Source organism: Ambystoma mexicanum, chromosome 3q (genome assembly GCF_040938575.1).
Source record: "Ambystoma mexicanum isolate Mex_15411 chromosome 3q, UKY_AmexF1_1, whole genome shotgun sequence".
In the NCBI taxonomy this organism is placed as follows: Eukaryota; Metazoa; Chordata; class Amphibia; order Caudata; family Ambystomatidae; genus Ambystoma; species Ambystoma mexicanum.
The window spans coordinates 198,610,111-198,753,990 of NC_090926.1; positions in this window are offsets into that span (position 1 = coordinate 198,610,111).

The following is a 143,880-nucleotide window of genomic DNA, read 5'->3' on the forward strand; positions in this document are numbered from 1 at the left end:
ACTACTACTGTATGCTTTGGTATTGCTGCTTGTTCAAGATTTTTAAATGTAAACACTCTGCTCTCAAAAGTGAAAGATTTGATAGACTCTTGCTGTAGCGAGCCTTTCCCACTCTTTGCCCTGGGGGAGAGAACAGAGGCGTAGGCAGGGTAGGGCCTGAGGGGCAAGGCCCACCAAAAATCTGTAAATGCCCACTCAGCAGCGCTGTGTGGGTATTTACAGATATTTTTGTCAGTGCAGTGGGCCCAACTACATTAGCATCAGGCTCCATTTGCTAGACAATCCTGGCTACACCTCTAGTGCTTCCCGACTCAACAACCCAATCACCCCTTCAGCCCTTCTTGCTCGTCTCACAGCACCTCCCATAAGCAAGGAATGCATCTTTTGTTGGTAGATTTCCTTCATGAGGCTTAGCTAGGCCTGCATTCATTTTCAAAGGGCCACAGAAGAGAGCAGAAAAGGAGAAGGCATAATAGAGCGGGAAGTAGGTGGAAGACGAGGGGTTAGGGGGGGTTGGCAGTAAAAGAAACAGGGCCTGGCCTGGCAGAGAGTTAGAAGTTAGGGAACACAATGAGCAAAGGAGGAAGAAAGATGCCTCAGGCATGTAGCTCTCTGACTCTTCCCCACCGAGCCTGCAGAAAGAGCCTTCCTATTCCTAGCTCTCTCCCGAATGGATACATTTGCCTGGAAAGCCCAGAACTAATTTCAGTTAGCCAGAGGGTAAACAGAGGCCAGTGAGAGGTGCACACCCCTTCATTTCAATAGGCTTCTGGGGCTTCTGGGAGGAAAAAAGGCATCAGTATTCCAGCAAGATCATCGTCACCAAGGCCACCATCACTAGGGGATTACAGAGCATGCTGTGACACTCTCCAGGGCCTGGTTGGCCAGGCTTATGTTGAAGAGCACATATCCTAACCCTAAGCTACCTGGGTGGCTGCACCATAGAGGCTGCACCGACATAGGGCTGTGCCCGTAAGGGCTGTGGTCGCGTTTGGGAGCGTTAGGGACGCGTGGAGGACGCAGGGCGCAGACCTCTGCCCGTTTCCGACCAGGATTAGCCCCTCATTCTCAGTGGTGGAGCCGGCCACTCCATAATTGAGGGTGTTGAAGGCCGAAAGCAGCCCTCTCACCCCCAGGGCAAAGAGTGGGAAATGCTTGGTGCATCAAGAGTCTTTCAAATCTTTCAATGTTTACATTTAGGAATCGTGAACAAGCAGCAATAAGAATGCATACAGTAGCACAGGACAGAAGACTGCCCAGCGCATATCAGTACACCCCAATGACAAAGTCAAAGATTTAACTGACCTGCTTAGCTATTAGTGGCTGACACCTCACAATGATTATCATCTCTCCGTGAAGCAAAACACCCTCTGAATTGGGTTGAAAGATAGATCAAATGTGCCAAAGGAAGGCAACATGGAAATTCAGTTTCCTGCTCTCAGAGGAAGGAGGGTCCACAGCCCGATGGGTTAATGCACCTACTGCAGCCTCTTATGTGTAGCCTGCAGGCGACACATTCAGTTGCTGGTGAGATGCTGATACAGGTTTGCTTGCTATGCAGGGGCCGGTGGTCACCTCATAGCACCTCGTGAAGGTGTCCTGTTTGAGTCCCAGGGCAATTATTGTATCAACCATGACCCGTAGATTACACCTTTTCCCCTCGTTTTTTTCCAGGTAACTGGGGCCAGAGAGACAAACTTTTGTATGGGTGTTACCTAGGCCAGAGTGCAGAAAACAAAGGCACAACTGCTAGTAGGAAAGCAGGTATTGAAGGGGCATTGGCTGTTGGCTGATTGCTCAGGGCAATGCATACCCATTTTCAACTAAAAAATATATTTTTTTAATTAAAAAAAACATGCCCAGGAGATTGCAGACATTGGATTAGAACTCAGGTCTCCAGCATTCCAAGACCAAGCACTTACTACTTGAGCCATTGGTGGCTGTGCTTCTGAGGGTAGCTTTTGGGCGTATATATCTTTCTTCTGCATGCCCCCGTGAGCATAACCATTTCAGTTGTGAAACATGTTCACTGGAGCCAAGGAGGATAGACCATCTGGCCCCCCGCTCCACCCAACACCAGCTAACTGCAGTGGCCTAGAGGTTAAGTACTTGTGTTACAGCACTGGGGGCCTGGGTTCGAGTCCTGCTTTCGGCACAGAAACAGAGTAGTTGGGTAATCAGTTGAGGGGACCCAGTCCTTCTAAAAGGTTCAGTGGTTATGTAATGAGTTCCCTGGTAAAGGGAGGGTGGAAAGGAGGCAGGACTGTAGAGGTGGGGGAGAGGAAGTGCAGAGTAAATAAAGGAGGAGGCCGGGTAGGCAAAAAGGGAAGGTAGGGCTGGATGAAGGGGTCGCTGTGGAGAAGAGGAGCGGCCTGGGTGAGTGGGGGGGGGTGGGATAAAGTGGGCCCTGAATAGTGGAGGGAGGGTTCTAATGTGGGGAAAGGGGCCATAGGGGAAGATGGAATGGACCCCACAATGGGCTGACATTTTTATCCTCATCCGGCACTAGCGGGCACTTCCTGGCCTCCTCTATTCTTTCTTCCTCCCTTTACCAGGGAACCTACGCCATGCCCTTCTAGATCTACCCCGCCTCCTCTCCACACGACCACTGCATCCACCCCTCCCTCTCCCTTTTGCCTGCCCTACCTCCTCCTTTAGCTTGCCCCCCTTCCTCCTTCAGCCTGCACTCCCTCACTTTCACAGTCCCACTTCTCTGCTATGTTTCACAGCAACTGTACAAGGAGATTACCCCACTATTCCGTTTAAGTGCCGAAAGCAGGACTCGAACCCAGGCCCCCAGCGCTGTAACGCAAGCACTTAACCTCTAAGCCACTGCAGTTAGCTGGTATTTGGTGGAGCTGGGGGGGCAGATGTTCTTTCCTCATTTTCTTCAGTGAACATGTTTCACAATGCAAATGGGTATGCTCGCAGGGGCATGCAGAAGAAAGATATATTGGCCCAAAACCAACTCTCAGAAGCACATCCGCCAGTGGCTCAAGTGGTAAGTGCTTGGTCTTGGAATTTTGGAGACCTGAGTTCTAATCCAATGTCTGGAATCTGCGGGGCATTTTTTATTTTATTTTTTAAAACATTTATTTTTTCTTTTGAAAATGGGTATGAATTGCCCTGTGCGATCAGCCAACAGCTAATGCCCCTTCAATACCTGCATTCCTACTAACAATTGTGCCTTTGTTTTCTGCACTCTGGCCTTGGTAACGCCCATAGAAAAGCTTGTCTCTCTGGCCCCAACTGACTGGAAAAAACGAGGGGAAAAGTGTAACCTACGGGTCATGGTTGAGAAGATATTTGCACAGGGACTCAAACAGGACACCTTCTCGAGGCGCTGTGAGGTGACCCCCGGCCCCTGCAATGCAAGCAACCTTATCAGCATCTCACCAGCAACTGAATGTGTCGCCTACAGGCTACACATAGGAGGCTGCAGTAGGTGCATTAACCCATTGGGCTGTCGACCCTCCTTCCTGAGGGCAGAACACTGAATTTCCATGTTGCCTTCCTTTGGCACATTAGATCTGTCTTTCACCCCAATTCAGAGGATGTTTTGCTTCACGGAGAGATGATACTCATTGTGAGGTGTCACCCACTAATAGCTAAGCAGGTCAGTTAAATCTTTGCCTTTGTCATTGGGGTGTACTGATATGTGCAGGGCAGTCTTCTGTCCACTACTACTGTATGCTTTGGTATTGCTGCTTGTTCAAGATTTTTAAATGTAAACACTCTGCTCTCAAAAGTGAAAGATTTGATAGACTCTTGCTGTAGCGAGCCTTTCCCACTCTTTGCCCTGGGGGAGAGAACAGAGGCGTAGGCAGGGTAGGGCCTGAGGGGCAAGGCCCACCAAAAATCTGTAAATGCCCACTCAGCAGCGCTGTGTGGGTATTTACAGATATTTTTGTCAGTGCAGTGGGCCCAACTACATTAGCATCAGGCTCCATTTGCTAGACAATCCTGGCTACACCTCTAGTGCTTCCCGACTCAACAACCCAATCACCCCTTCAGCCCTTCTTGCTCGTCTCACAGCACCTCCCATAAGCAAGGAATGCATCTTTTGTTAGTAGATTTCCTTCATGAGGCTTAGCTAGGCCTGCATTTATTTTCAAAGGGCCACAGAAGAGAGCAGAAAAGGAGAAGGCATAATAGAGCGGGAAGTAGGTGGAAGACGAGGGGTTAGGGGGGGTTGGCAGTAAAAGAAACAGGGCCTGGCCTGGCAGAGAGTTAGAAGTTAGGGAACACAATGAGCAAAGGAGGAAGAAAGATGCCTCAGGCATGTAGCTCTCTGACTCTTCCCCACCGAGCCTGCAGAAAGAGCCTTCCTATTCCTAGCTCTCTCCCGAATGGATACATTTGCCTGGAAAGCCCAGAACTAATTTCAGTTAGCCAGAGGGTAAACAGAGGCCAGTGAGAGGTGCACACCCCTTCATTTCAATAGGCTTCTGGGGCTTCTGGGAGGAAAAAAGGCATCAGTATTCCAGCAAGATCATCGTCACCAAGGCCACCATCACTAGGGGATTACAGAGCATGCTGTGACACTCTCCAGGGCCTGGTTGGCCAGGCTTATGTTGAAGAGCACATATCCTAACCCTAAGCTACCTGGGTGGCTGCACCATAGAGGCTGCACCGACATAGGGCTGTGCCCGTAAGGGCTGTGGTCGCGTTTGGGAGCGTTAGGGACGCGTGGAGGACGCAGGGCGCAGACCTCTGCCCGTTTCCGACCAGGATTAGCCCCTCATTCTCAGTGGTGGAGCCGGCCACTCCATAATTGAGGGTGTTGAAGGCCGAAAGCAGCCCTCTCACCCCCAGGGCAAAGAGTGGGAAATGCTTGGTGCATCAAGAGTCTTTCAAATCTTTCAATGTTTACATTTAGGAATCGTGAACAAGCAGCAATAAGAATGCATACAGTAGCACAGGACAGAAGACTGCCCAGCGCATATCAGTACACCCCAATGACAAAGTCAAAGATTTAACTGACCTGCTTAGCTATTAGTGGCTGACACCTCACAATGATTATCATCTCTCCGTGAAGCAAAACACCCTCTGAATTGGGTTGAAAGATAGATCAAATGTGCCAAAGGAAGGCAACATGGAAATTCAGTTTCCTGCTCTCAGAGGAAGGAGGGTCCACAGCCCGATGGGTTAATGCACCTACTGCAGCCTCTTATGTGTAGCCTGCAGGCGACACATTCAGTTGCTGGTGAGATGCTGATACAGGTTTGCTTGCTATGCAGGGGCCGGTGGTCACCTCATAGCACCTCGTGAAGGTGTCCTGTTTGAGTCCCAGGGCAATTATTGTATCAACCATGACCCGTAGATTACACCTTTTCCCCTCGTTTTTTTCCAGGCAACTGGGGCCAGAGAGACAAACTTTTGTATGGGTGTTACCTAGGCCAGAGTGCAGAAAACAAAGGCACAACTGCTAGTAGGAATGCAGGTATTGAAGGGGCATTGGCTGTTGGCTGATTGCTCAGGGCAATGCATACCCATTTTCAACTAAAAAATATATTTTTTTAATTAAAAAAAACATGCCCAGGAGATTGCAGACATTGGATTAGAACTCAGGTCTCCAGCATTCCAAGACCAAGCACTTACTACTTGAGCCATCGGTGGCTGTGCTTCTGAGGGTAGCTTTTGGGCGTATATATCTTTCTTCTGCATGCCCCCGTGAGCATAACCATTTCAGTTGTGAAACATGTTCACTGGAGCCAAGGAGGATAGACCATCTGGCCCCCCGCTCCACCCAACACCAGCTAACTGCAGTGGCCTAGAGGTTAAGTACTTGTGTTACAGCACTGGGGGCCTGGGTTCGAGTCCTGCTTTCGGCACAGAAACAGAGTAGTTGGGTAATCAGTTGAGGGGACCCAGTCCTTCTAAAAGGTTCAGTGGTTATGTAATGAGTTCCCTGGTAAAGGGAGGGTGGAAAGGAGGCAGGACTGTAGAGGTGGGGGAGAGGAAGTGCAGAGTAAATAAAGGAGGAGGCCGGGTAGGCAAAAAGGGAAGGTAGGGCTGGATGAAGGGGTCGCTGTGGAGAAGAGGAGCGGCCTGGGTGGGTGGGATAAAGTGGGCCCTGAATAGTGGAGGGAGGGTTCTAATGTGGGGAAAGGGGCCATTGAGGAAGGGGAAGATGGAATGGACCCCACAATGGGCTGACATTTTTATCCTCATCCGGCACTAGCGGGCACTTCCTGGCCTCCTCTATTCTTTCTTCCTCCCTTTACCAGGGAACCTACGCCATGCCCTTCTAGATCTACCCCGCCTCCTCTCCACACGACCACTGCATCCACCCCTCCCTCTCCCTTTTGCCTGCCCTACCTCCTCCTTTAGCTTGCCCCCCTTCCTCCTTCAGCCTGCACTCCCTCACTTTCACAGTCCCACTTCTCTGCTATGTTTCACAGCAACTGTACAAGGAGATTACCCCACTATTCCGTTTAAGTGCCGAAAGCAGGACTCGAACCCAGGCCCCCAGCGCTGTAACGCAAGCACTTAACCTCTAAGCCACTGCAGTTAGCTGGTATTTGGTGGAGCTGGGGGGGCAGATGTTCTTTCCTCATTTTCTTCAGTGAACATGTTTCACAATGCAAATGGGTATGCTCGCAGGGGCATGCAGAAGAAAGATATATTGGCCCAAAACCAACTCTCAGAAGCACATTCGCCAGTGGCTCAAGTGGTAAGTGCTTGGTCTTGGAATTTTGGAGACCTGAGTTCTAATCCAATGTCTGGAATCTGCGGGGCATTTTTTATTTTATTTTTTAAAACATTTATTTTTTCTTTTGAAAATGGGTATGAATTGCCCTGTGCGATCAGCCAACAGCTAATGCCCCTTCAATACCTGCATTCCTACTAACAATTGTGCCTTTGTTTTCTGCACTCTGGCCTTGGTAACGCCCATAGAAAAGCTTGTCTCTCTGGCCCCAACTGACTGGAAAAAACGAGGGGAAAAGTGTAACCTACGGGTCATGGTTGAGAAGATATTTGCACAGGGACTCAAACAGGACACCTTCTCGAGGCGCTGTGAGGTGACCCCCGGCCCCTGCAATGCAAGCAACCTTATCAGCATCTCACCAGCAACTGAATGTGTCGCCTACAGGCTACACATAGGAGGCTGCAGTAGGTGCATTAACCCATTGGGCTGTCGACCCTCCTTCCTGAGGGCAGAACACTGAATTTCCATGTTGCCTTCCTTTGGCACATTAGATCTGTCTTTCACCCCAATTCAGAGGATGTTTTGCTTCACGGAGAGATGATACTCATTGTGAGGTGTCACCCACTAATAGCTAAGCAGGTCAGTTAAATCTTTGCCTTTGTCATTGGGGTGTACTGATATGTGCAGGGCAGTCTTCTGTCCACTACTACTGTATGCTTTGGTATTGCTGCTTGTTCAAGATTTTTAAATGTAAACACTCTGCTCTCAAAAGTGAAAGATTTGATAGACTCTTGCTGTAGCGAGCCTTTCCCACTCTTTGCCCTGGGGGAGAGAACAGAGGCGTAGGCAGGGTAGGGCCTGAGGGGCAAGGCCCACCAAAAATCTGTAAATGCCCACTCAGCAGCGCTGTGTGGGTATTTACAGATATTTTTGTCAGTGCAGTGGGCCCAACTACATTAGCATCAGGCTCCATTTGCTAGACAATCCTGGCTACACCTCTAGTGCTTCCCGACTCAACAACCCAATCACCCCTTCAGCCCTTCTTGCTCGTCTCACAGCACCTCCCATAAGCAAGGAATGCATCTTTTGTTGGTAGATTTCCTTCATGAGGCTTAGCTAGGCCTGCATTCATTTTCAAAGGGCCACAGAAGAGAGCAGAAAAGGAGAAGGCATAATAGAGCGGGAAGTAGGTGGAAGACGAGGGGTTAGGGGGGGTTGGCAGTAAAAGAAACAGGGCCTGGCCTGGCAGAGAGTTAGAAGTTAGGGAACACAATGAGCAAAGGAGGAAGAAAGATGCCTCAGGCATGTAGCTCTCTGACTCTTCCCCACCGAGCCTGCAGAAAGAGCCTTCCTATTCCTAGCTCTCTCCCGAATGGATACATTTGCCTGGAAAGCCCAGAACTAATTTCAGTTAGCCAGAGGGTAAACAGAGGCCAGTGAGAGGTGCACACCCCTTCATTTCAATAGGCTTCTGGGGCTTCTGGGAGGAAAAAAGGCATCAGTATTCCAGCAAGATCATCGTCACCAAGGCCACCATCACTAGGGGATTACAGAGCATGCTGTGACACTCTCCAGGGCCTGGTTGGCCAGGCTTATGTTGAAGAGCACATATCCTAACCCTAAGCTACCTGGGTGGCTGCACCATAGAGGCTGCACCGACATAGGGCTGTGCCCGTAAGGGCTGTGGTCGCGTTTGGGAGCGTTAGGGACGCGTGGAGGACGCAGGGCGCAGACCTCTGCCCGTTTCCGACCAGGATTAGCCCCTCATTCTCAGTGGTGGAGCCGGCCACTCCATAATTGAGGGTGTTGAAGGTCGAAAGCAGCCCTCTCACCCCCAGGGCAAAGAGTGGGAAATGCTTGGTGCATCAAGAGTCTTTCAAATCTTTCAATGTTTACATTTAGGAATCGTGAACAAGCAGCAATAAGAATGCATACAGTAGCACAGGACAGAAGACTGCCCAGCGCATATCAGTACACCCCAATGACAAAGTCAAAGATTTAACTGACCTGCTTAGCTATTAGTGGCTGACACCTCACAATGATTATCATCTCTCCGTGAAGCAAAACACCCTCTGAATTGGGTTGAAAGATAGATCAAATGTGCCAAAGGAAGGCAACATGGAAATTCAGTTTCCTGCTCTCAGAGGAAGGAGGGTCCACAGCCCGATGGGTTAATGCACCTACTGCAGCCTCTTATGTGTAGCCTGCAGGCGACACATTCAGTTGCTGGTGAGATGCTGATACAGGTTTGCTTGCTATGCAGGGGCCGGTGGTCACCTCATAGCACCTCGTGAAGGTGTCCTGTTTGAGTCCCAGGGCAATTATTGTATCAACCATGACCCGTAGATTACACCTTTTCCCCTCGTTTTTTTCCAGGCAACTGGGGCCAGAGAGACAAACTTTTGTATGGGTGTTACCTAGGCCAGAGTGCAGAAAACAAAGGCACAACTGCTAGTAGGAATGCAGGTATTGAAGGGGCATTGGCTGTTGGCTGATTGCTCAGGGCAATGCATACCCATTTTCAACTAAAAAATATATTTTTTTAATTAAAAAAAACATGCCCAGGAGATTGCAGACATTGGATTAGAACTCAGGTCTCCAGCATTCCAAGACCAAGCACTTACTACTTGAGCCATCGGTGGCTGTGCTTCTGAGGGTAGCTTTTGGGCGTATATATCTTTCTTCTGCATGCCCCCGTGAGCATAACCATTTCAGTTGTGAAACATGTTCACTGGAGCCAAGGAGGATAGACCATCTGGCCCCCCGCTCCACCCAACACCAGCTAACTGCAGTGGCCTAGAGGTTAAGTACTTGTGTTACAGCACTGGGGGCCTGGGTTCGAGTCCTGCTTTCGGCACAGAAACAGAGTAGTTGGGTAATCAGTTGAGGGGACCCAGTCCTTCTAAAAGGTTCAGTGGTTATGTAATGAGTTCCCTGGTAAAGGGAGGGTGGAAAGGAGGCAGGACTGTAGAGGTGGGGGAGAGGAAGTGCAGAGTAAATAAAGGAGGAGGCCGGGTAGGCAAAAAGGGAAGGTAGGGCTGGATGAAGGGGTCGCTGTGGAGAAGAGGAGCGGCCTGGGTGAGTGGGGGGGATAAAGTGGGCCCTGAATAGTGGAGGGAGGGTTCTAATGTGGGGAAAGGGGCCATAGGGGAAGATGGAATGGACCCCACAATGGGCTGACATTTTTATCCTCATCCGGCACTAGCGGGCACTTCCTGGCCTCCTCTATTCTTTCTTCCTCCCTTTACCAGGGAACCTACGCCATGCCCTTCTAGATCTACCCCGCCTCCTCTCCACACGACCACTGCATCCACCCCTCCCTCTCCCTTTTGCCTGCCCTACCTCCTCCTTTAGCTTGCCCCCCTTCCTCCTTCAGCCTGCACTCCCTCACTTTCACAGTCCCACTTCTCTGCTATGTTTCACAGCAACTGTACAAGGAGATTACCCCACTATTCCGTTTAAGTGCCGAAAGCAGGACTCGAACCCAGGCCCCCAGCGCTGTAACGCAAGCACTTAACCTCTAAGCCACTGCAGTTAGCTGGTATTTGGTGGAGCTGGGGGGGCAGATGTTCTTTCCTCATTTTCTTCAGTGAACATGTTTCACAATGCAAATGGGTATGCTCGCAGGGGCATGCAGAAGAAAGATATATTGGCCCAAAACCAACTCTCAGAAGCACATCCGCCAGTGGCTCAAGTGGTAAGTGCTTGGTCTTGGAATTTTGGAGACCTGAGTTCTAATCCAATGTCTGGAATCTGCGGGGCATTTTTTATTTTATTTTTTAAAACATTTATTTTTTCTTTTGAAAATGGGTATGAATTGCCCTGTGCGATCAGCCAACAGCTAATGCCCCTTCAATACCTGCATTCCTACTAACAATTGTGCCTTTGTTTTCTGCACTCTGGCCTTGGTAACGCCCATAGAAAAGCTTGTCTCTCTGGCCCCAACTGACTGGAAAAAACGAGGGGAAAAGTGTAACCTACGGGTCATGGTTGAGAAGATATTTGCACAGGGACTCAAACAGGACACCTATTCGAGGCGCTGTGAGGTGACCCCCGGCCCCTGCAATGCAAGCAACCTTATCAGCATCTCACCAGCAACTGAATGTGTCGCCTACAGGCTACACATAGGAGGCTGCAGTAGGTGCATTAACCCATTGGGCTGTCGACCCTCCTTCCTGAGGGCAGAACACTGAATTTCCATGTTGCCTTCCTTTGGCACATTAGATCTGTCTTTCACCCCAATTCAGAGGATGTTTTGCTTCACGGAGAGATGATACTCATTGTGAGGTGTCACCCACTAATAGCTAAGCAGGTCAGTTAAATCTTTGCCTTTGTCATTGGGGTGTACTGATATGTGCAGGGCAGTCTTCTGTCCACTACTACTGTATGCTTTGGTATTGCTGCTTGTTCAAGATTTTTAAATGTAAACACTCTGCTCTCAAAAGTGAAAGATTTGATAGACTCTTGCTGTAGCGAGCCTTTCCCACTCTTTGCCCTGGGGGAGAGAACAGAGGCGTAGGCAGGGTAGGGCCTGAGGGGCAAGGCCCACCAAAAATCTGTAAATGCCCACTCAGCAGCGCTGTGTGGGTATTTACAGATATTTTTGTCAGTGCAGTGGGCCCAACTACATTAGCATCAGGCTCCATTTGCTAGACAATCCTGGCTACACCTCTAGTGCTTCCCGACTCAACAACCCAATCACCCCTTCAGCCCTTCTTGCTCGTCTCACAGCACCTCCCATAAGCAAGGAATGCATCTTTTGTTGGTAGATTTCCTTCATGAGGCTTAGCTAGGCCTGCATTCATTTTCAAAGGGCCACAGAAGAGAGCAGAAAAGGAGAAGGCATAATAGAGCGGGAAGTAGGTGGAAGACGAGGGGTTAGGGGGGGTTGGCAGTAAAAGAAACAGGGCCTGGCCTGGCAGAGAGTTAGAAGTTAGGGAACACAATGAGCAAAGGAGGAAGAAAGATGCCTCAGGCATGTAGCTCTCTGACTCTTCCCCACCGAGCCTGCAGAAAGAGCCTTCCTATTCCTAGCTCTCTCCCGAATGGATACATTTGCCTGGAAAGCCCAGAACTAATTTCAGTTAGCCAGAGGGTAAACAGAGGCCAGTGAGAGGTGCACACCCCTTCATTTCAATAGGCTTCTGGGGCTTCTGGGAGGAAAAAAGGCATCAGTATTCCAGCAAGATCATCGTCACCAAGGCCACCATCACTAGGGGATTACAGAGCATGCTGTGACACTCTCCAGGGCCTGGTTGGCCAGGCTTATGTTGAAGAGCACATATCCTAACCCTAAGCTACCTGGGTGGCTGCACCATAGAGGCTGCACCGACATAGGGCTGTGCCCGTAAGGGCTGTGGTCGCGTTTGGGAGCGTTAGGGACGCGTGGAGGACGCAGGGCGCAGACCTCTGCCCGTTTCCGACCAGGATTAGCCCCTCATTCTCAGTGGTGGAGCCGGCCACTCCATAATTGAGGGTGTTGAAGGCCGAAAGCAGCCCTCTCACCCCCAGGGCAAAGAGTGGGAAATGCTTGGTGCATCAAGAGTCTTTCAAATCTTTCAATGTTTACATTTAGGAATCGTGAACAAGCAGCAATAAGAATGCATACAGTAGCACAGGACAGAAGACTGCCCAGCGCATATCAGTACACCCCAATGACAAAGTCAAAGATTTAACTGACCTGCTTAGCTATTAGTGGCTGACACCTCACAATGATTATCATCTCTCCGTGAAGCAAAACACCCTCTGAATTGGGTTGAAAGATAGATCAAATGTGCCAAAGGAAGGCAACATGGAAATTCAGTTTCCTGCTCTCAGAGGAAGGAGGGTCCACAGCCCGATGGGTTAATGCACCTACTGCAGCCTCTTATGTGTAGCCTGCAGGCGACACATTCAGTTGCTGGCGAGATGCTGATACAGGTTTGCTTGCTATGCAGGGGCCGGTGGTCACCTCATAGCACCTCGTGAAGGTGTCCTGTTTGAGTCCCAGGGCAATTATTGTATCAACCATGACCCATAGATTACACCTTTTCCCCTCGTTTTTTTCCAGGCAACTGGGGCCAGAGAGACAAACTTTTGTATGGGTGTTACCTAGGCCAGAGTGCAGAAAACAAAGGCACAACTGCTAGTAGGAAAGCAGGTATTGAAGGGGCATTGGCTGTTGGCTGATTGCTCAGGGCAATGCATACCCATTTTCAACTAAAAAATATATTTTTTTAATTAAAAAAAACATGCCCAGGAGATTGCAGACATTGGATTAGAACTCAGGTCTCCAGCATTCCAAGACCAAGCACTTACTACTTGAGCCATTGGTGGCTGTGCTTCTGAGGGTAGCTTTTGGGCGTATATATCTTTCTTCTGCATGCCCCCGTGAGCATAACCATTTCAGTTGTGAAACATGTTCACTGGAGCCAAGGAGGATAGACCATCTGGCCCCCCGCTCCACCCAACACCAGCTAACTGCAGTGGCCTAGAGGTTAAGTACTTGTGTTACAGCACTGGGGGCCTGGGTTCGAGTCCTGCTTTCGGCACAGAAACAGAGTAGTTGGGTAATCAGTTGAGGGGACCCAGTCCTTCTAAAAGGTTCAGTGGTTATGTAATGAGTTCCCTGGTAAAGGGAGGGTGGAAAGGAGGCAGGACTGTAGAGGTGGGGGAGAGGAAGTGCAGAGTAAATAAAGGAGGAGGCAAAAAGGGAAGGTAGGGCTGGATGAAGGGGTCGCTGTGGAGAAGAGGAGCGGCCTGGGTGAGTGGGGGGGATAAAGTGGGCCCTGAATAGTGGAGGGAGGGTTCTAATGTGGGGAAAGGGGCCATAGGGGAAGATGGAATGGACCCCACAATGGGCTGACATTTTTATCCTCATCCGGCACTAGCGGGCACTTCCTGGCCTCCTCTATTCTTTCTTCCTCCCTTTACCAGGGAACCTACGCCATGCCCTTCTAGATCTACCCCGCCTCCTCTCCACACGACCACTGCATCCACCCCTCCCTCTCCCTTTTGCCTGCCCTACCTCCTCCTTTAGCTTGCCCTCCTTCCTCCTTCAGCCTGCACTCCCTCACTTTCACAGTCCCACTTCTCTGCTATGTTTCACAGCAACTGTACAAGGAGATTACCCCACTATTCCGTTTAAGTGCCGAAAGCAGGACTCGAACCCAGGCCCCCAGCGCTGTAACGCAAGCACTTAACCTCTAAGCCACTGCAGTTAGCTGGTATTTGGTGGAGCTGGGGGGGCAGATGTTCTTTCCTCATTTTCTTCAGTGAACATGTTTCACAATGCAAATGGGTATGCTCGCAGGGGCATGCAGAAGAAAGATATATTGGCCCAAAACCAACTCTCAGAAGCACATCCGCCAGTGGCTCAAGTGGTAAGTGCTTGGTCTTGGAATTTTGGAGACCTGAGTTCTAATCCAATGTCTGGAATCTGCGGGGCATTTTTTATTTTATTTTTTAAAACATTTATTTTTTCTTTTGAAAATGGGTATGAATTGCCCTGTGCGATCAGCCAACAGCTAATGCCCCTTCAATACCTGCATTCCTACTAACAATTGTGCCTTTGTTTTCTGCACTCTGGCCTTGGTAACGCCCATAGAAAAGCTTGTCTCTCTGGCCCCAACTGACTGGAAAAAACGAGGGGAAAAGTGTAACCTACGGGTCATGGTTGAGAAGATATTTGCACAGGGACTCAAACAGGACACCTATTCGAGGCGCTGTGAGGTGACCCCCGGCCCCTGCAATGCAAGCAACCTTATCAGCATCTCACCAGCAACTGAATGTGTCGCCTACAGGCTACACATAGGAGGCTGCAGTAGGTGCATTAACCCATTGGGCTGTCGACCCTCCTTCCTGAGGGCAGAACACTGAATTTCCATGTTGCCTTCCTTTGGCACATTAGATCTGTCTTTCACCCCAATTCAGAGGATGTTTTGCTTCACGGAGAGATGATACTCATTGTGAGGTGTCACCCACTAATAGCTAAGCAGGTCAGTTAAATCTTTGCCTTTGTCATTGGGGTGTACTGATATGTGCAGGGCAGTCTTCTGTCCACTACTACTGTATGCTTTGGTATTGCTGCTTGTTCAAGATTTTTAAATGTAAACACTCTGCTCTCAAAAGTGAAAGATTTGATAGACTCTTGCTGTAGCGAGCCTTTCCCACTCTTTGCCCTGGGGGAGAGAACAGAGGCGTAGGCAGGGTAGGGCCTGAGGGGCAAGGCCCACCAAAAATCTGTAAATGCCCACTCAGCAGCGCTGTGTGGGTATTTACAGATATTTTTGTCAGTGCAGTGGGCCCAACTACATTAGCATCAGGCTCCATTTGCTAGACAATCCTGGCTACACCTCTAGTGCTTCCCGACTCAACAACCCAATCACCCCTTCAGCCCTTCTTGCTCGTCTCACAGCACCTCCCATAAGCAAGGAATGCATCTTTTGTTGGTAGATTTCCTTCATGAGGCTTAGCTAGGCCTGCATTCATTTTCAAAGGGCCACAGAAGAGAGCAGAAAAGGAGAAGGCATAATAGAGCGGGAAGTAGGTGGAAGACGAGGGGTTAGGGGGGGTTGGCAGTAAAAGAAACAGGGCCTGGCCTGGCAGAGAGTTAGAAGTTAGGGAACACAATGAGCAAAGGAGGAAGAAAGATGCCTCAGGCATGTAGCTCTCTGACTCTTCCCCACCGAGCCTGCAGAAAGAGCCTTCCTATTCCTAGCTCTCTCCCGAATGGATACATTTGCCTGGAAAGCCCAGAACTAATTTCAGTTAGCCAGAGGGTAAACAGAGGCCAGTGAGAGGTGCACACCCCTTCATTTCAATAGGCTTCTGGGGCTTCTGGGAGGAAAAAAGGCATCAGTATTCCAGCAAGATCATCGTCACCAAGGCCACCATCACTAGGGGATTACAGAGCATGCTGTGACACTCTCCAGGGCCTGGTTGGCCAGGCTTATGTTGAAGAGCACATATCCTAACCCTAAGCTACCTGGGTGGCTGCACCATAGAGGCTGCACCGACATAGGGCTGTGCCCGTAAGGGCTGTGGTCGCGTTTGGGAGCGTTAGGGACGCGTGGAGGACGCAGGGCGCAGACCTCTGCCCGTTTCCGACCAGGATTAGCCCCTCATTCTCAGTGGTGGAGCCGGCCACTCCATAATTGAGGGTGTTGAAGGCCGAAAGCAGCCCTCTCACCCCCAGGGCAAAGAGTGGGAAATGCTTGGTGCATCAAGAGTCTTTCAAATCTTTCAATGTTTACATTTAGGAATCGTGAACAAGCAGCAATAAGAATGCATACAGTAGCACAGGACAGAAGACTGCCCAGCGCATATCAGTACACCCCAATGACAAAGTCAAAGATTTAACTGACCTGCTTAGCTATTAGTGGCTGACACCTCACAATGATTATCATCTCTCCGTGAAGCAAAACACCCTCTGAATTGGGTTGAAAGATAGATCAAATGTGCCAAAGGAAGGCAACATGGAAATTCAGTTTCCTGCTCTCAGAGGAAGGAGGGTCCACAGCCCGATGGGTTAATGCACCTACTGCAGCCTCTTATGTGTAGCCTGCAGGCGACACATTCAGTTGCTGGTGAGATGCTGATACAGGTTTGCTTGCTATGCAGGGGCCGGTGGTCACCTCATAGCACCTCGTGAAGGTGTCCTGTTTGAGTCCCAGGGCAATTATTGTATCAACCATGACCCGTAGATTACACCTTTTCCCCTCGTTTTTTTCCAGGCAACTGGGGCCAGAGAGACAAACTTTTGTATGGGTGTTACCTAGGCCAGAGTGCAGAAAACAAAGGCACAACTGCTAGTAGGAATGCAGGTATTGAAGGGGCATTGGCTGTTGGCTGATTGCTCAGGGCAATGCATACCCATTTTCAACTAAAAAATATATTTTTTTAATTAAAAAAAACATGCCCAGGAGATTGCAGACATTGGATTAGAACTCAGGTCTCCAGCATTCCAAGACCAAGCACTTACTACTTGAGCCATCGGTGGCTGTGCTTCTGAGGGTAGCTTTTGGGCGTATATATCTTTCTTCTGCATGCCCCCGTGAGCATAACCATTTCAGTTGTGAAACATGTTCACTGGAGCCAAGGAGGATAGACCATCTGGCCCCCCGCTCCACCCAACACCAGCTAACTGCAGTGGCCTAGAGGTTAAGTACTTGTGTTACAGCACTGGGGGCCTGGGTTCGAGTCCTGCTTTCGGCACAGAAACAGAGTAGTTGGGTAATCAGTTGAGGGGACCCAGTCCTTCTAAAAGGTTCAGTGGTTATGTAATGAGTTCCCTGGTAAAGGGAGGGTGGAAAGGAGGCAGGACTGTAGAGGTGGGGGAGAGGAAGTGCAGAGTAAATAAAGGAGGAGGCCGGGTAGGCAAAAAGGGAAGGTAGGGCTGGATGAAGGGGTCGCTGTGGAGAAGAGGAGCGGCCTGGGTGAGTGGGGGGGTGGGATAAAGTGGGCCCTGAATAGTGGAGGGAGGGTTCTAATGTGGGGAAAGGGGCCATTGAGGAAGGGGAAGATGGAATGGACCCCACAATGGGCTGACATTTTTATCCTCATCCGGCACTAGCGGGCACTTCCTGGCCTCCTCTATTCTTTCTTCCTCCCTTTACCAGGGAACCTACGCCATGCCCTTCTAGATCTACCCCGCCTCCTCTCCACACGACCACTGCATCCACCCCTCCCTCTCCCTTTTGCCTGCCCTACCTCCTCCTTTAGCTTGCCCCCCTTCCTCCTTCAGCCTGCACTCCCTCACTTTCACAGTCCCACTTCTCTGCTATGTTTCACAGCAACTGTACAAGGAGATTACCCCACTATTCCGTTTAAGTGCCGAAAGCAGGACTCGAACCCAGGCCCCCAGCGCTGTAACGCAAGCACTTAACCTCTAAGCCACTGCAGTTAGCTGGTATTTGGTGGAGCTGGGGGGCCAGATGTTCTTTCCTCATTTTCTTCAGTGAACATGTTTCACAATGCAAATGGGTATGCTCGCAGGGGCATGCAGAAGAAAGATATATTGGCCCAAAACCAACTCTCAGAAGCACATCCGCCAGTGGCTCAAGTGGTAAGTGCTTGGTCTTGGAATTTTGGAGACCTGAGTTCTAATCCAATGTCTGGAATCTGCGGGGCATTTTTTATTTTATTTTTTAAAACATTTATTTTTTCTTTTGAAAATGGGTATGAATTGCCCTGTGCGATCAGCCAACAGCTAATGCCCCTTCAATACCTGCATTCCTACTAACAATTGTGCCTTTGTTTTCTGCACTCTGGCCTTGGTAACGCCCATAGAAAAGCTTGTCTCTCTGGCCCCAACTGACTGGAAAAAACGAGGGGAAAAGTGTAACCTACGGGTCATGGTTGAGAAGATATTTGCACAGGGACTCAAACAGGACACCTATTCGAGGCGCTGTGAGGTGACCCCCGGCCCCTGCAATGCAAGCAACCTTATCAGCATCTCACCAGCAACTGAATGTGTCGCCTACAGGCTACACATAGGAGGCTGCAGTAGGTGCATTAACCCATTGGGCTGTCGACCCTCCTTCCTGAGGGCAGAACACTGAATTTCCATGTTGCCTTCCTTTGGCACATTAGATCTGTCTTTCACCCCAATTCAGAGGATGTTTTGCTTCACGGAGAGATGATACTCATTGTGAGGTGTCACCCACTAATAGCTAAGCAGGTCAGTTAAATCTTTGCCTTTGTCATTGGGGTGTACTGATATGTGCAGGGCAGTCTTCTGTCCACTACTACTGTATGCTTTGGTATTGCTGCTTGTTCAAGATTTTTAAATGTAAACACTCTGCTCTCAAAAGTGAAAGATTTGATAGACTCTTGCTGTAGCGAGCCTTTCCCACTCTTTGCCCTGGGGGAGAGAACAGAGGCGTAGGCAGGGTAGGGCCTGAGGGGCAAGGCCCACCAAAAATCTGTAAATGCCCACTCAGCAGCGCTGTGTGGGTATTTACAGATATTTTTGTCAGTGCAGTGGGCCCAACTACATTAGCATCAGGCTCCATTTGCTAGACAATCCTGGCTACACCTCTAGTGCTTCCCGACTCAACAACCCAATCACCCCTTCAGCCCTTCTTGCTCGTCTCACAGCACCTCCCATAAGCAAGGAATGCATCTTTTGTTGGTAGATTTCCTTCATGAGGCTTAGCTAGGCCTGCATTCATTTTCAAAGGGCCACAGAAGAGAGCAGAAAAGGAGAAGGCATAATAGAGCGGGAAGTAGGTGGAAGACGAGGGGTTAGGGGGGGTTGGCAGTAAAAGAAACAGGGCCTGGCCTGGCAGAGAGTTAGAAGTTAGGGAACACAATGAGCAAAGGAGGAAGAAAGATGCCTCAGGCATGTAGCTCTCTGACTCTTCCCCACCGAGCCTGCAGAAAGAGCCTTCCTATTCCTAGCTCTCTCCCGAATGGATACATTTGCCTGGAAAGCCCAGAACTAATTTCAGTTAGCCAGAGGGTAAACAGAGGCCAGTGAGAGGTGCACACCCCTTCATTTCAATAGGCTTCTGGGGCTTCTGGGAGGAAAAAAGGCATCCGTATTCCAGCAAGATCATCGTCACCAAGGCCACCATCACTAGGGGATTACAGAGCATGCTGTGACACTCTCCAGGGCCTGGTTGGCCAGGCTTATGTTGAAGAGCACATATCCTAACCCTAAGCTACCTGGGTGGCTGCACCATAGAGGCTGCACCGACATAGGGCTGTGCCCGTAAGGGCTGTGGTCGCGTTTGGGAGCGTTAGGGACGCGTGGAGGACGCAGGGCGCAGACCTCTGCCCGTTTCCGACCAGGATTAGCCCCTCATTCTCAGTGGTGGAGCCGGCCACTCCATAATTGAGGGTGTTGAAGGTCGAAAGCAGCCCTCTCACCCCCAGGGCAAAGAGTGGGAAATGCTTGGTGCATCAAGAGTCTTTCAAATCTTTCAATGTTTACATTTAGGAATCGTGAACAAGCAGCAATAAGAATGCATACAGTAGCACAGGACAGAAGACTGCCCAGCGCATATCAGTACACCCCAATGACAAAGTCAAAGATTTAACTGACCTGCTTAGCTATTAGTGGCTGACACCTCACAATGATTATCATCTCTCCGTGAAGCAAAACACCCTCTGAATTGGGTTGAAAGATAGATCAAATGTGCCAAAGGAAGGCAACATGGAAATTCAGTTTCCTGCTCTCAGAGGAAGGAGGGTCCACAGCCCGATGGGTTAATGCACCTACTGCAGCCTCTTATGTGTAGCCTGCAGGCGACACATTCAGTTGCTGGTGAGATGCTGATACAGGTTTGCTTGCTATGCAGGGGCCGGTGGTCACCTCATAGCACCTCGTGAAGGCGTCCTGTTTGAGTCCCAGGGCAATTATTGTATCAACCATGACCCATAGATTACACCTTTTCCCCTCGTTTTTTTCCAGGCAACTGGGGCCAGAGAGACAAACTTTTGTATGGGTGTTACCTAGGCCAGAGTGCAGAAAACAAAGGCACAACTGCTAGTAGGAAAGCAGGTATTGAAGGGGCATTGGCTGTTGGCTGATTGCTCAGGGCAATGCATACCCATTTTCAACTAAAAAATATATTTTTTTAATTAAAAAAAACATGCCCAGGAGATTGCAGACATTGGATTAGAACTCAGGTCTCCAGCATTCCAAGACCAAGCACTTACTACTTGAGCCATTGGTGGCTGTGCTTCTGAGGGTAGCTTTTGGGCGTATATATCTTTCTTCTGCATGCCCCCGTGAGCATAACCATTTCAGTTGTGAAACATGTTCACTGGAGCCAAGGAGGATAGACCATCTGGCCCCCCGCTCCACCCAACACCAGCTAACTGCAGTGGCCTAGAGGTTAAGTACTTGTGTTACAGCACTGGGGGCCTGGGTTCGAGTCCTGCTTTCGGCACAGAAACAGAGTAGTTGGGTAATCAGTTGAGGGGACCCAGTCCTTCTAAAAGGTTCAGTGGTTATGTAATGAGTTCCCTGGTAAAGGGAGGGTGGAAAGGAGGCAGGACTGTAGAGGTGGGGGAGAGGAAGTGCAGAGTAAATAAAGGAGGAGGCCGGGTAGGCAAAAAGGGAAGGTAGGGCTGGATGAAGGGGTCGCTGTGGAGAAGAGGAGCGGCCTGGGTGAGTGGGGGGGGTGGGATAAAGTGGGCCCTGAATAGTGGAGGGAGGGTTCTAATGTGGGGAAAGGGGCCATTGAGGAAGGGGAAGATGGAATGGACCCCACAATGGGCTGACATTTTTATCCTCATCCGGCACTAGCGGGCACTTCCTGGCCTCCTCTATTCTTTCTTCCTCCCTTTACCAGGGAACCTACACCATGCCCTTCTAGATCTACCCCGCCTCCTCTCCACACGACCACTGCATCCACCCCTCCCTCTCCCTTTTGCCTGCCCTACCTCCTCCTTTAGCTTGCCCCCCTTCCTCCTTCAGCCTGCACTCCCTCACTTTCACAGTCCCACTTCTCTGCTATGTTTCACAGCAACTGTACAAGGAGATTACCCCACTATTCCGTTTAAGTGCCGAAAGCAGGACTCGAACCCAGGCCCCCAGCGCTGTAACGCAAGCACTTAACCTCTAAGCCACTGCAGTTAGCTGGTATTTGGTGGAGCTGGGGGGGCAGATGTTCTTTCCTCATTTTCTTCAGTGAACATGTTTCACAATGCAAATGGGTATGCTCGCAGGGGCATGCAGAAGAAAGATATATTGGCCCAAAACCAACTCTCAGAAGCACATCCGCCAGTGGCTCAAGTGGTAAGTGCTTGGTCTTGGAATTTTGGAGACCTGAGTTCTAATCCAATGTCTGGAATCTGCGGGGCATTTTTTATTTTATTTTTTAAAACATTTATTTTTTCTTTTGAAAATGGGTATGAATTGCCCTGTGCGATCAGCCAACAGCTAATGCCCCTTCAATACCTGCATTCCTACTAACAATTGTGCCTTTGTTTTCTGCACTCTGGCCTTGGTAACGCCCATAGAAAAGCTTGTCTCTCTGGCCCCAACTGACTGGAAAAAACGAGGGGAAAAGTGTAACCTACGGGTCATGGTTGAGAAGATATTTGCACAGGGACTCAAACAGGACACCTTCTCGAGGCGCTGTGAGGTGACCCCCGGCCCCTGCAATGCAAGCAACCTTATCAGCATCTCACCAGCAACTGAATGTGTCGCCTACAGGCTACACATAGGAGGCTGCAGTAGGTGCATTAACCCATTGGGCTGTCGACCCTCCTTCCTGAGGGCAGAACACTGAATTTCCATGTTGCCTTCCTTTGGCACATTAGATCTGTCTTTCACCCCAATTCAGAGGATGTTTTGCTTCACGGAGAGATGATACTCATTGTGAGGTGTCACCCACTAATAGCTAAGCAGGTCAGTTAAATCTTTGCCTTTGTCATTGGGGTGTACTGATATGTGCAGGGCAGTCTTCTGTCCACTACTACTGTATGCTTTGGTATTGCTGCTTGTTCAAGATTTTTAAATGTAAACACTCTGCTCTCAAAAGTGAAAGATTTGATAGACTCTTGCTGTAGCGAGCCTTTCCCACTCTTTGCCCTGGGGGAGAGAACAGAGGCGTAGGCAGGGTAGGGCCTGAGGGGCAAGGCCCACCAAAAATCTGTAAATGCCCACTCAGCAGCGCTGTGTGGGTATTTACAGATATTTTTGTCAGTGCAGTGGGCCCAACTACATTAGCATCAGGCTCCATTTGCTAGACAATCCTGGCTACACCTCTAGTGCTTCCCGACTCAACAACCCAATCACCCCTTCAGCCCTTCTTGCTCGTCTCACAGCACCTCCCATAAGCAAGGAATGCATCTTTTGTTGGTAGATTTCCTTCATGAGGCTTAGCTAGGCCTGCATTCATTTTCAAAGGGCCACAGAAGAGAGCAGAAAAGGAGAAGGCATAATAGAGCGGGAAGTAGGTGGAAGACGAGGGGTTAGGGGGGGTTGGCAGTAAAAGAAACAGGGCCTGGCCTGGCAGAGAGTTAGAAGTTAGGGAACACAATGAGCAAAGGAGGAAGAAAGATGCCTCAGGCATGTAGCTCTCTGACTCTTCCCCACCGAGCCTGCAGAAAGAGCCTTCCTATTCCTAGCTCTCTCCCGAATGGATACATTTGCCTGGAAAGCCCAGAACTAATTTCAGTTAGCCAGAGGGTAAACAGAGGCCAGTGAGAGGTGCACACCCCTTCATTTCAATAGGCTTCTGGGGCTTCTGGGAGGAAAAAAGGCATCAGTATTCCAGCAAGATCATCGTCACCAAGGCCACCATCACTAGGGGATTACAGAGCATGCTGTGACACTCTCCAGGGCCTGGTTGGCCAGGCTTATGTTGAAGAGCACATATCCTAACCCTAAGCTACCTGGGTGGCTGCACCATAGAGGCTGCACCGACATAGGGCTGTGCCCGTAAGGGCTGTGGTCGCGTTTGGGAGCGTTAGGGACGCGTGGAGGACGCAGGGCGCAGACCTCTGCCCGTTTCCGACCAGGATTAGCCCCTCATTCTCAGTGGTGGAGCCGGCCACTCCATAATTGAGGGTGTTGAAGGCCGAAAGCAGCCCTCTCACCCCCAGGGCAAAGAGTGGGAAATGCTTGGTGCATCAAGAGTCTTTCAAATCTTTCAATGTTTACATTTAGGAATCGTGAACAAGCAGCAATAAGAATGCATACAGTAGCACAGGACAGAAGACTGCCCAGCGCATATCAGTACACCCCAATGACAAAGTCAAAGATTTAACTGACCTGCTTAGCTATTAGTGGCTGACACCTCACAATGATTATCATCTCTCCGTGAAGCAAAACACCCTCTGAATTGGGTTGAAAGATAGATCAAATGTGCCAAAGGAAGGCAACATGGAAATTCAGTTTCCTGCTCTCAGAGGAAGGAGGGTCCACAGCCCGATGGGTTAATGCACCTACTGCAGCCTCTTATGTGTAGCCTGCAGGCGACACATTCAGTTGCTGGTGAGATGCTGATACAGGTTTGCTTGCTATGCAGGGGCCGGTGGTCACCTCATAGCACCTCGTGAAGGTGTCCTGTTTGAGTCCCAGGGCAATTATTGTATCAACCATGACCCGTAGATTACACCTTTTCCCCTCGTTTTTTTCCAGGCAACTGGGGCCAGAGAGACAAACTTTTGTATGGGTGTTACCTAGGCCAGAGTGCAGAAAACAAAGGCACAACTGCTAGTAGGAATGCAGGTATTGAAGGGGCATTGGCTGTTGGCTGATTGCTCAGGGCAATGCATACCCATTTTCAACTAAAAAATATATTTTTTTAATTAAAAAAAACATGCCCAGGAGATTGCAGACATTGGATTAGAACTCAGGTCTCCAGCATTCCAAGACCAAGCACTTACTACTTGAGCCATCGGTGGCTGTGCTTCTGAGGGTAGCTTTTGGGCGTATATATCTTTCTTCTGCATGCCCCCGTGAGCATAACCATTTCAGTTGTGAAACATGTTCACTGGAGCCAAGGAGGATAGACCATCTGGCCCCCCGCTCCACCCAACATCAGCTAACTGCAGTGGCCTAGAGGTTAAGTACTTGTGTTACAGCACTGGGGGCCTGGGTTCGAGTCCTGCTTTCGGCACAGAAACAGAGTAGTTGGGTAATCAGTTGAGGGGACCCAGTCCTTCTAAAAGGTTCAGTGGTTATGTAATGAGTTCCCTGGTAAAGGGAGGGTGGAAAGGAGGCAGGACTGTAGAGGTGGGGGAGAGGAAGTGCAGAGTAAATAAAGGAGGAGGCTGGGTAGGCAAAAAGGGAAGGTAGGGCTGGATGAAGGGGTCGCTGTGGAGAAGAGGAGCGGCCTGGGTGAGTGGGGGGGTGGGATAAAGTGGGCCCTGAATAGTGGAGGGAGGGTTCTAATGTGGGGAAAGGGGCCATTGAGGAAGGGGAAGATGGAATGGACCCCACAATGGGCTGACATTTTTATCCTCATCCGGCACTAGCGGGCACTTCCTGGCCTCCTCTATTCTTTCTTCCTCCCTTTACCAGGGAACCTACGCCATGCCCTTCTAGATCTACCCCGCCTCCGCTCCACACGACCACTGCATCCACCCCTCCCTCTCCCTTTTGCCTGCCCTACCTCCTCCTTTAGCTTGCCCCCCTTCCTCCTTCAGCCTGCACTCCCTCACTTTCACAGTCCCACTTCTCTGCTATGTTTCACAGCAACTGTACAAGGAGATTACCCCACTATTCCGTTTAAGTGCCGAAAGCAGGACTCGAACCCAGGCCCCCAGCGCTGTAACGCAAGCACTTAACCTCTAAGCCACTGCAGTTAGCTGGTATTTGGTGGAGCTGGGGGGGCAGATGTTCTTTCCTCATTTTCTTCAGTGAACATGTTTCACAATGCAAATGGGTATGCTCGCAGGGGCATGCAGAAGAAAGATATATTGGCCCAAAACCAACTCTCAGAAGCACATCCGCCAGTGGCTCAAGTGGTAAGTGCTTGGTCTTGGAATTTTGGAGACCTGAGTTCTAATCCAATGTCTGGAATCTGCGGGGCATTTTTTATTTTATTTTTTAAAACATTTATTTTTTCTTTTGAAAATGGGTATGAATTGCCCTGTGCGATCAGCCAACAGCTAATGCCCCTTCAATACCTGCATTCCTACTAACAATTGTGCCTTTGTTTTCTGCACTCTGGCCTTGGTAACGCCCATAGAAAAGCTTGTCTCTCTGGCCCCAACTGACTGGAAAAAACGAGGGGAAAAGTGTAACCTACGGGTCATGGTTGAGAAGATATTTTCACAGGGACTCAAACAGGACACCTATTCGAGGCGCTGTGAGGTGACCCCCGGCCCCTGCAATGCAAGCAACCTTATCAGCATCTCACCAGCAACTGAATGTGTCGCCTACAGGCTACACATAGGAGGCTGCAGTAGGTGCATTAACCCATTGGGCTGTCGACCCTCCTTCCTGAGGGCAGAACACTGAATTTCCATGTTGCCTTCCTTTGGCACATTAGATCTGTCTTTCACCCCAATTCAGAGGATGTTTTGCTTCACGGAGAGATGATACTCATTGTGAGGTGTCACCCACTAATAGCTAAGCAGGTCAGTTAAATCTTTGCCTTTGTCATTGGGGTGTACTGATATGTGCAGGGCAGTCTTCTGTCCACTACTACTGTATGCTTTGGTATTGCTGCTTGTTCAAGATTTTTAAATGTAAACACTCTGCTCTCAAAAGTGAAAGATTTGATAGACTCTTGCTGTAGCGAGCCTTTCCCACTCTTTGCCCTGGGGGAGAGAACAGAGGCGTAGGCAGGGTAGGGCCTGAGGGGCAAGGCCCACCAAAAATCTGTAAATGCCCACTCAGCAGCGCTGTGTGGGTATTTACAGATATTTTTGTCAGTGCAGTGGGCCCAACTACATTAGCATCAGGCTCCATTTGCTAGACAATCCTGGCTACACCTCTAGTGCTTCCCGACTCAACAACCCAATCACCCCTTCAGCCCTTCTTGCTCGTCTCACAGCACCTCCCATAAGCAAGGAATGCATCTTTTGTTGGTAGATTTCCTTCATGAGGCTTAGCTAGGCCTGCATTCATTTTCAAAGGGCCACAGAAGAGAGCAGAAAAGGAGAAGGCATAATAGAGCGGGAAGTAGGTGGAAGACGAGGGGTTAGGGGGGGTTGGCAGTAAAAGAAACAGGGCCTGGCCTGGCAGAGAGTTAGAAGTTAGGGAACACAATGAGCAAAGGAGGAAGAAAGATGCCTCAGGCATGTAGCTCTCTGACTCTTCCCCACCGAGCCTGCAGAAAGAGCCTTCCTATTCCTAGCTCTCTCCCGAATGGATACATTTGCCTGGAAAGCCCAGAACTAATTTCAGTTAGCCAGAGGGTAAACAGAGGCCAGTGAGAGGTGCACACCCCTTCATTTCAATAGGCTTCTGGGGCTTCTGGGAGGAAAAAAGGCATCAGTATTCCAGCAAGATCATCGTCACCAAGGCCACCATCACTAGGGGATTACAGAGCATGCTGTGACACTCTCCAGGGCCTGGTTGGCCAGGCTTATGTTGAAGAGCACATATCCTAACCCTAAGCTACCTGGGTGGCTGCACCATAGAGGCTGCACCGACATAGGGCTGTGCCCGTAAGGGCTGTGGTCGCGTTTGGGAGCGTTAGGGACGCGTGGAGGACGCAGGGCGCAGACCTCTGCCCGTTTCCGACCAGGATTAGCCCCTCATTCTCAGTGGTGGAGCCGGCCACTCCATAATTGAGGGTGTTGAAGGCCGAAAGCAGCCCTCTCACCCCCAGGGCAAAGAGTGGGAAGTGCTTGGTGCATCAAGAGTCTTTCAAATCTTTCAATGTTTACATTTAGGAATCGTGAACAAGCAGCAATAAGAATGCATACAGTAGCACAGGACAGAAGACTGCCCAGCGCATATCAGTACACCCCAATGACAAAGTCAAAGATTTAACTGACCTGCTTAGCTATTAGTGGCTGACACCTCACAATGATTATCATCTCTCCGTGAAGCAAAACACCCTCTGAATTGGGTTGAAAGATAGATCAAATGTGCCAAAGGAAGGCAACATGGAAATTCAGTTTCCTGCTCTCAGAGGAAGGAGGGTCCACAGCCCGATGGGTTAATGCACCTACTGCAGCCTCTTATGTGTAGCCTGCAGGCGACACATTCAGTTGCTGGTGAGATGCTGATACAGGTTTGCTTGCTATGCAGGGGCCGGTGGTCACCTCATAGCACCTCGTGAAGGTGTCCTGTTTGAGTCCCAGGGCAATTATTGTATCAACCATGACCCGTAGATTACACCTTTTCCCCTCGTTTTTTTCCAGGCAACTGGGGCCAGAGAGACAAACTTTTGTATGGGTGTTACCTAGGCCAGAGTGCAGAAAACAAAGGCACAACTGCTAGTAGGAAAGCAGGTATTGAAGGGGCATTGGCTGTTGGCTGATTGCTCAGGGCAATGCATACCCATTTTCAACTAAAAAATATATTTTTTTAATTAAAAAAAACATGCCCAGGAGATTGCAGACATTGGATTAGAACTCAGGTCTCCAGCATTCCAAGACCAAGCACTTACTACTTGAGCCATTGGTGGCTGTGCTTCTGAGGGTAGCTTTTGGGCGTATATATCTTTCTTCTGCATGCCCCCGTGAGCATAACCATTTCAGTTGTGAAACATGTTCACTGGAGCCAAGGAGGATAGACCATCTGGCCCCCCGCTCCACCCAACACCAGCTAACTGCAGTGGCCTAGAGGTTAAGTACTTGTGTTACAGCACTGGGGGCCTGGGTTCGAGTCCTGCTTTCGGCACAGAAACAGAGTACTTGGGTAATCAGTTGAGGGGACCCAGTCCTTCTAAAAGGTTCAGTGGTTATGTAATGAGTTCCCTGGTAAAGGGAGGGTGGAAAGGAGGCAGGACTGTAGAGGTGGGGGAGAGGAAGTGCAGAGTAAATAAAGGAGGAGGCAAAAAGGGAAGGTAGGGCTGGATGAAGGGGTAGCTGTGGAGAAGAGGAGCGGCCTGGGTGAGTGGGGGGGATAAAGTGGGCCCTGAATAGTGGAGGGAGGGTTCTAATGTGGGGAAAGGGGCCATTGAGGAAGGGGAAGATGGAATGGACCCCACAATGGGCTGACATTTTTATCCTCATCCGGCACTAGCGGGCACTTCCTGGCCTCCTCTATTCTTTCTTCCTCCCTTTACCAGGGAACCTACACCATGCCCTTCTAGATCTACCCCGCCTCCTCTCCACACGACCACTGCATCCACCCCTCCCTCTCCCTTTTGCCTGCCCTACCTCCTCCTTTAGCTTGCCCCCCTTCCTCCTTCAGCCTGCACTCCCTCACTTTCACAGTCCCACTTCTCTGCTATGTTTCACAGCAACTGTACAAGGAGATTACCCCACTATTCCGTTTAAGTGCCGAAAGCAGGACTCGAACCCAGGCCCCCAGCGCTGTAACGCAAGCACTTAACCTCTAAGCCACTGCAGTTAGCTGGTATTTGGTGGAGCTGGGGGGGCAGATGTTCTTTCCTCATTTTCTTCAGTGAACATGTTTCACAATGCAAATGGGTATGCTCGCAGGGGCATGCAGAAGAAAGATATATTGGCCCAAAACCAACTCTCAGAAGCACATCCGCCAGTGGCTCAAGTGGTAAGTGCTTGGTCTTGGAATTTTGGAGACCTGAGTTCTAATCCAATGTCTGGAATCTGCGGGGCATTTTTTATTTTATTTTTTAAAACATTTATTTTTTCTTTTGAAAATGGGTATGAATTGCCCTGTGCGATCAGCCAACAGCTAATGCCCCTTCAATACCTGCATTCCTACTAACAATTGTGCCTTTGTTTTCTGCACTCTGGCCTTGGTAACGCCCATAGAAAAGCTTGTCTCTCTGGCCCCAACTGACTGGAAAAAACGAGGGGAAAAGTGTAACCTACGGGTCATGGTTGAGAAGATATTTGCACAGGGACTCAAACAGGACACCTTCTCGAGGCGCTGTGAGGTGACCCCCGGCCCCTGCAATGCAAGCAACCTTATCAGCATCTCACCAGCAACTGAATGTGTCGCCTACAGGCTACACATAGGAGGCTGCAGTAGGTGCATTAACCCATTGGGCTGTCGACCCTCCTTCCTGAGGGCAGAACACTGAATTTCCATGTTGCCTTCCTTTGGCACATTAGATCTGTCTTTCACCCCAATTCAGAGGATGTTTTGCTTCACGGAGAGATGATACTCATTGTGAGGTGTCACCCACTAATAGCTAAGCAGGTCAGTTAAATCTTTGCCTTTGTCATTGGGGTGTACTGATATGTGCAGGGCAGTCTTCTGTCCACTACTACTGTATGCTTTGGTATTGCTGCTTGTTCAAGATTTTTAAATGTAAACACTCTGCTCTCAAAAGTGAAAGATTTGATAGACTCTTGCTGTAGCGAGCCTTTCCCACTCTTTGCCCTGGGGGAGAGAACAGAGGCGTAGGCAGGGTAGGGCCTGAGGGGCAAGGCCCACCAAAAATCTGTAAATGCCCACTCAGCAGCGCTGTGTGGGTATTTACAGATATTTTTGTCAGTGCAGTGGGCCCAACTACATTAGCATCAGGCTCCATTTGCTAGACAATCCTGGCTACACCTCTAGTGCTTCCCGACTCAACAACCCAATCACCCCTTCAGCCCTTCTTGCTCGTCTCACAGCACCTCCCATAAGCAAGGAATGCATCTTTTGTTGGTAGATTTCCTTCATGAGGCTTAGCTAGGCCTGCATTCATTTTCAAAGGGCCACAGAAGAGAGCAGAAAAGGAGAAGGCATAATAGAGCGGGAAGTAGGTGGAAGACGAGGGGTTAGGGGGGGTTGGCAGTAAAAGAAACAGGGCCTGGCCTGGCAGAGAGTTAGAAGTTAGGGAACACAATGAGCAAAGGAGGAAGAAAGATGCCTCAGGCATGTAGCTCTCTGACTCTTCCCCACCGAGCCTGCAGAAAGAGCCTTCCTATTCCTAGCTCTCTCCCGAATGGATACATTTGCCTGGAAAGCCCAGAACTAATTTCAGTTAGCCAGAGGGTAAACAGAGGCCAGTGAGAGGTGCACACCCCTTCATTTCAATAGGCTTCTGGGGCTTCTGGGAGGAAAAAAGGCATCAGTATTCCAGCAAGATCATCGTCACCAAGGCCACCATCACTAGGGGATTACAGAGCATGCTGTGACACTCTCCAGGGCCTGGTTGGCCAGGCTTATGTTGAAGAGCACATATCCTAACCCTAAGCTACCTGGGTGGCTGCACCATAGAGGCTGCACCGACATAGGGCTGTGCCCGTAAGGGCTGTGGTCGCGTTTGGGAGCGTTAGGGACGCGTGGAGGACGCAGGGCGCAGACCTCTGCCCGTTTCCGACCAGGATTAGCCCCTCATTCTCAGTGGTGGAGCCGGCCACTCCATAATTGACGGTGTTGAAGGCCGAAAGCAGCCCTCTCACCCCCAGGGCAAAGAGTGGGAAATGCTTGGTGCATCAAGAGTCTTTCAAATCTTTCAATGTTTACATTTAGGAATCGTGAACAAGCAGCAATAAGAATGCATACAGTAGCACAGGACAGAAGACTGCCCAGCGCATATCAGTACACCCCAATGACAAAGTCAAAGATTTAACTGACCTGCTTAGCTATTAGTGGCTGACACCTCACAATGATTATCATCTCTCCGTGAAGCAAAACACCCTCTGAATTGGGTTGAAAGATAGATCAAATGTGCCAAAGGAAGGCAACATGGAAATTCAGTTTCCTGCTCTCAGAGGAAGGAGGGTCCACAGCCCGATGGGTTAATGCACCTACTGCAGCCTCTTATGTGTAGCCTGCAGGCGACACATTCAGTTGCTGGTGAGATGCTGATACAGGTTTGCTTGCTATGCAGGGGCCGGTGGTCACCTCATAGCACCTCGTGAAGGTGTCCTGTTTGAGTCCCAGGGCAATTATTGTATCAACCATGACCCGTAGATTACACCTTTTCCCCTCGTTTTTTTCCAGGCAACTGGGGCCAGAGAGACAAACTTTTGTATGGGTGTTACCTAGGCCAGAGTGCAGAAAACAAAGGCACAACTGCTAGTAGGAATGCAGGTATTGAAGGGGCATTGGCTGTTGGCTGATTGCTCAGGGCAATGCATACCCATTTTCAACTAAAAAATATATTTTTTTAATTAAAAAAAACATGCCCAGGAGATTGCAGACATTGGATTAGAACTCAGGTCTCCAGCATTCCAAGACCAAGCACTTACTACTTGAGCCATCGGTGGCTGTGCTTCTGAGGGTAGCTTTTGGGCGTATATATCTTTCTTCTGCATGCCCCCGTGAGCATAACCATTTCAGTTGTGAAACATGTTCACTGGAGCCAAGGAGGATAGACCATCTGGCCCCCCGCTCCACCCAACATCAGCTAACTGCAGTGGCCTAGAGGTTAAGTACTTGTGTTACAGCACTGGGGGCCTGGGTTCGAGTCCTGCTTTCGGCACAGAAACAGAGTAGTTGGGTAATCAGTTGAGGGGACCCAGTCCTTCTAAAAGGTTCAGTGGTTATGTAATGAGTTCCCTGGTAAAGGGAGGGTGGAAAGGAGGCAGGACTGTAGAGGTGGGGGAGAGGAAGTGCAGAGTAAATAAAGGAGGAGGCTGGGTAGGCAAAAAGGGAAGGTAGGGCTGGATGAAGGGGTCGCTGTGGAGAAGAGGAGCGGCCTGGGTGAGTGGGGGGGTGGGATAAAGTGGGCCCTGAATAGTGGAGGGAGGGTTCTAATGTGGGGAAAGGGGCCATTGAGGAAGGGGAAGATGGAATGGACCCCACAATGGGCTGACATTTTTATCCTCATCCGGCACTAGCGGGCACTTCCTGGCCTCCTCTATTCTTTCTTCCTCCCTTTACCAGGGAACCTACGCCATGCCCTTCTAGATCTACCCCGCCTCCTCTCCACACGACCACTGCATCCACCCCTCCCTCTCCCTTTTGCCTGCCCTACCTCCTCCTTTAGCTTGCCCCCCTTCCTCCTTCAGCCTGCACTCCCTCACTTTCACAGTCCCACTTCTCTGCTATGTTTCACAGCAACTGTACAAGGAGATTACCCCACTATTCCGTTTAAGTGCCGAAAGCAGGACTCGAACCCAGGCCCCCAGCGCTGTAACGCAAGCACTTAACCTCTAAGCCACTGCAGTTAGCTGGTATTTGGTGGAGCTGGGGGGGCAGATGTTCTTTCCTCATTTTCTTCAGTGAACATGTTTCACAATGCAAATGGGTATGCTCGCAGGGGCATGCAGAAGAAAGATATATTGGCCCAAAACCAACTCTCAGAAGCACATCCGCCAGTGGCTCAAGTGGTAAGTGCTTGGTCTTGGAATTTTGGAGACCTGAGTTCTAATCCAATGTCTGGAATCTGCGGGGCATTTTTTATTTTATTTTTTAAAACATTTATTTTTTCTTTTGAAAATGGGTATGAATTGCCCTGTGCGATCAGCCAACAGCTAATGCCCCTTCAATACCTGCATTCCTACTAACAATTGTGCCTTTGTTTTCTGCACTCTGGCCTTGGTAACGCCCATAGAAAAGCTTGTCTCTCTGGCCCCAACTGACTGGAAAAAACGAGGGGAAAAGTGTAACCTACGGGTCATGGTTGAGAAGATATTTGCACAGGGACTCAAACAGGACACCTTCTCGAGGCGCTGTGAGGTGACCCCCGGCCCCTGCAATGCAAGCAACCTTATCAGCATCTCACCAGCAACTGAATGTGTCGCCTACAGGCTACACATAGGAGGCTGCAGTAGGTGCATTAACCCATTGGGCTGTCGACCCTCCTTCCTGAGGGCAGAACACTGAATTTCCATGTTGCCTTCCTTTGGCACATTAGATCTGTCTTTCACCCCAATTCAGAGGATGTTTTGCTTCACGGAGAGATGATACTCATTGTGAGGTGTCACCCACTAATAGCTAAGCAGGTCAGTTAAATCTTTGCCTTTGTCATTGGGGTGTACTGATATGTGCAGGGCAGTCTTCTGTCCACTACTACTGTATGCTTTGGTATTGCTGCTTGTTCAAGATTTTTAAATGTAAACACTCTGCTCTCAAAAGTGAAAGATTTGATAGACTCTTGCTGTAGCGAGCCTTTCCCACTCTTTGCCCTGGGGGAGAGAACAGAGGCGTAGGCAGGGTAGGGCCTGAGGGGCAAGGCCCACCAAAAATCTGTAAATGCCCACTCAGCAGCGCTGTGTGGGTATTTACAGATATTTTTGTCAGTGCAGTGGGCCCAACTACATTAGCATCAGGCTCCATTTGCTAGACAATCCTGGCTACACCTCTAGTGCTTCCCGACTCAACAACCCAATCACCCCTTCAGCCCTTCTTGCTCGTCTCACAGCACCTCCCATAAGCAAGGAATGCATCTTTTGTTGGTAGATTTCCTTCATGAGGCTTAGCTAGGCCTGCATTCATTTTCAAAGGGCCACAGAAGAGAGCAGAAAAGGAGAAGGCATAATAGAGCGGGAAGTAGGTGGAAGACGAGGGGTTAGGGGGGGTTGGCAGTAAAAGAAACAGGGCCTGGCCTGGCAGAGAGTTAGAAGTTAGGGAACACAATGAGCAAAGGAGGAAGAAAGATGCCTCAGGCATGTAGCTCTCTGACTCTTCCCCACCGAGCCTGCAGAAAGAGCCTTCCTATTCCTAGCTCTCTCCCGAATGGATACATTTGCCTGGAAAGCCCAGAACTAATTTCAGTTAGCCAGAGGGTAAACAGAGGCCAGTGAGAGGTGCACACCCCTTCATTTCAATAGGCTTCTGGGGCTTCTGGGAGGAAAAAAGGCATCAGTATTCCAGCAAGATCATCGTCACCAAGGCCACCATCACTAGGGGATTACAGAGCATGCTGTGACACTCTCCAGGGCCTGGTTGGCCAGGCTTATGTTGAAGAGCACATATCCTAACCCTAAGCTACCTGGGTGGCTGCACCATAGAGGCTGCACCGACATAGGGCTGTGCCCGTAAGGGCTGTGGTCGCGTTTGGGAGCGTTAGGGACGCGTGGAGGACGCAGGGCGCAGACCTCTGCCCGTTTCCGACCAGGATTAGCCCCTCATTCTCAGTGGTGGAGCCGGCCACTCCATAATTGAGGGTGTTGAAGGCCGAAAGCAGCCCTCTCACCCCCAGGGCAAAGAGTGGGAAATGCTTGGTGCATCAAGAGTCTTTCAAATCTTTCAATGTTTACATTTAGGAATCGTGAACAAGCAGCAATAAGAATGCATACAGTAGCACAGGACAGAAGACTGCCCAGCGCATATCAGTACACCCCAATGACAAAGTCAAAGATTTAACTGACCTGCTTAGCTATTAGTGGCTGACACCTCACAATGATTATCATCTCTCCGTGAAGCAAAACACCCTCTGAATTGGGTTGAAAGATAGATCAAATGTGCCAAAGGAAGGCAACATGGAAATTCAGTTTCCTGCTCTCAGAGGAAGGAGGGTCCACAGCCCGATGGGTTAATGCACCTACTGCAGCCTCTTATGTGTAGCCTGCAGGCGACACATTCAGTTGCTGGTGAGATGCTGATACAGGTTTGCTTGCTATGCAGGGGCCGGTGGTCACCTCATAGCACCTCGTGAAGGTGTCCTGTTTGAGTCCCAGGGCAATTATTGTATCAACCATGACCCGTAGATTACACCTTTTCCCCTCGTTTTTTTCCAGGCAACTGGGGCCAGAGAGACAAACTTTTGTATGGGTGTTACCTAGGCCAGAGTGCAGAAAACAAAGGCACAACTGCTAGTAGGAATGCAGGTATTGAAGGGGCATTGGCTGTTGGCTGATTGCTCAGGGCAATGCATACCCATTTTCAACTAAAAAATATATTTTTTTAATTAAAAAAAACATGCCCAGGAGATTGCAGACATTGGATTAGAACTCAGGTCTCCAGCATTCCAAGACCAAGCACTTACTACTTGAGCCATCGGTGGCTGTGCTTCTGAGGGTAGCTTTTGGGCGTATATATCTTTCTTCTGCATGCCCCCGTGAGCATAACCATTTCAGTTGTGAAACATGTTCACTGGAGCCAAGGAGGATAGACCATCTGGCCCCCCGCTCCACCCAACATCAGCTAACTGCAGTGGCCTAGAGGTTAAGTACTTGTGTTACAGCACTGGGGGCCTGGGTTCGAGTCCTGCTTTCGGCACAGAAACAGAGTAGTTGGGTAATCAGTTGAGGGGACCCAGTCCTTCTAAAAGGTTCAGTGGTTATGTAATGAGTTCCCTGGTAAAGGGAGGGTGGAAAGGAGGCAGGACTGTAGAGGTGGGGGAGAGGAAGTGCAGAGTAAATAAAGGAGGAGGCTGGGTAGGCAAAAAGGGAAGGTAGGGCTGGATGAAGGGGTCGCTGTGGAGAAGAGGAGCGGCCTGGGTGAGTGGGGGGGTGGGATAAAGTGGGCCCTGAATAGTGGAGGGAGGGTTCTAATGTGGGGAAAGGGGCCATTGAGGAAGGGGAAGATGGAATGGACCCCACAATGGGCTGACATTTTTATCCTCATCCGGCACTAGCGGGCACTTCCTGGCCTCCTCTATTCTTTCTTCCTCCCTTTACCAGGGAACCTACGCCATGCCCTTCTAGATCTACCCCGCCTCCTCTCCACACGACCACTGCATCCACCCCTTCCTCTCCCTTTTGCCTGCCCTACCTCCTCCTTTAGCTTGCCCCCCTTCCTCCTTCAGCCTGCACTCCCTCACTTTCACAGTCCCACTTCTCTGCTATGTTTCACAGCAACTGTACAAGGAGATTACCCCACTATTCCGTTTAAGTGCCGAAAGCAGGACTCGAACCCAGGCCCCCAGCGCTGTAACGCAAGCACTTAACCTCTAAGCCACTGCAGTTAGCTGGTATTTGGTGGAGCTGGGGGGGCAGATGTTCTTTCCTCATTTTCTTCAGTGAACATGTTTCACAATGCAAATGGGTATGCTCGCAGGGGCATGCAGAAGAAAGATATATTGGCCCAAAACCAACTCTCAGAAGCACATCCGCCAGTGGCTCAAGTGGTAAGTGCTTGGTCTTGGAATTTTGGAGACCTGAGTTCTAATCCAATGTCTGGAATCTGCGGGGCATTTTTTATTTTATTTTTTAAAACATTTATTTTTTCTTTTGAAAATGGGTATGAATTGCCCTGTGCGATCAGCCAACAGCTAATGCCCCTTCAATACCTGCATTCCTACTAACAATTGTGCCTTTGTTTTCTGCACTCTGGCCTTGGTAACGCCCATAGAAAAGCTTGTCTCTCTGGCCCCAACTGACTGGAAAAAACGAGGGGAAAAGTGTAACCTACGGGTCATGGTTGAGAAGATATTTGCACAGGGACTCAAACAGGACACCTTCTCGAGGCGCTGTGAGGTGACCCCCGGCCCCTGCAATGCAAGCAACCTTATCAGCATCTCACCAGCAACTGAATGTGTCGCCTACAGGCTACACATAGGAGGCTGCAGTAGGTGCATTAACCCATTGGGCTGTCGACCCTCCTTCCTGAGGGCAGAACACTGAATTTCCATGTTGCCTTCCTTTGGCACATTAGATCTGTCTTTCACCCCAATTCAGAGGATGTTTTGCTTCACGGAGAGATGATACTCATTGTGAGGTGTCACCCACTAATAGCTAAGCAGGTCAGTTAAATCTTTGCCTTTGTCATTGGGGTGTACTGATATGTGCAGGGCAGTCTTCTGTCCACTACTACTGTATGCTTTGGTATTGCTGCTTGTTCAAGATTTTTAAATGTAAACACTCTGCTCTCAAAAGTGAAAGATTTGATAGACTCTTGCTGTAGCGAGCCTTTCCCACTCTTTGCCCTGGGGGAGAGAACAGAGGCGTAGGCAGGGTAGGGCCTGAGGGGCAAGGCCCACCAAAAATCTGTAAATGCCCACTCAGCAGCGCTGTGTGGGTATTTACAGATATTTTTGTCAGTGCAGTGGGCCCAACTACATTAGCATCAGGCTCCATTTGCTAGACAATCCTGGCTACACCTCTAGTGCTTCCCGACTCAACAACCCAATCACCCCTTCAGCCCTTCTTGCTCGTCTCACAGCACCTCCCATAAGCAAGGAATGCATCTTTTGTTGGTAGATTTCCTTCATGAGGCTTAGCTAGGCCTGCATTCATTTTCAAAGGGCCACAGAAGAGAGCAGAAAAGGAGAAGGCATAATAGAGCGGGAAGTAGGTGGAAGACGAGGGGTTAGGGGGGGTTGGCAGTAAAAGAAACAGGGCCTGGCCTGGCAGAGAGTTAGAAGTTAGGGAACACAATGAGCAAAGGAGGAAGAAAGATGCCTCAGGCATGTAGCTCTCTGACTCTTCCCCACCGAGCCTGCAGAAAGAGCCTTCCTATTCCTAGCTCTCTCCCGAATGGATACATTTGCCTGGAAAGCCCAGAACTAATTTCAGTTAGCCAGAGGGTAAACAGAGGCCAGTGAGAGGTGCACACCCCTTCATTTCAATAGGCTTCTGGGGCTTCTGGGAGGAAAAAAGGCATCAGTATTCCAGCAAGATCATCGTCACCAAGGCCACCATCACTAGGGGATTACAGAGCATGCTGTGACACTCTCCAGGGCCTGGTTGGCCAGGCTTATGTTGAAGAGCACATATCCTAACCCTAAGCTACCTGGGTGGCTGCACCATAGAGGCTGCACCGACATAGGGCTGTGCCCGTAAGGGCTGTGGTCGCGTTTGGGAGCGTTAGGGACGCGTGGAGGACGCAGGGCGCAGACCTCTGCCCGTTTCCGACCAGGATTAGCCCCTCATTCTCAGTGGTGGAGCCGGCCACTCCATAATTGAGGGTGTTGAAGGCCGAAAGCAGCCCTCTCACCCCCAGGGCAAAGAGTGGGAAATGCTTGGTGCATCAAGAGTCTTTCAAATCTTTCAATGTTTACATTTAGGAATCGTGAACAAGCAGCAATAAGAATGCATACAGTAGCACAGGACAGAAGACTGCCCAGCGCATATCAGTACACCCCAATGACAAAGTCAAAGATTTAACTGACCTGCTTAGCTATTAGTGGCTGACACCTCACAATGATTATCATCTCTCCGTGAAGCAAAACACCCTCTGAATTGGGTTGAAAGATAGATCAAATGTGCCAAAGGAAGGCAACATGGAAATTCAGTTTCCTGCTCTCAGAGGAAGGAGGGTCCACAGCCCGATGGGTTAATGCACCTACTGCAGCCTCTTATGTGTAGCCTGCAGGCGACACATTCAGTTGCTGGTGAGATGCTGATACAGGTTTGCTTGCTATGCAGGGGCCGGTGGTCACCTCATAGCACCTCGTGAAGGTGTCCTGTTTGAGTCCCAGGGCAATTATTGTATCAACCATGACCCGTAGATTACACCTTTTCCCCTCGTTTTTTTCCAGGCAACTGGGGCCAGAGAGACAAACTTTTGTATGGGTGTTACCTAGGCCAGAGTGCAGAAAACAAAGGCACAACTGCTAGTAGGAATGCAGGTATTGAAGGGGCATTGGCTGTTGGCTGATTGCTCAGGGCAATGCATACCCATTTTCAACTAAAAAATATATTTTTTTAATTAAAAAAAACATGCCCAGGAGATTGCAGACATTGGATTAGAACTCAGGTCTCCAGCATTCCAAGACCAAGCACTTACTACTTGAGCCATCGGTGGCTGTGCTTCTGAGGGTAGCTTTTGGGCGTATATATCTTTCTTCTGCATGCCCCCGTGAGCATAACCATTTCAGTTGTGAAACATGTTCACTGGAGCCAAGGAGGATAGACCATCTGGCCCCCCGCTCCACCCAACATCAGCTAACTGCAGTGGCCTAGAGGTTAAGTACTTGTGTTACAGCACTGGGGGCCTGGGTTCGAGTCCTGCTTTCGGCACAGAAACAGAGTAGTTGGGTAATCAGTTGAGGGGACCCAGTCCTTCTAAAAGGTTCAGTGGTTATGTAATGAGTTCCCTGGTAAAGGGAGGGTGGAAAGGAGGCAGGACTGTAGAGGTGGGGGAGAGGAAGTGCAGAGTAAATAAAGGAGGAGGCTGGGTAGGCAAAAAGGGAAGGTAGGGCTGGATGAAGGGGTCGCTGTGGAGAAGAGGAGCGGCCTGGGTGAGTGGGGGGGTGGGATAAAGTGGGCCCTGAATAGTGGAGGGAGGGTTCTAATGTGGGGAAAGGGGCCATTGAGGAAGGGGAAGATGGAATGGACCCCACAATGGGCTGACATTTTTATCCTCATCCGGCACTAGCGGGCACTTCCTGGCCTCCTCTATTCTTTCTTCCTCCCTTTACCAGGGAACCTACGCCATGCCCTTCTAGATCTACCCCGCCTCCTCTCCACACGACCACTGCATCCACCCCTCCCTCTCCCTTTTGCCTGCCCTACCTCCTCCTTTAGCTTGCCCCCCTTCCTCCTTCAGCCTGCACTCCCTCACTTTCACAGTCCCACTTCTCTGCTATGTTTCACAGCAACTGTACAAGGAGATTACCCCACTATTCCGTTTAAGTGCCGAAAGCAGGACTCGAACCCAGGCCCCCAGCGCTGTAACGCAAGCACTTAACCTCTAAGCCACTGCAGTTAGCTGGTATTTGGTGGAGCTGGGGGGGCAGATGTTCTTTCCTCATTTTCTTCAGTGAACATGTTTCACAATGCAAATGGGTATGCTCGCAGGGGCATGCAGAAGAAAGATATATTGGCCCAAAACCAACTCTCAGAAGCACATCCGCCAGTGGCTCAAGTGGTAAGTGCTTGGTCTTGGAATTTTGGAGACCTGAGTTCTAATCCAATGTCTGGAATCTGCGGGGCATTTTTTATTTTATTTTTTAAAACATTTATTTTTTCTTTTGAAAATGGGTATGAATTGCCCTGTGCGATCAGCCAACAGCTAATGCCCCTTCAATACCTGCATTCCTACTAACAATTGTGCCTTTGTTTTCTGCACTCTGGCCTTGGTAACGCCCATAGAAAAGCTTGTCTCTCTGGCCCCAACTGACTGGAAAAAACGAGGGGAAAAGTGTAACCTACGGGTCATGGTTGAGAAGATATTTTCACAGGGACTCAAACAGGACACCTATTCGAGGCGCTGTGAGGTGACCCCCGGCCCCTGCAATGCAAGCAACCTTATCAGCATCTCACCAGCAACTGAATGTGTCGCCTACAGGCTACACATAGGAGGCTGCAGTAGGTGCATTAACCCATTGGGCTGTTGACCCTCCTTCCTGAGGGCAGAACACTGAATTTCCATGTTGCCTTCCTTTGGCACATTAGATCTGTCTTTCACCCCAATTCAGAGGATGTTTTGCTTCACGGAGAGATGATACTCATTGTGAGGTGTCACCCACTAATAGCTAAGCAGGTCAGTTAAATCTTTGCCTTTGTCATTGGGGTGTACTGATATGTGCAGGGCAGTCTTCTGTCCACTACTACTGTATGCTTTGGTATTGCTGCTTGTTCAAGATTTTTAAATGTAAACACTCTGCTCTCAAAAGTGAAAGATTTGATAGACTCTTGCTGTAGCGAGCCTTTCCCACTCTTTGCCCTGGGGGAGAGAACAGAGGCGTAGGCAGGGTAGGGCCTGAGGGGCAAGGCCCACCAAAAATCTGTAAATGCCCACTCAGCAGCGCTGTGTGGGTATTTACAGATATTTTTGTCAGTGCAGTGGGCCCAACTACATTAGCATCAGGCTCCATTTGCTAGACAATCCTGGCTACACCTCTAGTGCTTCCCGACTCAACAACCCAATCACCCCTTCAGCCCTTCTTGCTCGTCTCACAGCACCTCCCATAAGCAAGGAATGCATCTTTTGTTGGTAGATTTCCTTCATGAGGCTTAGCTAGGCCTGCATTCATTTTCAAAGGGCCACAGAAGAGAGCAGAAAAGGAGAAGGCATAATAGAGCGGGAAGTAGGTGGAAGACGAGGGGTTAGGGGGGGTTGGCAGTAAAAGAAACAGGGCCTGGCCTGGCAGAGAGTTAGAAGTTAGGGAACACAATGAGCAAAGGAGGAAGAAAGATGCCTCAGGCATGTAGCTCTCTGACTCTTCCCCACCGAGCCTGCAGAAAGAGCCTTCCTATTCCTAGCTCTCTCCCGAATGGATACATTTGCCTGGAAAGCCCAGAACTAATTTCAGTTAGCCAGAGGGTAAACAGAGGCCAGTGAGAGGTGCACACCCCTTCATTTCAATAGGCTTCTGGGGCTTCTGGGAGGAAAAAAGGCATCAGTATTCCAGCAAGATCATCGTCACCAAGGCCACCATCACTAGGGGATTACAGAGCATGCTGTGACACTCTCCAGGGCCTGGTTGGCCAGGCTTATGTTGAAGAGCACATATCCTAACCCTAAGCTACCTGGGTGGCTGCACCATAGAGGCTGCACCGACATAGGGCTGTGCCCGTAAGGGCTGTGGTCGCGTTTGGGAGCGTTAGGGACGCGTGGAGGACGCAGGGCGCAGACCTCTGCCCGTTTCCGACCAGGATTAGCCCCTCATTCTCAGTGGTGGAGCCGGCCACTCCATAATTGAGGGTGTTGAAGGCCGAAAGCAGCCCTCTCACCCCCAGGGCAAAGAGTGGGAAGTGCTTGGTGCATCAAGAGTCTTTCAAATCTTTCAATGTTTACATTTAGGAATCGTGAACAAGCAGCAATAAGAATGCATACAGTAGCACAGGACAGAAGACTGCCCAGCGCATATCAGTACACCCCAATGACAAAGTCAAAGATTTAACTGACCTGCTTAGCTATTAGTGGCTGACACCTCACAATGATTATCATCTCTCCGTGAAGCAAAACACCCTCTGAATTGGGTTGAAAGATAGATCAAATGTGCCAAAGGAAGGCAACATGGAAATTCAGTTTCCTGCTCTCAGAGGAAGGAGGGTCCACAGCCCGATGGGTTAATGCACCTACTGCAGCCTCTTATGTGTAGCCTGCAGGCGACACATTCAGTTGCTGGTGAGATGCTGATACAGGTTTGCTTGCTATGCAGGGGCCGGTGGTCACCTCATAGCACCTCGTGAAGGTGTCCTGTTTGAGTCCCAGGGCAATTATTGTATCAACCATGACCCGTAGATTACACCTTTTCCCCTCGTTTTTTTCCAGGCAACTGGGGCCAGAGAGACAAACTTTTGTATGGGTGTTACCTAGGCCAGAGTGCAGAAAACAAAGGCACAACTGCTAGTAGGAAAGCAGGTATTGAAGGGGCATTGGCTGTTGGCTGATTGCTCAGGGCAATGCATACCCATTTTCAACTAAAAAATATATTTTTTTAATTAAAAAAAACATGCCCAGGAGATTGCAGACATTGGATTAGAACTCAGGTCTCCAGCATTCCAAGACCAAGCACTTACTACTTGAGCCATTGGTGGCTGTGCTTCTGAGGGTAGCTTTTGGGCGTATATATCTTTCTTCTGCATGCCCCCGTGAGCATAACCATTTCAGTTGTGAAACATGTTCACTGGAGCCAAGGAGGATAGACCATCTGGCCCCCCGCTCCACCCAACACCAGCTAACTGCAGTGGCCTAGAGGTTAAGTACTTGTGTTACAGCACTGGGGGCCTGGGTTCGAGTCCTGCTTTCGGCACAGAAACAGAGTACTTGGGTAATCAGTTGAGGGGACCCAGTCCTTCTAAAAGGTTCAGTGGTTATGTAATGAGTTCCCTGGTAAAGGGAGGGTGGAAAGGAGGCAGGACTGTAGAGGTGGGGGAGAGGAAGTGCAGAGTAAATAAAGGAGGAGGCAAAAAGGGAAGGTAGGGCTGGATGAAGGGGTCGCTGTGGAGAAGAGGAGCGGCCTGGGTGAGTGGGGGGGATAAAGTGGGCCCTGAATAGTGGAGGGAGGGTTCTAATGTGGGGAAAGGGGCCATTGAGGAAGGGGAAGATGGAATGGACCCCACAATGGGCTGACATTTTTATCCTCATCCGGCACTAGCGGGCACTTCCTGGCCTCCTCTATTCTTTCTTCCTCCCTTTACCAGGGAACCTACGCCATGCCCTTCTAGATCTACCCCGCCTCCTCTCCACACGACCACTGCATCCACCCCTCCCTCTCCCTTTTGCCTGCCCTACCTCCTCCTTTAGCTTGCCCCCCTTCCTCCTTCAGCCTGCACTCCCTCACTTTCACAGTCCCACTTCTCTGCTATGTTTCACAGCAACTGTACAAGGAGATTACCCCACTATTCCGTTTAAGTGCCGAAAGCAGGACTCGAACCCAGGCCCCCAGCGCTGTAACGCAAGCACTTAACCTCTAAGCCACTGCAGTTAGCTGGTATTTGGTGGAGCTGGGGGGGCAGATGTTCTTTCCTCATTTTCTTCAGTGAACATGTTTCACAATGCAAATGGGTATGCTCGCAGGGGCATGCAGAAGAAAGATATATTGGCCCAAAACCAACTCTCAGAAGCACATCCGCCAGTGGCTCAAGTGGTAAGTGCTTGGTCTTGGAATTTTGGAGACCTGAGTTCTAATCCAATGTCTGGAATCTGCGGGGCATTTTTTATTTTATTTTTTAAAACATTTATTTTTTCTTTTGAAAATGGGTATGAATTGCCCTGTGCGATCAGCCAACAGCTAATGCCCCTTCAATACCTGCATTCCTACTAACAATTGTGCCTTTGTTTTCTGCACTCTGGCCTTGGTAACGCCCATAGAAAAGCTTGTCTCTCTGGCCCCAACTGACTGGAAAAAACGAGGGGAAAAGTGTAACCTACGGGTCATGGTTGAGAAGATATTTGCACAGGGACTCAAACAGGACACCTTCTCGAGGCGCTGTGAGGTGACCCCCGGCCCCTGCAATGCAAGCAACCTTATCAGCATCTCACCAGCAACTGAATGTGTCGCCTACAGGCTACACATAGGAGGCTGCAGTAGGTGCATTAACCCATTGGGCTGTCGACCCTCCTTCCTGAGGGCAGAACACTGAATTTCCATGTTGCCTTCCTTTGGCACATTAGATCTGTCTTTCACCCCAATTCAGAGGATGTTTTGCTTCACGGAGAGATGATACTCATTGTGAGGTGTCACCCACTAATAGCTAAGCAGGTCAGTTAAATCTTTGCCTTTGTCATTGGGGTGTACTGATATGTGCAGGGCAGTCTTCTGTCCACTACTACTGTATGCTTTGGTATTGCTGCTTGTTCAAGATTTTTAAATGTAAACACTCTGCTCTCAAAAGTGAAAGATTTGATAGACTCTTGCTGTAGCGAGCCTTTCCCACTCTTTGCCCTGGGGGAGAGAACAGAGGCGTAGGCAGGGTAGGGCCTGAGGGGCAAGGCCCACCAAAAATCTGTAAATGCCCACTCAGCAGCGCTGTGTGGGTATTTACAGATATTTTTGTCAGTGCAGTGGGCCCAACTACATTAGCATCAGGCTCCATTTGCTAGACAATCCTGGCTACACCTCTAGTGCTTCCCGACTCAACAACCCAATCACCCCTTCAGCCCTTCTTGCTCGTCTCACAGCACCTCCCATAAGCAAGGAATGCATCTTTTGTTGGTAGATTTCCTTCATGAGGCTTAGCTAGGCCTGCATTCATTTTCAAAGGGCCACAGAAGAGAGCAGAAAAGGAGAAGGCATAATAGAGCGGGAAGTAGGTGGAAGACGAGGGGTTAGGGGGGGTTGGCAGTAAAAGAAACAGGGCCTGGCCTGGCAGAGAGTTAGAAGTTAGGGAACACAATGAGCAAAGGAGGAAGAAAGATGCCTCAGGCATGTAGCTCTCTGACTCTTCCCCACCGAGCCTGCAGAAAGAGCCTTCCTATTCCTAGCTCTCTCCCGAATGGATACATTTGCCTGGAAAGCCCAGAACTAATTTCAGTTAGCCAGAGGGTAAACAGAGGCCAGTGAGAGGTGCACACCCCTTCATTTCAATAGGCTTCTGGGGCTTCTGGGAGGAAAAAAGGCATCAGTATTCCAGCAAGATCATCGTCACCAAGGCCACCATCACTAGGGGATTACAGAGCATGCTGTGACACTCTCCAGGGCCTGGTTGGCCAGGCTTATGTTGAAGAGCACATATCCTAACCCTAAGCTACCTGGGTGGCTGCACCATAGAGGCTGCACCGACATAGGGCTGTGCCCGTAAGGGCTGTGGTCGCGTTTGGGAGCGTTAGGGACGCGTGGAGGACGCAGGGCGCAGACCTCTGCCCGTTTCCGACCAGGATTAGCCCCTCATTCTCAGTGGTGGAGCCGGCCACTCCATAATTGAGGGTGTTGAAGGCCGAAAGCAGCCCTCTCACCCCCAGGGCAAAGAGTGGGAAATGCTTGGTGCATCAAGAGTCTTTCAAATCTTTCAATGTTTACATTTAGGAATCGTGAACAAGCAGCAATAAGAATGCATACAGTAGCACAGGACAGAAGACTGCCCAGCGCATATCAGTACACCCCAATGACAAAGTCAAAGATTTAACTGACCTGCTTAGCTATTAGTGGCTGACACCTCACAATGATTATCATCTCTCCGTGAAGCAAAACACCCTCTGAATTGGGTTGAAAGATAGATCAAATGTGCCAAAGGAAGGCAACATGGAAATTCAGTTTCCTGCTCTCAGAGGAAGGAGGGTCCACAGCCCGATGGGTTAATGCACCTACTGCAGCCTCTTATGTGTAGCCTGCAGGCGACACATTCAGTTGCTGGTGAGATGCTGATACAGGTTTGCTTGCTATGCAGGGGCCGGTGGTCACCTCATAGCACCTCGTGAAGGTGTCCTGTTTGAGTCCCAGGGCAATTATTGTATCAACCATGACCCGTAGATTACACCTTTTCCCCTCGTTTTTTTCCAGGCAACTGGGGCCAGAGAGACAAACTTTTGTATGGGTGTTACCTAGGCCAGAGTGCAGAAAACAAAGGCACAACTGCTAGTAGGAATGCAGGTATTGAAGGGGCATTGGCTGTTGGCTGATTGCTCAGGGCAATGCATACCCATTTTCAACTAAAAAATATATTTTTTTAATTAAAAAAAACATGCCCAGGAGATTGCAGACATTGGATTAGAACTCAGGTCTCCAGCATTCCAAGACCAAGCACTTACTACTTGAGCCATCGGTGGCTGTGCTTCTGAGGGTGGCTGTGCTTCTGAGGGTAGCTTTTGGGCGTATATATCTTTCTTCTGCATGCCCCCGTGAGCATAACCATTTCAGTTGTGAAACATGTTCACTGGAGCCAAGGAGGATAGACCATCTGGCCCCCCGCTCCACCCAACATCAGCTAACTGCAGTGGCCTAGAGGTTAAGTACTTGTGTTACAGCACTGGGGGCCTGGGTTCGAGTCCTGCTTTCGGCACAGAAACAGAGTAGTTGGGTAATCAGTTGAGGGGACCCAGTCCTTCTAAAAGGTTCAGTGGTTATGTAATGAGTTCCCTGGTAAAGGGAGGGTGGAAAGGAGGCAGGACTGTAGAGGTGGGGGAGAGGAAGTGCAGAGTAAATAAAGGAGGAGGCTGGGTAGGCAAAAAGGGAAGGTAGGGCTGGATGAAGGGGTCGCTGTGGAGAAGAGGAGCGGCCTGGGTGAGTGGGGGGGTGGGATAAAGTGGGCCCGTGGGCCCTGAATAGTGGAGGGAGGGTTCTAATGTGGGGAAAGGGGCCATTGAGGAAGGGGAAGATGGAATGGACCCCACAATGGGCTGACATTTTTATCCTCATCCGGCACTAGCGGGCACTTCCTGGCCTCCTCTATTCTTTCTTCCTCCCTTTACCAGGGAACCTACGCCATGCCCTTCTAGATCTACCCCGCCTCCTCTCCACACGACCACTGCATCCACCCCTCCCTCTCCCTTTTGCCTGCCCTACCTCCTCCTTTAGCTTGCCCCCCTTCCTCCTTCAGCCTGCACTCCCTCACTTTCACAGTCCCACTTCTCTGCTATGTTTCACAGCAACTGTACAAGGAGATTACCCCACTATTCCGTTTAAGTGCCGAAAGCAGGACTCGAACCCAGGCCCCCAGCGCTGTAACGCAAGCACTTAACCTCTAAGCCACTGCAGTTAGCTGGTATTTGGTGGAGCTGGGGGGGCAGATGTTCTTTCCTCATTTTCTTCAGTGAACATGTTTCACAATGCAAATGGGTATGCTCGCAGGGGCATGCAGAAGAAAGATATATTGGCCCAAAACCAACTCTCAGAAGCACATCCGCCAGTGGCTCAAGTGGTAAGTGCTTGGTCTTGGAATTTTGGAGACCTGAGTTCTAATCCAATGTCTGGAATCTGCGGGGCATTTTTTATTTTATTTTTTAAAACATTTATTTTTTCTTTTGAAAATGGGTATGAATTGCCCTGTGCGATCAGCCAACAGCTAATGCCCCTTCAATACCTGCATTCCTACTAACAATTGTGCCTTTGTTTTCTGCACTCTGGCCTTGGTAACGCCCATAGAAAAGCTTGTCTCTCTGGCCCCAACTGACTGGAAAAAACGAGGGGAAAAGTGTAACCTACGGGTCATGGTTGAGAAGATATTTTCACAGGGACTCAAACAGGACACCTATACGAGGCGCTGTGAGGTGACCCCCGGCCCCTGCAATGCAAGCAACCTTATCAGCATCTCACCAGCAACTGAATGTGTCGCCTACAGGCTACACATAGGAGGCTGCAGTAGGTGCATTAACCCATTGGGCTGTCGACCCTCCTTCCTGAGGGCAGAACACTGAATTTCCATGTTGCCTTCCTTTGGCACATTAGATCTGTCTTTCACCCCAATTCAGAGGATGTTTTGCTTCACGGAGAGATGATACTCATTGTGAGGTGTCACCCACTAATAGCTAAGCAGGTCAGTTAAATCTTTGCCTTTGTCATTGGGGTGTACTGATATGTGCAGGGCAGTCTTCTGTCCACTACTACTGTATGCTTTGGTATTGCTGCTTGTTCAAGATTTTTAAATGTAAACACTCTGCTCTCAAAAGTGAAAGATTTGATAGACTCTTGCTGTAGCGAGCCTTTCCCACTCTTTGCCCTGGGGGAGAGAACAGAGGCGTAGGCAGGGTAGGGCCTGAGGGGCAAGGCCCACCAAAAATCTGTAAATGCCCACTCAGCAGCGCTGTGTGGGTATTTACAGATATTTTTGTCAGTGCAGTGGGCCCAACTACATTAGCATCAGGCTCCATTTGCTAGACAATCCTGGCTACACCTCTAGTGCTTCCCGACTCAACAACCCAATCACCCCTTCAGCCCTTCTTGCTCGTCTCACAGCACCTCCCATAAGCAAGGAATGCATCTTTTGTTGGTAGATTTCCTTCATGAGGCTTAGCTAGGCCTGCATTCATTTTCAAAGGGCCACAGAAGAGAGCAGAAAAGGAGAAGGCATAATAGAGCGGGAAGTAGGTGGAAGACGAGGGGTTAGGGGGGGTTGGCAGTAAAAGAAACAGGGCCTGGCCTGGCAGAGAGTTAGAAGTTAGGGAACACAATGAGCAAAGGAGGAAGAAAGATGCCTCAGGCATGTAGCTCTCTGACTCTTCCCCACCGAGCCTGCAGAAAGAGCCTTCCTATTCCTAGCTCTCTCCCGAATGGATACATTTGCCTGGAAAGCCCAGAACTAATTTCAGTTAGCCAGAGGGTAAACAGAGGCCAGTGAGAGGTGCACACCCCTTCATTTCAATAGGCTTCTGGGGCTTCTGGGAGGAAAAAAGGCATCAGTATTCCAGCAAGATCATCGTCACCAAGGCCACCATCACTAGGGGATTACAGAGCATGCTGTGACACTCTCCAGGGCCTGGTTGGCCAGGCTTATGTTGAAGAGCACATATCCTAACCCTAAGCTACCTGGGTGGCTGCACCATAGAGGCTGCACCGACATAGGGCTGTGCCCGTAAGGGCTGTGGTCGCGTTTGGGAGCGTTAGGGACGCGTGGAGGACGCAGGGCGCAGACCTCTGCCCGTTTCCGACCAGGATTAGCCCCTCATTCTCAGTGGTGGAGCCGGCCACTCCATAATTGAGGGTGTTGAAGGTCGAAAGCAGCCCTCTCACCCCCAGGGCAAAGAGTGGGAAATGCTTGGTGCATCAAGAGTCTTTCAAATCTTTCAATGTTTACATTTAGGAATCGTGAACAAGCAGCAATAAGAATGCATACAGTAGCACAGGACAGAAGACTGCCCAGCGCATATCAGTACACCCCAATGACAAAGTCAAAGATTTAACTGACCTGCTTAGCTATTAGTGGCTGACACCTCACAATGATTATCATCTCTCCGTGAAGCAAAACACCCTCTGAATTGGGTTGAAAGATAGATCAAATGTGCCAAAGGAAGGCAACATGGAAATTCAGTTTCCTGCTCTCAGAGGAAGGAGGGTCCACAGCCCGATGGGTTAATGCACCTACTGCAGCCTCTTATGTGTAGCCTGCAGGCGACACATTCAGTTGCTGGTGAGATGCTGATACAGGTTTGCTTGCTATGCAGGGGCCGGTGGTCACCTCATAGCACCTCGTGAAGGTGTCCTGTTTGAGTCCCAGGGCAATTATTGTATCAACCATGACCCGTAGATTACACCTTTTCCCCTCGTTTTTTTCCAGGCAACTGGGGCCAGAGAGACAAACTTTTGTATGGGTGTTACCTAGGCCAGAGTGCAGAAAACAAAGGCACAACTGCTAGTAGGAATGCAGGTATTGAAGGGGCATTGGCTGTTGGCTGATTGCTCAGGGCAATGCATACCCATTTTCAACTAAAAAATATATTTTTTTAATTAAAAAAAACATGCCCAGGAGATTGCAGACATTGGATTAGAACTCAGGTCTCCAGCATTCCAAGACCAAGCACTTACTACTTGAGCCATCGGTGGCTGTGCTTCTGAGGGTAGCTTTTGGGCGTATATATCTTTCTTCTGCATGCCCCCGTGAGCATAACCATTTCAGTTGTGAAACATGTTCACTGGAGCCAAGGAGGATAGACCATCTGGCCCCCCGCTCCACCCAACACCAGCTAACTGCAGTGGCCTAGAGGTTAAGTACTTGTGTTACAGCACTGGGGGCCTGGGTTCGAGTCCTGCTTTCGGCACAGAAACAGAGTAGTTGGGTAATCAGTTGAGGGGACCCAGTCCTTCTAAAAGGTTCAGTGGTTATGTAATGAGTTCCCTGGTAAAGGGAGGGTGGAAAGGAGGCAGGACTGTAGAGGTGGGGGAGAGGAAGTGCAGAGTAAATAAAGGAGGAGGCCGGGTAGGCAAAAAGGGAAGGTAGGGCTGGATGAAGGGGTCGCTGTGGAGAAGAGGAGCGGCCTGGGTGAGTGGGGGGGTGGGATAAAGTGGGCCCTGAATAGTGGAGGGAGGGTTCTAATGTGGGGAAAGGGGCCATTGAGGAAGGGGAAGATGGAATGGACCCAACAATGGGCTGACATTTTTATCCTCATCCGGCACTAGCGGGCACTTCCTGGCCTCCTCTATTCTTTCTTCCTCCCTTTACCAGGGAACCTACGCCATGCCCTTCTAGATCTACCCCGCCTCCTCTCCACACGACCACTGCATCCACCCCTCCCTCTCCCTTTTGCCTGCCCTACCTCCTCCTTTAGCTTGCCCCCCTTCCTCCTTCAGCCTGCACTCCCTCACTTTCACAGTCCCACTTCTCTGCTATGTTTCACAGCAACTGTACAAGGAGATTACCCCACTATTCCGTTTAAGTGCCGAAAGCAGGACTCGAACCCAGGCCCCCAGCGCTGTAACGCAAGCACTTAACCTCTAAGCCACTGCAGTTAGCTGGTATTTGGTGGAGCTGGGGGGGCAGATGTTCTTTCCTCATTTTCTTCAGTGAACATGTTTCACAATGCAAATGGGTATGCTCGCAGGGGCATGCAGAAGAAAGATATATTGGCCCAAAACCAACTCTCAGAAGCACATTCGCCAGTGGCTCAAGTGGTAAGTGCTTGGTCTTGGAATTTTGGAGACCTGAGTTCTAATCCAATGTCTGGAATCTGCGGGGCATTTTTTATTTTATTTTTTAAAACATTTATTTTTTCTTTTGAAAATGGGTATGAATTGCCCTGTGCGATCAGCCAACAGCTAATGCCCCTTCAATACCTGCATTCCTACTAACAATTGTGCCTTTGTTTTCTGCACTCTGGCCTTGGTAACGCCCATAGAAAAGCTTGTCTCTCTGGCCCCAACTGACTGGAAAAAACGAGGGGAAAAGTGTAACCTACGGGTCATGGTTGAGAAGATATTTGCACAGGGACTCAAACAGGACACCTATTCGAGGCGCTGTGAGGTGACCCCCGGCCCCTGCAATGCAAGCAACCTTATCAGCATCTCACCAGCAACTGAATGTGTCGCCTACAGGCTACACATAGGAGGCTGCAGTAGGTGCATTAACCCATTGGGCTGTCGACCCTCCTTCCTGAGGGCAGAACACTGAATTTCCATGTTGCCTTCCTTTGGCACATTAGATCTGTCTTTCACCCCAATTCAGAGGATGTTTTGCTTCACGGAGAGATGATACTCATTGTGAGGTGTCACCCACTAATAGCTAAGCAGGTCAGTTAAATCTTTGCCTTTGTCATTGGGGTGTACTGATATGTGCAGGGCAGTCTTCTGTCCACTACTACTGTATGCTTTGGTATTGCTGCTTGTTCAAGATTTTTAAATGTAAACACTCTGCTCTCAAAAGTGAAAGATTTGATAGACTCTTGCTGTAGCGAGCCTTTCCCACTCTTTGCCCTGGGGGAGAGAACAGAGGCGTAGGCAGGGTAGGGCCTGAGGGGCAAGGCCCACCAAAAATCTGTAAATGCCCACTCAGCAGCGCTGTGTGGGTATTTACAGATATTTTTGTCAGTGCAGTGGGCCCAACTACATTAGCATCAGGCTCCATTTGCTAGACAATCCTGGCTACACCTCTAGTGCTTCCCGACTCAACAACCCAATCACCCCTTCAGCCCTTCTTGCTCGTCTCACAGCACCTCCCATAAGCAAGGAATGCATCTTTTGTTGGTAGATTTCCTTCATGAGGCTTAGCTAGGCCTGCATTCATTTTCAAAGGGCCACAGAAGAGAGCAGAAAAGGAGAAGGCATAATAGAGCGGGAAGTAGGTGGAAGACGAGGGGTTAGGGGGGGTTGGCAGTAAAAGAAACAGGGCCTGGCCTGGCAGAGAGTTAGAAGTTAGGGAACACAATGAGCAAAGGAGGAAGAAAGATGCCTCAGGCATGTAGCTCTCTGACTCTTCCCCACCGAGCCTGCAGAAAGAGCCTTCCTATTCCTAGCTCTCTCCCGAATGGATACATTTGCCTGGAAAGCCCAGAACTAATTTCAGTTAGCCAGAGGGTAAACAGAGGCCAGTGAGAGGTGCACACCCCTTCATTTCAATAGGCTTCTGGGGCTTCTGGGAGGAAAAAAGGCATCAGTATTCCAGCAAGATCATCGTCACCAAGGCCACCATCACTAGGGGATTACAGAGCATGCTGTGACACTCTCCAGGGCCTGGTTGGCCAGGCTTATGTTGAAGAGCACATATCCTAACCCTAAGCTACCTGGGTGGCTGCACCATAGAGGCTGCACCGACATAGGGCTGTGCCCGTAAGGGCTGTGGTCGCGTTTGGGAGCGTTAGGGACGCGTGGAGGACGCAGGGCGCAGACCTCTGCCCGTTTCCGACCAGGATTAGCCCCTCATTCTCAGTGGTGGAGCCGGCCACTCCATAATTGAGGGTGTTGAAGGTCGAAAGCAGCCCTCTCACCCCCAGGGCAAAGAGTGGGAAATGCTTGGTGCATCAAGAGTCTTTCAAATCTTTCAATGTTTACATTTAGGAATCGTGAACAAGCAGCAATAAGAATGCATACAGTAGCACAGGACAGAAGACTGCCCAGCGCATATCAGTACACCCCAATGACAAAGTCAAAGATTTAACTGACCTGCTTAGCTATTAGTGGCTGACACCTCACAATGATTATCATCTCTCCGTGAAGCAAAACACCCTCTGAATTGGGTTGAAAGATAGATCAAATGTGCCAAAGGAAGGCAACATGGAAATTCAGTTTCCTGCTCTCAGAGGAAGGAGGGTCCACAGCCCGATGGGTTAATGCACCTACTGCAGCCTCTTATGTGTAGCCTGCAGGCGACACATTCAGTTGCTGGTGAGATGCTGATACAGGTTTGCTTGCTATGCAGGGGCCGGTGGTCACCTCATAGCACCTCGTGAAGGTGTCCTGTTTGAGTCCCAGGGCAATTATTGTATCAACCATGACCCATAGATTACACCTTTTCCCCTCGTTTTTTTCCAGGCAACTGGGGCCAGAGAGACAAACTTTTGTATGGGTGTTACCTAGGCCAGAGTGCAGAAAACAAAGGCACAACTGCTAGTAGGAAAGCAGGTATTGAAGGGGCATTGGCTGTTGGCTGATTGCTCAGGGCAATGCATACCCATTTTCAACTAAAAAATATATTTTTTTAATTAAAAAAAACATGCCCAGGAGATTGCAGACATTGGATTAGAACTCAGGTCTCCAGCATTCCAAGACCAAGCACTTACTACTTGAGCCATTGGTGGCTGTGCTTCTGAGGGTAGCTTTTGGGCGTATATATCTTTCTTCTGCATGCCCCCGTGAGCATAACCATTTCAGTTGTGAAACATGTTCACTGGAGCCAAGGAGGATAGACCATCTGGCCCCCCGCTCCACCCAACACCAGCTAACTGCAGTGGCCTAGAGGTTAAGTACTTGTGTTACAGCACTGGGGGCCTGGGTTCGAGTCCTGCTTTCGGCACAGAAACAGAGTAGTTGGGTAATCAGTTGAGGGGACCCAGTCCTTCTAAAAGGTTCAGTGGTTATGTAATGAGTTCCCTGGTAAAGGGAGGGTGGAAAGGAGGCAGGACTGTAGAGGTGGGGGAGAGGAAGTGCAGAGTAAATAAAGGAGGAGGCCGGGTAGGCAAAAAGGGAAGGTAGGGCTGGATGAAGGGGTCGCTGTGGAGAAGAGGAGCGGCCTGGGTGAGTGGGGGGGTGGGATAAAGTGGGCCCTGAATAGTGGAGGGAGGGTTCTAATGTGGGGAAAGGGGCCATTGAGGAAGGGGAAGATGGAATGGACCCCACAATGGGCTGACATTTTTATCCTCATCCGGCACTAGCGGGCACTTCCTGGCCTCCTCTATTCTTTCTTCCTCCCTTTACCAGGGAACCTACGCCATGCCCTTCTAGATCTACCCCGCCTCCTCTCCACACGACCACTGCATCCACCCCTCCCTCTCCCTTTTGCCTGCCCTACCTCCTCCTTTAGCTTGCCCCCCTTCCTCCTTCAGCCTGCACTCCCTCACTTTCACAGTCCCACTTCTCTGCTATGTTTCACAGCAACTGTACAAGGAGATTACCCCACTATTCCGTTTAAGTGCCGAAAGCAGGACTCGAACCCAGGCCCCCAGCGCTGTAACGCAAGCACTTAACCTCTAAGCCACTGCAGTTAGCTGGTATTTGGTGGAGCTGGGGGGGCAGATGTTCTTTCCTCATTTTCTTCAGTGAACATGTTTCACAATGCAAATGGGTATGCTCGCAGGGGCATGCAGAAGAAAGATATATTGGCCCAAAACCAACTCTCAGAAGCACATTCGCCAGTGGCTCAAGTGGTAAGTGCTTGGTCTTGGAATTTTGGAGACCTGAGTTCTAATCCAATGTCTGGAATCTGCGGGGCATTTTTTATTTTATTTTTTAAAACATTTATTTTTTCTTTTGAAAATGGGTATGAATTGCCCTGTGCGATCAGCCAACAGCTAATGCCCCTTCAATACCTGCATTCCTACTAACAATTGTGCCTTTGTTTTCTGCACTCTGGCCTTGGTAACGCCCATAGAAAAGCTTGTCTCTCTGGCCCCAACTGACTGGAAAAAACGAGGGGAAAAGTGTAACCTACGGGTCATGGTTGAGAAGATATTTGCACAGGGACTCAAACAGGACACCTATTCGAGGCGCTGTGAGGTGACCCCCGGCCCCTGCAATGCAAGCAACCTTATCAGCATCTCACCAGCAACTGAATGTGTCGCCTACAGGCTACACATAGGAGGCTGCAGTAGGTGCATTAACCCATTGGGCTGTCGACCCTCCTTCCTGAGGGCAGAACACTGAATTTCCATGTTGCCTTCCTTTGGCACATTAGATCTGTCTTTCACCCCAATTCAGAGGATGTTTTGCTTCACGGAGAGATGATACTCATTGTGAGGTGTCACCCACTAATAGCTAAGCAGGTCAGTTAAATCTTTGCCTTTGTCATTGGGGTGTACTGATATGTGCAGGGCAGTCTTCTGTCCACTACTACTGTATGCTGTGGTATTGCTGCTTGTTCAAGATTTTTAAATGTAAACACTCTGCTCTCAAAAGTGAAAGATTTGATAGACTCTTGCTGTAGCGAGCCTTTCCCACTCTTTGCCCTGGGGGAGAGAACAGAGGCGTAGGCAGGGTAGGGCCTGAGGGGCAAGGCCCACCAAAAATCTGTAAATGCCCACTCAGCAGCGCTGTGTGGGTATTTACAGATATTTTTGTCAGTGCAGTGGGCCCAACTACATTAGCATCAGGCTCCATTTGCTAGACAATCCTGGCTACACCTCTAGTGCTTCCCGACTCAACAACCCAATCACCCCTTCAGCCCTTCTTGCTCGTCTCACAGCACCTCCCATAAGCAAGGAATGCATCTTTTGTTGGTAGATTTCCTTCATGAGGCTTAGCTAGGCCTGCATTCATTTTCAAAGGGCCACAGAAGAGAGCAGAAAAGGAGAAGGCATAATAGAGCGGGAAGTAGGTGGAAGACGAGGGGTTAGGGGGGGTTGGCAGTAAAAGAAACAGGGCCTGGCCTGGCAGAGAGTTAGAAGTTAGGGAACACAATGAGCAAAGGAGGAAGAAAGATGCCTCAGGCATGTAGCTCTCTGACTCTTCCCCACCGAGCCTGCAGAAAGAGCCTTCCTATTCCTAGCTCTCTCCCGAATGGATACATTTGCCTGGAAAGCCCAGAACTAATTTCAGTTAGCCAGAGGGTAAACAGAGGCCAGTGAGAGGTGCACACCCCTTCATTTCAATAGGCTTCTGGGGCTTCTGGGAGGAAAAAAGGCATCAGTATTCCAGCAAGATCATCGTCACCAAGGCCACCATCACTAGGGGATTACAGAGCATGCTGTGACACTCTCCAGGGCCTGGTTGGCCAGGCTTATGTTGAAGAGCACATATCCTAACCCTAAGCTACCTGGGTGGCTGCACCATAGAGGCTGCACCGACATAGGGCTGTGCCCGTAAGGGCTGTGGTCGCGTTTGGGAGCGTTAGGGACGCGTGGAGGACGCAGGGCGCAGACCTCTGCCCGTTTCCGACCAGGATTAGCCCCTCATTCTCAGTGGTGGAGCCGGCCACTCCATAATTGAGGGTGTTGAAGGTCGAAAGCAGCCCTCTCACCCCCAGGGCAAAGAGTGGGAAATGCTTGGTGCATCAAGAGTCTTTCAAATCTTTCAATGTTTACATTTAGGAATCGTGAACAAGCAGCAATAAGAATGCATACAGTAGCACAGGACAGAAGACTGCCCAGCGCATATCAGTACACCCCAATGACAAAGTCAAAGATTTAACTGACCTGCTTAGCTATTAGTGGCTGACACCTCACAATGATTATCATCTCTCCGTGAAGCAAAACACCCTCTGAATTGGGTTGAAAGATAGATCAAATGTGCCAAAGGAAGGCAACATGGAAATTCAGTTTCCTGCTCTCAGAGGAAGGAGGGTCCACAGCCCGATGGGTTAATGCACCTACTGCAGCCTCTTATGTGTAGCCTGCAGGCGACACATTCAGTTGCTGGTGAGATGCTGATACAGGTTTGCTTGCTATGCAGGGGCCGGTGGTCACCTCATAGCACCTCGTGAAGGTGTCCTGTTTGAGTCCCAGGGCAATTATTGTATCAACCATGACCCGTAGATTACACCTTTTCCCCTCGTTTTTTTCCAGGCAACTGGGGCCAGAGAGACAAACTTTTGTATGGGTGTTACCTAGGCCAGAGTGCAGAAAACAAAGGCACAACTGCTAGTAGGAATGCAGGTATTGAAGGGGCATTGGCTGTTGGCTGATTGCTCAGGGCAATGCATACCCATTTTCAACTAAAAAATATATTTTTTTAATTAAAAAAAACATGCCCAGGAGATTGCAGACATTGGATTAGAACTCAGGTCTCCAGCATTCCAAGACCAAGCACTTACTACTTGAGCCATCGGTGGCTGTGCTTCTGAGGGTAGCTTTTGGGCGTATATATCTTTCTTCTGCATGCCCCCGTGAGCATAACCATTTCAGTTGTGAAACATGTTCACTGGAGCCAAGGAGGATAGACCATCTGGCCCCCCGCTCCACCCAACACCAGCTAACTGCAGTGGCCTAGAGGTTAAGTACTTGTGTTACAGCACTGGGGGCCTGGGTTCGAGTCCTGCTTTCGGCACAGAAACAGAGTAGTTGGGTAATCAGTTGAGGGGACCCAGTCCTTCTAAAAGGTTCAGTGGTTATGTAATGAGTTCCCTGGTAAAGGGAGGGTGGAAAGGAGGCAGGACTGTAGAGGTGGGGGAGAGGAAGTGCAGAGTAAATAAAGGAGGAGGCCGGGTAGGCAAAAAGGGAAGGTAGGGCTGGATGAAGGGGTCGCTGTGGAGAAGAGGAGCGGCCTGGGTGAGTGGGGGGGTGGGATAAAGTGGGCCCTGAATAGTGGAGGGAGGGTTCTAATGTGGGGAAAGGGGCCATTGAGGAAGGGGAAGATGGAATGGACCCCACAATGGGCTGACATTTTTATCCTCATCCGGCACTAGCGGGCACTTCCTGGCCTCCTCTATTCTTTCTTCCTCCCTTTACCAGGGAACCTACGCCATGCCCTTCTAGATCTACCCCGCCTCCTCTCCACACGACCACTGCATCCACCCCTCCCTCTCCCTTTTGCCTGCCCTACCTCCTCCTTTAGCTTGCCCCCCTTCCTCCTTCAGCCTGCACTCCCTCACTTTCACAGTCCCACTTCTCTGCTATGTTTCACAGCAACTGTACAAGGAGATTACCCCACTATTCCGTTTAAGTGCCGAAAGCAGGACTCGAACCCAGGCCCCCAGCGCTGTAACGCAAGCACTTAACCTCTAAGCCACTGCAGTTAGCTGGTATTTGGTGGAGCTGGGGGGGCAGATGTTCTTTCCTCATTTTCTTCAGTGAACATGTTTCACAATGCAAATGGGTATGCTCGCAGGGGCATGCAGAAGAAAGATATATTGGCCCAAAACCAACTCTCAGAAGCACATTCGCCAGTGGCTCAAGTGGTAAGTGCTTGGTCTTGGAATTTTGGAGACCTGAGTTCTAATCCAATGTCTGGAATCTGCGGGGCATTTTTTATTTTATTTTTTAAAACATTTATTTTTTCTTTTGAAAATGGGTATGAATTGCCCTGTGCGATCAGCCAACAGCTAATGCCCCTTCAATACCTGCATTCCTACTAACAATTGTGCCTTTGTTTTCTGCACTCTGGCCTTGGTAACGCCCATAGAAAAGCTTGTCTCTCTGGCCCCAACTGACTGGAAAAAACGAGGGGAAAAGTGTAACCTACGGGTCATGGTTGAGAAGATATTTGCACAGGGACTCAAACAGGACACCTATTCGAGGCGCTGTGAGGTGACCCCCGGCCCCTGCAATGCAAGCAACCTTATCAGCATCTCACCAGCAACTGAATGTGTCGCCTACAGGCTACACATAGGAGGCTGCAGTAGGTGCATTAACCCATTGGGCTGTCGACCCTCCTTCCTGAGGGCAGAACACTGAATTTCCATGTTGCCTTCCTTTGGCACATTAGATCTGTCTTTCACCCCAATTCAGAGGATGTTTTGCTTCACGGAGAGATGATACTCATTGTGAGGTGTCACCCACTAATAGCTAAGCAGGTCAGTTAAATCTTTGCCTTTGTCATTGGGGTGTACTGATATGTGCAGGGCAGTCTTCTGTCCACTACTACTGTATGCTTTGGTATTGCTGCTTGTTCAAGATTTTTAAATGTAAACACTCTGCTCTCAAAAGTGAAAGATTTGATAGACTCTTGCTGTAGCGAGCCTTTCCCACTCTTTGCCCTGGGGGAGAGAACAGAGGCGTAGGCAGGGTAGGGCCTGAGGGGCAAGGCCCACCAAAAATCTGTAAATGCCCACTCAGCAGCGCTGTGTGGGTATTTACAGATATTTTTGTCAGTGCAGTGGGCCCAACTACATTAGCATCAGGCTCCATTTGCTAGACAATCCTGGCTACACCTCTAGTGCTTCCCGACTCAACAACCCAATCACCCCTTCAGCCCTTCTTGCTCGTCTCACAGCACCTCCCATAAGCAAGGAATGCATCTTTTGTTGGTAGATTTCCTTCATGAGGCTTAGCTAGGCCTGCATTCATTTTCAAAGGGCCACAGAAGAGAGCAGAAAAGGAGAAGGCATAATAGAGCGGGAAGTAGGTGGAAGACGAGGGGTTAGGGGGGGTTGGCAGTAAAAGAAACAGGGCCTGGCCTGGCAGAGAGTTAGAAGTTAGGGAACACAATGAGCAAAGGAGGAAGAAAGATGCCTCAGGCATGTAGCTCTCTGACTCTTCCCCACCGAGCCTGCAGAAAGAGCCTTCCTATTCCTAGCTCTCTCCCGAATGGATACATTTGCCTGGAAAGCCCAGAACTAATTTCAGTTAGCCAGAGGGTAAACAGAGGCCAGTGAGAGGTGCACACCCCTTCATTTCAATAGGCTTCTGGGGCTTCTGGGAGGAAAAAAGGCATCAGTATTCCAGCAAGATCATCGTCACCAAGGCCACCATCACTAGGGGATTACAGAGCATGCTGTGACACTCTCCAGGGCCTGGTTGGCCAGGCTTATGTTGAAGAGCACATATCCTAACCCTAAGCTACCTGGGTGGCTGCACCATAGAGGCTGCACCGACATAGGGCTGTGCCCGTAAGGGCTGTGGTCGCGTTTGGGAGCGTTAGGGACGCGTGGAGGACGCAGGGCGCAGACCTCTGCCCGTTTCCGACCAGGATTAGCCCCTCATTCTCAGTGGTGGAGCCGGCCACTCCATAATTGAGGGTGTTGAAGGCCGAAAGCAGCCCTCTCACCCCCAGGGCAAAGAGTGGGAAGTGCTTGGTGCATCAAGAGTCTTTCAAATCTTTCAATGTTTACATTTAGGAATCGTGAACAAGCAGCAATAAGAATGCATACAGTAGCACAGGACAGAAGACTGCCCAGCGCATATCAGTACACCCCAATGACAAAGTCAAAGATTTAACTGACCTGCTTAGCTATTAGTGGCTGACACCTCACAATGATTATCATCTCTCCGTGAAGCAAAACACCCTCTGAATTGGGTTGAAAGATAGATCAAATGTGCCAAAGGAAGGCAACATGGAAATTCAGTTTCCTGCTCTCAGAGGAAGGAGGGTCCACAGCCCGATGGGTTAATGCACCTACTGCAGCCTCTTATGTGTAGCCTGCAGGCGACACATTCAGTTGCTGGTGAGATGCTGATACAGGTTTGCTTGCTATGCAGGGGCCGGTGGTCACCTCATAGCACCTCGTGAAGGTGTCCTGTTTGAGTCCCAGGGCAATTATTGTATCAACCATGACCCATAGATTACACCTTTTCCCCTCATTTTTTTCCAGGCAACTGGGGCCAGAGAGACAAACTTTTGTATGGGTGTTACCTAGGCCAGAGTGCAGAAAACAAAGGCACAACTGCTAGTAGGAAAGCAGGTATTGAAGGGGCATTGGCTGTTGGCTGATTGCTCAGGGCAATGCATACCCATTTTCAACTAAAAAATATATTTTTTTAATTAAAAAAAACATGCCCAGGAGATTGCAGACATTGGATTAGAACTCAGGTCTCCAGCATTCCAAGACCAAGCACTTACTACTTGAGCCATTGGTGGCTGTGCTTCTGAGGGTAGCTTTTGGGCGTATATATCTTTCTTCTGCATGCCCCCGTGAGCATAACCATTTCAGTTGTGAAACATGTTCACTGGAGCCAAGGAGGATAGACCATCTGGCCCCCCGCTCCACCCAACACCAGCTAACTGCAGTGGCCTAGAGGTTAAGTACTTGTGTTACAGCACTGGGGGCCTGGGTTCGAGTCCTGCTTTCGGCACAGAAACAGAGTAGTTGGGTAATCAGTTGAGGGGACCCAGTCCTTCTAAAAGGTTCAGTGGTTATGTAATGAGTTCCCTGGTAAAGGGAGGGTGGAAAGGAGGCAGGACTGTAGAGGTGGGGGAGAGGAAGTGCAGAGTAAATAAAGGAGGAGGCAAAAAGGGAAGGTAGGGCTGGATGAAGGGGTCGCTGTGGAGAAGAGGAGCGGCCTGGGTGAGTGGGGGGGATAAAGTGGGCCCTGAATAGTGGAGGGAGGGTTCTAATGTGGGGAAAGGGGCCATTGAGGAAGGGGAAGATGGGACCCCACAATGGGCTGACATTTTTATCCTCATCCGGCACTAGCGGGCACTTCCTGGCCTCCTCTATTCTTTCTTCCTCCCTTTACCAGGGAACCTACGCCATGCCCTTCTAGATCTACCCCGCCTCCTCTCCACACGACCACTGCATCCACCCCTCCCTCTCCCTTTTGCCTGCCCTACCTCCTCCTTTAGCTTGCCCCCCTTCCTCCTTCAGCCTGCACTCCCTCACTTTCACAGTCCCACTTCTCTGCTATGTTTCACAGCAACTGTACAAGGAGATTACCCCACTATTCCGTTTAAGTGCCGAAAGCAGGACTCGAACCCAGGCCCCCAGCGCTGTAACGCAAGCACTTAACCTCTAAGCCACTGCAGTTAGCTGGTATTTGGTGGAGCTGGGGGGGCAGATGTTCTTTCCTCATTTTCTTCAGTGAACATGTTTCACAATGCAAATGGGTATGCTCGCAGGGGCATGCAGAAGAAAGATATATTGGCCCAAAACCAACTCTCAGAAGCACATCCGCCAGTGGCTCAAGTGGTAAGTGCTTGGTCTTGGAATTTTGGAGACCTGAGTTCTAATCCAATGTCTGGAATCTGCGGGGCATTTTTTATTTTATTTTTTAAAACATTTATTTTTTCTTTTGAAAATGGGTATGAATTGCCCTGTGCGATCAGCCAACAGCTAATGCCCCTTCAATACCTGCATTCCTACTAACAATTGTGCCTTTGTTTTCTGCACTCTGGCCTTGGTAACGCCCATAGAAAAGCTTGTCTCTCTGGCCCCAACTGACTGGAAAAAACGAGGGGAAAAGTGTAACCTACGGGTCATGGTTGAGAAGATATTTGCACAGGGACTCAAACAGGACACCTATTCGAGGCGCTGTGAGGTGACCCCCGGCCCCTGCAATGCAAGCAACCTTATCAGCATCTCACCAGCAACTGAATGTGTCGCCTACAGGCTACACATAGGAGGCTGCAGTAGGTGCATTAACCCATTGGGCTGTCGACCCTCCTTCCTGAGGGCAGAACACTGAATTTCCATGTTGCCTTCCTTTGGCACATTAGATCTGTCTTTCACCCCAATTCAGAGGATGTTTTGCTTCACGGAGAGATGATACTCATTGTGAGGTGTCACCCACTAATAGCTAAGCAGGTCAGTTAAATCTTTGCCTTTGTCATTGGGGTGTACTGATATGTGCAGGGCAGTCTTCTGTCCACTACTACTGTATGCTTTGGTATTGCTGCTTGTTCAAGATTTTTAAATGTAAACACTCTGCTCTCAAAAGTGAAAGATTTGATAGACTCTTGCTGTAGCGAGCCTTTCCCACTCTTTGCCCTGGGGGAGAGAACAGAGGCGTAGGCAGGGTAGGGCCTGAGGGGCAAGGCCCACCAAAAATCTGTAAATGCCCACTCAGCAGCGCTGTGTGGGTATTTACAGATATTTTTGTCAGTGCAGTGGGCCCAACTACATTAGCATCAGGCTCCATTTGCTAGACAATCCTGGCTACACCTCTAGTGCTTCCCGACTCAACAACCCAATCACCCCTTCAGCCCTTCTTGCTCGTCTCACAGCACCTCCCATAAGCAAGGAATGCATCTTTTGTTGGTAGATTTCCTTCATGAGGCTTAGCTAGGCCTGCATTCATTTTCAAAGGGCCACAGAAGAGAGCAGAAAAGGAGAAGGCATAATAGAGCGGGAAGTAGGTGGAAGACGAGGGGTTAGGGGGGGTTGGCAGTAAAAGAAACAGGGCCTGGCCTGGCAGAGAGTTAGAAGTTAGGGAACACAATGAGCAAAGGAGGAAGAAAGATGCCTCAGGCATGTAGCTCTCTGACTCTTCCCCACCGAGCCTGCAGAAAGAGCCTTCCTATTCCTAGCTCTCTCCCGAATGGATACATTTGCCTGGAAAGCCCAGAACTAATTTCAGTTAGCCAGAGGGTAAACAGAGGCCAGTGAGAGGTGCACACCCCTTCATTTCAATAGGCTTCTGGGGCTTCTGGGAGGAAAAAAGGCATCAGTATTCCAGCAAGATCATCGTCACCAAGGCCACCATCACTAGGGGATTACAGAGCATGCTGTGACACTCTCCAGGGCCTGGTTGGCCAGGCTTATGTTGAAGAGCACATATCCTAACCCTAAGCTACCTGGGTGGCTGCACCATAGAGGCTGCACCGACATAGGGCTGTGCCCGTAAGGGCTGTGGTCGCGTTTGGGAGCGTTAGGGACGCGTGGAGGACGCAGGGCGCAGACCTCTGCCCGTTTCTGACCAGGATTAGCCCCTCATTCTCAGTGGTGGAGCCGGCCACTCCATAATTGAGGGTGTTGAAGGCCGAAAGCAGCCCTCTCACCCCCAGGGCAAAGAGTGGGAAATGCTTGGTGCATCAAGAGTCTTTCAAATCTTTCAATGTTTACATTTAGGAATCGTGAACAAGCAGCAATAAGAATGCATACAGTAGCACAGGACAGAAGACTGCCCAGCGCATATCAGTACACCCCAATGACAAAGTCAAAGATTTAACTGACCTGCTTAGCTATTAGTGGCTGACACCTCACAATGATTATCATCTCTCCGTGAAGCAAAACACCCTCTGAATTGGGTTGAAAGATAGATCAAATGTGCCAAAGGAAGGCAACATGGAAATTCAGTTTCCTGCTCTCAGAGGAAGGAGGGTCCACAGCCCGATGGGTTAATGCACCTACTGCAGCCTCTTATGTGTAGCCTGCAGGCGACACATTCAGTTGCTGGTGAGATGCTGATACAGGTTTGCTTGCTATGCAGGGGCCGGTGGTCACCTCATAGCACCTCGTGAAGGTGTCCTGTTTGAGTCCCAGGGCAATTATTGTATCAACCATGACCCGTAGATTACACCTTTTCCCCTCGTTTTTTTCCAGGCAACTGGGGCCAGAGAGACAAACTTTTGTATGGGTGTTACCTAGGCCAGAGTGCAGAAAACAAAGGCACAACTGCTAGTAGGAATGCAGGTATTGAAGGGGCATTGGCTGTTGGCTGATTGCTCAGGGCAATGCATACCCATTTTCAACTAAAAAATATATTTTTTTAATTAAAAAAAACATGCCCAGGAGATTGCAGACATTGGATTAGAACTCAGGTCTCCAGCATTCCAAGACCAAGCACTTACTACTTGAGCCATCGGTGGCTGTGCTTCTGAGGGTAGCTTTTGGGCGTATATATCTTTCTTCTGCATGCCCCCGTGAGCATAACCATTTCAGTTGTGAAACATGTTCACTGGAGCCAAGGAGGATAGACCATCTGGCCCCCCGCTCCACCCAACACCAGCTAACTGCAGTGGCCTAGAGGTTAAGTACTTGTGTTACAGCACTGGGGGCCTGGGTTCGAGTCCTGCTTTCGGCACAGAAACAGAGTAGTTGGGTAATCAGTTGAGGGGACCCAGTCCTTCTAAAAGGTTCAGTGGTTATGTAATGAGTTCCCTGGTAAAGGGAGGGTGGAAAGGAGGCAGGACTGTAGAGGTGGGGGAGAGGAAGTGCAGAGTAAATAAAGGAGGAGGCCGGGTAGGCAAAAAGGGAAGGTAGGGCTGGATGAAGGGGTCGCTGTGGAGAAGAGGAGCGGCCTGGGTGAGTGGGGGGGTGGGATAAAGTGGGCCCTGAATAGTGGAGGGAGGGTTCTAATGTGGGGAAAGGGGCCATTGAGGAAGGGGAAGATGGAATGGACCCCCACAATGGGCTGACATTTTTATCCTCATCCGGCACTAGCGGGCACTTCCTGGCCTCCTCTATTCTTTCTTCCTCCCTTTACCAGGGAACCTACGCCATGCCCTTCTAGATCTACCCCGCCTCCTCTCCACACGACCACTGCATCCACCCCTCCCTCTCCCTTTTGCCTGCCCTACCTCCTCCTTTAGCTTGCCCCCCTTCCTCCTTCAGCCTGCACTCCCTCACTTTCACAGTCCCACTTCTCTGCTATGTTTCACAGCAACTGTACAAGGAGATTACCCCACTATTCCGTTTAAGTGCCGAAAGCAGGACTCGAACCCAGGCCCCCAGCGCTGTAACGCAAGCACTTAACCTCTAAGCCACTGCAGTTAGCTGGTATTTGGTGGAGCTGGGGGGGCAGATGTTCTTTCCTCATTTTCTTCAGTGAACATGTTTCACAATGCAAATGGGTATGCTCGCAGGGGCATGCAGAAGAAAGATATATTGGCCCAAAACCAACTCTCAGAAGCACATTCGCCAGTGGCTCAAGTGGTAAGTGCTTGGTCTTGGAATTTTGGAGACCTGAGTTCTAATCCAATGTCTGGAATCTGCGGGGCATTTTTTATTTTATTTTTTAAAACATTTATTTTTTCTTTTGAAAATGGGTATGAATTGCCCTGTGCGATCAGCCAACAGCTAATGCCCCTTCAATACCTGCATTCCTACTAACAATTGTGCCTTTGTTTTCTGCACTCTGGCCTTGGTAACGCCCATAGAAAAGCTTGTCTCTCTGGCCCCAACTGACTGGAAAAAACGAGGGGAAAAGTGTAACCTACGGGTCATGGTTGAGAAGATATTTGCACAGGGACTCAAACAGGACACCTATTCGAGGCGCTGTGAGGTGACCCCCGGCCCCTGCAATGCAAGCAACCTTATCAGCATCTCACCAGCAACTGAATGTGTCGCCTACAGGCTACACATAGGAGGCTGCAGTAGGTGCATTAACCCATTGGGCTGTCGACCCTCCTTCCTGAGGGCAGAACACTGAATTTCCATGTTGCCTTCCTTTGGCACATTAGATCTGTCTTTCACCCCAATTCAGAGGATGTTTTGCTTCACGGAGAGATGATACTCATTGTGAGGTGTCACCCACTAATAGCTAAGCAGGTCAGTTAAATCTTTGCCTTTGTCATTGGGGTGTACTGATATGTGCAGGGCAGTCTTCTGTCCACTACTACTGTATGCTTTGGTATTGCTGCTTGTTCAAGATTTTTAAATGTAAACACTCTGCTCTCAAAAGTGAAAGATTTGATAGACTCTTGCTGTAGCGAGCCTTTCCCACTCTTTGCCCTGGGGGAGAGAACAGAGGCGTAGGCAGGGTAGGGCCTGAGGGGCAAGGCCCACCAAAAATCTGTAAATGCCCACTCAGCAGCGCTGTGTGGGTATTTACAGATATTTTTGTCAGTGCAGTGGGCCCAACTACATTAGCATCAGGCTCCATTTGCTAGACAATCCTGGCTACACCTCTAGTGCTTCCCGACTCAACAACCCAATCACCCCTTCAGCCCTTCTTGCTCGTCTCACAGCACCTCCCATAAGCAAGGAATGCATCTTTTGTTGGTAGATTTCCTTCATGAGGCTTAGCTAGGCCTGCATTCATTTTCAAAGGGCCACAGAAGAGAGCAGAAAAGGAGAAGGCATAATAGAGCGGGAAGTAGGTGGAAGACGAGGGGTTAGGGGGGGTTGGCAGTAAAAGAAACAGGGCCTGGCCTGGCAGAGAGTTAGAAGTTAGGGAACACAATGAGCAAAGGAGGAAGAAAGATGCCTCAGGCATGTAGCTCTCTGACTCTTCCCCACCGAGCCTGCAGAAAGAGCCTTCCTATTCCTAGCTCTCTCCCGAATGGATACATTTGCCTGGAAAGCCCAGAACTAATTTCAGTTAGCCAGAGGGTAAACAGAGGCCAGTGAGAGGTGCACACCCCTTCATTTCAATAGGCTTCTGGGGCTTCTGGGAGGAAAAAAGGCATCAGTATTCCAGCAAGATCATCGTCACCAAGGCCACCATCACTAGGGGATTACAGAGCATGCTGTGACACTCTCCAGGGCCTGGTTGGCCAGGCTTATGTTGAAGAGCACATATCCTAACCCTAAGCTACCTGGGTGGCTGCACCATAGAGGCTGCACCGACATAGGGCTGTGCCCGTAAGGGCTGTGGTCGCGTTTGGGAGCGTTAGGGACGCGTGGAGGACGCAGGGCGCAGACCTCTGCCCGTTTCCGACCAGGATTAGCCCCTCATTCTCAGTGGTGGAGCCGGCCACTCCATAATTGAGGGTGTTGAAGGTCGAAAGCAGCCCTCTCACCCCCAGGGCAAAGAGTGGGAAATGCTTGGTGCATCAAGAGTCTTTCAAATCTTTCAATGTTTACATTTAGGAATCGTGAACAAGCAGCAATAAGAATGCATACAGTAGCACAGGACAGAAGACTGCCCAGCGCATATCAGTACACCCCAATGACAAAGTCAAAGATTTAACTGACCTGCTTAGCTATTAGTGGCTGACACCTCACAATGATTATCATCTCTCCGTGAAGCAAAACACCCTCTGAATTGGGTTGAAAGATAGATCAAATGTGCCAAAGGAAGGCAACATGGAAATTCAGTTTCCTGCTCTCAGAGGAAGGAGGGTCCACAGCCCGATGGGTTAATGCACCTACTGCAGCCTCTTATGTGTAGCCTGCAGGCGACACATTCAGTTGCTGGTGAGATGCTGATACAGGTTTGCTTGCTATGCAGGGGCCGGTGGTCACCTCATAGCACCTCGTGAAGGTGTCCTGTTTGAGTCCCAGGGCAATTATTGTATCAACCATGACCCGTAGATTACACCTTTTCCCCTCGTTTTTTTCCAGGCAACTGGGGCCAGAGAGACAAACTTTTGTATGGGTGTTACCTAGGCCAGAGTGCAGAAAACAAAGGCACAACTGCTAGTAGGAATGCAGGTATTGAAGGGGCATTGGCTGTTGGCTGATTGCTCAGGGCAATGCATACCCATTTTCAACTAAAAAATATATTTTTTTAATTAAAAAAAACATGCCCAGGAGATTGCAGACATTGGATTAGAACTCAGGTCTCCAGCATTCCAAGACCAAGCACTTACTACTTGAGCCATCGGTGGCTGTGCTTCTGAGGGTAGCTTTTGGGCGTATATATCTTTCTTCTGCATGCCCCCGTGAGCATAACCATTTCAGTTGTGAAACATGTTCACTGGAGCCAAGGAGGATAGACCATCTGGCCCCCCGCTCCACCCAACACCAGCTAACTGCAGTGGCCTAGAGGTTAAGTACTTGTGTTACAGCACTGGGGGCCTGGGTTCGAGTCCTGCTTTCGGCACAGAAACAGAGTAGTTGGGTAATCAGTTGAGGGGACCCAGTCCTTCTAAAAGGTTCAGTGGTTATGTAATGAGTTCCCTGGTAAAGGGAGGGTGGAAAGGAGGCAGGACTGTAGAGGTGGGGGAGAGGAAGTGCAGAGTAAATAAAGGAGGAGGCCGGGTAGGCAAAAAGGGAAGGTAGGGCTGGATGAAGGGGTCGCTGTGGAGAAGAGGAGCGGCCTGGGTGAGTGGGGGGGTGGGATAAAGTGGGCCCTGAATAGTGGAGGGAGGGTTCTAATGTGGGGAAAGGGGCCATTGAGGAAGGGGAAGATGGAATGGACCCCACAATGGGCTGACATTTTTATCCTCATCCGGCACTAGCGGGCACTTCCTGGCCTCCTCTATTCTTTCTTCCTCCCTTTACCAGGGAACCTACGCCATGCCCTTCTAGATCTACCCCGCCTCCTCTCCACACAACCACTGCATCCACCCCTCCCTCTCCCTTTTGCCTGCCCTACCTCCTCCTTTAGCTTGCCCCCCTTCCTCCTTCAGCCTGCACTCCCTCACTTTCACAGTCCCACTTCTCTGCTATGTTTCACAGCAACTGTACAAGGAGATTACCCCACTATTCCGTTTAAGTGCCGAAAGCAGGACTCGAACCCAGGCCCCCAGCGCTGTAACGCAAGCACTTAACCTCTAAGCCACTGCAGTTAGCTGGTATTTGGTGGAGCTGGGGGGGCAGATGTTCTTTCCTCATTTTCTTCAGTGAACATGTTTCACAATGCAAATGGGTATGCTCGCAGGGGCATGCAGAAGAAAGATATATTGGCCCAAAACCAACTCTCAGAAGCACATTCGCCAGTGGCTCAAGTGGTAAGTGCTTGGTCTTGGAATTTTGGAGACCTGAGTTCTAATCCAATGTCTGGAATCTGCGGGGCATTTTTTATTTTATTTTTTAAAACATTTATTTTTTCTTTTGAAAATGGGTATGAATTGCCCTGTGCGATCAGCCAACAGCTAATGCCCCTTCAATACCTGCATTCCTACTAACAATTGTGCCTTTGTTTTCTGCACTCTGGCCTTGGTAACGCCCATAGAAAAGCTTGTCTCTCTGGCCCCAACTGACTGGAAAAAACGAGGGGAAAAGTGTAACCTACGGGTCATGGTTGAGAAGATATTTGCACAGGGACTCAAACAGGACACCTATTCGAGGCGCTGTGAGGTGACCCCCGGCCCCTGCAATGCAAGCAACCTTATCAGCATCTCACCAGCAACTGAATGTGTCGCCTACAGGCTACACATAGGAGGCTGCAGTAGGTGCATTAACCCATTGGGCTGTCGACCCTCCTTCCTGAGGGCAGAACACTGAATTTCCATGTTGCCTTCCTTTGGCACATTAGATCTGTCTTTCACCCCAATTCAGAGGATGTTTTGCTTCACGGAGAGATGATACTCATTGTGAGGTGTCACCCACTAATAGCTAAGCAGGTCAGTTAAATCTTTGCCTTTGTCATTGGGGTGTACTGATATGTGCAGGGCAGTCTTCTGTCCACTACTACTGTATGCTTTGGTATTGCTGCTTGTTCAAGATTTTTAAATGTAAACACTCTGCTCTCAAAAGTGAAAGATTTGATAGACTCTTGCTGTAGCGAGCCTTTCCCACTCTTTGCCCTGGGGGAGAGAACAGAGGCGTAGGCAGGGTAGGGCCTGAGGGGCAAGGCCCACCAAAAATCTGTAAATGCCCACTCAGCAGCGCTGTGTGGGTATTTACAGATATTTTTGTCAGTGCAGTGGGCCCAACTACATTAGCATCAGGCTCCATTTGCTAGACAATCCTGGCTACACCTCTAGTGCTTCCCGACTCAACAACCCAATCACCCCTTCAGCCCTTCTTGCTCGTCTCACAGCACCTCCCATAAGCAAGGAATGCATCTTTTGTTGGTAGATTTCCTTCATGAGGCTTAGCTAGGCCTGCATTCATTTTCAAAGGGCCACAGAAGAGAGCAGAAAAGGAGAAGGCATAATAGAGCGGGAAGTAGGTGGAAGACGAGGGGTTAGGGGGGGTTGGCAGTAAAAGAAACAGGGCCTGGCCTGGCAGAGAGTTAGAAGTTAGGGAACACAATGAGCAAAGGAGGAAGAAAGATGCCTCAGGCATGTAGCTCTCTGACTCTTCCCCACCGAGCCTGCAGAAAGAGCCTTCCTATTCCTAGCTCTCTCCCGAATGGATACATTTGCCTGGAAAGCCCAGAACTAATTTCAGTTAGCCAGAGGGTAAACAGAGGCCAGTGAGAGGTGCACACCCCTTCATTTCAATAGGCTTCTGGGGCTTCTGGGAGGAAAAAAGGCATCAGTATTCCAGCAAGATCATCGTCACCAAGGCCACCATCACTAGGGGATTACAGAGCATGCTGTGACACTCTCCAGGGCCTGGTTGGCCAGGCTTATGTTGAAGAGCACATATCCTAACCCTAAGCTACCTGGGTGGCTGCACCATAGAGGCTGCACCGACATAGGGCTGTGCCCGTAAGGGCTGTGGTCGCGTTTGGGAGCGTTAGGGACGCGTGGAGGACGCAGGGCGCAGACCTCTGCCCGTTTCCGACCAGGATTAGCCCCTCATTCTCAGTGGTGGAGCCGGCCACTCCATAATTGAGGGTGTTGAAGGCCGAAAGCAGCCCTCTCACCCCCAGGGCAAAGAGTGGGAAGTGCTTGGTGCATCAAGAGTCTTTCAAATCTTTCAATGTTTACATTTAGGAATCGTGAACAAGCAGCAATAAGAATGCATACAGTAGCACAGGACAGAAGACTGCCCAGCGCATATCAGTACACCCCAATGACAAAGTCAAAGATTTAACTGACCTGCTTAGCTATTAGTGGCTGACACCTCACAATGATTATCATCTCTCCGTGAAGCAAAACACCCTCTGAATTGGGTTGAAAGATAGATCAAATGTGCCAAAGGAAGGCAACATGGAAATTCAGTTTCCTGCTCTCAGAGGAAGGAGGGTCCACAGCCCGATGGGTTAATGCACCTACTGCAGCCTCTTATGTGTAGCCTGCAGGCGACACATTCAGTTGCTGGTGAGATGCTGATACAGGTTTGCTTGCTATGCAGGGGCCGGTGGTCACCTCATAGCACCTCGTGAAGGTGTCCTGTTTGAGTCCCAGGGCAATTATTGTATCAACCATGACCCATAGATTACACCTTTTCCCCTCATTTTTTTCCAGGCAACTGGGGCCAGAGAGACAAACTTTTGTATGGGTGTTACCTAGGCCAGAGTGCAGAAAACAAAGGCACAACTGCTAGTAGGAAAGCAGGTATTGAAGGGGCATTGGCTGTTGGCTGATTGCTCAGGGCAATGCATACCCATTTTCAACTAAAAAATATATTTTTTTAATTAAAAAAACATGCCCAGGAGATTGCAGACATTGGATTAGAACTCAGGTCTCCAGCATTCCAAGACCAAGCACTTACTACTTGAGCCATTGGTGGCTGTGCTTCTGAGGGTAGCTTTTGGGCGTATATATCTTTCTTCTGCATGCCCCCGTGAGCATAACCATTTCAGTTGTGAAACATGTTCACTGGAGCCAAGGAGGATAGACCATCTGGCCCCCCGCTCCACCCAACACCAGCTAACTGCAGTGGCCTAGAGGTTAAGTACTTGTGTTACAGCACTGGGGGCCTGGGTTCGAGTCCTGCTTTCGGCACAGAAACAGAGTAGTTGGGTAATCAGTTGAGGGGACCCAGTCCTTCTAAAAGGTTCAGTGGTTATGTAATGAGTTCCCTGGTAAAGGGAGGGTGGAAAGGAGGCAGGACTGTAGAGGTGGGGGAGAGGAAGTGCAGAGTAAATAAAGGAGGAGGCAAAAAGGGAAGGTAGGGCTGGATGAAGGGGTCGCTGTGGAGAAGAGGAGCGGCCTGGGTGAGTGGGGGGGATAAAGTGGGCCCTGAATAGTGGAGGGAGGGTTCTAATGTGGGGAAAGGGGCCATTGAGGAAGGGGAAGATGGAATGGACCCCACAATGGGCTGACATTTTTATCCTCATCCGGCACTAGCGGGCACTTCCTGGCCTCCTCTATTCTTTCTTCCTCCCTTTACCAGGGAACCTACGCCATGCCCTTCTAGATCTACCCCGCCTCCTCTCCACACGACCACTGCATCCACCCCTCCCTCTCCCTTTTGCCTGCCCTACCTCCTCCTTTAGCTTGCCCCCCTTCCTCCTTCAGCCTGCACTCCCTCACTTTCACAGTCCCACTTCTCTGCTATGTTTCACAGCAACTGTACAAGGAGATTACCCCACTATTCCGTTTAAGTGCCGAAAGCAGGACTCGAACCCAGGCCCCCAGCGCTGTAACGCAAGCACTTAACCTCTAAGCCACTGCAGTTAGCTGGTATTTGGTGGAGCTGGGGGGGCAGATGTTCTTTCCTCATTTTCTTCAGTGAACATGTTTCACAATGCAAATGGGTATGCTCGCAGGGGCATGCAGAAGAAAGATATATTGGCCCAAAACCAACTCTCAGAAGCACATCCGCCAGTGGCTCAAGTGGTAAGTGCTTGGTCTTGGAATTTTGGAGACCTGAGTTCTAATCCAATGTCTGGAATCTGCGGGGCATTTTTTATTTTATTTTTTAAAACATTTATTTTTTCTTTTGAAAATGGGTATGAATTGCCCTGTGCGATCAGCCAACAGCTAATGCCCCTTCAATACCTGCATTCCTACTAACAATTGTGCCTTTGTTTTCTGCACTCTGGCCTTGGTAACGCCCATAGAAAAGCTTGTCTCTCTGGCCCCAACTGACTGGAAAAAACGAGGGGAAAAGTGTAACCTACGGGTCATGGTTGAGAAGATATTTGCACAGGGACTCAAACAGGACACCTATTCGAGGCGCTGTGAGGTGACCCCCGGCCCCTGCAATGCAAGCAACCTTATCAGCATCTCACCAGCAACTGAATGTGTCGCCTACAGGCTACACATAGGAGGCTGCAGTAGGTGCATTAACCCATTGGGCTGTCGACCCTCCTTCCTGAGGGCAGAACACTGAATTTCCATGTTGCCTTCCTTTGGCACATTAGATCTGTCTTTCACCCCAATTCAGAGGATGTTTTGCTTCACGGAGAGATGATACTCATTGTGAGGTGTCACCCACTAATAGCTAAGCAGGTCAGTTAAATCTTTGCCTTTGTCATTGGGGTGTACTGATATGTGCAGGGCAGTCTTCTGTCCACTACTACTGTATGCTTTGGTATTGCTGCTTGTTCAAGATTTTTAAATGTAAACACTCTGCTCTCAAAAGTGAAAGATTTGATAGACTCTTGCTGTAGCGAGCCTTTCCCACTCTTTGCCCTGGGGGAGAGAACAGAGGCGTAGGCAGGGTAGGGCCTGAGGGGCAAGGCCCACCAAAAATCTGTAAATGCCCACTCAGCAGCGCTGTGTGGGTATTTACAGATATTTTTGTCAGTGCAGTGGGCCCAACTACATTAGCATCAGGCTCCATTTGCTAGACAATCCTGGCTACACCTCTAGTGCTTCCCGACTCAACAACCCAATCACCCCTTCAGCCCTTCTTGCTCGTCTCACAGCACCTCCCATAAGCAAGGAATGCATCTTTTGTTGGTAGATTTCCTTCATGAGGCTTAGCTAGGCCTGCATTCATTTTCAAAGGGCCACAGAAGAGAGCAGAAAAGGAGAAGGCATAATAGAGCGGGAAGTAGGTGGAAGACGAGGGGTTAGGGGGGGTTGGCAGTAAAAGAAACAGGGCCTGGCCTGGCAGAGAGTTAGAAGTTAGGGAACACAATGAGCAAAGGAGGAAGAAAGATGCCTCAGGCATGTAGCTCTCTGACTCTTCCCCACCGAGCCTGCAGAAAGAGCCTTCCTATTCCTAGCTCTCTCCCGAATGGATACATTTGCCTGGAAAGCCCAGAACTAATTTCAGTTAGCCAGAGGGTAAACAGAGGCCAGTGAGAGGTGCACACCCCTTCATTTCAATAGGCTTCTGGGGCTTCTGGGAGGAAAAAAGGCATCAGTATTCCAGCAAGATCATCGTCACCAAGGCCACCATCACTAGGGGATTACAGAGCATGCTGTGACACTCTCCAGGGCCTGGTTGGCCAGGCTTATGTTGAAGAGCACATATCCTAACCCTAAGCTACCTGGGTGGCTGCACCATAGAGGCTGCACCGACATAGGGCTGTGCCCGTAAGGGCTGTGGTCGCGTTTGGGAGCGTTAGGGACGCGTGGAGGACGCAGGGCGCAGACCTCTGCCCGTTTCTGACCAGGATTAGCCCCTCATTCTCAGTGGTGGAGCCGGCCACTCCATAATTGAGGGTGTTGAAGGCCGAAAGCAGCCCTCTCACCCCCAGGGCAAAGAGTGGGAAATGCTTGGTGCATCAAGAGTCTTTCAAATCTTTCAATGTTTACATTTAGGAATCGTGAACAAGCAGCAATAAGAATGCATACAGTAGCACAGGACAGAAGACTGCCCAGCGCATATCAGTACACCCCAATGACAAAGTCAAAGATTTAACTGACCTGCTTAGCTATTAGTGGCTGACACCTCACAATGATTATCATCTCTCCGTGAAGCAAAACACCCTCTGAATTGGGTTGAAAGATAGATCAAATGTGCCAAAGGAAGGCAACATGGAAATTCAGTTTCCTGCTCTCAGAGGAAGGAGGGTCCACAGCCCGATGGGTTAATGCACCTACTGCAGCCTCTTATGTGTAGCCTGCAGGCGACACATTCAGTTGCTGGTGAGATGCTGATACAGGTTTGCTTGCTATGCAGGGGCCGGTGGTCACCTCATAGCACCTCGTGAAGGTGTCCTGTTTGAGTCCCAGGGCAATTATTGTATCAACCATGACCCGTAGATTACACCTTTTCCCCTCGTTTTTTTCCAGGCAACTGGGGCCAGAGAGACAAACTTTTGTATGGGTGTTACCTAGGCCAGAGTGCAGAAAACAAAGGCACAACTGCTAGTAGGAATGCAGGTATTGAAGGGGCATTGGCTGTTGGCTGATTGCTCAGGGCAATGCATACCCATTTTCAACTAAAAAATATATTTTTTTAATTAAAAAAAACATGCCCAGGAGATTGCAGACATTGGATTAGAACTCAGGTCTCCAGCATTCCAAGACCAAGCACTTACTACTTGAGCCATCGGTGGCTGTGCTTCTGAGGGTAGCTTTTGGGCGTATATATCTTTCTTCTGCATGCCCCCGTGAGCATAACCATTTCAGTTGTGAAACATGTTCACTGGAGCCAAGGAGGATAGACCATCTGGCCCCCCGCTCCACCCAACACCAGCTAACTGCAGTGGCCTAGAGGTTAAGTACTTGTGTTACAGCACTGGGGGCCTGGGTTCGAGTCCTGCTTTCGGCACAGAAACAGAGTAGTTGGGTAATCAGTTGAGGGGACCCAGTCCTTCTAAAAGGTTCAGTGGTTATGTAATGAGTTCCCTGGTAAAGGGAGGGTGGAAAGGAGGCAGGACTGTAGAGGTGGGGGAGAGGAAGTGCAGAGTAAATAAAGGAGGAGGCCTGGTAGGCAAAAAGGGAAGGTAGGGCTGGATGAAGGGGTCGCTGTGGAGAAGAGGAGCGGCCTGGGTGAGTGGGGGGGTGGGATAAAGTGGGCCCTGAATAGTGGAGGGAGGGTTCTAATGTGGGGAAAGGGGCCATTGAGGAAGGGGAAGATGGAATGGACCCCCACAATGGGCTGACATTTTTATCCTCATCCGGCACTAGCGGGCACTTCCTGGCCTCCTCTATTCTTTCTTCCTCCCTTTACCAGGGAACCTACGCCATGCCCTTCTAGATCTACCCCGCCTCCTCTCCACACGACCACTGCATCCACCCCTCCCTCTCCCTTTTGCCTGCCCTACCTCCTCCTTTAGCTTGCCCCCCTTCCTCCTTCAGCCTGCACTCCCTCACTTTCACAGTCCCACAGTCCCACTTCTCTGCTATGTTTCACAGCAACTGTACAAGGAGATTACCCCACTATTCCGTTTAAGTGCCGAAAGCAGGACTCGAACCCAGGCCCCCAGCGCTGTAACGCAAGCACTTAACCTCTAAGCCACTGCAGTTAGCTGGTATTTGGTGGAGCTGGGGGGGCAGATGTTCTTTCCTCATTTTCTTCAGTGAACATGTTTCACAATGCAAATGGGTATGCTCGCAGGGGCATGCAGAAGAAAGATATATTGGCCCAAAACCAACTCTCAGAAGCACATTCGCCAGTGGCTCAAGTGGTAAGTGCTTGGTCTTGGAATTTTGGAGACCTGAGTTCTAATCCAATGTCTGGAATCTGCGGGGCATTTTTTATTTTATTTTTTAAAACATTTATTTTTTCTTTTGAAAATGGGTATGAATTGCCCTGTGCGATCAGCCAACAGCTAATGCCCCTTCAATACCTGCATTCCTACTAACAATTGTGCCTTTGTTTTCTGCACTCTGGCCTTGGTAACGCCCATAGAAAAGCTTGTCTCTCTGGCCCCAACTGACTGGAAAAAACGAGGGGAAAAGTGTAACCTACGGGTCATGGTTGAGAAGATATTTGCACAGGGACTCAAACAGGACACCTATTCGAGGCGCTGTGAGGTGACCCCCGGCCCCTGCAATGCAAGCAACCTTATCAGCATCTCACCAGCAACTGAATGTGTCGCCTACAGGCTACACATAGGAGGCTGCAGTAGGTGCATTAACCCATTGGGCTGTCGACCCTCCTTCCTGAGGGCAGAACACTGAATTTCCATGTTGCCTTCCTTTGGCACATTAGATCTGTCTTTCACCCCAATTCAGAGGATGTTTTGCTTCACGGAGAGATGATACTCATTGTGAGGTGTCACCCACTAATAGCTAAGCAGGTCAGTTAAATCTTTGCCTTTGTCATTGGGGTGTACTGATATGTGCAGGGCAGTCTTCTGTCCACTACTACTGTATGCTTTGGTATTGCTGCTTGTTCAAGATTTTTAAATGTAAACACTCTGCTCTCAAAAGTGAAAGATTTGATAGACTCTTGCTGTAGCGAGCCTTTCCCACTCTTTGCCCTGGGGGAGAGAACAGAGGCGTAGGCAGGGTAGGGCCTGAGGGGCAAGGCCCACCAAAAATCTGTAAATGCCCACTCAGCAGCGCTGTGTGGGTATTTACAGATATTTTTGTCAGTGCAGTGGGCCCAACTACATTAGCATCAGGCTCCATTTGCTAGACAATCCTGGCTACACCTCTAGTGCTTCCCGACTCAACAACCCAATCACCCCTTCAGCCCTTCTTGCTCGTCTCACAGCACCTCCCATAAGCAAGGAATGCATCTTTTGTTGGTAGATTTCCTTCATGAGGCTTAGCTAGGCCTGCATTCATTTTCAAAGGGCCACAGAAGAGAGCAGAAAAGGAGAAGGCATAATAGAGCGGGAAGTAGGTGGAAGACGAGGGGTTAGGGGGGGTTGGCAGTAAAAGAAACAGGGCCTGGCCTGGCAGAGAGTTAGAAGTTAGGGAACACAATGAGCAAAGGAGGAAGAAAGATGCCTCAGGCATGTAGCTCTCTGACTCTTCCCCACCGAGCCTGCAGAAAGAGCCTTCCTATTCCTAGCTCTCTCCCGAATGGATACATTTGCCTGGAAAGCCCAGAACTAATTTCAGTTAGCCAGAGGGTAAACAGAGGCCAGTGAGAGGTGCACACCCCTTAATTTCAATAGGCTTCTGGGGCTTCTGGGAGGAAAAAAGGCATCAGTATTCCAGCAAGATCATCGTCACCAAGGCCACCATCACTAGGGGATTACAGAGCATGCTGTGACACTCTCCAGGGCCTGGTTGGCCAGGCTTATGTTGAAGAGCACATATCCTAACCCTAAGCTACCTGGGTGGCTGCACCATAGAGGCTGCACCGACATAGGGCTGTGCCCGTAAGGGCTGTGGTCGCGTTTGGGAGCGTTAGGGACGCGTGGAGGACGCAGGGCGCAGACCTCTGCCCGTTTCCGACCAGGATTAGCCCCTCATTCTCAGTGGTGGAGCCGGCCACTCCATAATTGAGGGTGTTGAAGGCCGAAAGCAGCCCTCTCACCCCCAGGGCAAAGAGTGGGAAATGCTTGGTGCATCAAGAGTCTTTCAAATCTTTCAATGTTTACATTTAGGAATCGTGAACAAGCAGCAATAAGAATGCATACAGTAGCACAGGACAGAAGACTGCCCAGCGCATATCAGTACACCCCAATGACAAAGTCAAAGATTTAACTGACCTGCTTAGCTATTAGTGGCTGACACCTCACAATGATTATCATCTCTCCGTGAAGCAAAACACCCTCTGAATTGGGTTGAAAGATAGATCAAATGTGCCAAAGGAAGGCAACATGGAAATTCAGTTTCCTGCTCTCAGAGGAAGGAGGGTCCACAGCCCGATGGGTTAATGCACCTACTGCAGCCTCTTATGTGTAGCCTGCAGGCGACACATTCAGTTGCTGGTGAGATGCTGATACAGGTTTGCTTGCTATGCAGGGGCCGGTGGTCACCTCATAGCACCTCGTGAAGGTGTCCTGTTTGAGTCCCAGGGCAATTATTGTATCAACCATGACCCATAGATTACACCTTTTCCCCTCGTTTTTTTCCAGGCAACTGGGGCCAGAGAGACAAACTTTTGTATGGGTGTTACCTAGGCCAGAGTGCAGAAAACAAAGGCACAACTGCTAGTAGGAAAGCAGGTATTGAAGGGGCATTGGCTGTTGGCTGATTGCTCAGGGCAATGCATACCCATTTTCAACTAAAAAATATATTTTTTTAATTAAAAAAAACATGCCCAGGAGATTGCAGACATTGGATTAGAACTCAGGTCTCCAGCATTCCAAGACCAAGCACTTACTACTTGAGCCATTGGTGGCTGTGCTTCTGAGGGTAGCTTTTGGGCGTATATATCTTTCTTCTGCATGCCCCCGTGAGCATAACCATTTCAGTTGTGAAACATGTTCACTGGAGCCAAGGAGGATAGACCATCTGGCCCCCCGCTCCACCCAACACCAGCTAACTGCAGTGGCCTAGAGGTTAAGTACTTGTGTTACAGCACTGGGGGCCTGGGTTCGAGTCCTGCTTTCGGCACAGAAACAGAGTAGTTGGGTAATCAGTTGAGGGGACCCAGTCCTTCTAAAAGGTTCAGTGGTTATGTAATGAGTTCCCTGGTAAAGGGAGGGTGGAAAGGAGGCAGGACTGTAGAGGTGGGGGAGAGGAAGTGCAGAGTAAATAAAGGAGGAGGCCGGGTAGGCAAAAAGGGAAGGTAGGGCTGGATGAAGGGGTCGCTGTGGAGAAGAGGAGCGGCCTGGGTGAGTGGGGGGGTGGGATAAAGTGGGCCCTGAATAGTGGAGGGAGGGTTCTAATGTGGGGAAAGGGGCCATTGAGGAAGGGGAAGATGGAATGGACCCCACAATGGGCTGACATTTTTATCCTCATCCGGCACTAGCGGGCACTTCCTGGCCTCCTCTATTCTTTCTTCCTCCCTTTACCAGGGAACCTACGCCATGCCCTTCTAGATCTACCCCGCCTCCTCTCCACACGACCACTGCATCCACCCCTCCCTCTCCCTTTTGCCTGCCCTACCTCCTCCTTTAGCTTGCCCCCCTTCCTCCTTCAGCCTGCACTCCCTCACTTTCACAGTCCCACTTCTCTGCTATGTTTCACAGCAACTGTACAAGGAGATTACCCCACTATTCCGTTTAAGTGCCGAAAGCAGGACTCGAACCCAGGCCCCCAGCGCTGTAACGCACGCACTTAACCTCTAAGCCACTGCAGTTAGCTGGTATTTGGTGGAGCTGGGGGGCCAGATGTTCTTTCCTCATTTTCTTCAGTGAACATGTTTCACAATGCAAATGGGTATGCTCGCAGGGGCATGCAGAAGAAAGATATATTGGCCCAAAACCAACTCTCAGAAGCACATCCGCCAGTGGCTCAAGTGGTAAGTGCTTGGTCTTGGAATTTTGGAGACCTGAGTTCTAATCCAATGTCTGGAATCTGCGGGGCATTTTTTATTTTATTTTTTAAAACATTTATTTTTTCTTTTGAAAATGGGTATGAATTGCCCTGTGCGATCAGCCAACAGCTAATGCCCCTTCAATACCTGCATTCCTACTAACAATTGTGCCTTTGTTTTCTGCACTCTGGCCTTGGTAACGCCCATAGAAAAGCTTGTCTCTCTGGCCCCAACTGACTGGAAAAAACGAGGGGAAAAGTGTAACCTACGGGTCATGGTTGAGAAGATATTTGCACAGGGACTCAAACAGGACACCTATTCGAGGCGCTGTGAGGTGACCCCCGGCCCCTGCAATGCAAGCAACCTTATCAGCATCTCACCAGCAACTGAATGTGTCGCCTACAGGCTACACATAGGAGGCTGCAGTAGGTGCATTAACCCATTGGGCTGTCGACCCTCCTTCCTGAGGGCAGAACACTGAATTTCCATGTTGCCTTCCTTTGGCACATTAGATCTGTCTTTCACCCCAATTCAGAGGATGTTTTGCTTCACGGAGAGATGATACTCATTGTGAGGTGTCACCCACTAATAGCTAAGCAGGTCAGTTAAATCTTTGCCTTTGTCATTGGGGTGTACTGATATGTGCAGGGCAGTCTTCTGTCCACTACTACTGTATGCTTTGGTATTGCTGCTTGTTCAAGATTTTTAAATGTAAACACTCTGCTCTCAAAAGTGAAAGATTTGATAGACTCTTGCTGTAGCGAGCCTTTCCCACTCTTTGCCCTGGGGGAGAGAACAGAGGCGTAGGCAGGGTAGGGCCTGAGGGGCAAGGCCCACCAAAAATCTGTAAATGCCCACTCAGCAGCGCTGTGTGGGTATTTACAGATATTTTTGTCAGTGCAGTGGGCCCAACTACATTAGCATCAGGCTCCATTTGCTAGACAATCCTGGCTACACCTCTAGTGCTTCCCGACTCAACAACCCAATCACCCCTTCAGCCCTTCTTGCTCGTCTCACAGCACCTCCCATAAGCAAGGAATGCATCTTTTGTTGGTAGATTTCCTTCATGAGGCTTAGCTAGGCCTGCATTCATTTTCAAAGGGCCACAGAAGAGAGCAGAAAAGGAGAAGGCATAATAGAGCGGGAAGTAGGTGGAAGACGAGGGGTTAGGGGGGGTTGGCAGTAAAAGAAACAGGGCCTGGCCTGGCAGAGAGTTAGAAGTTAGGGAACACAATGAGCAAAGGAGGAAGAAAGATGCCTCAGGCATGTAGCTCTCTGACTCTTCCCCACCGAGCCTGCAGAAAGAGCCTTCCTATTCCTAGCTCTCTCCCGAATGGATACATTTGCCTGGAAAGCCCAGAACTAATTTCAGTTAGCCAGAGGGTAAACAGAGGCCAGTGAGAGGTGCACACCCCTTCATTTCAATAGGCTTCTGGGGCTTCTGGGAGGAAAAAAGGCATCAGTATTCCAGCAAGATCATCGTCACCAAGGCCACCATCACTAGGGGATTACAGAGCATGCTGTGACACTCTCCAGGGCCTGGTTGGCCAGGCTTATGTTGAAGAGCACATATCCTAACCCTAAGCTACCTGGGTGGCTGCACCATAGAGGCTGCACCGACATAGGGCTGTGCCCGTAAGGGCTGTGGTCGCGTTTGGGAGCGTTAGGGACGCGTGGAGGACGCAGGGCGCAGACCTCTGCCCGTTTCCGACCAGGATTAGCCCCTCATTCTCAGTGGTGGAGCCGGCCACTCCATAATTGAGGGTGTTGAAGGCCGAAAGCAGCCCTCTCACCCCCAGGGCAAAGAGTGGGAAATGCTTGGTGCATCAAGAGTCTTTCAAATCTTTCAATGTTTACATTTAGGAATCGTGAACAAGCAGCAATAAGAATGCATACAGTAGCACAGGACAGAAGACTGCCCAGCGCATATCAGTACACCCCAATGACAAAGTCAAAGATTTAACTGACCTGCTTAGCTATTAGTGGCTGACACCTCACAATGATTATCATCTCTCCGTGAAGCAAAACACCCTCTGAATTGGGTTGAAAGATAGATCAAATGTGCCAAAGGAAGGCAACATGGAAATTCAGTTTCCTGCTCTCAGAGGAAGGAGGGTCCACAGCCCGATGGGTTAATGCACCTACTGCAGCCTCTTATGTGTAGCCTGCAGGCGACACATTCAGTTGCTGGTGAGATGCTGATACAGGTTTGCTTGCTATGCAGGGGCCGGTGGTCACCTCATAGCACCTCGTGAAGGTGTCCTGTTTGAGTCCCAGGGCAATTATTGTATCAACCATGACCCATAGATTACACCTTTTCCCCTCGTTTTTTTCCAGGCAACTGGGGCCAGAGAGACAAACTTTTGTATGGGTGTTACCTAGGCCAGAGTGCAGAAAACAAAGGCACAACTGCTAGTAGGAAAGCAGGTATTGAAGGGGCATTGGCTGTTGGCTGATTGCTCAGGGCAATGCATACCCATTTTCAACTAAAAAATATATTTTTTTAATTAAAAAAAACATGCCCAGGAGATTGCAGACATTGGATTAGAACTCAGGTCTCCAGCATTCCAAGACCAAGCACTTACTACTTGAGCCATTGGTGGCTGTGCTTCTGAGGGTAGCTTTTGGGCGTATATATCTTTCTTCTGCATGCCCCCGTGAGCATAACCATTTCAGTTGTGAAACATGTTCACTGGAGCCAAGGAGGATAGACCATCTGGCCCCCCGCTCCACCCAACACCAGCTAACTGCAGTGGCCTAGAGGTTAAGTACTTGTGTTACAGCACTGGGGGCCTGGGTTCGAGTCCTGCTTTCGGCACAGAAACAGAGTAGTTGGGTAATCAGTTGAGGGGACCCAGTCCTTCTAAAAGGTTCAGTGGTTATGTAATGAGTTCCCTGGTAAAGGGAGGGTGGAAAGGAGGCAGGACTGTAGAGGTGGGGGAGAGGAAGTGCAGAGTAAATAAAGGAGGAGGCCGGGTAGGCAAAAAGGGAAGGTAGGGCTGGATGAAGGGGTCGCTGTGGAGAAGAGGAGCGGCCTGGGTGAGTGGGGGGGTGGGATAAAGTGGGCCCTGAATAGTGGAGGGAGGGTTCTAATGTGGGGAAAGGGGCCATTGAGGAAGGGGAAGATGGAATGGACCCCACAATGGGCTGACATTTTTATCCTCATCCGGCACTAGCGGGCACTTCCTGGCCTCCTCTATTCTTTCTTCCTCCCTTTACCAGGGAACCTACGCCATGCCCTTCTAGATCTACCCCGCCTCCTCTCCACACGACCACTGCATCCACCCCTCCCTCTCCCTTTTGCCTGCCCTACCTCCTCCTTTAGCTTGCCCCCCTTCCTCCTTCAGCCTGCACTCCCTCACTTTCACAGTCCCACTTCTCTGCTATGTTTCACAGCAACTGTACAAGGAGATTACCCCACTATTCCGTTTAAGTGCCGAAAGCAGGACTCGAACCCAGGCCCCCAGCGCTGTAACGCAAGCACTTAACCTCTAAGCCACTGCAGTTAGCTGGTATTTGGTGGAGCTGGGGGGCCAGATGTTCTTTCCTCATTTTCTTCAGTGAACATGTTTCACAATGCAAATGGGTATGCTCGCAGGGGCATGCAGAAGAAAGATATATTGGCCCAAAACCAACTCTCAGAAGCACATCCGCCAGTGGCTCAAGTGGTAAGTGCTTGGTCTTGGAATTTTGGAGACCTGAGTTCTAATCCAATGTCTGGAATCTGCGGGGCATTTTTTATTTTATTTTTTAAAACATTTATTTTTTCTTTTGAAAATGGGTATGAATTGCCCTGTGCGATCAGCCAACAGCTAATGCCCCTTCAATACCTGCATTCCTACTAACAATTGTGCCTTTGTTTTCTGCACTCTGGCCTTGGTAACGCCCATAGAAAAGCTTGTCTCTCTGGCCCCAACTGACTGGAAAAAACGAGGGGAAAAGTGTAACCTACGGGTCATGGTTGAGAAGATATTTGCACAGGGACTCAAACAGGACACCTATTCGAGGCGCTGTGAGGTGACCCCCGGCCCCTGCAATGCAAGCAACCTTATCAGCATCTCACCAGCAACTGAATGTGTCGCCTACAGGCTACACATAGGAGGCTGCAGTAGGTGCATTAACCCATTGGGCTGTCGACCCTCCTTCCTGAGGGCAGAACACTGAATTTCCATGTTGCCTTCCTTTGGCACATTAGATCTGTCTTTCACCCCAATTCAGAGGATGTTTTGCTTCACGGAGAGATGATACTCATTGTGAGGTGTCACCCACTAATAGCTAAGCAGGTCAGTTAAATCTTTGCCTTTGTCATTGGGGTGTACTGATATGTGCAGGGCAGTCTTCTGTCCACTACTACTGTATGCTTTGGTATTGCTGCTTGTTCAAGATTTTTAAATGTAAACACTCTGCTCTCAAAAGTGAAAGATTTGATAGACTCTTGCTGTAGCGAGCCTTTCCCACTCTTTGCCCTGGGGGAGAGAACAGAGGCGTAGGCAGGGTAGGGCCTGAGGGGCAAGGCCCACCAAAAATCTGTAAATGCCCACTCAGCAGCGCTGTGTGGGTATTTACAGATATTTTTGTCAGTGCAGTGGGCCCAACTACATTAGCATCAGGCTCCATTTGCTAGACAATCCTGGCTACACCTCTAGTGCTTCCCGACTCAACAACCCAATCACCCCTTCAGCCCTTCTTGCTCGTCTCACAGCACCTCCCATAAGCAAGGAATGCATCTTTTGTTGGTAGATTTCCTTCATGAGGCTTAGCTAGGCCTGCATTCATTTTCAAAGGGCCACAGAAGAGAGCAGAAAAGGAGAAGGCATAATAGAGCGGGAAGTAGGTGGAAGACGAGGGGTTAGGGGGGGTTGGCAGTAAAAGAAACAGGGCCTGGCCTGGCAGAGAGTTAGAAGTTAGGGAACACAATGAGCAAAGGAGGAAGAAAGATGCCTCAGGCATGTAGCTCTCTGACTCTTCCCCACCGAGCCTGCAGAAAGAGCCTTCCTATTCCTAGCTCTCTCCCGAATGGATACATTTGCCTGGAAAGCCCAGAACTAATTTCAGTTAGCCAGAGGGTAAACAGAGGCCAGTGAGAGGTGCACACCCCTTCATTTCAATAGGCTTCTGGGGCTTCTGGGAGGAAAAAAGGCATCAGTATTCCAGCAAGATCATCGTCACCAAGGCCACCATCACTAGGGGATTACAGAGCATGCTGTGACACTCTCCAGGGCCTGGTTGGCCAGGCTTATGTTGAAGAGCACATATCCTAACCCTAAGCTACCTGGGTGGCTGCACCATAGAGGCTGCACCGACATAGGGCTGTGCCCGTAAGGGCTGTGGTCGCGTTTGGGAGCGTTAGGGACGCGTGGAGGACGCAGGGCGCAGACCTCTGCCCGTTTCCGACCAGGATTAGCCCCTCATTCTCAGTGGTGGAGCCGGCCACTCCATAATTGAGGGTGTTGAAGGTCGAAAGCAGCCCTCTCACCCCCAGGGCAAAGAGTGGGAAATGCTTGGTGCATCAAGAGTCTTTCAAATCTTTCAATGTTTACATTTAGGAATCGTGAACAAGCAGCAATAAGAATGCATACAGTAGCACAGGACAGAAGACTGCCCAGCGCATATCAGTACACCCCAATGACAAAGTCAAAGATTTAACTGACCTGCTTAGCTATTAGTGGCTGACACCTCACAATGATTATCATCTCTCCGTGAAGCAAAACACCCTCTGAATTGGGTTGAAAGATAGATCAAATGTGCCAAAGGAAGGCAACATGGAAATTCAGTTTCCTGCTCTCAGAGGAAGGAGGGTCCACAGCCCGATGGGTTAATGCACCTACTGCAGCCTCTTATGTGTAGCCTGCAGGCGACACATTCAGTTGCTGGTGAGATGCTGATACAGGTTTGCTTGCTATGCAGGGGCCGGTGGTCACCTCATAGCACCTCGTGAAGGTGTCCTGTTTGAGTCCCAGGGCAATTATTGTATCAACCATGACCCGTAGATTACACCTTTTCCCCTCGTTTTTTTCCAGGCAACTGGGGCCAGAGAGACAAACTTTTGTATGGGTGTTACCTAGGCCAGAGTGCAGAAAACAAAGGCACAACTGCTAGTAGGAATGCAGGTATTGAAGGGGCATTGGCTGTTGGCTGATTGCTCAGGGCAATGCATACCCATTTTCAACTAAAAAATATATTTTTTTAATTAAAAAAAACATGCCCAGGAGATTGCAGACATTGGATTAGAACTCAGGTCTCCAGCATTCCAAGACCAAGCACTTACTACTTGAGCCATCGGTGGCTGTGCTTCTGAGGGTAGCTTTTGGGCGTATATATCTTTCTTCTGCATGCCCCCGTGAGCATAACCATTTCAGTTGTGAAACATGTTCACTGGAGCCAAGGAGGATAGACCATCTGGCCCCCCGCTCCACCCAACACCAGCTAACTGCAGTGGCCTAGAGGTTAAGTACTTGTGTTACAGCACTGGGGGCCTGGGTTCGAGTCCTGCTTTCGGCACAGAAACAGAGTAGTTGGGTAATCAGTTGAGGGGACCCAGTCCTTCTAAAAGGTTCAGTGGTTATGTAATGAGTTCCCTGGTAAAGGGAGGGTGGAAAGGAGGCAGGACTGTAGAGGTGGGGGAGAGGAAGTGCAGAGTAAATAAAGGAGGAGGCCGGGTAGGCAAAAAGGGAAGGTAGGGCTGGATGAAGGGGTCGCTGTGGAGAAGAGGAGCGGCCTGGGTGAGTGGGGGGGTGGGATAAAGTGGGCCCTGAATAGTGGAGGGAGGGTTCTAATGTGGGGAAAGGGGCCATTGAGGAAGGGGAAGATGGAATGGACCCCACAATGGGCTGACATTTTTATCCTCATCCGGCACTAGCGGGCACTTCCTGGCCTCCTCTATTCTTTCTTCCTCCCTTTACCAGGGAACCTACGCCATGCCCTTCTAGATCTACCCCGCCTCCTCTCCACACGACCACTGCATCCACCCCTCCCTCTCCCTTTTGCCTGCCCTACCTCCTCCTTTAGCTTGCCCCCCTTCCTCCTTCAGCCTGCACTCCCTCACTTTCACAGTCCCACTTCTCTGCTATGTTTCACAGCAACTGTACAAGGAGATTACCCCACTATTCCGTTTAAGTGCCGAAAGCAGGACTCGAACCCAGGCCCCCAGCGCTGTAACGCAAGCACTTAACCTCTAAGCCACTGCAGTTAGCTGGTATTTGGTGGAGCTGGGGGGCCAGATGTTCTTTCCTCATTTTCTTCAGTGAACATGTTTCACAATGCAAATGGGTATGCTCGCAGGGGCATGCAGAAGAAAGATATATTGGCCCAAAACCAACTCTCAGAAGCACATCCGCCAGTGGCTCAAGTGGTAAGTGCTTGGTCTTGGAATTTTGGAGACCTGAGTTCTAATCCAATGTCTGGAATCTGCGGGGCATTTTTTATTTTATTTTTTAAAACATTTATTTTTTCTTTTGAAAATGGGTATGAATTGCCCTGTGCGATCAGCCAACAGCTAATGCCCCTTCAATACCTGCATTCCTACTAACAATTGTGCCTTTGTTTTCTGCACTCTGGCCTTGGTAACGCCCATAGAAAAGCTTGTCTCTCTGGCCCCAACTGACTGGAAAAAACGAGGGGAAAAGTGTAACCTACGGGTCATGGTTGAGAAGATATTTGCACAGGGACTCAAACAGGACACCTATTCGAGGCGCTGTGAGGTGACCCCCGGCCCCTGCAATGCAAGCAACCTTATCAGCATCTCACCAGCAACTGAATGTGTCGCCTACAGGCTACACATAGGAGGCTGCAGTAGGTGCATTAACCCATTGGGCTGTCGACCCTCCTTCCTGAGGGCAGAACACTGAATTTCCATGTTGCCTTCCTTTGGCACATTAGATCTGTCTTTCACCCCAATTCAGAGGATGTTTTGCTTCACGGAGAGATGATACTCATTGTGAGGTGTCACCCACTAATAGCTAAGCAGGTCAGTTAAATCTTTGCCTTTGTCATTGGGGTGTACTGATATGTGCAGGGCAGTCTTCTGTCCACTACTACTGTATGCTTTGGTATTGCTGCTTGTTCAAGATTTTTAAATGTAAACACTCTGCTCTCAAAAGTGAAAGATTTGATAGACTCTTGCTGTAGCGAGCCTTTCCCACTCTTTGCCCTGGGGGAGAGAACAGAGGCGTAGGCAGGGTAGGGCCTGAGGGGCAAGGCCCACCAAAAATCTGTAAATGCCCACTCAGCAGCGCTGTGTGGGTATTTACAGATATTTTTGTCAGTGCAGTGGGCCCAACTACATTAGCATCAGGCTCCATTTGCTAGACAATCCTGGCTACACCTCTAGTGCTTCCCGACTCAACAACCCAATCACCCCTTCAGCCCTTCTTGCTCGTCTCACAGCACCTCCCATAAGCAAGGAATGCATCTTTTGTTGGTAGATTTCCTTCATGAGGCTTAGCTAGGCCTGCATTCATTTTCAAAGGGCCACAGAAGAGAGCAGAAAAGGAGAAGGCATAATAGAGCGGGAAGTAGGTGGAAGACGAGGGGTTAGGGGGGGTTGGCAGTAAAAGAAACAGGGCCTGGCCTGGCAGAGAGTTAGAAGTTAGGGAACACAATGAGCAAAGGAGGAAGAAAGATGCCTCAGGCATGTAGCTCTCTGACTCTTCCCCACCGAGCCTGCAGAAAGAGCCTTCCTATTCCTAGCTCTCTCCCGAATGGATACATTTGCCTGGAAAGCCCAGAACTAATTTCAGTTAGCCAGAGGGTAAACAGAGGCCAGTGAGAGGTGCACACCCCTTCATTTCAATAGGCTTCTGGGGCTTCTGGGAGGAAAAAAGGCATCAGTATTCCAGCAAGATCATCGTCACCAAGGCCACCATCACTAGGGGATTACAGAGCATGCTGTGACACTCTCCAGGGCCTGGTTGGCCAGGCTTATGTTGAAGAGCACATATCCTAACCCTAAGCTACCTGGGTGGCTGCACCATAGAGGCTGCACCGACATAGGGCTGTGCCCGTAAGGGCTGTGGTCGCGTTTGGGAGCGTTAGGGACGCGTGGAGGACGCAGGGCGCAGACCTCTGCCCGTTTCCGACCAGGATTAGCCCCTCATTCTCAGTGGTGGAGCCGGCCACTCCATAATTGAGGGTGTTGAAGGTCGAAAGCAGCCCTCTCACCCCCAGGGCAAAGAGTGGGAAATGCTTGGTGCATCAAGAGTCTTTCAAATCTTTCAATGTTTACATTTAGGAATCGTGAACAAGCAGCAATAAGAATGCATACAGTAGCACAGGACAGAAGACTGCCCAGCGCATATCAGTACACCCCAATGACAAAGTCAAAGATTTAACTGACCTGCTTAGCTATTAGTGGCTGACACCTCACAATGATTATCATCTCTCCGTGAAGCAAAACACCCTCTGAATTGGGTTGAAAGATAGATCAAATGTGCCAAAGGAAGGCAACATGGAAATTCAGTTTCCTGCTCTCAGAGGAAGGAGGGTCCACAGCCCGATGGGTTAATGCACCTACTGCAGCCTCTTATGTGTAGCCTGCAGGCGACACATTCAGTTGCTGGTGAGATGCTGATACAGGTTTGCTTGCTATGCAGGGGCCGGTGGTCACCTCATAGCACCTCGTGAAGGTGTCCTGTTTGAGTCCCAGGGCAATTATTGTATCAACCATGACCCGTAGATTACACCTTTTCCCCTCGTTTTTTTCCAGGCAACTGGGGCCAGAGAGACAAACTTTTGTATGGGTGTTACCTAGGCCAGAGTGCAGAAAACAAAGGCACAACTGCTAGTAGGAATGCAGGTATTGAAGGGGCATTGGCTGTTGGCTGATTGCTCAGGGCAATGCATACCCATTTTCAACTAAAAAATATATTTTTTTAATTAAAAAAAACATGCCCAGGAGATTGCAGACATTGGATTAGAACTCAGGTCTCCAGCATTCCAAGACCAAGCACTTACTACTTGAGCCATCGGTGGCTGTGCTTCTGAGGGTAGCTTTTGGGCGTATATATCTTTCTTCTGCATGCCCCCGTGAGCATAACCATTTCAGTTGTGAAACATGTTCACTGGAGCCAAGGAGGATAGACCATCTGGCCCCCCGCTCCACCCAACACCAGCTAACTGCAGTGGCCTAGAGGTTAAGTACTTGTGTTACAGCACTGGGGGCCTGGGTTCGAGTCCTGCTTTCGGCACAGAAACAGAGTAGTTGGGTAATCAGTTGAGGGGACCCAGTCCTTCTAAAAGGTTCAGTGGTTATGTAATGAGTTCCCTGGTAAAGGGAGGGTGGAAAGGAGGCAGGACTGTAGAGGTGGGGGAGAGGAAGTGCAGAGTAAATAAAGGAGGAGGCAAAAAGGGAAGGTAGGGCTGGATGAAGGGGTCGCTGTGGAGAAGAGGAGCGGCCTGGGTGAGTGGGGGGGATAAAGTGGGCCCTGAATAGTGGAGGGAGGGTTCTAATGTGGGGAAAGGGGCCATTGAGGAAGGGGAAGATGGAATGGACCCCACAATGGGCTGACATTTTTATCCTCATCCGGCACTAGCGGGCACTTCCTGGCCTCCTCTATTCTTTCTTCCTCCCTTTACCAGGGAACCTACGCCATGCCCTTCTAGATCTACCCCGCCTCCTCTCCACACGACCACTGCATCCACCCCTCCCTCTCCCTTTTGCCTGCCCTACCTCCTCCTTTAGCTTGCCCCCCTTCCTCCTTCAGCCTGCACTCCCTCACTTTCACAGTCCCACTTCTCTGCTATGTTTCACAGCAACTGTACAAGGAGATTACCCCACTATTCCGTTTAAGTGCCGAAAGCAGGACTCGAACCCAGGCCCCCAGCGCTGTAACGCAAGCACTTAACCTCTAAGCCACTGCAGTTAGCTGGTATTTGGTGGAGCTGGGGGGGCAGATGTTCTTTCCTCATTTTCTTCAGTGAACATGTTTCACAATGCAAATGGGTATGCTCGCAGGGGCATGCAGAAGAAAGATATATTGGCCCAAAACCAACTCTCAGAAGCACATCCGCCAGTGGCTCAAGTGGTAAGTGCTTGGTCTTGGAATTTTGGAGACCTGAGTTCTAATCCAATGTCTGGAATCTGCGGGGCATTTTTTATTTTATTTTTTAAAACATTTATTTTTTCTTTTGAAAATGGGTATGAATTGCCCTGTGCGATCAGCCAACAGCTAATGCCCCTTCAATACCTGCATTCCTACTAACAATTGTGCCTTTGTTTTCTGCACTCTGGCCTTGGTAACGCCCATAGAAAAGCTTGTCTCTCTGGCCCCAACTGACTGGAAAAAACGAGGGGAAAAGTGTAACCTACGGGTCATGGTTGAGAAGATATTTGCACAGGGACTCAAACAGGACACCTATTCGAGGCGCTGTGAGGTGACCCCCGGCCCCTGCAATGCAAGCAACCTTATCAGCATCTCACCAGCAACTGAATGTGTCGCCTACAGGCTACACATAGGAGGCTGCAGTAGGTGCATTAACCCATTGGGCTGTCGACCCTCCTTCCTGAGGGCAGAACACTGAATTTCCATGTTGCCTTCCTTTGGCACATTAGATCTGTCTTTCACCCCAATTCAGAGGATGTTTTGCTTCACGGAGAGATGATACTCATTGTGAGGTGTCACCCACTAATAGCTAAGCAGGTCAGTTAAATCTTTGCCTTTGTCATTGGGGTGTACTGATATGTGCAGGGCAGTCTTCTGTCCACTACTACTGTATGCTTTGGTATTGCTGCTTGTTCAAGATTTTTAAATGTAAACACTCTGCTCTCAAAAGTGAAAGATTTGATAGACTCTTGCTGTAGCGAGCCTTTCCCACTCTTTGCCCTGGGGGAGAGAACAGAGGCGTAGGCAGGGTAGGGCCTGAGGGGCAAGGCCCACCAAAAATCTGTAAATGCCCACTCAGCAGCGCTGTGTGGGTATTTACAGATATTTTTGTCAGTGCAGTGGGCCCAACTACATTAGCATCAGGCTCCATTTGCTAGACAATCCTGGCTACACCTCTAGTGCTTCCCGACTCAACAACCCAATCACCCCTTCAGCCCTTCTTGCTCGTCTCACAGCACCTCCCATAAGCAAGGAATGCATCTTTTGTTGGTAGATTTCCTTCATGAGGCTTAGCTAGGCCTGCATTCATTTTCAAAGGGCCACAGAAGAGAGCAGAAAAGGAGAAGGCATAATAGAGCGGGAAGTAGGTGGAAGACGAGGGGTTAGGGGGGGTTGGCAGTAAAAGAAACAGGGCCTGGCCTGGCAGAGAGTTAGAAGTTAGGGAACACAATGAGCAAAGGAGGAAGAAAGATGCCTCAGGCATGTAGCTCTCTGACTCTTCCCCACCGAGCCTGCAGAAAGAGCCTTCCTATTCCTAGCTCTCTCCCGAATGGATACATTTGCCTGGAAAGCCCAGAACTAATTTCAGTTAGCCAGAGGGTAAACAGAGGCCAGTGAGAGGTGCACACCCCTTCATTTCAATAGGCTTCTGGGGCTTCTGGGAGGAAAAAAGGCATCAGTATTCCAGCAAGATCATCGTCACCAAGGCCACCATCACTAGGGGATTACAGAGCATGCTGTGACACTCTCCAGGGCCTGGTTGGCCAGGCTTATGTTGAAGAGCACATATCCTAACCCTAAGCTACCTGGGTGGCTGCACCATAGAGGCTGCACCGACATAGGGCTGTGCCCGTAAGGGCTGTGGTCGCGTTTGGGAGCGTTAGGGACGCGTGGAGGACGCAGGGCGCAGACCTCTGCCCGTTTCCGACCAGGATTAGCCCCTCATTCTCAGTGGTGGAGCCGGCCACTCCATAATTGAGGGTGTTGAAGGCCGAAAGCAGCCCTCTCACCCCCAGGGCAAAGAGTGGGAAATGCTTGGTGCATCAAGAGTCTTTCAAATCTTTCAATGTTTACATTTAGGAATCGTGAACAAGCAGCAATAAGAATGCATACAGTAGCACAGGACAGAAGACTGCCCAGCGCATATCAGTACACCCCAATGACAAAGTCAAAGATTTAACTGACCTGCTTAGCTATTAGTGGCTGACACCTCACAATGATTATCATCTCTCCGTGAAGCAAAACACCCTCTGAATTGGGTTGAAAGATAGATCAAATGTGCCAAAGGAAGGCAACATGGAAATTCAGTTTCCTGCTCTCAGAGGAAGGAGGGTCCACAGCCCGATGGGTTAATGCACCTACTGCAGCCTCTTATGTGTAGCCTGCAGGCGACACATTCAGTTGCTGGTGAGATGCTGATACAGGTTTGCTTGCTATGCAGGGGCCGGTGGTCACCTCATAGCACCTCGTGAAGGTGTCCTGTTTGAGTCCCAGGGCAATTATTGTATCAACCATGACCCATAGATTACACCTTTTCCCCTCGTTTTTTTCCAGGCAACTGGGGCCAGAGAGACAAACTTTTGTATGGGTGTTACCTAGGCCAGAGTGCAGAAAACAAAGGCACAACTGCTAGTAGGAAAGCAGGTATTGAAGGGGCATTGGCTGTTGGCTGATTGCTCAGGGCAATGCATACCCATTTTCAACTAAAAAATATATTTTTTTAATTAAAAAAAACATGCCCAGGAGATTGCAGACATTGGATTAGAACTCAGGTCTCCAGCATTCCAAGACCAAGCACTTACTACTTGAGCCATTGGTGGCTGTGCTTCTGAGGGTAGCTTTTGGGCGTATATATCTTTCTTCTGCATGCCCCCGTGAGCATAACCATTTCAGTTGTGAAACATGTTCACTGGAGCCAAGGAGGATAGACCATCTGGCCCCCCGCTCCACCCAACACCAGCTAACTGCAGTGGCCTAGAGGTTAAGTACTTGTGTTACAGCACTGGGGGCCTGGGTTCGAGTCCTGCTTTCGGCACAGAAACAGAGTAGTTGGGTAATCAGTTGAGGGGACCCAGTCCTTCTAAAAGGTTCAGTGGTTATGTAATGAGTTCCCTGGTAAAGGGAGGGTGGAAAGGAGGCAGGACTGTAGAGGTGGGGGAGAGGAAGTGCAGAGTAAATAAAGGAGGAGGCCGGGTAGGCAAAAAGGGAAGGTAGGGCTGGATGAAGGGGTCGCTGTGGAGAAGAGGAGCGGCCTGGGTGAGTGGGGGGGGTGGGATAAAGTGGGCCCTGAATAGTGGAGGGAGGGTTCTAATGTGGGGAAAGGGGCCATTGAGGAAGGGGAAGATGGAATGGACCCCACAATGGGCTGACATTTTTATCCTCATCCGGCACTAGCGGGCACTTCCTGGCCTCCTCTATTCTTTCTTCCTCCCTTTACCAGGGAACCTACGCCATGCCCTTCTAGATCTACCCCGCCTCCTCTCCACACGACCACTGCATCCACCCCTCCCTCTCCCTTTTGCCTGCCCTACCTCCTCCTTTAGCTTGCCCCCCTTCCTCCTTCAGCCTGCACTCCCTCACTTTCACAGTCCCACTTCTCTGCTATGTTTCACAGCAACTGTACAAGGAGATTACCCCACTATTCCGTTTAAGTGCCGAAAGCAGGACTCGAACCCAGGCCCCCAGCGCTGTAACGCAAGCACTTAACCTCTAAGCCACTGCAGTTAGCTGGTATTTGGTGGAGCTGGGGGGCCAGATGTTCTTTCCTCATTTTCTTCAGTGAACATGTTTCACAATGCAAATGGGTATGCTCGCAGGGGCATGCAGAAGAAAGATATATTGGCCCAAAACCAACTCTCAGAAGCACATCCGCCAGTGGCTCAAGTGGTAAGTGCTTGGTCTTGGAATTTTGGAGACCTGAGTTCTAATCCAATGTCTGGAATCTGCGGGGCATTTTTTATTTTATTTTTTAAAACATTTATTTTTTCTTTTGAAAATGGGTATGAATTGCCCTGTGCGATCAGCCAACAGCTAATGCCCCTTCAATACCTGCATTCCTACTAACAATTGTGCCTTTGTTTTCTGCACTCTGGCCTTGGTAACGCCCATAGAAAAGCTTGTCTCTCTGGCCCCAACTGACTGGAAAAAACGAGGGGAAAAGTGTAACCTACGGGTCATGGTTGAGAAGATATTTGCACAGGGACTCAAACAGGACACCTATTCGAGGCGCTGTGAGGTGACCCCCGGCCCCTGCAATGCAAGCAACCTTATCAGCATCTCACCAGCAACTGAATGTGTCGCCTACAGGCTACACATAGGAGGCTGCAGTAGGTGCATTAACCCATTGGGCTGTCGACCCTCCTTCCTGAGGGCAGAACACTGAATTTCCATGTTGCCTTCCTTTGGCACATTAGATCTGTCTTTCACCCCAATTCAGAGGATGTTTTGCTTCACGGAGAGATGATACTCATTGTGAGGTGTCACCCACTAATAGCTAAGCAGGTCAGTTAAATCTTTGCCTTTGTCATTGGGGTGTACTGATATGTGCAGGGCAGTCTTCTGTCCACTACTACTGTATGCTTTGGTATTGCTGCTTGTTCAAGATTTTTAAATGTAAACACTCTGCTCTCAAAAGTGAAAGATTTGATAGACTCTTGCTGTAGCGAGCCTTTCCCACTCTTTGCCCTGGGGGAGAGAACAGAGGCGTAGGCAGGGTAGGGCCTGAGGGGCAAGGCCCACCAAAAATCTGTAAATGCCCACTCAGCAGCGCTGTGTGGGTATTTACAGATATTTTTGTCAGTGCAGTGGGCCCAACTACATTAGCATCAGGCTCCATTTGCTAGACAATCCTGGCTACACCTCTAGTGCTTCCCGACTCAACAACCCAATCACCCCTTCAGCCCTTCTTGCTCGTCTCACAGCACCTCCCATAAGCAAGGAATGCATCTTTTGTTGGTAGATTTCCTTCATGAGGCTTAGCTAGGCCTGCATTCATTTTCAAAGGGCCACAGAAGAGAGCAGAAAAGGAGAAGGCATAATAGAGCGGGAAGTAGGTGGAAGACGAGGGGTTAGGGGGGGTTGGCAGTAAAAGAAACAGGGCCTGGCCTGGCAGAGAGTTAGAAGTTAGGGAACACAATGAGCAAAGGAGGAAGAAAGATGCCTCAGGCATGTAGCTCTCTGACTCTTCCCCACCGAGCCTGCAGAAAGAGCCTTCCTATTCCTAGCTCTCTCCCGAATGGATACATTTGCCTGGAAAGCCCAGAACTAATTTCAGTTAGCCAGAGGGTAAACAGAGGCCAGTGAGAGGTGCACACCCCTTAATTTCAATAGGCTTCTGGGGCTTCTGGGAGGAAAAAAGGCATCAGTATTCCAGCAAGATCATCGTCACCAAGGCCACCATCACTAGGGGATTACAGAGCATGCTGTGACACTCTCCAGGGCCTGGTTGGCCAGGCTTATGTTGAAGAGCACATATCCTAACCCTAAGCTACCTGGGTGGCTGCACCATAGAGGCTGCACCGACATAGGGCTGTGCCCGTAAGGGCTGTGGTCGCGTTTGGGAGCGTTAGGGACGCGTGGAGGACGCAGGGCGCAGACCTCTGCCCGTTTCTGACCAGGATTAGCCCCTCATTCTCAGTGGTGGAGCCGGCCACTCCATAATTGAGGGTGTTGAAGGCCGAAAGCAGCCCTCTCACCCCCAGGGCAAAGAGTGGGAAATGCTTGGTGCATCAAGAGTCTTTCAAATCTTTCAATGTTTACATTTAGGAATCGTGAACAAGCAGCAATAAGAATGCATACAGTAGCACAGGACAGAAGACTGCCCAGCGCATATCAGTACACCCCAATGACAAAGTCAAAGATTTAACTGACCTGCTTAGCTATTAGTGGCTGACACCTCACAATGATTATCATCTCTCCGTGAAGCAAAACACCCTCTGAATTGGGTTGAAAGATAGATCAAATGTGCCAAAGGAAGGCAACATGGAAATTCAGTTTCCTGCTCTCAGAGGAAGGAGGGTCCACAGCCCGATGGGTTAATGCACCTACTGCAGCCTCTTATGTGTAGCCTGCAGGCGACACATTCAGTTGCTGGTGAGATGCTGATACAGGTTTGCTTGCTATGCAGGGGCCGGTGGTCACCTCATAGCACCTCGTGAAGGTGTCCTGTTTGAGTCCCAGGGCAATTATTGTATCAACCATGACCCGTAGATTACACCTTTTCCCATCGTTTTTTTCCAGGCAACTGGGGCCAGAGAGACAAACTTTTGTATGGGTGTTACCTAGGCCAGAGTGCAGAAAACAAAGGCACAACTGCTAGTAGGAATGCAGGTATTGAAGGGGCATTGGCTGTTGGCTGATTGCTCAGGGCAATGCATACCCATTTTCAACTAAAAAATATATTTTTTTAATTAAAAAAAACATGCCCAGGAGATTGCAGACATTGGATTAGAACTCAGGTCTCCAGCATTCCAAGACCAAGCACTTACTACTTGAGCCATCGGTGGCTGTGCTTCTGAGGGTAGCTTTTGGGCGTATATATCTTTCTTCTGCATGCCCCCGTGAGCATAACCATTTCAGTTGTGAAACATGTTCACTGGAGCCAAGGAGGATAGACCATCTGGCCCCCCGCTCCACCCAACACCAGCTAACTGCAGTGGCCTAGAGGTTAAGTACTTGTGTTACAGCACTGGGGGCCTGGGTTCGAGTCCTGCTTTCGGCACAGAAACAGAGTAGTTGGGTAATCAGTTGAGGGGACCCAGTCCTTCTAAAAGGTTCAGTGGTTATGTAATGAGTTCCCTGGTAAAGGGAGGGTGGAAAGGAGGCAGGACTGTAGAGGTGGGGGAGAGGAAGTGCAGAGTAAATAAAGGAGGAGGCCGGGTAGGCAAAAAGGGAAGGTAGGGCTGGATGAAGGGGTCGCTGTGGAGAAGAGGAGCGGCCTGGGTGAGTGGGGGGGTGGGATAAAGTGGGCCCTGAATAGTGGAGGGAGGGTTCTAATGTGGGGAAAGGGGCCATTGAGGAAGGGGAAGATGGAATGGACCCCGCAATGGGCTGACATTTTTATCCTCATCCGGCACTAGCGGGCACTTCCTGGCCTCCTCTATTCTTTCTTCCTCCCTTTACCAGGGAACCTACGCCATGCCCTTCTAGATCTACCCCGCCTCCTCTCCACACGACCACTGCATCCACCCCTCCCTCTCCCTTTTGCCTGCCCTACCTCCTCCTTTAGCTTGCCCCCCTTCCTCCTTCAGCCTGCACTCCCTCACTTTCACAGTCCCACTTCTCTGCTATGTTTCACAGCAACTGTACAAGGAGATTACCCCACTATTCCGTTTAAGTGCCGAAAGCAGGACTCGAACCCAGGCCCCCAGCGCTGTAACGCAAGCACTTAACCTCTAAGCCACTGCAGTTAGCTGGTATTTGGTGGAGCTGGGGGGCCAGATGTTCTTTCCTCATTTTCTTCAGTGAACATGTTTCACAATGCAAATGGGTATGCTCGCAGGGGCATGCAGAAGAAAGATATATTGGCCCAAAACCAACTCTCAGAAGCACATCCGCCAGTGGCTCAAGTGGTAAGTGCTTGGTCTTGGAATTTTGGAGACCTGAGTTCTAATCCAATGTCTGGAATCTGCGGGGCATTTTTTATTTTATTTTTTAAAACATTTATTTTTTCTTTTGAAAATGGGTATGAATTGCCCTGTGCGATCAGCCAACAGCTAATGCCCCTTCAATACCTGCATTCCTACTAACAATTGTGCCTTTGTTTTCTGCACTCTGGCCTTGGTAACGCCCATAGAAAAGCTTGTCTCTCTGGCCCCAACTGACTGGAAAAAACGAGGGGAAAAGTGTAACCTACGGGTCATGGTTGAGAAGATATTTGCACAGGGACTCAAACAGGACACCTATTCGAGGCGCTGTGAGGTGACCCCCGGCCCCTGCAATGCAAGCAACCTTATCAGCATCTCACCAGCAACTGAATGTGTCGCCTACAGGCTACACATAGGAGGCTGCAGTAGGTGCATTAACCCATTGGGCTGTCGACCCTCCTTCCTGAGGGCAGAACACTGAATTTCCATGTTGCCTTCCTTTGGCACATTAGATCTGTCTTTCACCCCAATTCAGAGGATGTTTTGCTTCACGGAGAGATGATACTCATTGTGAGGTGTCACCCACTAATAGCTAAGCAGGTCAGTTAAATCTTTGCCTTTGTCATTGGGGTGTACTGATATGTGCAGGGCAGTCTTCTGTCCACTACTACTGTATGCTTTGGTATTGCTGCTTGTTCAAGATTTTTAAATGTAAACACTCTGCTCTCAAAAGTGAAAGATTTGATAGACTCTTGCTGTAGCGAGCCTTTCCCACTCTTTGCCCTGGGGGAGAGAACAGAGGCGTAGGCAGGGTAGGGCCTGAGGGGCAAGGCCCACCAAAAATCTGTAAATGCCCACTCAGCAGCGCTGTGTGGGTATTTACAGATATTTTTGTCAGTGCAGTGGGCCCAACTACATTAGCATCAGGCTCCATTTGCTAGACAATCCTGGCTACACCTCTAGTGCTTCCCGACTCAACAACCCAATCACCCCTTCAGCCCTTCTTGCTCGTCTCACAGCACCTCCCATAAGCAAGGAATGCATCTTTTGTTGGTAGATTTCCTTCATGAGGCTTAGCTAGGCCTGCATTCATTTTCAAAGGGCCACAGAAGAGAGCAGAAAAGGAGAAGGCATAATAGAGCGGGAAGTAGGTGGAAGACGAGGGGTTAGGGGGGGTTGGCAGTAAAAGAAACAGGGCCTGGCCTGGCAGAGAGTTAGAAGTTAGGGAACACAATGAGCAAAGGAGGAAGAAAGATGCCTCAGGCATGTAGCTCTCTGACTCTTCCCCACCGAGCCTGCAGAAAGAGCCTTCCTATTCCTAGCTCTCTCCCGAATGGATACATTTGCCTGGAAAGCCCAGAACTAATTTCAGTTAGCCAGAGGGTAAACAGAGGCCAGTGAGAGGTGCACACCCCTTCATTTCAATAGGCTTCTGGGGCTTCTGGGAGGAAAAAAGGCATCAGTATTCCAGCAAGATCATCGTCACCAAGGCCACCATCACTAGGGGATTACAGAGCATGCTGTGACACTCTCCAGGGCCTGGTTGGCCAGGCTTATGTTGAAGAGCACATATCCTAACCCTAAGCTACCTGGGTGGCTGCACCATAGAGGCTGCACCGACATAGGGCTGTGCCCGTAAGGGCTGTGGTCGCGTTTGGGAGCGTTAGGGACGCGTGGAGGACGCAGGGCGCAGACCTCTGCCCGTTTCCGACCAGGATTAGCCCCTCATTCTCAGTGGTGGAGCCGGCCACTCCATAATTGAGGGTGTTGAAGGTCGAAAGCAGCCCTCTCACCCCCAGGGCAAAGAGTGGGAAATGCTTGGTGCATCAAGAGTCTTTCAAATCTTTCAATGTTTACATTTAGGAATCGTGAACAAGCAGCAATAAGAATGCATACAGTAGCACAGGACAGAAGACTGCCCAGCGCATATCAGTACACCCCAATGACAAAGTCAAAGATTTAACTGACCTGCTTAGCTATTAGTGGCTGACACCTCACAATGATTATCATCTCTCCGTGAAGCAAAACACCCTCTGAATTGGGTTGAAAGATAGATCAAATGTGCCAAAGGAAGGCAACATGGAAATTCAGTTTCCTGCTCTCAGAGGAAGGAGGGTCCACAGCCCGATGGGTTAATGCACCTACTGCAGCCTCTTATGTGTAGCCTGCAGGCGACACATTCAGTTGCTGGTGAGATGCTGATACAGGTTTGCTTGCTATGCAGGGGCCGGTGGTCACCTCATAGCACCTCGTGAAGGTGTCCTGTTTGAGTCCCAGGGCAATTATTGTATCAACCATGACCCGTAGATTACACCTTTTCCCCTCGTTTTTTTCCAGGCAACTGGGGCCAGAGAGACAAACTTTTGTATGGGTGTTACCTAGGCCAGAGTGCAGAAAACAAAGGCACAACTGCTAGTAGGAATGCAGGTATTGAAGGGGCATTGGCTGTTGGCTGATTGCTCAGGGCAATGCATACCCATTTTCAACTAAAAAATATATTTTTTTAATTAAAAAAAACATGCCCAGGAGATTGCAGACATTGGATTAGAACTCAGGTCTCCAGCATTCCAAGACCAAGCACTTACTACTTGAGCCATCGGTGGCTGTGCTTCTGAGGGTAGCTTTTGGGCGTATATATCTTTCTTCTGCATGCCCCCGTGAGCATAACCATTTCAGTTGTGAAACATGTTCACTGGAGCCAAGGAGGATAGACCATCTGGCCCCCCGCTCCACCCAACACCAGCTAACTGCAGTGGCCTAGAGGTTAAGTACTTGTGTTACAGCACTGGGGGCCTGGGTTCGAGTCCTGCTTTCGGCACAGAAACAGAGTAGTTGGGTAATCAGTTGAGGGGACCCAGTCCTTCTAAAAGGTTCAGTGGTTATGTAATGAGTTCCCTGGTAAAGGGAGGGTGGAAAGGAGGCAGGACTGTAGAGGTGGGGGAGAGGAAGTGCAGAGTAAATAAAGGAGGAGGCCGGGTAGGCAAAAAGGGAAGGTAGGGCTGGATGAAGGGGTCGCTGTGGAGAAGAGGAGCGGCCTGGGTGAGTGGGGGGGTGGGATAAAGTGGGCCCTGAATAGTGGAGGGAGGGTTCTAATGTGGGGAAAGGGGCCATTGAGGAAGGGGAAGATGGAATGGACCCCACAATGGGCTGACATTTTTATCCTCATCCGGCACTAGCGGGCACTTCCTGGCCTCCTCTATTCTTTCTTCCTCCCTTTACCAGGGAACCTACGCCATGCCCTTCTAGATCTACCCCGCCTCCTCTCCACACGACCACTGCATCCACCCCTCCCTCTCCCTTTTGCCTGCCCTACCTCCTCCTTTAGCTTGCCCCCCTTCCTCCTTCAGCCTGCACTCCCTCACTTTCACAGTCCCACTTCTCTGCTATGTTTCACAGCAACTGTACAAGGAGATTACCCCACTATTCCGTTTAAGTGCCGAAAGCAGGACTCGAACCCAGGCCCCCAGCGCTGTAACGCAAGCACTTAACCTCTAAGCCACTGCAGTTAGCTGGTATTTGGTGGAGCTGGGGGGCCAGATGTTCTTTCCTCATTTTCTTCAGTGAACATGTTTCACAATGCAAATGGGTATGCTCGCAGGGGCATGCAGAAGAAAGATATATTGGCCCAAAACCAACTCTCAGAAGCACATCCGCCAGTGGCTCAAGTGGTAAGTGCTTGGTCTTGGAATTTTGGAGACCTGAGTTCTAATCCAATGTCTGGAATCTGCGGGGCATTTTTTATTTTATTTTTTAAAACATTTATTTTTTCTTTTGAAAATGGGTATGAATTGCCCTGTGCGATCAGCCAACAGCTAATGCCCCTTCAATACCTGCATTCCTACTAACAATTGTGCCTTTGTTTTCTGCACTCTGGCCTTGGTAACGCCCATAGAAAAGCTTGTCTCTCTGGCCCCAACTGACTGGAAAAAACGAGGGGAAAAGTGTAACCTACGGGTCATGGTTGAGAAGATATTTGCACAGGGACTCAAACAGGACACCTATTCGAGGCGCTGTGAGGTGACCCCCGGCCCCTGCAATGCAAGCAACCTTATCAGCATCTCACCAGCAACTGAATGTGTCGCCTACAGGCTACACATAGGAGGCTGCAGTAGGTGCATTAACCCATTGGGCTGTCGACCCTCCTTCCTGAGGGCAGAACACTGAATTTCCATGTTGCCTTCCTTTGGCACATTAGATCTGTCTTTCACCCCAATTCAGAGGATGTTTTGCTTCACGGAGAGATGATACTCATTGTGAGGTGTCACCCACTAATAGCTAAGCAGGTCAGTTAAATCTTTGCCTTTGTCATTGGGGTGTACTGATATGTGCAGGGCAGTCTTCTGTCCACTACTACTGTATGCTTTGGTATTGCTGCTTGTTCAAGATTTTTAAATGTAAACACTCTGCTCTCAAAAGTGAAAGATTTGATAGACTCTTGCTGTAGCGAGCCTTTCCCACTCTTTGCCCTGGGGGAGAGAACAGAGGCGTAGGCAGGGTAGGGCCTGAGGGGCAAGGCCCACCAAAAATCTGTAAATGCCCACTCAGCAGCGCTGTGTGGGTATTTACAGATATTTTTGTCAGTGCAGTGGGCCCAACTACATTAGCATCAGGCTCCATTTGCTAGACAATCCTGGCTACACCTCTAGTGCTTCCCGACTCAACAACCCAATCACCCCTTCAGCCCTTCTTGCTCGTCTCACAGCACCTCCCATAAGCAAGGAATGCATCTTTTGTTGGTAGATTTCCTTCATGAGGCTTAGCTAGGCCTGCATTCATTTTCAAAGGGCCACAGAAGAGAGCAGAAAAGGAGAAGGCATAATAGAGCGGGAAGTAGGTGGAAGACGAGGGGTTAGGGGGGGTTGGCAGTAAAAGAAACAGGGCCTGGCCTGGCAGAGAGTTAGAAGTTAGGGAACACAATGAGCAAAGGAGGAAGAAAGATGCCTCAGGCATGTAGCTCTCTGACTCTTCCCCACCGAGCCTGCAGAAAGAGCCTTCCTATTCCTAGCTCTCTCCCGAATGGATACATTTGCCTGGAAAGCCCAGAACTAATTTCAGTTAGCCAGAGGGTAAACAGAGGCCAGTGAGAGGTGCACACCCCTTCATTTCAATAGGCTTCTGGGGCTTCTGGGAGGAAAAAAGGCATCAGTATTCCAGCAAGATCATCGTCACCAAGGCCACCATCACTAGGGGATTACAGAGCATGCTGTGACACTCTCCAGGGCCTGGTTGGCCAGGCTTATGTTGAAGAGCACATATCCTAACCCTAAGCTACCTGGGTGGCTGCACCATAGAGGCTGCACCGACATAGGGCTGTGCCCGTAAGGGCTGTGGTCGCGTTTGGGAGCGTTAGGGACGCGTGGAGGACGCAGGGCGCAGACCTCTGCCCGTTTCCGACCAGGATTAGCCCCTCATTCTCAGTGGTGGAGCCGGCCACTCCATAATTGAGGGTGTTGAAGGTCGAAAGCAGCCCTCTCACCCCCAGGGCAAAGAGTGGGAAATGCTTGGTGCATCAAGAGTCTTTCAAATCTTTCAATGTTTACATTTAGGAATCGTGAACAAGCAGCAATAAGAATGCATACAGTAGCACAGGACAGAAGACTGCCCAGCGCATATCAGTACACCCCAATGACAAAGTCAAAGATTTAACTGACCTGCTTAGCTATTAGTGGCTGACACCTCACAATGATTATCATCTCTCCGTGAAGCAAAACACCCTCTGAATTGGGTTGAAAGATAGATCAAATGTGCCAAAGGAAGGCAACATGGAAATTCAGTTTCCTGCTCTCAGAGGAAGGAGGGTCCACAGCCCGATGGGTTAATGCACCTACTGCAGCCTCTTATGTGTAGCCTGCAGGCGACACATTCAGTTGCTGGTGAGATGCTGATACAGGTTTGCTTGCTATGCAGGGGCCGGTGGTCACCTCATAGCACCTCGTGAAGGTGTCCTGTTTGAGTCCCAGGGCAATTATTGTATCAACCATGACCCGTAGATTACACCTTTTCCCCTCGTTTTTTTCCAGGCAACTGGGGCCAGAGAGACAAACTTTTGTATGGGTGTTACCTAGGCCAGAGTGCAGAAAACAAAGGCACAACTGCTAGTAGGAAAGCAGGTATTGAAGGGGCATTGGCTGTTGGCTGATTGCTCAGGGCAATGCATACCCATTTTCAACTAAAAAATATATTTTTTTAATTAAAAAAAACATGCCCAGGAGATTGCAGACATTGGATTAGAACTCAGGTCTCCAGCATTCCAAGACCAAGCACTTACTACTTGAGCCATTGGTGGCTGTGCTTCTGAGGGTAGCTTTTGGGCGTATATATCTTTCTTCTGCATGCCCCCGTGAGCATAACCATTTCAGTTGTGAAACATGTTCACTGGAGCCAAGGAGGATAGACCATCTGGCCCCCCGCTCCACCCAACACCAGCTAACTGCAGTGGCCTAGAGGTTAAGTACTTGTGTTACAGCACTGGGGGCCTGGGTTCGAGTCCTGCTTTCGGCACAGAAACAGAGTAGTTGGGTAATCAGTTGAGGGGACCCAGTCCTTCTAAAAGGTTCAGTGGTTATGTAATGAGTTCCCTGGTAAAGGGAGGGTGGAAAGGAGGCAGGACTGTAGAGGTGGGGGAGAGGAAGTGCAGAGTAAATAAAGGAGGAGGCCGGGTAGGCAAAAAGGGAAGGTAGGGCTGGATGAAGGGGTCGCTGTGGAGAAGAGGAGCGGCCTGGGTGAGTGGGGGCCTGGGTGAGTGGGGGGGGTGGGATAAAGTGGGCCCTGAATAGTGGCGGGAGGGTTCTAATGTGGGGAAAGGGGCCATTGAGGAAGGGGAAGATGGAATGGACCCCACAATGGGCTGACATTTTTATCCTCATCCGGCACTAGCGGGCACTTCCTGGCCTCCTCTATTCTTTCTTCCTCCCTTTACCAGGGAACCTACGCCATGCCCTTCTAGATCTACCCCGCCTCCTCTCCACACGACCACTGCATCCACCCCTCCCTCTCCCTTTTGCCTGCCCTACCTCCTCCTTTAGCTTGCCCCCCTTCCTCCTTCAGCCTGCACTCCCTCACTTTCACAGTCCCACTTCTCTGCTATGTTTCACAGCAACTGTACAAGGAGATTACCCCACTATTCCGTTTAAGTGCCGAAAGCAGGACTCGAACCCAGGCCCCCAGCGCTGTAACGCAAGCACTTAACCTCTAAGCCACTGCAGTTAGCTGGTATTTGGTGGAGCTGGGGGGCCAGATGTTCTTTCCTCATTTTCTTCAGTGAACATGTTTCACAATGCAAATGGGTATGCTCGTAGGGGCATGCAGAAGAAAGATATATTGGCCCAAAACCAACTCTCAGAAGCACATCCGCCAGTGGCTCAAGTGGTAAGTGCTTGGTCTTGGAATTTTGGAGACCTGAGTTCTAATCCAATGTCTGGAATCTGCGGGGCATTTTTTATTTTATTTTTTAAAACATTTATTTTTTCTTTTGAAAATGGGTATGAATTGCCCTGTGCGATCAGCCAACAGCTAATGCCCCTTCAATACCTGCATTCCTACTAACAATTGTGCCTTTGTTTTCTGCACTCTGGCCTTGGTAACGCCCATAGAAAAGCTTGTCTCTCTGGCCCCAACTGACTGGAAAAAACGAGGGGAAAAGTGTAACCTACGGGTCATGGTTGAGAAGATATTTGCACAGGGACTCAAACAGGACACCTTCTCGAGGCGCTGTGAGGTGACCCCCGGCCCCTGCAATGCAAGCAACCTTATCAGCATCTCACCAGCAACTGAATGTGTCGCCTACAGGCTACACATAGGAGGCTGCAGTAGGTGCATTAACCCATTGGGCTGTCGACCCTCCTTCCTGAGGGCAGAACACTGAATTTCCATGTTGCCTTCCTTTGGCACATTAGATCTGTCTTTCACCCCAATTCAGAGGATGTTTTGCTTCACGGAGAGATGATACTCATTGTGAGGTGTCACCCACTAATAGCTAAGCAGGTCAGTTAAATCTTTGCCTTTGTCATTGGGGTGTACTGATATGTGCAGGGCAGTCTTCTGTCCACTACTACTGTATGCTTTGGTATTGCTGCTTGTTCAAGATTTTTAAATGTAAACACTCTGCTCTCAAAAGTGAAAGATTTGATAGACTCTTGCTGTAGCGAGCCTTTCCCACTCTTTGCCCTGGGGGAGAGAACAGAGGCGTAGGCAGGGTAGGGCCTGAGGGGCAAGGCCCACCAAAAATCTGTAAATGCCCACTCAGCAGCGCTGTGTGGGTATTTACAGATATTTTTGTCAGTGCAGTGGGCCCAACTACATTAGCATCAGGCTCCATTTGCTAGACAATCCTGGCTACACCTCTAGTGCTTCCCGACTCAACAACCCAATCACCCCTTCAGCCCTTCTTGCTCGTCTCACAGCACCTCCCATAAGCAAGGAATGCATCTTTTGTTGGTAGATTTCCTTCATGAGGCTTAGCTAGGCCTGCATTCATTTTCAAAGGGCCACAGAAGAGAGCAGAAAAGGAGAAGGCATAATAGAGCGGGAAGTAGGTGGAAGACGAGGGGTTAGGGGGGGTTGGCAGTAAAAGAAACAGGGCCTGGCCTGGCAGAGAGTTAGAAGTTAGGGAACACAATGAGCAAAGGAGGAAGAAAGATGCCTCAGGCATGTAGCTCTCTGACTCTTCCCCACCGAGCCTGCAGAAAGAGCCTTCCTATTCCTAGCTCTCTCCCGAATGGATACATTTGCCTGGAAAGCCCAGAACTAATTTCAGTTAGCCAGAGGGTAAACAGAGGCCAGTGAGAGGTGCACACCCCTTCATTTCAATAGGCTTCTGGGGCTTCTGGGAGGAAAAAAGGCATCAGTATTCCAGCAAGATCATCGTCACCAAGGCCACCATCACTAGGGGATTACAGAGCATGCTGTGACACTCTCCAGGGCCTGGTTGGCCAGGCTTATGTTGAAGAGCACATATCCTAACCCTAAGCTACCTGGGTGGCTGCACCATAGAGGCTGCACCGACATAGGGCTGTGCCCGTAAGGGCTGTGGTCGCGTTTGGGAGCGTTAGGGACGCGTGGAGGACGCAGGGCGCAGACCTCTGCCCGTTTCCGACCAGGATTAGCCCCTCATTCTCAGTGGTGGAGCCGGCCACTCCATAATTGAGGGTGTTGAAGGCCGAAAGCAGCCCTCTCACCCCCAGGGCAAAGAGTGGGAAGTGCTTGGTGCATCAAGAGTCTTTCAAATCTTTCAATGTTTACATTTAGGAATCGTGAACAAGCAGCAATAAGAATGCATACAGTAGCACAGGACAGAAGACTGCCCAGCGCATATCAGTACACCCCAATGACAAAGTCAAAGATTTAACTGACCTGCTTAGCTATTAGTGGCTGACACCTCACAATGATTATCATCTCTCCGTGAAGCAAAACACCCTCTGAATTGGGTTGAAAGATAGATCAAATGTGCCAAAGGAAGGCAACATGGAAATTCAGTTTCCTGCTCTCAGAGGAAGGAGGGTCCACAGCCCGATGGGTTAATGCACCTACTGCAGCCTCTTATGTGTAGCCTGCAGGCGACACATTCAGTTGCTGGTGAGATGCTGATACAGGTTTGCTTGCTATGCAGGGGCCGGTGGTCACCTCATAGCACCTCGTGAAGGTGTCCTGTTTGAGTCCCAGGGCAATTATTGTATCAACCATGACCCGTAGATTACACCTTTTCCCCTCGTTTTTTTCCAGGCAACTGGGGCCAGAGAGACAAACTTTTGTATGGGTGTTACCTAGGCCAGAGTGCAGAAAACAAAGGCACAACTGCTAGTAGGAAAGCAGGTATTGAAGGGGCATTGGCTGTTGGCTGATTGCTCAGGGCAATGCATACCCATTTTCAACTAAAAAATATATTTTTTTAATTAAAAAAAACATGCCCAGGAGATTGCAGACATTGGATTAGAACTCAGGTCTCCAGCATTCCAAGACCAAGCACTTACTACTTGAGCCATTGGTGGCTGTGCTTCTGAGGGTAGCTTTTGGGCGTATATATCTTTCTTCTGCATGCCCCCGTGAGCATAACCATTTCAGTTGTGAAACATGTTCACTGGAGCCAAGGAGGATAGACCATCTGGCCCCCCGCTCCACCCAACACCAGCTAACTGCAGTGGCCTAGAGGTTAAGTACTTGTGTTACAGCACTGGGGGCCTGGGTTCGAGTCCTGCTTTCGGCACAGAAACAGAGTACTTGGGTAATCAGTTGAGGGGACCCAGTCCTTCTAAAAGGTTCAGTGGTTATGTAATGAGTTCCCTGGTAAAGGGAGGGTGGAAAGGAGGCAGGACTGTAGAGGTGGGGGAGAGGAAGTGCAGAGTAAATAAAGGAGGAGGCAAAAAGGGAAGGTAGGGCTGGATGAAGGGGTCGCTGTGGAGAAGAGGAGCGGCCTGGGTGAGTGGGGGGGATAAAGTGGGCCCTGAATAGTGGAGGGAGGGTTCTAATGTGGGGAAAGGGGCCATTGAGGAAGGGGAAGATGGAATGGACCCCACAATGGGCTGACATTTTTATCCTCATCCGGCACTAGCGGGCACTTCCTGGCCTCCTCTATTCTTTCTTCCTCCCTTTACCAGGGAACCTACGCCATGCCCTTCTAGATCTACCCCGCCTCCTCTCCACACGACCACTGCATCCACCCCTCCCTCTCCCTTTTGCCTGCCCTACCTCCTCCTTTAGCTTGCCCCCCTTCCTCCTTCAGCCTGCACTCCCTCACTTTCACAGTCCCACTTCTCTGCTATGTTTCACAGCAACTGTACAAGGAGATTACCCCACTATTCCGTTTAAGTGCCGAAAGCAGGACTCGAACCCAGGCCCCCAGCGCTGTAACGCAAGCACTTAACCTCTAAGCCACTGCAGTTAGCTGGTATTTGGTGGAGCTGGGGGGCCAGATGTTCTTTCCTCATTTTCTTCAGTGAACATGTTTCACAATGCAAATGGGTATGCTCGCAGGGGCATGCAGAAGAAAGATATATTGGCCCAAAACCAACTCTCAGAAGCACATCCGCCAGTGGCTCAAGTGGTAAGTGCTTGGTCTTGGAATTTTGGAGACCTGAGTTCTAATCCAATGTCTGGAATCTGCGGGGCATTTTTTATTTTATTTTTTAAAACATTTATTTTTTCTTTTGAAAATGGGTATGAATTGCCCTGTGCGATCAGCCAACAGCTAATGCCCCTTCAATACCTGCATTCCTACTAACAATTGTGCCTTTGTTTTCTGCACTCTGGCCTTGGTAACGCCCATAGAAAAGCTTGTCTCTCTGGCCCCAACTGACTGGAAAAAACGAGGGGAAAAGTGTAACCTACGGGTCATGGTTGAGAAGATATTTGCACAGGGACTCAAACAGGACACCTATTCGAGGCGCTGTGAGGTGACCCCCGGCCCCTGCAATGCAAGCAACCTTATCAGCATCTCACCAGCAACTGAATGTGTCGCCTACAGGCTACACATAGGAGGCTGCAGTAGGTGCATTAACCCATTGGGCTGTCGACCCTCCTTCCTGAGGGCAGAACACTGAATTTCCATGTTGCCTTCCTTTGGCACATTAGATCTGTCTTTCACCCCAATTCAGAGGATGTTTTGCTTCACGGAGAGATGATACTCATTGTGAGGTGTCACCCACTAATAGCTAAGCAGGTCAGTTAAATCTTTGCCTTTGTCATTGGGGTGTACTGATATGTGCAGGGCAGTCTTCTGTCCACTACTACTGTATGCTTTGGTATTGCTGCTTGTTCAAGATTTTTAAATGTAAACACTCTGCTCTCAAAAGTGAAAGATTTGATAGACTCTTGCTGTAGCGAGCCTTTCCCACTCTTTGCCCTGGGGGAGAGAACAGAGGCGTAGGCAGGGTAGGGCCTGAGGGGCAAGGCCCACCAAAAATCTGTAAATGCCCACTCAGCAGCGCTGTGTGGGTATTTACAGATATTTTTGTCAGTGCAGTGGGCCCAACTACATTAGCATCAGGCTCCATTTGCTAGACAATCCTGGCTACACCTCTAGTGCTTCCCGACTCAACAACCCAATCACCCCTTCAGCCCTTCTTGCTCGTCTCACAGCACCTCCCATAAGCAAGGAATGCATCTTTTGTTGGTAGATTTCCTTCATGAGGCTTAGCTAGGCCTGCATTCATTTTCAAAGGGCCACAGAAGAGAGCAGAAAAGGAGAAGGCATAATAGAGCGGGAAGTAGGTGGAAGACGAGGGGTTAGGGGGGGTTGGCAGTAAAAGAAACAGGGCCTGGCCTGGCAGAGAGTTAGAAGTTAGGGAACACAATGAGCAAAGGAGGAAGAAAGATGCCTCAGGCATGTAGCTCTCTGACTCTTCCCCACCGAGCCTGCAGAAAGAGCCTTCCTATTCCTAGCTCTCTCCCGAATGGATACATTTGCCTGGAAAGCCCAGAACTAATTTCAGTTAGCCAGAGGGTAAACAGAGGCCAGTGAGAGGTGCACACCCCTTCATTTCAATAGGCTTCTGGGGCTTCTGGGAGGAAAAAAGGCATCAGTATTCCAGCAAGATCATCGTCACCAAGGCCACCATCACTAGGGGATTACAGAGCATGCTGTGACACTCTCCAGGGCCTGGTTGGCCAGGCTTATGTTGAAGAGCACATATCCTAACCCTAAGCTACCTGGGTGGCTGCACCATAGAGGCTGCACCGACATAGGGCTGTGCCCGTAAGGGCTGTGGTCGCGTTTGGGAGCGTTAGGGACGCGTGGAGGACGCAGGGCGCAGACCTCTGCCCGTTTCCGACCAGGATTAGCCCCTCATTCTCAGTGGTGGAGCCGGCCACTCCATAATTGAGGGTGTTGAAGGCCGAAAGCAGCCCTCTCACCCCCAGGGCAAAGAGTGGGAAATGCTTGGTGCATCAAGAGTCTTTCAAATCTTTCAATGTTTACATTTAGGAATCGTGAACAAGCAGCAATAAGAATGCATACAGTAGCACAGGACAGAAGACTGCCCAGCGCATATCAGTACACCCCAATGACAAAGTCAAAGATTTAACTGACCTGCTTAGCTATTAGTGGCTGACACCTCACAATGATTATCATCTCTCCGTGAAGCAAAACACCCTCTGAATTGGGTTGAAAGATAGATCAAATGTGCCAAAGGAAGGCAACATGGAAATTCAGTTTCCTGCTCTCAGAGGAAGGAGGGTCCACAGCCCGATGGGTTAATGCACCTACTGCAGCCTCTTATGTGTAGCCTGCAGGCGACACATTCAGTTGCTGGTGAGATGCTGATACAGGTTTGCTTGCTATGCAGGGGCCGGTGGTCACCTCATAGCACCTCGTGAAGGTGTCCTGTTTGAGTCCCAGGGCAATTATTGTATCAACCATGACCCGTAGATTACACCTTTTCCCCTCGTTTTTTTCCAGGCAACTGGGGCCAGAGAGACAAACTTTTGTATGGGTGTTACCTAGGCCAGAGTGCAGAAAACAAAGGCACAACTGCTAGTAGGAATGCAGGTATTGAAGGGGCATTGGCTGTTGGCTGATTGCTCAGGGCAATGCATACCCATTTTCAACTAAAAAATATATTTTTTTAATTAAAAAAAACATGCCCAGGAGATTGCAGACATTGGATTAGAACTCAGGTCTCCAGCATTCCAAGACCAAGCACTTACTACTTGAGCCATCGGTGGCTGTGCTTCTGAGGGTAGCTTTTGGGCGTATATATCTTTCTTCTGCATGCCCCCGTGAGCATAACCATTTCAGTTGTGAAACATGTTCACTGGAGCCAAGGAGGATAGACCATCTGGCCCCCCGCTCCACCCAACATCAGCTAACTGCAGTGGCCTAGAGGTTAAGTACTTGTGTTACAGCACTGGGGGCCTGGGTTCGAGTCCTGCTTTCGGCACAGAAACAGAGTAGTTGGGTAATCAGTTGAGGGGACCCAGTCCTTCTAAAAGGTTCAGTGGTTATGTAATGAGTTCCCTGGTAAAGGGAGGGTGGAAAGGAGGCAGGACTGTAGAGGTGGGGGAGAGGAAGTGCAGAGTAAATAAAGGAGGAGGCTGGGTAGGCAAAAAGGGAAGGTAGGGCTGGATGAAGGGGTCGCTGTGGAGAAGAGGAGCGGCCTGGGTGAGTGGGGGGGTGGGATAAAGTGGGCCCTGAATAGTGGAGGGAGGGTTCTAATGTGGGGAAAGGGGCCATTGAGGAAGGGGAAGATGGAATGGACCCCACAATGGGCTGACATTTTTATCCTCATCCGGCACTAGCGGGCACTTCCTGGCCTCCTCTATTCTTTCTTCCTCCCTTTACCAGGGAACCTACGCCATGCCCTTCTAGATCTACCCCGCCTCCTCTCCACACGACCACTGCATCCACCCCTCCCTCTCCCTTTTGCCTGCCCTACCTCCTCCTTTAGCTTGCCCCCCTTCCTCCTTCAGCCTGCACTCCCTCACTTTCACAGTCCCACTTCTCTGCTATGTTTCACAGCAACTGTACAAGGAGATTACCCCACTATTCCGTTTAAGTGCCGAAAGCAGGACTCGAACCCAGGCCCCCAGCGCTGTAACGCAAGCACTTAACCTCTAAGCCACTGCAGTTAGCTGGTATTTGGTGGAGCTGGGGGGGCAGATGTTCTTTCCTCATTTTCTTCAGTGAACATGTTTCACAATGCAAATGGGTATGCTCGCAGGGGCATGCAGAAGAAAGATATATTGGCCCAAAACCAACTCTCAGAAGCACATCCGCCAGTGGCTCAAGTGGTAAGTGCTTGGTCTTGGAATTTTGGAGACCTGAGTTCTAATCCAATGTCTGGAATCTGCGGGGCATTTTTTATTTTATTTTTTAAAACATTTATTTTTTCTTTTGAAAATGGGTATGAATTGCCCTGTGCGATCAGCCAACAGCTAATGCCCCTTCAATACCTGCATTCCTACTAACAATTGTGCCTTTGTTTTCTGCACTCTGGCCTTGGTAACGCCCATAGAAAAGCTTGTCTCTCTGGCCCCAACTGACTGGAAAAAACGAGGGGAAAAGTGTAACCTACGGGTCATGGTTGAGAAGATATTTTCACAGGGACTCAAACAGGACACCTATTCGAGGCGCTGTGAGGTGACCCCCGGCCCCTGCAATGCAAGCAACCTTATCAGCATCTCACCAGCAACTGAATGTGTCGCCTACAGGCTACACATAGGAGGCTGCAGTAGGTGCATTAACCCATTGGGCTGTCGACCCTCCTTCCTGAGGGCAGAACACTGAATTTCCATGTTGCCTTCCTTTGGCACATTAGATCTGTCTTTCACCCCAATTCAGAGGATGTTTTGCTTCACGGAGAGATGATACTCATTGTGAGGTGTCACCCACTAATAGCTAAGCAGGTCAGTTAAATCTTTGCCTTTGTCATTGGGGTGTACTGATATGTGCAGGGCAGTCTTCTGTCCACTACTACTGTATGCTTTGGTATTGCTGCTTGTTCAAGATTTTTAAATGTAAACACTCTGCTCTCAAAAGTGAAAGATTTGATAGACTCTTGCTGTAGCGAGCCTTTCCCACTCTTTGCCCTGGGGGAGAGAACAGAGGCGTAGGCAGGGTAGGGCCTGAGGGGCAAGGCCCACCAAAAATCTGTAAATGCCCACTCAGCAGCGCTGTGTGGGTATTTACAGATATTTTTGTCAGTGCAGTGGGCCCAACTACATTAGCATCAGGCTCCATTTGCTAGACAATCCTGGCTACACCTCTAGTGCTTCCCGACTCAACAACCCAATCACCCCTTCAGCCCTTCTTGCTCGTCTCACAGCACCTCCCATAAGCAAGGAATGCATCTTTTGTTGGTAGATTTCCTTCATGAGGCTTAGCTAGGCCTGCATTCATTTTCAAAGGGCCACAGAAGAGAGCAGAAAAGGAGAAGGCATAATAGAGCGGGAAGTAGGTGGAAGACGAGGGGTTAGGGGGGGTTGGCAGTAAAAGAAACAGGGCCTGGCCTGGCAGAGAGTTAGAAGTTAGGGAACACAATGAGCAAAGGAGGAAGAAAGATGCCTCAGGCATGTAGCTCTCTGACTCTTCCCCACCGAGCCTGCAGAAAGAGCCTTCCTATTCCTAGCTCTCTCCCGAATGGATACATTTGCCTGGAAAGCCCAGAACTAATTTCAGTTAGCCAGAGGGTAAACAGAGGCCAGTGAGAGGTGCACACCCCTTCATTTCAATAGGCTTCTGGGGCTTCTGGGAGGAAAAAAGGCATCAGTATTCCAGCAAGATCATCGTCACCAAGGCCACCATCACTAGGTGATTACAGAGCATGCTGTGACACTCTCCAGGGCCTGGTTGGCCAGGCTTATGTTGAAGAGCACATATCCTAACCCTAAGCTACCTGGGTGGCTGCACCATAGAGGCTGCACCGACATAGGGCTGTGCCCGTAAGGGCTGTGGTCGCGTTTGGGAGCGTTAGGGACGCGTGGAGGACGCAGGGCGCAGACCTCTGCCCGTTTCCGACCAGGATTAGCCCCTCATTCTCAGTGGTGGAGCCGGCCACTCCATAATTGAGGGTGTTGAAGGCCGAAAGCAGCCCTCTCACCCCCAGGGCAAAGAGTGGGAAGTGCTTGGTGCATCAAGAGTCTTTCAAATCTTTCAATGTTTACATTTAGGAATCGTGAACAAGCAGCAATAAGAATGCATACAGTAGCACAGGACAGAAGACTGCCCAGCGCATATCAGTACACCCCAATGACAAAGTCAAAGATTTAACTGACCTGCTTAGCTATTAGTGGCTGACACCTCACAATGATTATCATCTCTCCGTGAAGCAAAACACCCTCTGAATTGGGTTGAAAGATAGATCAAATGTGCCAAAGGAAGGCAACATGGAAATTCAGTTTCCTGCTCTCAGAGGAAGGAGGGTCCACAGCCCGATGGGTTAATGCACCTACTGCAGCCTCTTATGTGTAGCCTGCAGGCGACACATTCAGTTGCTGGTGAGATGCTGATACAGGTTTGCTTGCTATGCAGGGGCCGGTGGTCACCTCATAGCACCTCGTGAAGGTGTCCTGTTTGAGTCCCAGGGCAATTATTGTATCAACCATGACCCGTAGATTACACCTTTTCCCCTCGTTTTTTTCCAGGCAACTGGGGCCAGAGAGACAAACTTTTGTATGGGTGTTACCTAGGCCAGAGTGCAGAAAACAAAGGCACAACTGCTAGTAGGAAAGCAGGTATTGAAGGGGCATTGGCTGTTGGCTGATTGCTCAGGGCAATGCATACCCATTTTCAACTAAAAAATATATTTTTTTAATTAAAAAAAACATGCCCAGGAGATTGCAGACATTGGATTAGAACTCAGGTCTCCAGCATTCCAAGACCAAGCACTTACTACTTGAGCCATTGGTGGCTGTGCTTCTGAGGGTAGCTTTTGGGCGTATATATCTTTCTTCTGCATGCCCCCGTGAGCATAACCATTTCAGTTGTGAAACATGTTCACTGGAGCCAAGGAGGATAGACCATCTGGCCCCCCGCTCCACCCAACACCAGCTAACTGCAGTGGCCTAGAGGTTAAGTACTTGTGTTACAGCACTGGGGGCCTGGGTTCGAGTCCTGCTTTCGGCACAGAAACAGAGTACTTGGGTAATCAGTTGAGGGGACCCAGTCCTTCTAAAAGGTTCAGTGGTTATGTAATGAGTTCCCTGGTAAAGGGAGGGTGGAAAGGAGGCAGGACTGTAGAGGTGGGGGAGAGGAAGTGCAGAGTAAATAAAGGAGGAGGCAAAAAGGGAAGGTAGGGCTGGATGAAGGGGTCGCTGTGGAGAAGAGGAGCGGCCTGGGTGAGTGGGGGGGATAAAGTGGGCCCTGAATAGTGGAGGGAGGGTTCTAATGTGGGGAAAGGGGCCATTGAGGAAGGGGAAGATGGAATGGACCCCACAATGGGCTGACATTTTTATCCTCATCCGGCACTAGCGGGCACTTCCTGGCCTCCTCTATTCTTTCTTCCTCCCTTTACCAGGGAACCTACGCCATGCCCTTCTAGATCTACCCCGCCTCCTCTCCACACGACCACTGCATCCACCCCTCCCTCTCCCTTTTGCCTGCCCTACCTCCTCCTTTAGCTTGCCCCCCTTCCTCCTTCAGCCTGCACTCCCTCACTTTCACAGTCCCACTTCTCTGCTATGTTTCACAGCAACTGTACAAGGAGATTACCCCACTATTCCGTTTAAGTGCCGAAAGCAGGACTCGAACCCAGGCCCCCAGCGCTGTAACGCAAGCACTTAACCTCTAAGCCACTGCAGTTAGCTGGTATTTGGTGGAGCTGGGGGGGGCAGATGTTCTTTCCTCATTTTCTTCAGTGAACATGTTTCACAATGCAAATGGGTATGCTCGCAGGGGCATGCAGAAGAAAGATATATTGGCCCAAAACCAACTCTCAGAAGCACATCCGCCAGTGGCTCAAGTGGTAAGTGCTTGGTCTTGGAATTTTGGAGACCTGAGTTCTAATCCAATGTCTGGAATCTGCGGGGCATTTTTTATTTTATTTTTTAAAACATTTATTTTTTCTTTTGAAAATGGGTATGAATTGCCCTGTGCGATCAGCCAACAGCTAATGCCCCTTCAATACCTGCATTCCTACTAACAATTGTGCCTTTGTTTTCTGCACTCTGGCCTTGGTAACGCCCATAGAAAAGCTTGTCTCTCTGGCCCCAACTGACTGGAAAAAACGAGGGGAAAAGTGTAACCTACGGGTCATGGTTGAGAAGATATTTTCACAGGGACTCAAACAGGACACCTATTCGAGGCGCTGTGAGGTGACCCCCGGCCCCTGCAATGCAAGCAACCTTATCAGCATCTCACCAGCAACTGAATGTGTCGCCTACAGGCTACACATAGGAGGCTGCAGTAGGTGCATTAACCCATTGGGCTGTCGACCCTCCTTCCTGAGGGCAGAACACTGAATTTCCATGTTGCCTTCCTTTGGCACATTAGATCTGTCTTTCACCCCAATTCAGAGGATGTTTTGCTTCACGGAGAGATGATACTCATTGTGAGGTGTCACCCACTAATAGCTAAGCAGGTCAGTTAAATCTTTGCCTTTGTCATTGGGGTGTACTGATATGTGCAGGGCAGTCTTCTGTCCACTACTACTGTATGCTTTGGTATTGCTGCTTGTTCAAGATTTTTAAATGTAAACACTCTGCTCTCAAAAGTGAAAGATTTGATAGACTCTTGCTGTAGCGAGCCTTTCCCACTCTTTGCCCTGGGGGAGAGAACAGAGGCGTAGGCAGGGTAGGGCCTGAGGGGCAAGGCCCACCAAAAATCTGTAAATGCCCACTCAGCAGCGCTGTGTGGGTATTTACAGATATTTTTGTCAGTGCAGTGGGCCCAACTACATTAGCATCAGGCTCCATTTGCTAGACAATCCTGGCTACACCTCTAGTGCTTCCCGACTCAACAACCCAATCACCCCTTCAGCCCTTCTTGCTCGTCTCACAGCACCTCCCATAAGCAAGGAATGCATCTTTTGTTGGTAGATTTCCTTCATGAGGCTTAGCTAGGCCTGCATTCATTTTCAAAGGGCCACAGAAGAGAGCAGAAAAGGAGAAGGCATAATAGAGCGGGAAGTAGGTGGAAGACGAGGGGTTAGGGGGGGTTGGCAGTAAAAGAAACAGGGCCTGGCCTGGCAGAGAGTTAGAAGTTAGGGAACACAATGAGCAAAGGAGGAAGAAAGATGCCTCAGGCATGTAGCTCTCTGACTCTTCCCCACCGAGCCTGCAGAAAGAGCCTTCCTATTCCTAGCTCTCTCCCGAATGGATACATTTGCCTGGAAAGCCCAGAACTAATTTCAGTTAGCCAGAGGGTAAACAGAGGCCAGTGAGAGGTGCACACCCCTTCATTTCAATAGGCTTCTGGGGCTTCTGGGAGGAAAAAAGGCATCAGTATTCCAGCAAGATCATCGTCACCAAGGCCACCATCACTAGGGGATTACAGAGCATGCTGTGACACTCTCCAGGGCCTGGTTGGCCAGGCTTATGTTGAAGAGCACATATCCTAACCCTAAGCTACCTGGGTGGCTGCACCATAGAGGCTGCACCGACATAGGGCTGTGCCCGTAAGGGCTGTGGTCGCGTTTGGGAGCGTTAGGGACGCGTGGAGGACGCAGGGCGCAGACCTCTGCCCGTTTCCGACCAGGATTAGCCCCTCATTCTCAGTGGTGGAGCCGGCCACTCCATAATTGAGGGTGTTGAAGGCCGAAAGCAGCCCTCTCACCCCCAGGGCAAAGAGTGGGAAATGCTTGGTGCATCAAGAGTCTTTCAAATCTTTCAATGTTTACATTTAGGAATCGTGAACAAGCAGCAATAAGAATGCATACAGTAGCACAGGACAGAAGACTGCCCAGCGCATATCAGTACACCCCAATGACAAAGTCAAAGATTTAACTGACCTGCTTAGCTATTAGTGGCTGACACCTCACAATGATTATCATCTCTCCGTGAAGCAAAACACCCTCTGAATTGGGTTGAAAGATAGATCAAATGTGCCAAAGGAAGGCAACATGGAAATTCAGTTTCCTGCTCTCAGAGGAAGGAGGGTCCACAGCCCGATGGGTTAATGCACCTACTGCAGCCTCTTATGTGTAGCCTGCAGGCGACACATTCAGTTGCTGGTGAGATGCTGATACAGGTTTGCTTGCTATGCAGGGGCCGGTGGTCACCTCATAGCACCTCGTGAAGGTGTCCTGTTTGAGTCCCAGGGCAATTATTGTATCAACCATGACCCGTAGATTACACCTTTTCCCCTCGTTTTTTTCCAGGCAACTGGGGCCAGAGAGACAAACTTTTGTATGGGTGTTACCTAGGCCAGAGTGCAGAAAACAAAGGCACAACTGCTAGTAGGAATGCAGGTATTGAAGGGGCATTGGCTGTTGGCTGATTGCTCAGGGCAATGCATACCCATTTTCAACTAAAAAATATATTTTTTTAATTAAAAAAAACATGCCCAGGAGATTGCAGACATTGGATTAGAACTCAGGTCTCCAGCATTCCAAGACCAAGCACTTACTACTTGAGCCATCGGTGGCTGTGCTTCTGAGGGTAGCTTTTGGGCGTATATATCTTTCTTCTGCATGCCCCCGTGAGCATAACCATTTCAGTTGTGAAACATGTTCACTGGAGCCAAGGAGGATAGACCATCTGGCCCCCCGCTCCACCCAACATCAGCTAACTGCAGTGGCCTAGAGGTTAAGTACTTGTGTTACAGCACTGGGGGCCTGGGTTCGAGTCCTGCTTTCGGCACAGAAACAGAGTAGTTGGGTAATCAGTTGAGGGGACCCAGTCCTTCTAAAAGGTTCAGTGGTTATGTAATGAGTTCCCTGGTAAAGGGAGGGTGGAAAGGAGGCAGGACTGTAGAGGTGGGGGAGAGGAAGTGCAGAGTAAATAAAGGAGGAGGCTGGGTAGGCAAAAAGGGAAGGTAGGGCTGGATGAAGGGGTCGCTGTGGAGAAGAGGAGCGGCCTGGGTGAGTGGGGGGGTGGGATAAAGTGGGCCCTGAATAGTGGAGGGAGGGTTCTAATGTGGGGAAAGGGGCCATTGAGGAAGGGGAAGATGGAATGGACCCCACAATGGGCTGACATTTTTATCCTCATCCGGCACTAGCGGGCACTTCCTGGCCTCCTCTATTCTTTCTTCCTCCCTTTACCAGGGAACCTACGCCATGCCCTTCTAGATCTACCCCGCCTCCTCTCCACACGACCACTGCATCCACCCCTCCCTCTCCCTTTTGCCTGCCCTACCTCCTCCTTTAGCTTGCCCCCCTTCCTCCTTCAGCCTGCACTCCCTCACTTTCACAGTCCCACTTCTCTGCTATGTTTCACAGCAACTGTACAAGGAGATTACCCCACTATTCCGTTTAAGTGCCGAAAGCAGGACTCGAACCCAGGCCCCCAGCGCTGTAACGCAAGCACTTAACCTCTAAGCCACTGCAGTTAGCTGGTATTTGGTGGAGCTGGGGGGGGCAGATGTTCTTTCCTCATTTTCTTCAGTGAACATGTTTCACAATGCAAATGGGTATGCTCGCAGGGGCATGCAGAAGAAAGATATATTGGCCCAAAACCAACTCTCAGAAGCACATCCGCCAGTGGCTCAAGTGGTAAGTGCTTGGTCTTGGAATTTTGGAGACCTGAGTTCTAATCCAATGTCTGGAATCTGCGGGGCATTTTTTATTTTATTTTTTAAAACATTTATTTTTTCTTTTGAAAATGGGTATGAATTGCCCTGTGCGATCAGCCAACAGCTAATGCCCCTTCAATACCTGCATTCCTACTAACAATTGTGCCTTTGTTTTCTGCACTCTGGCCTTGGTAACGCCCATAGAAAAGCTTGTCTCTCTGGCCCCAACTGACTGGAAAAAACGAGGGGAAAAGTGTAACCTACGGGTCATGGTTGAGAAGATATTTGCACAGGGACTCAAACAGGACACCTTCTCGAGGCGCTGTGAGGTGACCCCCGGCCCCTGCAATGCAAGCAACCTTATCAGCATCTCACCAGCAACTGAATGTGTCGCCTACAGGCTACACATAGGAGGCTGCAGTAGGTGCATTAACCCATTGGGCTGTCGACCCTCCTTCCTGAGGGCAGAACACTGAATTTCCATGTTGCCTTCCTTTGGCACATTAGATCTGTCTTTCACCCCAATTCAGAGGATGTTTTGCTTCACGGAGAGATGATACTCATTGTGAGGTGTCACCCACTAATAGCTAAGCAGGTCAGTTAAATCTTTGCCTTTGTCATTGGGGTGTACTGATATGTGCAGGGCAGTCTTCTGTCCACTACTACTGTATGCTTTGGTATTGCTGCTTGTTCAAGATTTTTAAATGTAAACACTCTGCTCTCAAAAGTGAAAGATTTGATAGACTCTTGCTGTAGCGAGCCTTTCCCACTCTTTGCCCTGGGGGAGAGAACAGAGGCGTAGGCAGGGTAGGGCCTGAGGGGCAAGGCCCACCAAAAATCTGTAAATGCCCACTCAGCAGCGCTGTGTGGGTATTTACAGATATTTTTGTCAGTGCAGTGGGCCCAACTACATTAGCATCAGGCTCCATTTGCTAGACAATCCTGGCTACACCTCTAGTGCTTCCCGACTCAACAACCCAATCACCCCTTCAGCCCTTCTTGCTCGTCTCACAGCACCTCCCATAAGCAAGGAATGCATCTTTTGTTGGTAGATTTCCTTCATGAGGCTTAGCTAGGCCTGCATTCATTTTCAAAGGGCCACAGAAGAGAGCAGAAAAGGAGAAGGCATAATAGAGCGGGAAGTAGGTGGAAGACGAGGGGTTAGGGGGGGTTGGCAGTAAAAGAAACAGGGCCTGGCCTGGCAGAGAGTTAGAAGTTAGGGAACACAATGAGCAAAGTAGGAAGAAAGATGCCTCAGGCATGTAGCTCTCTGACTCTTCCCCACCGAGCCTGCAGAAAGAGCCTTCCTATTCCTAGCTCTCTCCCGAATGGATACATTTGCCTGGAAAGCCCAGAACTAATTTCAGTTAGCCAGAGGGTAAACAGAGGCCAGTGAGAGGTGCACACCCCTTCATTTCAATAGGCTTCTGGGGCTTCTGGGAGGAAAAAAGGCATCAGTATTCCAGCAAGATCATCGTCACCAAGGCCACCATCACTAGGGGATTACAGAGCATGCTGTGACACTCTCCAGGGCCTGGTTGGCCAGGCTTATGTTGAAGAGCACATATCCTAACCCTAAGCTACCTGGGTGGCTGCACCATAGAGGCTGCACCGACATAGGGCTGTGCCCGTAAGGGCTGTGGTCGCGTTTGGGAGCGTTAGGGACGCGTGGAGGACGCAGGGCGCAGACCTCTGCCCGTTTCCGACCAGGATTAGCCCCTCATTCTCAGTGGTGGAGCCGGCCACTCCATAATTGAGGGTGTTGAAGGCCGAAAGCAGCCCTCTCACCCCCAGGGCAAAGAGTGGGAAATGCTTGGTGCATCAAGAGTCTTTCAAATCTTTCAATGTTTACATTTAGGAATCGTGAACAAGCAGCAATAAGAATGCATACAGTAGCACAGGACAGAAGACTGCCCAGCGCATATCAGTACACCCCAATGACAAAGTCAAAGATTTAACTGACCTGCTTAGCTATTAGTGGCTGACACCTCACAATGATTATCATCTCTCCGTGAAGCAAAACACCCTCTGAATTGGGTTGAAAGATAGATCAAATGTGCCAAAGGAAGGCAACATGGAAATTCAGTTTCCTGCTCTCAGAGGAAGGAGGGTCCACAGCCCGATGGGTTAATGCACCTACTGCAGCCTCTTATGTGTAGCCTGCAGGCGACACATTCAGTTGCTGGTGAGATGCTGATACAGGTTTGCTTGCTATGCAGGGGCCGGTGGTCACCTCATAGCACCTCGTGAAGGTGTCCTGTTTGAGTCCCAGGGCAATTATTGTATCAACCATGACCCGTAGATTACACCTTTTCCCCTCGTTTTTTTCCAGGCAACTGGGGCCAGAGAGACAAACTTTTGTATGGGTGTTACCTAGGCCAGAGTGCAGAAAACAAAGGCACAACTGCTAGTAGGAATGCAGGTATTGAAGGGGCATTGGCTGTTGGCTGATTGCTCAGGGCAATGCATACCCATTTTCAACTAAAAAATATATTTTTTTAATTAAAAAAAACATGCCCAGGAGATTGCAGACATTGGATTAGAACTCAGGTCTCCAGCATTCCAAGACCAAGCACTTACTACTTGAGCCATCGGTGGCTGTGCTTCTGAGGGTAGCTTTTGGGCGTATATATCTTTCTTCTGCATGCCCCCGTGAGCATAACCATTTCAGTTGTGAAACATGTTCACTGGAGCCAAGGAGGATAGACCATCTGGCCCCCCGCTCCACCCAACATCAGCTAACTGCAGTGGCCTAGAGGTTAAGTACTTGTGTTACAGCACTGGGGGCCTGGGTTCGAGTCCTGCTTTCGGCACAGAAACAGAGTAGTTGGGTAATCAGTTGAGGGGACCCAGTCCTTCTAAAAGGTTCAGTGGTTATGTAATGAGTTCCCTGGTAAAGGGAGGGTGGAAAGGAGGCAGGACTGTAGAGGTGGGGGAGAGGAAGTGCAGAGTAAATAAAGGAGGAGGCTGGGTAGGCAAAAAGGGAAGGTAGGGCTGGATGAAGGGGTCGCTGTGGAGAAGAGGAGCGGCCTGGGTGAGTGGGGGGGTGGGATAAAGTGGGCCCTGAATAGTGGAGGGAGGGTTCTAATGTGGGGAAAGGGGCCATTGAGGAAGGGGAAGATGGAATGGACCCCACAATGGGCTGACATTTTTATCCTCATCCGGCACTAGCGGGCACTTCCTGGCCTCCTCTATTCTTTCTTCCTCCCTTTACCAGGGAACCTACGCCATGCCCTTCTAGATCTACCCCGCCTCCTCTCCACACGACCACTGCATCCACCCCTCCCTCTCCCTTTTGCCTGCCCTACCTCCTCCTTTAGCTTGCCCCCCTTCCTCCTTCAGCCTGCACTCCCTCACTTTCACAGTCCCACTTCTCTGCTATGTTTCACAGCAACTGTACAAGGAGATTACCCCACTATTCCGTTTAAGTGCCGAAAGCAGGACTCGAACCCAGGCCCCCAGCGCTGTAACGCAAGCACTTAACCTCTAAGCCACTGCAGTTAGCTGGTATTTGGTGGAGCTGGGGGGGCAGATGTTCTTTCCTCATTTTCTTCAGTGAACATGTTTCACAATGCAAATGGGTATGCTCGCAGGGGCATGCAGAAGAAAGATATATTGGCCCAAAACCAACTCTCAGAAGCACATCCGCCAGTGGCTCAAGTGGTAAGTGCTTGGTCTTGGAATTTTGGAGACCTGAGTTCTAATCCAATGTCTGGAATCTGCGGGGCATTTTTTATTTTATTTTTTAAAACATTTATTTTTTCTTTTGAAAATGGGTATGAATTGCCCTGTGCGATCAGCCAACAGCTAATGCCCCTTCAATACCTGCATTCCTACTAACAATTGTGCCTTTGTTTTCTGCACTCTGGCCTTGGTAACGCCCATAGAAAAGCTTGTCTCTCTGGCCCCAACTGACTGGAAAAAACGAGGGGAAAAGTGTAACCTACGGGTCATGGTTGAGAAGATATTTTCACAGGGACTCAAACAGGACACCTATTCGAGGCGCTGTGAGGTGACCCCCGGCCCCTGCAATGCAAGCAACCTTATCAGCATCTCACCAGCAACTGAATGTGTCGCCTACAGGCTACACATAGGAGGCTGCAGTAGGTGCATTAACCCATTGGGCTGTCGACCCTCCTTCCTGAGGGCAGAACACTGAATTTCCATGTTGCCTTCCTTTGGCACATTAGATCTGTCTTTCACCCCAATTCAGAGGATGTTTTGCTTCACGGAGAGATGATACTCATTGTGAGGTGTCACCCACTAATAGCTAAGCAGGTCAGTTAAATCTTTGCCTTTGTCATTGGGGTGTACTGATATGTGCAGGGCAGTCTTCTGTCCACTACTACTGTATGCTTTGGTATTGCTGCTTGTTCAAGATTTTTAAATGTAAACACTCTGCTCTCAAAAGTGAAAGATTTGATAGACTCTTGCTGTAGCGAGCCTTTCCCACTCTTTGCCCTGGGGGAGAGAACAGAGGCGTAGGCAGGGTAGGGCCTGAGGGGCAAGGCCCACCAAAAATCTGTAAATGCCCACTCAGCAGCGCTGTGTGGGTATTTACAGATATTTTTGTCAGTGCAGTGGGCCCAACTACATTAGCATCAGGCTCCATTTGCTAGACAATCCTGGCTACACCTCTAGTGCTTCCCGACTCAACAACCCAATCACCCCTTCAGCCCTTCTTGCTCGTCTCACAGCACCTCCCATAAGCAAGGAATGCATCTTTTGTTGGTAGATTTCCTTCATGAGGCTTAGCTAGGCCTGCATTCATTTTCAAAGGGCCACAGAAGAGAGCAGAAAAGGAGAAGGCATAATAGAGCGGGAAGTAGGTGGAAGACGAGGGGTTAGGGGGGGTTGGCAGTAAAAGAAACAGGGCCTGGCCTGGCAGAGAGTTAGAAGTTAGGGAACACAATGAGCAAAGGAGGAAGAAAGATGCCTCAGGCATGTAGCTCTCTGACTCTTCCCCACCGAGCCTGCAGAAAGAGCCTTCCTATTCCTAGCTCTCTCCCGAATGGATACATTTGCCTGGAAAGCCCAGAACTAATTTCAGTTAGCCAGAGGGTAAACAGAGGCCAGTGAGAGGTGCACACCCCTTCATTTCAATAGGCTTCTGGGGCTTCTGGGAGGAAAAAAGGCATCAGTATTCCAGCAAGATCATCGTCACCAAGGCCACCATCACTAGGGGATTACAGAGCATGCTGTGACACTCTCCAGGGCCTGGTTGGCCAGGCTTATGTTGAAGAGCACATATCCTAACCCTAAGCTACCTGGGTGGCTGCACCATAGAGGCTGCACCGACATAGGGCTGTGCCCGTAAGGGCTGTGGTCGCGTTTGGGAGCGTTAGGGACGCGTGGAGGACGCAGGGCGCAGACCTCTGCCCGTTTCCGACCAGGATTAGCCCCTCATTCTCAGTGGTGGAGCCGGCCACTCCATAATTGAGGGTGTTGAAGGCCGAAAGCAGCCCTCTCACCCCCAGGGCAAAGAGTGGGAAATGCTTGGTGCATCAAGAGTCTTTCAAATCTTTCAATGTTTACATTTAGGAATCGTGAACAAGCAGCAATAAGAATGCATACAGTAGCACAGGACAGAAGACTGCCCAGCGCATATCAGTACACCCCAATGACAAAGTCAAAGATTTAACTGACCTGCTTAGCTATTAGTGGCTGACACCTCACAATGATTATCATCTCTCCGTGAAGCAAAACACCCTCTGAATTGGGTTGAAAGATAGATCAAATGTGCCAAAGGAAGGCAACATGGAAATTCAGTTTCCTGCTCTCAGAGGAAGGAGGGTCCACAGCCCGATGGGTTAATGCACCTACTGCAGCCTCTTATGTGTAGCCTGCAGGCGACACATTCAGTTGCTGGTGAGATGCTGATACAGGTTTGCTTGCTATGCAGGGGCCGGTGGTCACCTCATAGCACCTCGTGAAGGTGTCCTGTTTGAGTCCCAGGGCAATTATTGTATCAACCATGACCCATAGATTACACCTTTTCCCCTCGTTTTTTTCCAGGCAACTGGGGCCAGAGAGACAAACTTTTGTATGGGTGTTACCTAGGCCAGAGTGCAGAAAACAAAGGCACAACTGCTAGTAGGAAAGCAGGTATTGAAGGGGCATTGGCTGTTGGCTGATTGCTCAGGGCAATGCATACCCATTTTCAACTAAAAAATATATTTTTTTAATTAAAAAAAACATGCCCAGGAGATTGCAGACATTGGATTAGAACTCAGGTCTCCAGCATTCCAAGACCAAGCACTTACTACTTGAGCCATTGGTGGCTGTGCTTCTGAGGGTAGCTTTTGGGCGTATATATCTTTCTTCTGCATGCCCCCGTGAGCATAACCATTTCAGTTGTGAAACATGTTCACTGGAGCCAAGGAGGATAGACCATCTGGCCCCCCGCTCCACCCAACACCAGCTAACTGCAGTGGCCTAGAGGTTAAGTACTTGTGTTACAGCACTGGGGGCCTGGGTTCGAGTCCTGCTTTCGGCACAGAAACAGAGTAGTTGGGTAATCAGTTGAGGGGACCCAGTCCTTCTAAAAGGTTCAGTGGTTATGTAATGAGTTCCCTGGTAAAGGGAGGGTGGAAAGGAGGCAGGACTGTAGAGGTGGGGGAGAGGAAGTGCAGAGTAAATAAAGGAGGAGGCAAAAAGGGAAGGTAGGGCTGGATGAAGGGGTCGCTGTGGAGAAGAGGAGCGGCCTGGGTGAGTGGGGGGGATAAAGTGGGCCCTGAATAGTGGAGGGAGGGTTCTAATGTGGGGAAAGGGGCCATTGAGGAAGGGGAAGATGGAATGGACCCCACAATGGGCTGACATTTTTATCCTCATCCGGCACTAGCGGGCACTTCCTGGCCTCCTCTATTCTTTCTTCCTCCCTTTACCAGGGAACCTACGCCATGCCCTTCTAGATCTACCCCGCCTCCTCTCCACACGACCACTGCATCCACCCCTCCCTCTCCCTTTTGCCTGCCCTACCTCCTCCTTTAGCTTGCCCCCTTCCTCCTTCAGCCTGCACTCCCTCACTTTCACAGTCCCACTTCTCTGCTATGTTTCACAGCAACTGTACAAGGAGATTACCCCACTATTCCGTTTAAGTGCCGAAAGCAGGACTCGAACCCAGGCCCCCAGCGCTGTAACGCAAGCACTTAACCTCTAAGCCACTGCAGTTAGCTGGTATTTGGTGGAGCTGGGGGGGCAGATGTTCTTTCCTCATTTTCTTCAGTGAACATGTTTCACAATGCAAATGGGTATGCTCGCAGGGGCATGCAGAAGAAAGATATATTGGCCCAAAACCAACTCTCAGAAGCACATCCGCCAGTGGCTCAAGTGGTAAGTGCTTGGTCTTGGAATTTTGGAGACCTGAGTTCTAATCCAATGTCTGGAATCTGCGGGGCATTTTTTATTTTATTTTTTAAAACATTTATTTTTTCTTTTGAAAATGGGTATGAATTGCCCTGTGCGATCAGCCAACAGCTAATGCCCCTTCAATACCTGCATTCCTACTAACAATTGTGCCTTTGTTTTCTGCACTCTGGCCTTGGTAACGCCCATAGAAAAGCTTGTCTCTCTGGCCCCAACTGACTGGAAAAAACGAGGGGAAAAGTGTAACCTACGGGTCATGGTTGAGAAGATATTTGCACAGGGACTCAAACAGGACACCTTCTCGAGGCGCTGTGAGGTGACCCCCGGCCCCTGCAATGCAAGCAACCTTATCAGCATCTCACCAGCAACTGAATGTGTCGCCTACAGGCTACACATAGGAGGCTGCAGTAGGTGCATTAACCCATTGGGCTGTCGACCCTCCTTCCTGAGGGCAGAACACTGAATTTCCATGTTGCCTTCCTTTGGCACATTAGATCTGTCTTTCACCCCAATTCAGAGGATGTTTTGCTTCACGGAGAGATGATACTCATTGTGAGGTGTCACCCACTAATAGCTAAGCAGGTCAGTTAAATCTTTGCCTTTGTCATTGGGGTGTACTGATATGTGCAGGGCAGTCTTCTGTCCACTACTACTGTATGCTTTGGTATTGCTGCTTGTTCAAGATTTTTAAATGTAAACACTCTGCTCTCAAAAGTGAAAGATTTGATAGACTCTTGCTGTAGCGAGCCTTTCCCACTCTTTGCCCTGGGGGAGAGAACAGAGGCGTAGGCAGGGTAGGGCCTGAGGGGCAAGGCCCACCAAAAATCTATAAATGCCCACTCAGCAGCGCTGTGTGGGTATTTACAGATATTTTTGTCAGTGCAGTGGGCCCAACTACATTAGCATCAGGCTCCATTTGCTAGACAATCCTGGCTACACCTCTAGTGCTTCCCGACTCAACAACCCAATCACCCCTTCAGCCCTTCTTGCTCGTCTCACAGCACCTCCCATAAGCAAGGAATGCATCTTTTGTTGGTAGATTTCCTTCATGAGGCTTAGCTAGGCCTGCATTCATTTTCAAAGGGCCACAGAAGAGAGCAGAAAAGGAGAAGGCATAATAGAGCGGGAAGTAGGTGGAAGACGAGGGGTTAGGGGGGGTTGGCAGTAAAAGAAACAGGGCCTGGCCTGGCAGAGAGTTAGAAGTTAGGGAACACAATGAGCAAAGGAGGAAGAAAGATGCCTCAGGCATGTAGCTCTCTGACTCTTCCCCACCGAGCCTGCAGAAAGAGCCTTCCTATTCCTAGCTCTCTCCCGAATGGATACATTTGCCTGGAAAGCCCAGAACTAATTTCAGTTAGCCAGAGGGTAAACAGAGGCCAGTGAGAGGTGCACACCCCTTCATTTCAATAGGCTTCTGGGGCTTCTGGGAGGAAAAAAGGCATCAGTATTCCAGCAAGATCATCGTCACCAAGGCCACCATCACTAGGGGATTACAGAGCATGCTGTGACACTCTCCAGGGCCTGGTTGGCCAGGCTTATGTTGAAGAGCACATATCCTAACCCTAAGCTACCTGGGTGGCTGCACCATAGAGGCTGCACCGACATAGGGCTGTGCCCGTAAGGGCTGTGGTCGCGTTTGGGAGCGTTAGGGACGCGTGGAGGACGCAGGGCGCAGACCTCTGCCCGTTTCCGACCAGGATTAGCCCCTCATTCTCAGTGGTGGAGCCGGCCACTCCATAATTGAGGGTGTTGAAGGCCGAAAGCAGCCCTCTCACCCCCAGGGCAAAGAGTGGGAAATGCTTGGTGCATCAAGAGTCTTTCAAATCTTTCAATGTTTACATTTAGGAATCGTGAACAAGCAGCAATAAGAATGCATACAGTAGCACAGGACAGAAGACTGCCCAGCGCATATCAGTACACCCCAATGACAAAGTCAAAGATTTAACTGACCTGCTTAGCTATTAGTGGCTGACACCTCACAATGATTATCATCTCTCCGTGAAGCAAAACACCCTCTGAATTGGGTTGAAAGATAGATCAAATGTGCCAAAGGAAGGCAACATGGAAATTCAGTTTCCTGCTCTCAGAGGAAGGAGGGTCCACAGCCCGATGGGTTAATGCACCTACTGCAGCCTCTTATGTGTAGCCTGCAGGCGACACATTCAGTTGCTGGTGAGATGCTGATACAGGTTTGCTTGCTATGCAGGGGCCGGTGGTCACCTCATAGCACCTCGTGAAGGTGTCCTGTTTGAGTCCCAGGGCAATTATTGTATCAACCATGACCCATAGATTACACCTTTTCCCCTCGTTTTTTTCCAGGCAACTGGGGCCAGAGAGACAAACTTTTGTATGGGTGTTACCTAGGCCAGAGTGCAGAAAACAAAGGCACAACTGCTAGTAGGAAAGCAGGTATTGAAGGGGCATTGGCTGTTGGCTGATTGCTCAGGGCAATGCATACCCATTTTCAACTAAAAAATATATTTTTTTAATTAAAAAAAACATGCCCAGGAGATTGCAGACATTGGATTAGAACTCAGGTCTCCAGCATTCCAAGACCAAGCACTTACTACTTGAGCCATTGGTGGCTGTGCTTCTGAGGGTAGCTTTTGGGCGTATATATCTTTCTTCTGCATGCCCCCGTGAGCATAACCATTTCAGTTGTGAAACATGTTCACTGGAGCCAAGGAGGATAGACCATCTGGCCCCCCGCTCCACCCAACACCAGCTAACTGCAGTGGCCTAGAGGTTAAGTACTTGTGTTACAGCACTGGGGGCCTGGGTTCGAGTCCTGCTTTCGGCACAGAAACAGAGTAGTTGGGTAATCAGTTGAGGGGACCCAGTCCTTCTAAAAGGTTCAGTGGTTATGTAATGAGTTCCCTGGTAAAGGGAGGGTGGAAAGGAGGCAGGACTGTAGAGGTGGGGGAGAGGAAGTGCAGAGTAAATAAAGGAGGAGGCAAAAAGGGAAGGTAGGGCTGGATGAAGGGGTCGCTGTGGAGAAGAGGAGCGGCCTGGGTGAGTGGGGGGGATAAAGTGGGCCCTGAATAGTGGAGGGAGGGTTCTAATGTGGGGAAAGGGGCCATTGAGGAAGGGGAAGATGGAATGGACCCCACAATGGGCTGACATTTTTATCCTCATCCGGCACTAGCGGGCACTTCCTGGCCTCCTCTATTCTTTCTTCCTCCCTTTACCAGGGAACCTACGCCATGCCCTTCTAGATCTACCCCGCCTCCTCTCCACACGACCACTGCATCCACCCCTCCCTCTCCCTTTTGCCTGCCCTACCTCCTCCTTTAGCTTGCCCCCCTTCCTCCTTCAGCCTGCACTCCCTCACTTTCACAGTCCCACTTCTCTGCTATGTTTCACAGCAACTGTACAAGGAGATTACCCCACTATTCCGTTTAAGTGCCGAAAGCAGGACTCGAACCCAGGCCCCCAGCGCTGTAACGCAAGCACTTAACCTCTAAGCCACTGCAGTTAGCTGGTATTTGGTGGAGCTGGGGGGGGCAGATGTTCTTTCCTCATTTTCTTCAGTGAACATGTTTCACAATGCAAATGGGTATGCTCGCAGGGGCATGCAGAAGAAAGATATATTGGCCCAAAACCAACTCTCAGAAGCACATCCGCCAGTGGCTCAAGTGGTAAGTGCTTGGTCTTGGAATTTTGGAGACCTGAGTTCTAATCCAATGTCTGGAATCTGCGGGGCATTTTTTATTTTATTTTTTAAAACATTTATTTTTTCTTTTGAAAATGGGTATGAATTGCCCTGTGCGATCAGCCAACAGCTAATGCCCCTTCAATACCTGCATTCCTACTAACAATTGTGCCTTTGTTTTCTGCACTCTGGCCTTGGTAACGCCCATAGAAAAGCTTGTCTCTCTGGCCCCAACTGACTGGAAAAAACGAGGGGAAAAGTGTAACCTACGGGTCATGGTTGAGAAGATATTTGCACAGGGACTCAAACAGGACACCTTCTCGAGGCGCTGTGAGGTGACCCCCGGCCCCTGCAATGCAAGCAACCTTATCAGCATCTCACCAGCAACTGAATGTGTCGCCTACAGGCTACACATAGGAGGCTGCAGTAGGTGCATTAACCCATTGGGCTGTCGACCCTCCTTCCTGAGGGCAGAACACTGAATTTCCATGTTGCCTTCCTTTGGCACATTAGATCTGTCTTTCACCCCAATTCAGAGGATGTTTTGCTTCACGGAGAGATGATACTCATTGTGAGGTGTCACCCACTAATAGCTAAGCAGGTCAGTTAAATCTTTGCCTTTGTCATTGGGGTGTACTGATATGTGCAGGGCAGTCTTCTGTCCACTACTACTGTATGCTTTGGTATTGCTGCTTGTTCAAGATTTTTAAATGTAAACACTCTGCTCTCAAAAGTGAAAGATTTGATAGACTCTTGCTGTAGCGAGCCTTTCCCACTCTTTGCCCTGGGGGAGAGAACAGAGGCGTAGGCAGGGTAGGGCCTGAGGGGCAAGGCCCACCAAAAATCTGTAAATGCCCACTCAGCAGCGCTGTGTGGGTATTTACAGATATTTTTGTCAGTGCAGTGGGCCCAACTACATTAGCATCAGGCTCCATTTGCTAGACAATCCTGGCTACACCTCTAGTGCTTCCCGACTCAACAACCCAATCACCCCTTCAGCCCTTCTTGCTCGTCTCACAGCACCTCCCATAAGCAAGGAATGCATCTTTTGTTGGTAGATTTCCTTCATGAGGCTTAGCTAGGCCTGCATTCATTTTCAAAGGGCCACAGAAGAGAGCAGAAAAGGAGAAGGCATAATAGAGCGGGAAGTAGGTGGAAGACGAGGGGTTAGGGGGGGTTGGCAGTAAAAGAAACAGGGCCTGGCCTGGCAGAGAGTTAGAAGTTAGGGAACACAATGAGCAAAGGAGGAAGAAAGATGCCTCAGGCATGTAGCTCTCTGACTCTTCCCCACCGAGCCTGCAGAAAGAGCCTTCCTATTCCTAGCTCTCTCCCGAATGGATACATTTGCCTGGAAAGCCCAGAACTAATTTCAGTTAGCCAGAGGGTAAACAGAGGCCAGTGAGAGGTGCACACCCCTTCATTTCAATAGGCTTCTGGGGCTTCTGGGAGGAAAAAAGGCATCAGTATTCCAGCAAGATCATCGTCACCAAGGCCACCATCACTAGGGGATTACAGAGCATGCTGTGACACTCTCCAGGGCCTGGTTGGCCAGGCTTATGTTGAAGAGCACATATCCTAACCCTAAGCTACCTGGGTGGCTGCACCATAGAGGCTGCACCGACATAGGGCTGTGCCCGTAAGGGCTGTGGTCGCGTTTGGGAGCGTTAGGGACGCGTGGAGGACGCAGGGCGCAGACCTCTGCCCGTTTCCGACCAGGATTAGCCCCTCATTCTCAGTGGTGGAGCCGGCCACTCCATAATTGAGGGTGTTGAAGGCCGAAAGCAGCCCTCTCACCCCCAGGGCAAAGAGTGGGAAATGCTTGGTGCATCAAGAGTCTTTCAAATCTTTCAATGTTTACATTTAGGAATCGTGAACAAGCAGCAATAAGAATGCATACAGTAGCACAGGACAGAAGACTGCCCAGCGCATATCAGTACACCCCAATGACAAAGTCAAAGATTTAACTGACCTGCTTAGCTATTAGTGGCTGACACCTCACAATGATTATCATCTCTCCGTGAAGCAAAACACCCTCTGAATTGGGTTGAAAGATAGATCAAATGTGCCAAAGGAAGGCAACATGGAAATTCAGTTTCCTGCTCTCAGAGGAAGGAGGGTCCACAGCCCGATGGGTTAATGCACCTACTGCAGCCTCTTATGTGTAGCCTGCAGGCGACACATTCAGTTGCTGGTGAGATGCTGATACAGGTTTGCTTGCTATGCAGGGGCCGGTGGTCACCTCATAGCACCTCGTGAAGGTGTCCTGTTTGAGTCCCAGGGCAATTATTGTATCAACCATGACCCATAGATTACACCTTTTCCCCTCGTTTTTTTCCAGGCAACTGGGGCCAGAGAGACAAACTTTTGTATGGGTGTTACCTAGGCCAGAGTGCAGAAAACAAAGGCACAACTGCTAGTAGGAAAGCAGGTATTGAAGGGGCATTGGCTGTTGGCTGATTGCTCAGGGCAATGCATACCCATTTTCAACTAAAAAATATATTTTTTTAATTAAAAAAAACATGCCCAGGAGATTGCAGACATTGGATTAGAACTCAGGTCTCCAGCATTCCAAGACCAAGCACTTACTACTTGAGCCATCGGTGGCTGTGCTTCTGAGGGTAGCTTTTGGGCGTATATATCTTTCTTCTGCATGCCCCCGTGAGCATAACCATTTCAGTTGTGAAACATGTTCACTGGAGCCAAGGAGGATAGACCATCTGGCCCCCCGCTCCACCCAACACCAGCTAACTGCAGTGGCCTAGAGGTTAAGTACTTGTGTTACAGCACTGGGGGCCTGGGTTCGAGTCCTGCTTTCGGCACAGAAACAGAGTAGTTGGGTAATCAGTTGAGGGGACCCAGTCCTTCTAAAAGGTTCAGTGGTTATGTAATGAGTTCCCTGGTAAAGGGAGGGTGGAAAGGAGGCAGGACTGTAGAGGTGGGGGAGAGGAAGTGCAGAGTAAATAAAGGAGGAGGCAAAAAGGGAAGGTAGGGCTGGATGAAGGGGTCGCTGTGGAGAAGAGGAGCGGCCTGGGTGAGTGGGGGGGATAAAGTGGGCCCTGAATAGTGGAGGGAGGGTTCTAATGTGGGGAAAGGGGCCATTGAGGAAGGGGAAGATGGAATGGACCCCACAATGGGCTGACATTTTTATCCTCATCCGGCACTAGCGGGCACTTCCTGGCCTCCTCTATTCTTTCTTCCTCCCTTTACCAGGGAACCTACGCCATGCCCTTCTAGATCTACCCCGCCTCCTCTCCACACGACCACTGCATCCACCCCTCCCTCTCCCTTTTGCCTGCCCTACCTCCTCCTTTAGCTTGCCCCCTTCCTCCTTCAGCCTGCACTCCCTCACTTTCACAGTCCCACTTCTCTGCTATGTTTCACAGCAACTGTACAAGGAGATTACCCCACTATTCCGTTTAAGTGCCGAAAGCAGGACTCGAACCCAGGCCCCCAGCGCTGTAACGCAAGCACTTAACCTCTAAGCCACTGCAGTTAGCTGGTATTTGGTGGAGCTGGGGGGGCAGATGTTCTTTCCTCATTTTCTTCAGTGAACATGTTTCACAATGCAAATGGGTATGCTCGCAGGGGCATGCAGAAGAAAGATATATTGGCCCAAAACCAACTCTCAGAAGCACATCCGCCAGTGGCTCAAGTGGTAAGTGCTTGGTCTTGGAATTTTGGAGACCTGAGTTCTAATCCAATGTCTGGAATCTGCGGGGCATTTTTTATTTTATTTTTTAAAACATTTATTTTTTCTTTTGAAAATGGGTATGAATTGCCCTGTGCGATCAGCCAACAGCTAATGCCCCTTCAATACCTGCATTCCTACTAACAATTGTGCCTTTGTTTTCTGCACTCTGGCCTTGGTAACGCCCATAGAAAAGCTTGTCTCTCTGGCCCCAACTGACTGGAAAAAACGAGGGGAAAAGTGTAACCTACGGGTCATGGTTGAGAAGATATTTGCACAGGGACTCAAACAGGACACCTTCTCGAGGCGCTGTGAGGTGACCCCCGGCCCCTGCAATGCAAGCAACCTTATCAGCATCTCACCAGCAACTGAATGTGTCGCCTACAGGCTACACATAGGAGGCTGCAGTAGGTGCATTAACCCATTGGGCTGTCGACCCTCCTTCCTGAGGGCAGAACACTGAATTTCCATGTTGCCTTCCTTTGGCACATTAGATCTGTCTTTCACCCCAATTCAGAGGATGTTTTGCTTCACGGAGAGATGATACTCATTGTGAGGTGTCACCCACTAATAGCTAAGCAGGTCAGTTAAATCTTTGCCTTTGTCATTGGGGTGTACTGATATGTGCAGGGCAGTCTTCTGTCCACTACTACTGTATGCTTTGGTATTGCTGCTTGTTCAAGATTTTTAAATGTAAACACTCTGCTCTCAAAAGTGAAAGATTTGATAGACTCTTGCTGTAGCGAGCCTTTCCCACTCTTTGCCCTGGGGGAGAGAACAGAGGCGTAGGCAGGGTAGGGCCTGAGGGGCAAGGCCCACCAAAAATCTATAAATGCCCACTCAGCAGCGCTGTGTGGGTATTTACAGATATTTTTGTCAGTGCAGTGGGCCCAACTACATTAGCATCAGGCTCCATTTGCTAGACAATCCTGGCTACACCTCTAGTGCTTCCCGACTCAACAACCCAATCACCCCTTCAGCCCTTCTTGCTCGTCTCACAGCACCTCCCATAAGCAAGGAATGCATCTTTTGTTGGTAGATTTCCTTCATGAGGCTTAGCTAGGCCTGCATTCATTTTCAAAGGGCCACAGAAGAGAGCAGAAAAGGAGAAGGCATAATAGAGCGGGAAGTAGGTGGAAGACGAGGGGTTAGGGGGGGTTGGCAGTAAAAGAAACAGGGCCTGGCCTGGCAGAGAGTTAGAAGTTAGGGAACACAATGAGCAAAGGAGGAAGAAAGATGCCTCAGGCATGTAGCTCTCTGACTCTTCCCCACCGAGCCTGCAGAAAGAGCCTTCCTATTCCTAGCTCTCTCCCGAATGGATACATTTGCCTGGAAAGCCCAGAACTAATTTCAGTTAGCCAGAGGGTAAACAGAGGCCAGTGAGAGGTGCACACCCCTTCATTTCAATAGGCTTCTGGGGCTTCTGGGAGGAAAAAAGGCATCAGTATTCCAGCAAGATCATCGTCACCAAGGCCACCATCACTAGGGGATTACAGAGCATGCTGTGACACTCTCCAGGGCCTGGTTGGCCAGGCTTATGTTGAAGAGCACATATCCTAACCCTAAGCTACCTGGGTGGCTGCACCATAGAGGCTGCACCGACATAGGGCTGTGCCCGTAAGGGCTGTGGTCGCGTTTGGGAGCGTTAGGGACGCGTGGAGGACGCAGGGCGCAGACCTCTGCCCGTTTCCGACCAGGATTAGCCCCTCATTCTCAGTGGTGGAGCCGGCCACTCCATAATTGAGGGTGTTGAAGGCCGAAAGCAGCCCTCTCACCCCCAGGGCAAAGAGTGGGAAGTGCTTGGTGCATCAAGAGTCTTTCAAATCTTTCAATGTTTACATTTAGGAATCGTGAACAAGCAGCAATAAGAATGCATACAGTAGCACAGGACAGAAGACTGCCCAGCGCATATCAGTACACCCCAATGACAAAGTCAAAGATTTAACTGACCTGCTTAGCTATTAGTGGCTGACACCTCACAATGATTATCATCTCTCCGTGAAGCAAAACACCCTCTGAATTGGGTTGAAAGATAGATCAAATGTGCCAAAGGAAGGCAACATGGAAATTCAGTTTCCTGCTCTCAGAGGAAGGAGGGTCCACAGCCCGATGGGTTAATGCACCTACTGCAGCCTCTTATGTGTAGCCTGCAGGCGACACATTCAGTTGCTGGTGAGATGCTGATACAGGTTTGCTTGCTATGCAGGGGCCGGTGGTCACCTCATAGCACCTCGTGAAGGTGTCCTGTTTGAGTCCCAGGGCAATTATTGTATCAACCATGACCCGTAGATTACACCTTTTCCCCTCGTTTTTTTCCAGGCAACTGGGGCCAGAGAGACAAACTTTTGTATGGGTGTTACCTAGGCCAGAGTGCAGAAAACAAAGGCACAACTGCTAGTAGGAAAGCAGGTATTGAAGGGGCATTGGCTGTTGGCTGATTGCTCAGGGCAATGCATACCCATTTTCAACTAAAAAATATATTTTTTTAATTAAAAAAAACATGCCCAGGAGATTGCAGACATTGGATTAGAACTCAGGTCTCCAGCATTCCAAGACCAAGCACTTACTACTTGAGCCATTGGTGGCTGTGCTTCTGAGGGTAGCTTTTGGGCGTATATATCTTTCTTCTGCATGCCCCCGTGAGCATAACCATTTCAGTTGTGAAACATGTTCACTGGAGCCAAGGAGGATAGACCATCTGGCCCCCCGCTCCACCCAACACCAGCTAACTGCAGTGGCCTAGAGGTTAAGTACTTGTGTTACAGCACTGGGGGCCTGGGTTCGAGTCCTGCTTTCGGCACAGAAACAGAGTAGTTGGGTAATCAGTTGAGGGGACCCAGTCCTTCTAAAAGGTTCAGTGGTTATGTAATGAGTTCCCTGGTAAAGGGAGGGTGGAAAGGAGGCAGGACTGTAGAGGTGGGGGAGAGGAAGTGCAGAGTAAATAAAGGAGGAGGCAAAAAGGGAAGGTAGGGCTGGATGAAGGGGTCGCTGTGGAGAAGAGGAGCGGCCTGGGTGAGTGGGGGGGATAAAGTGGGCCCTGAATAGTGGAGGGAGGGTTCTAATGTGGGGAAAGGGGCCATTGAGGAAGGGGAAGATGGAATGGACCCCACAATGGGCTGACATTTTTATCCTCATCCGGCACTAGCGGGCACTTCCTGGCCTCCTCTATTCTTTCTTCCTCCCTTTACCAGGGAACCTACGCCATGCCCTTCTAGATCTACCCCGCCTCCTCTCCACACGACCACTGCATCCACCCCTCCCTCTCCCTTTTGCCTGCCCTACCTCCTCCTTTAGCTTGCCCCCTTCCTCCTTCAGCCTGCACTCCCTCACTTTCACAGTCCCACTTCTCTGCTATGTTTCACAGCAACTGTACAAGGAGATTACCCCACTATTCCGTTTAAGTGCCGAAAGCAGGACTCGAACCCAGGCCCCCAGCGCTGTAACGCAAGCACTTAACCTCTAAGCCACTGCAGTTAGCTGGTATTTGGTGGAGCTGGGGGGGCAGATGTTCTTTCCTCATTTTCTTCAGTGAACATGTTTCACAATGCAAATGGGTATGCTCGCAGGGGCATGCAGAAGAAAGATATATTGGCCCAAAACCAACTCTCAGAAGCACATCCGCCAGTGGCTCAAGTGGTAAGTGCTTGGTCTTGGAATTTTGGAGACCTGAGTTCTAATCCAATGTCTGGAATCTGCGGGGCATTTTTTATTTTATTTTTTAAAACATTTATTTTTTCTTTTGAAAATGGGTATGAATTGCCCTGTGCGATCAGCCAACAGCTAATGCCCCTTCAATACCTGCATTCCTACTAACAATTGTGCCTTTGTTTTCTGCACTCTGGCCTTGGTAACGCCCATAGAAAAGCTTGTCTCTCTGGCCCCAACTGACTGGAAAAAACGAGGGGAAAAGTGTAACCTACGGGTCATGGTTGAGAAGATATTTGCACAGGGACTCAAACAGGACACCTTCTCGAGGCGCTGTGAGGTGACCCCCGGCCCCTGCAATGCAAGCAACCTTATCAGCATCTCACCAGCAACTGAATGTGTCGCCTACAGGCTACACATAGGAGGCTGCAGTAGGTGCATTAACCCATTGGGCTGTCGACCCTCCTTCCTGAGGGCAGAACACTGAATTTCCATGTTGCCTTCCTTTGGCACATTAGATCTGTCTTTCACCCCAATTCAGAGGATGTTTTGCTTCACGGAGAGATGATACTCATTGTGAGGTGTCACCCACTAATAGCTAAGCAGGTCAGTTAAATCTTTGCCTTTGTCATTGGGGTGTACTGATATGTGCAGGGCAGTCTTCTGTCCACTACTACTGTATGCTTTGGTATTGCTGCTTGTTCAAGATTTTTAAATGTAAACACTCTGCTCTCAAAAGTGAAAGATTTGATAGACTCTTGCTGTAGCGAGCCTTTCCCACTCTTTGCCCTGGGGGAGAGAACAGAGGCGTAGGCAGGGTAGGGCCTGAGGGGCAAGGCCCACCAAAAATCTGTAAATGCCCACTCAGCAGCGCTGTGTGGGTATTTACAGATATTTTTGTCAGTGCAGTGGGCCCAACTACATTAGCATCAGGCTCCATTTGCTAGACAATCCTGGCTACACCTCTAGTGCTTCCCGACTCAACAACCCAATCACCCCTTCAGCCCTTCTTGCTCGTCTCACAGCACCTCCCATAAGCAAGGAATGCATCTTTTGTTGGTAGATTTCCTTCATGAGGCTTAGCTAGGCCTGCATTCATTTTCAAAGGGCCACAGAAGAGAGCAGAAAAGGAGAAGGCATAATAGAGCGGGAAGTAGGTGGAAGACGAGGGGTTAGGGGGGGTTGGCAGTAAAAGAAACAGGGCCTGGCCTGGCAGAGAGTTAGAAGTTAGGGAACACAATGAGCAAAGTAGGAAGAAAGATGCCTCAGGCATGTAGCTCTCTGACTCTTCCCCACCGAGCCTGCAGAAAGAGCCTTCCTATTCCTAGCTCTCTCCCGAATGGATACATTTGCCTGGAAAGCCCAGAACTAATTTCAGTTAGCCAGAGGGTAAACAGAGGCCAGTGAGAGGTGCACACCCCTTCATTTCAATAGGCTTCTGGGGCTTCTGGGAGGAAAAAAGGCATCAGTATTCCAGCAAGATCATCGTCACCAAGGCCACCATCACTAGGGGATTACAGAGCATGCTGTGACACTCTCCAGGGCCTGGTTGGCCAGGCTTATGTTGAAGAGCACATATCCTAACCCTAAGCTACCTGGGTGGCTGCACCATAGAGGCTGCACCGACATAGGGCTGTGCCCGTAAGGGCTGTGGTCGCGTTTGGGAGCGTTAGGGACGCGTGGAGGACGCAGGGCGCAGACCTCTGCCCGTTTCCGACCAGGATTAGCCCCTCATTCTCAGTGGTGGAGCCGGCCACTCCATAATTGAGGGTGTTGAAGGCCGAAAGCAGCCCTCTCACCCCCAGGGCAAAGAGTGGGAAATGCTTGGTGCATCAAGAGTCTTTCAAATCTTTCAATGTTTACATTTAGGAATCGTGAACAAGCAGCAATAAGAATGCATACAGTAGCACAGGACAGAAGACTGCCCAGCGCATATCAGTACACCCCAATGACAAAGTCAAAGATTTAACTGACCTGCTTAGCTATTAGTGGCTGACACCTCACAATGATTATCATCTCTCCGTGAAGCAAAACACCCTCTGAATTGGGTTGAAAGATAGATCAAATGTGCCAAAGGAAGGCAACATGGAAATTCAGTTTCCTGCTCTCAGAGGAAGGAGGGTCCACAGCCCGATGGGTTAATGCACCTACTGCAGCCTCTTATGTGTAGCCTGCAGGCGACACATTCAGTTGCTGGTGAGATGCTGATACAGGTTTGCTTGCTATGCAGGGGCCGGTGGTCACCTCATAGCACCTCGTGAAGGTGTCCTGTTTGAGTCCCAGGGCAATTATTGTATCAACCATGACCCGTAGATTACACCTTTTCCCCTCGTTTTTTTCCAGGCAACTGGGGCCAGAGAGACAAACTTTTGTATGGGTGTTACCTAGGCCAGAGTGCAGAAAACAAAGGCACAACTGCTAGTAGGAATGCAGGTATTGAAGGGGCATTGGCTGTTGGCTGATTGCTCAGGGCAATGCATACCCATTTTCAACTAAAAAATATATTTTTTTAATTAAAAAAAACATGCCCAGGAGATTGCAGACATTGGATTAGAACTCAGGTCTCCAGCATTCCAAGACCAAGCACTTACTACTTGAGCCATCGGTGGCTGTGCTTCTGAGGGTAGCTTTTGGGCGTATATATCTTTCTTCTGCATGCCCCCGTGAGCATAACCATTTCAGTTGTGAAACATGTTCACTGGAGCCAAGGAGGATAGACCATCTGGCCCCCCGCTCCACCCAACATCAGCTAACTGCAGTGGCCTAGAGGTTAAGTACTTGTGTTACAGCACTGGGGGCCTGGGTTCGAGTCCTGCTTTCGGCACAGAAACAGAGTAGTTGGGTAATCAGTTGAGGGGACCCAGTCCTTCTAAAAGGTTCAGTGGTTATGTAATGAGTTCCCTGGTAAAGGGAGGGTGGAAAGGAGGCAGGACTGTAGAGGTGGGGGAGAGGAAGTGCAGAGTAAATAAAGGAGGAGGCTGGGTAGGCAAAAAGGGAAGGTAGGGCTGGATGAAGGGGTCGCTGTGGAGAAGAGGAGCGGCCTGGGTGAGGTGGGATAAAGTGGGCCCTGAATAGTGGAGGGAGGGTTCTAATGTGGGGAAAGGGGCCATTGAGGAAGGGGAAGATGGAATGGACCCCACAATGGGCTGACATTTTTATCCTCATCCGGCACTAGCGGGCACTTCCTGGCCTCCTCTATTCTTTCTTCCTCCCTTTACCAGGGAACCTACGCCATGCCCTTCTAGATCTACCCCGCCTCCTCTCCACACGACCACTGCATCCACCCCTCCCTCTCCCTTTTGCCTGCCCTACCTCCTCCTTTAGCTTGCCCCCCTTCCTCCTTCAGCCTGCACTCCCTCACTTTCACAGTCCCACTTCTCTGCTATGTTTCACAGCAACTGTACAAGGAGATTACCCCACTATTCCGTTTAAGTGCCGAAAGCAGGACTCGAACCCAGGCCCCCAGCGCTGTAACGCAAGCACTTAACCTCTAAGCCACTGCAGTTAGCTGGTATTTGGTGGAGCTGGGGGGGCAGATGTTCTTTCCTCATTTTCTTCAGTGAACATGTTTCACAATGCAAATGGGTATGCTCGCAGGGGCATGCAGAAGAAAGATATATTGGCCCAAAACCAACTCTCAGAAGCACATCCGCCAGTGGCTCAAGTGGTAAGTGCTTGGTCTTGGAATTTTGGAGACCTGAGTTCTAATCCAATGTCTGGAATCTGCGGGGCATTTTTTATTTTATTTTTTAAAACATTTATTTTTTCTTTTGAAAATGGGTATGAATTGCCCTGTGCGATCAGCCAACAGCTAATGCCCCTTCAATACCTGCATTCCTACTAACAATTGTGCCTTTGTTTTCTGCACTCTGGCCTTGGTAACGCCCATAGAAAAGCTTGTCTCTCTGGCCCCAACTGACTGGAAAAAACGAGGGGAAAAGTGTAACCTACGGGTCATGGTTGAGAAGATATTTTCACAGGGACTCAAACAGGACACCTATTCGAGGCGCTGTGAGGTGACCCCCGGCCCCTGCAATGCAAGCAACCTTATCAGCATCTCACCAGCAACTGAATGTGTCGCCTACAGGCTACACATAGGAGGCTGCAGTAGGTGCATTAACCCATTGGGCTGTCGACCCTCCTTCCTGAGGGCAGAACACTGAATTTCCATGTTGCCTTCCTTTGGCACATTAGATCTGTCTTTCACCCCAATTCAGAGGATGTTTTGCTTCACGGAGAGATGATACTCATTGTGAGGTGTCACCCACTAATAGCTAAGCAGGTCAGTTAAATCTTTGCCTTTGTCATTGGGGTGTACTGATATGTGCAGGGCAGTCTTCTGTCCACTACTACTGTATGCTTTGGTATTGCTGCTTGTTCAAGATTTTTAAATGTAAACACTCTGCTCTCAAAAGTGAAAGATTTGATAGACTCTTGCTGTAGCGAGCCTTTCCCACTCTTTGCCCTGGGGGAGAGAACAGAGGCGTAGGCAGGGTAGGGCCTGAGGGGCAAGGCCCACCAAAAATCTGTAAATGCCCACTCAGCAGCGCTGTGTGGGTATTTACAGATATTTTTGTCAGTGCAGTGGGCCCAACTACATTAGCATCAGGCTCCATTTGCTAGACAATCCTGGCTACACCTCTAGTGCTTCCCGACTCAACAACCCAATCACCCCTTCAGCCCTTCTTGCTCGTCTCACAGCACCTCCCATAAGCAAGGAATGCATCTT